Raw genomic sequence first — 108491 nt, forward strand, 5'->3', positions numbered from 1 at the left:
TGTGGAGATGAGCAGTGCTATTGCAAAAAGTGGGACGATTTTTCACCCTGCCACATTTGTTGGCCTACAATTCCCATCAGCCCATGGTGAGGGATGATGGGAGATGTAGTCCAAAGGGGGAATCCTCTAGAAGGCCACAATCTTCTCCAATACAGGAGCCATGTCCTCCTTTGCATATGGTCACCCTAGGTAAATAAATAAATAAGCAAACAATATCATGATACAAAGTGACTGTAATCCCACCTTGCAATAAACCGCAATACAGGGTTGTCGGAATCCATGATCACTCATCCTCACGCTTGCAGTACAGGCATCCCAATATTGGCCTACATTGCAGGGTTGTTGAAAGCCACTGTGCATCAACCACCCCGCCTGCAATAGGGAGATTTAATTGGGCTGCACTGCAGGAGTGTTGCAAACCACTCCCCTTTTACATGACCGCCCCCACCCTATCCCCCAAACCAGCATTGTAGAGGTAATAATACTGGGTTACATTGTCTGTAAACTTGGGGTTAACCACTATCTTACAGCCACCGCCCTATCATCTGCAATGGGAGGAAATTGTGGGTGAGTCTGCTTTCAGTTTTGAGCAGATCCTCATGCTGTGTGTGACTCCGGTCTTTCTTCTTCCTCTTCTTCTCCCCACACCCCCTCAAGTAATGCAATACTTTAGTTAAGACCAACTAAAGAGTCAGTTTTTAAGGTGTTTGATATTCACTGTTGTTCCCCACCTCGATCCAAGTGAAGAGGCGGGTAAGAAATATTATTATTATTATAGATGAGCATACTGTCAAGGTCATCAAAATGCTGAATTAAGGTGGATGTTAAAGCAAACAAGACATGAGGGTGGAGACGCATGGCCTCTGCTTGGTATAAATAATAATAATAATAATAATAATAATAATAATAATAATAATAATAATGTATTTATTTATTTATTATTTTTATTTATTTATTTATTTATTTATTTATTACATTTTTATACCGCCCAATAGCCGAAGCTCTCTGGGCGGTTCACAAAAATTAAAACCACAGTAAAACGCCCAACAGTTTAAAACACAATTACGAAATACAGTATAAAAAGCGCAACCAGGATAAAACCACACAGCAAAGTTGATATAAGATTAAAATACAGAGTTAAAACAGTAAAATTTAAATTTAAGTTAAAATTAAGTGTTAAAATACTGAGTGAATAAAAAGGTCTTCAGCTGGCGACGAAAGCAGTACAGTGTAGGCGCCAAGCGGACCTCTCTGGGGAGCTCGTTCCACAACCGGGCTGCCACAGCGGAGAAAGCCCTCCTCCTAGTAGCCACCTGCCTCACTTCCTTTGGCAGGGGCTCATGGAGAAGGGCCCCTGTAGATGATCTTAAGGTCCAGGTAGGTACATATGGGAGGAGGCGTTCCTTCAGATAACCTGGCCCCAAACCGTTTAGGGCTTTAAATGTCAATACCAGCACTTTGAATTGGGCCCGGATCTGGACTGGCAGCCAATGAAGCTGGAAAAGGACTGGCGTAATGTGATCTCGCCGGCCAGTCCCTGTTAATAACCTTGCTGCCCTGTTTTGCACCAGTTGAAGTTTCCGGACCGTTTTCAAAGGCAGCCCCACGTATAACGCATTGCAGTAATCCAAATGAGAGGTTATCAGAGCATGGATAACTGTAGCTAAACAATTTATTACCCGCCTCTCCCTTTGGATCGAAGCTGGGAGCAACATTAGTACGATAATGCAATATAAAAATATATAAAGAGATTGAAGTTAGATATGCTGGGATCAAAGAGCAAGGGCTGCTTTACCTTTGGACATAGTTGACTGATAAAAATGTTATGTTGCCTTTCAACATAAATAGTCTCCAGACAGCTTATGTTGTTAAACTGGAACATATAAAGAAGAGAACAAGAAAATAAAAGCAGTGGGCAAAATTGGCAGCAATGGCTGCAGCACAAACAATTTGAAGTATGGAGGAGAAAGAAAATATTTGCCTGGTGCTGAAAAGTGAGCAAAGTGGCATCCTTAGAGAAAGATTTCCAGCCTATGCGGCAGAGTCTTGCTATTTACTGTTTTACTCTGTACAGCACCATGTACATTGATGGTGCTATATAAATAAATAAATAATAATAATAATAATAATAATAATAACAACATAGAGCCACATCTGAGAAGGCTCTGTCTCTAGCACTAGGCAGAATACCTGGGTCTGTTAAGAAGCAGAGAGCAGAAGTAAAGACAAATGTCAGTGCGTACAAAAGGGACCTTGCTTTATGGACTCCAACTTTGCACCAAACTTAGCTGCATCACCTGAGGTTCAATGAATACATTTATTTATTTATGTATTACATTTATATACCGCCCCACAGCCGAAGCTCTCTGGGCAATTTTGAAGAGGATTTTCCTTCAGTGCCTACATCAGAGCGCAATTGACCTTGGGCTACCACTCTGCTTATTCATATTTATTTACTTCAATTGACTTCAATTATCTTTATGCCGCTCTTCCGCCAAAAAGGCGCCTAGGCAGCCTGCAGAGAATCCATTAAAAAAGACAAATTAAATCAGTCTCACGCACAGGGTCGTCATAAGGATAAACGGAGGAGGGGCATGGAGTGGTTTGGAGAAAAGGAGAGATTAAAATGTTACAGATTTTTTTTAAAAAATGTGAGAATAAATCGCTGCAAATTGTGCTCAGTCAAGGATTGCAACACCTTCTCCTGAGTAGGCTTCCCCAACCCGGGCGTCCCTCCAGCTGTGTTGGACTACCAATCTCATCAGCAGGGGTTGATGGGGTTGGTAGTCCAACACAGCTGAAGAGACCCCCGGGTTGGGGAAGCCTGTACCACCACACCCCTGGCTGGTCCAACCCTCTTCTCTCCATCCTGGTCCATCCTCAGCATCTAAGGATGCTCCAGATGTGCGTCACCAGGGCTACCCATCAGGGATGCAGCTCTCCCCGATTGGCTCCCCCGCTTGCCAATCCACGCGCCCTCCCGCCCCAGCGTCTCGTGCTCGCGAAGGTGGCGGTTGCGAAAGCCAGCCCCGCCCCCCGCGCCCTCCGATTGGCCGAGAGCTCGGAGGCGCGGTTTTGACTGGCGGAGCGGGAGGGCGAGGAGGGCCGGGCCGGCTGCTGATTGGCTGCCGCGAGGAGCAGGGCGGCCTGAGGGGGAAGATAAAGGAGGAGCCCAAAGCCGCAGTAGGTGAGATGAGTGTGCGCCGCTTGGTGAAGAGGACGCTGCTGTGTGGAGCGATAGCGACGCGCGGCCTGACCACGACGATGGTGAGTGCAGGCTCGGCTAGGCCTCACTAGGCCTCGGGGGTGGGGGATGGGGGGGAGAGACGGCGACGCTCTAGCCCCCCGGCTTCTTCTCTATGGTCAAACCATAGAGTGGTCTCTGGGGATAGGCTAGAGCGTTGCCCCTTGGAGGACCCCAGGACACCTCTCTAGGGCCCCTGGCTGCTCTTTCCATAGCTGATATTTCCCATCATTCCTTGGGGAGGGGTCTCAAGACAAGTTCAGCTAGCTCCCTCCATTTTGCTGGTTGGCCAATAATTCCCCATGATCCTCTGGGGGCAACCCCTTTTCTTCCTTTTTCCCATGATGCCTTGGGTGTAACATGGGCTTGCCCAACTTTCCCATGATCCTCTGGGGGCAACCCCTTTTCTTCCATTTTCCCATGATGCCTTGGGTGTAACATGGGCTTGCCCAATTTTCCCATGATCCTCTGGGGCAACCCCTTTTCTTCCATTTTCCCATGATGCCTTGGGTGTAACATGGGCTTGCCCAACTTTCCCATGATCCTCTGGGGCAACCCCTTTTCTTCCTTTTTCCCACGATGCCTTGGGTGTAACATGGGCTTGCCCACTTTTCCCATGATCCTCTGGGGGCAGACTTTCCCAACCTGATGCCCTCCAGATGTTTGGGACTCCAGCTCTCAGCAGCCCCAGGTGTGCTGGGAGTTGCAGTCCAAAACACCTGGAGGGCACCAGAAAGAGAAAGTCTGGTGTAAGAGGTAGAGAGATTAAAGCGTGAAAAAAAAGGCATTTCTTGTTAAGTCATCTCCCATCAGCCACAGCCAACATGGTACCTGAATGGACAAGAATGCTGGGGGTTGTAGTCCAAACTGGAGGGTGCCAGTTTGTGGAAGGCTGCTGTGCCGTTTGTTGGCCACCTTTCTTTCCTGTGCTTGCTGTCTCGAATATGGCCCTCCAGATGTGCAGAGCTACCAACTCCCATCATCCCCGGCCTCCCTCCAGTCCAACACATCTGGAAGGCACGAAGTTGGGGAAGGCAGTTCTAGGTTATTTGCCAGTCTGTGGCGTGTCCTTTCGGTTTATAACAATACGGTGTCAGTCATGAAATCGAAGAACTTTAAAAACCAAAAAAGAGAGTACAGGTGTTCTGGTTTGTGGTTGTAGAAAGAAAGAAAGAAAAAAGACTTGCCTCTTCTACTCAATCTGTTTTCATTGCATTAGGACCCTTTTTATCTCCCCAGACAATTTAAGCTCTTCAGGTTGTGTAAACTCCTTAGGGGCAGAGCTATTAACAATGAAGATGTCTGTTGCAAGCAGCCCTGAACCCAGGGGACTGAGTGAGAAATCAATTAAACAAACTAATAATAAAAAAAAAGCCCCATAAATACATCTGGTTATTTTTTTAATTTAAAGTAAGGTCCTAAAAAGCCAGGGAGACAAAAGCAAAAGTTCTCACCTGGCGACAAAAAGGTAAACAGAGGTGGTGTCACAGCAGGGGAAAAAACCCTCCTGTATTATTATTATTTACACTATTTATAAATAATATTTGCTATTGACACGCCTGTGGGCTCTTTGCCCTTCTGTGGAGGTAACCAACTTGCCCCACATCTCGGGCTGTGCCGTAACTTTTCCCATCACGCCAGGCTGCCTGTTCTTCCTCGCCCTCCTTCTTTAGGGCTTTGCTGCCGGCGTTGGCATTCTTTACTGTTTCACGCCTTTTTCTTCCTCTTCTCCCCTGATTCTACGGGGCCACCATTTTCTCCTGCTGGTTTGGGATCCTGCGGCGGGATCTGCAGCTGGGAAGAGTCCCTGAAAGCCAGCTTTTCCTAACTCAGGTGGGCTTCGCCCGCTGCCTCCCTGGCAACTTGAAACCGTGCCACGGCAAATAACAGGGAGTCAGCTGCACCAGCATTTCTCTGAGCTATGCCGAGTTTTGGTGCGGGCAATTAACTGCAATTACGATTCTGCCTTGTAATTACTCAAAAGCTCCGCACCTGGGGCTTTTTTTCCTTGGTGATGGAAGCTGTAAGACGAAACATGTGCAAGGTGGCAAATTTTCCACGCTTGCGGTAAGCAGCGAGTGTGAATGCATTTTAAAAAGACACTTTCAAACTGGGTTCATAAGACGCCTGTTTTGGGGAAGAGTCTAACCTAACATAGCCCCCCCCCCTGCAGTATTGCAATGCCCATCATTCCCCACGAGCATGGCTAATGGCTGTTCTTACAGAGATCCACCTGAGAAGTGTGTTCCATTTTATTTCTGGACTACCTTTCATTTCATTTATTCTATTTCCCTACCGCCCTATAATTGAAGCGTTCTGGGTGACACACACAAAATTAAAAACCATTAAAATTCATTATACAAAGTACAGATCATTTACATAAAAACTTATAATCATCGTGTGCCTGAAAACAATTTTTTCACCATCGACCGAAGACAATCAAAGACCTGATTAAAAACTCAATGTATGCTGGTACGTGCCTGCAGTTCGAACCTTGAGCCGAAAAGATAACAATATTGGCACCAGGTTGGCCTTGTCCTGGAAATCATCCCATAATTTTCCACCCTAAGAGGCCCTCCAGAAGCAAATTACAGTATTATTAAAAGCCAATAAAACCACTAAAGTAACTTCAGCACGTTCCTCATCATAATTAGAGCCAGAGGTTTAAAACTGATGAGCGCCCAGAAATTACATCTTTAATCCGGGCATGAAAGGCCCCTAAAAACTGGGAGGAAAAAAAATCTTTTGTTTTGTGCACCAAAAAAGAAACCAGGGATTTGGTGCAATTAGCATGTGAGTCGGTCATACCTTCGTTTTCAAAATTTCTTAATGGACTCCTAATCCTCCCTGAAATAATCAGGCCGAGTAATCTTAATCCAGAGGTAATCACGATACCTTCTGCTGTTGAGTCCCACAATTTTATTGTGCTTCGGGTGCAGGGTTTCTTTCGGTCCCACGCGTAGCGTAGACCCATTGAAATCAACGGGACTTGAGCTGGTCACAATTCAGTTACGTCTGGTCAATTTCAATGGGCCTAGAGTTACTCCTGACTAAATCTAGATGTAATGGCGCAAGACTGCTTTCAACAGAGGAAGAAACTTTTTCTCTGTTTATAAACTTTTAAATTTGCCCTGTCTTGGGGTTAGGCTGTGTGCTGCAGCCTTCAAGATGCTTTAGGGTGGATTCCTGCATTGAGCAGGGAGTTGGACTCGATGGCCTTGTAGGCCCCTTCCAACTCTGCTATTCTATGATTCTATGCTTTGGACCACATATAAACCCTTCTATAAACCCCAAGGGTCCGAGCTTTGGAGAGTTGTGATCCGAAACGTTTCGGGGACGCCAGATTTGCTGCCCCAACAAAACTGGCCAAAGTGGTTCCAGGAGTGAATGACTTTGGCTTATGACTAACTCGACAATAAAAGCCTCTTTCAAGAGGTCAGGAGGCCAGCTTGAGTGTCCTTTAATACAGGGTTTCTCCCCTTTCTTCCCCCCTCCCCGTTCTCACGGGTTGCGACGCGAACGTTGGCATTGCCTATCCCTGTTTTTTTCGCTGCACTGCAGAGGGAGCGGTTCTCAAAGCACAATCACATCTGCATCTATCTTTGCCCTTTGTTCCCCAGAGCTCAACTCTACATCCGAGTCAGAAGGGTCCCTCTCTTCCTTTCCACAGCCTGCCGCCTCGGATCTTGGCTATCTTGGAGCGGATAAGCCTGGGTTATAAAAAGAAAAGCCGCAGCGGCCCTAAAACTCAAAACGTAATCTGCTTTCTGGCACAATCGCTCGTGATCTTTCCCTTTGTTAATTGCGTAACCGGAGTCTTGTGTAATGTGGGCAGGAGAGCACGCACAAAAGGTTTTAGGACCAAAGGGTACATCTTGTAAGGCGAAAGTTTTTTTTTGTGGGGGGGTGGGAGATAGATAGTTTGAATTCCGACATACCTGTACAGAATTTTAGGATTAGTTATATTTATTACATTACAAAAAAAAGTAAATAAATAAAAATACATTGAATTTTAATCAAATGATTGACGAAGGTGGCACCATATTTTTCACTTTGCTTTATAGACCAAAATATCTGTGGAGTCCATGGGCTGCTGAGAAGTTTTCTTCTCTGTGGGCCTGTTCAGACAACACGCTAAGCCATGGTTAGGCCAAGAATGCTTTCACAGCAAGTGGTTAAACCATGGTTATGAAGCCGTCATGATTAGGGAAAATGGCATTCACATGACACGCTAAACCATCATGGTTAGCTCAAAACACTTAACCATCATGGTGTGTTGTCAGAACAGGGCCTATAACAAACTGATATTTAGTCTATTTGCCATAATTCCATACACCACGATTTCAATGTTAGAACGTCTGCAGTTTTCCAACTTCAGTCGTTGTGAGATATATATTGAAATACGATAACGTTCCTAAGCGCTTTGCATAGAAAAATTAAAGCCAGATTTAAAATACCATATGGGGACATCGCATTAACCACAACGGTTAGCCCGCTCAGCCTTTTGCCGCAAACGGTTAGCGAGCGCGTTTAAACGGTGGTTATGTAGCCACCGTGGTTGGGAACGGTTCACACGACCTGCTGGGCCATCGTGTTCAGCTCAAAATGCGTGTCGTCCGAACGGGGCCCGCCGTGGAGAGGAAGCTGCCACTCGAAGCTTTGAGCTCCTTGGAGGAAAAGGCGGCATATAAATATAACCCCAAAATAACCCTAAACAAGTAACAAGAACTGGATCTAATCCCCTGCGCCCGAAAGTTTCTGGGAGCCGGCTACGTCCTGCGTTTCCCATCTTTCTTGACAACGTCGCCCATACTAAAAAAGAAACACCGTCAAGCACAGTCACATCCCGAGGAAGAGGGGAAGCGAGCCAAGCCAGAAACGTGACTCGATGTCTCTTGCCTCCCCTCTGTCCCCAAAAAGTCAGGTTGTGACTATTTTTACAAGCCGGAGTTTCTGGTTACGGGTGCTGCAGCAGACACGCCTCCTCGGAGCAGGAGGGCGCTGCGTTGTACGGCCCAGGGTGGACCACCCACCCACCCAATTTCTCTTCTCAAAGTCCTCCTTGAATGCTTCTGGGAATTCACTCCTCTGTTCCCTCGCTGCTGCTTATTAATCTCTGGTTAAACTGGAAATGTGTGTGTGTGTGTGTGTGTCTGTCTCTGGCTGAGCCAACGGAAGCCAATTCATTAGTTTTATTTCTAAGTTTATTCCTACGCCACCTTTCTGGAACCAGCCACACCGGTTTACCCCAAATCCAGGACCTGCCTGGTGCTCTCTAGATGTTTTGGACTCCAGCTCCCATCAACCCCAATGGCCAGGGATTGTGGGGAATGTAGTCCGAAACATCGGGACCCAAATTCCAGGACATGCCTGGTGCTCTCCAGATGTCATGGACTCCAACTCCCAGCAAGTCCAGTGTGGGGTGGTTTGCTGAGGCATTGTGGGCAGGGTGGCACCCGTGTGAATCCAGCGGGGACCTGTGAGTGTCCCATTTTCAGCCAGTGTTGGGGCGTTCAGTTACTCATTTGCAGTCTTATTACCCGGCTCTCCAGCCCCTGACCCCCCGAAAAGAGGGGGTTCCCAGAGCACCTTCCGCAGATTAATAACGAGGCAGCCTTTTAGGCTTAGAATTTAAAAGACATGGCACGAAAGGAAAAAAGGAATTGGGAGGGAGGAGGAAAAAAGAAGCCAGATTCAGGCACGCGTCCTTAGTTTCAAAGGGCCGGAAAGAACATCCCGGCGACGTCCCCAGAAGTGAAGGGGGGAAGAGGTGTCCTCCGGCTGCAAGTTTGGGGCAGGCTTCCCCCATGGAGAGAATTGAGAGCTAGAGAAGCGACCGAGTCTTGGATTAACGCTTCTCCTTGTTCAGAGCAGCTGCTGTAGCCTGGAGTGGGTGGAGCCTGGCTCTGTCGCTGTCACGCCTGGCAGCCCGACGCCTCCTGGGACTTTGCACCGTCTCGTGGGCCGAGGGAGGGGGGCGGTGGCAAGGGACCTTGAAAACAGCCCCTCCCAGCATCCTTGGCCGGCCTAGCCGGGGCTCATGGGACTTGAAATCCGATGCATCGGGAATGTGCCAGTTGGGGAAAACGTCCCTGACGTTGCTCCCAGGGGGCCCTCTGCCCTTCCGAAACGGTCCCTCTCAGGAGGGGCGCTCTGAGCCTCCTCTCTCGCCCCTGCAGTGCGCTCAGCAACTTGACTGGCACTCGGCCAGGTCCATCTACGAGTTCCACGCCACCGACATCGAGGGCAATGACGTCTCGCTGGAGAAATACAGGCAAGTACGGACGGGGCGGCGAAGGTGTTCCGACGCGCCTCCTCTCCGCATCGCGGGCCAAGTCCTGTGATCGACAGACGGCCGGGAGCCTCCGTTGACACCTCCGGCCCTGCCGGGTTGGGAGCCTTAATAACCAGCGGCCCGTTCCAGCTCCCAACACGTCCCCTCGGCAAATGTTCATTTAAATTTTCTCCCAGCTGCTCTCCTCGTGCCGGATTGCAGCACCCATCGGGCAGGGAAATGGGCCCACCCCTCTCGGCTTCCCCCTTCCCCCGCGAGGAATTCTAGGTGGCGCACTCGGGCTTCCCACCTCTACTTTATGCTCCACAACGACCCTGCGAGGTAGCCCGGGTGGAAAGTTGGCGACCGGCCCAAGAAGCTTCACTGCTCAGTGGGGATTTGAACCCGGGTTCCTCCTGTCCTCGTTCGACGCGCCAACTGCTACTCTTGGGGGCGGTTCACCTTCTCCCGGCTGCTGTTTCTTCGCCTCTTTCTCTGGGCCCAGTCGTGAGACGCGTCCTTCGTGCCCCCCTTACAAGTTCGCGCAGAAAAACACATGAAGGGATGGCCCTAGCGAGGAGGAGGGAAGAGGAGCCGAGCAGGCAGATGCTCGAAGGATTATCCGTGAGCCCCTCACTGTGACATGCTGATCCCGGAAGCCAGCTCTGGTCGTTAATAACTGCTCCGGAAACGGAGCGGTATTTCCCTGGCGGAGTCTGGGCGATGGCGTGCCGTGGGCATTCAGTACGCTGGCTTCATGGTCAAGCTGATGTAGCGTTCGTCCCGTTTATGTAAAATATTTACTTTAAGTCACTAGGCTGGTTTTTAAGGCGGGAGATGAAACGGCAGAGATTGGCTCGTTCTGAGGCTTAGTAAGGGCAGCAGGCCGGGCAGCAGCAAACTGGCACTTTTGTGGCTGTTGGCGAGCTGGACTTGAACCGAGCGCTTTTGCCCACTGTGGGAGGGAGTTCAGCGAGTACGGGTGCAGCCACGACCGCCTCCTTGATCCCTGCTTCCTTCCAGGGGCCACGTCTGCATCATCACCAACGTCGCGTCGAAATGAGGCAAGACTGGCGTAAACTACACTCAGTTTGTCGACCTCTACGGCCGATACGCTGAGAAAGGTTTGCGCATCCTCGCTTTCCCCTGCAACCAGTTCGGCAAGCAGGTAGGAAGGGATGGCGGGGGTGGGGTGGGGTGGGGTGGGGGGACAGGCAGACGGATTGAGCCCTTCCGAGATGGGGAGGCAAAAGTCATTTCTCTCCCCTTCTGATGCTGGGAGGGGCAGCCTTGGTCTGTGAAGGGGGGAATTTCTTTGTGGCTCATCGATTGAGGCCGTGTGACATCAGTGAGAAGAGCCAGAACCAAAGGTGGGGGGGGGGCTCCCTGCACTCTGTGCGTGTGTGTGTGTGCACCACCCTCTTTTCTTTATCTCCCAGGCCCCCCTGCACTCTCTCTCTCTCCCACCCACCCTTTTCTTTCTCTCTCTCTCTGCCACCCCCTTTATTAGCAATAAACACGTTTTTTCCCTCCTCAGCAATGACTTGGGCACGTTTCTGTATGTTTATATATGAAATTTGCTCTCTCTCCCTCTCTGTTCCTTCTAACTGGACCTGCAGGGATTCAAACCCGGTTCCCTTTGCATTCAACGCATCTGCTCTACCACTGAGTTTTTTTTTTATTATTATTATTATTTATTACAATCCTATCCTGCCATTTTTCCTTTTGCAAGGGACCCAAGGGGATGTACGTGACCCTCTTCCTCTGTGTTATTTTCACAACAACCCTGTGAAGTTGGTCAGGCTGAGAGTCAGGGACTAGCCCAAAGTCACCCAGTGTAGCTTCCTGCTTCTTTTCTCTCTTTCTTTCTCTCTCTGCCACCCCCTTTTCTCTCCCTCTGCCACCCCTTTTTCTCTCTCTCTCTGCCACCCCTCCTCTCTCTGCACCCCCTTCTCTCTCTCTCTCTACCACCCCTTCCTATCTCTCTGCCACCCCCTTCTCTCTCTCTCTGCCACCCCCTTTTCTCTCTCTCCCTCTGCCACCCCCTTTTCTCTCTCTCCCTCTGCCACCCCCTTTTCTCTCTCTCTCTGCACCCCTTCTCTCTCTCTCTCTCTACCACCCCTCCTCTCTCTGCCACCCCCTCCTATCTCTCTCTGCCACCCCCTTTCTCTCTCTCTCTGCCACCCCTCCTCTCTCTCTGCACCCCTTCTCTCTCTCTCTCTGCACCCCCTTCTCTCTCTCTCTCTGCCACCCCCGTCTCTCTCTCTCTCTCTGCCACCCCTCCTCTCTCTCTGCCACCCCCTCCTCTCTCTCTCTGCCACCCCCTCCTCTCTCTCTGCACCCCTTCTCTCTCTCTCTCTGCACCCCCTTCTCTCTCTCTCTCTGCCACCCCTCCTCTCTTCCTCTGCCAACCCTCCTCTCTTCCTCTGCCACCCCCTTCTCTCTCTCTGCCACCCCCTTCTCTCTCTCTGCCACCCCCTCCTCTCTCTCTGCCACCCCTTCTCTCTCTCCGCCACCCCTCTCTCTCTCTGCCACCCCCCTCCTCTCTCTCTCTCTGCCACCCCCTCCTCTCTCTCTCTCTGCCACCCCCTCCTCTCTCTCTCTCTCTCTCTCTCTGCTACCCCCTCCTCTCTCTCTGCCACCCCTTCTCTCTCTCTCTGCCACCCCCTCCCCTCTCTCTCTGCCACCCCTCCTCTCTCTCTCTCTGCCACCCCCTTCCCTCCCTCTGCCACCCCCTTTTCTCTCCCTCTGCCACCTCCTCTCTCTCTCTCTGCCACCCCCTTCTCTCTCTCTCTGCCACCCCCTTCTCTCTCTCTCTGCCACCCCCTCCTCTCTCTCTCTGCCACCCCCTTTTCTCTTTCTCTCCCCCCTTCCCACACAAGGAAAGGACTGGTGGTTCTCACCAGAGATTATGTACCAATCGCAGGCTGTGAGCTTTCGAAACCAGGCCGAGGGCCCCCGGCTCTTCCCTCCCTCCCTCCCTCCCTCCCCCTACTCCGACGCAGCACACTTTTTCCCCTTGACAGGAGCCCGGCACGAATGAGGAGATCAAAGCGTTTGCTGCCGGTTACGGTGTGAAGTTCGACATGTTCGCCAAAATCGACGTCAACGGCGACGGCGCCCACCCTCTCTGGAAGTGGATGAAGAGCCAGCCCAAGGGCAAGGGGACGATGGGAAAGTGAGTCCTCCCCCTCCCCCCCTTCCAAAACGGACTCATGACCCTTCCCCACCCACACACCTACCCATCCGGAAGCAGGCCTGGAAGGAAAGAATCGCTCTTTCTCTCGTCTTCGCTGTTTTATCTCTCAGTTCGACTTCCCTGAACTTCAAGAATCTGGCCGCCGCCTTCAGCTCCTCCAAAACCCCGCCCGTGCTTCCGGAGCGGCAAGGCTCCAGTCCTCATGGTGGCTGACCCAGGGGAGCCCGTGGCCTTCCAGATCTCGCTGGGCTCCCACCTTCTGTCAGCCCCGTCCGGCAAAGCCGTTGGACAGGGGTGACGGAAGCTGTAACGCGGCAACCTTTCGAGGGCCACCCGGCCTCCAACTCCTGGTTTAAAGGCTGGGCGAGGAAACCACCCTCTTGCGGCCTCTTTTCTCTCTCTCGGCACCTTTTAAAAAACAGGTACCTCCTTTGGAGGAGGAAGCCACCAAACCCACGCCAGCTTTTCTCGCTGAGTAGCTTGTGGACTAAGACCAGTGGTGGGGCAGGGGAATTGGATGCTGTGACTTCCCACGGGGTCTAGGCTGTAGCTTTAGGAGCAACGTAATTTTAAGGCACAATCCTATGCAGGTTTAGACAGGGGCGGAAATCCTACAACTGGCGTTGTAGGGCTTTTTTCTGTCTAAACACCCATAGGGTTGCACCCTTATTCTTTTTCCTTCTCCCTCCTCCTCCCGTCTTCCTTGTGTGTCGTTTCCTTTTGGATTCTGCATCTGCAGGCAGGAACGGTCTAAGCACGAGCAAGATTGCACCCTCGCCCTGCTTTTAAACCCCCCCAACCCCTGAAGTTCTCTGGGCGGCGTGCAGTATTTTAAAAGCCTAAAACACAAACCTTAATGACGAAAAGAAACGGAATACAAACTAAGTAGAAACCTCTCAATTAGCGGCCTTGTCCACGTGTGACGCCTTGACGCCTGGCTTTCTTCCACCTGGAGCCCTTGATCTTAAAACTAAATTGTTTTCTGTTTCTTTTCCTCTTCTAGTGCAATAAAGTGGAACTTTAGCAAGGTGAGTCTTCAGCGTTTTAGCTGCGGTGGGTGGATGCCTGCCGTCCTGAGGAGGCGGTTGGCCCAGCTCGACTCTAGGGTTATATGGGGGCTTTAGAGCAAAATGGCCCAGCTCAGTGCAAAATATTAGCCTTCTCGAGTACCTGGTATACTGCCCCTGAACATGGAAGTTTTATTCCTCCGTTACAGCAAACGTCTCTTGATCAAACTTTCTTCTCCCATGAATTTCTAGAATCCCCTTTTAAAATCTTGGTGGCCGTTACTCTAACCCGCAACTGCAAATCCTATAAACTAGCTTCCCCACAACGTGTTAAGACTACAATTCTTCTTGAATTGTGGGTTTTTTATTTTAAACTGTAACCTTCAGCTTCGTACGTCTACGTTCCGGGCTTATAAAATGGCGCCCGTCCCGTTCAGAGGTTGCACGGAAACACCGGAATGATATTCGCTGTGACACGTTCCGATTCCTGGGAGGGATTTTCCAGTCGCCTGTATTTTCATGTTCCGACTCGGTTGTTGGGACTACAACGCCCGCTGTCCCTGGGGATGGTGGGAGCTGTGATCAGAAAGACCTGGAGCCAGGGGACGGGTGCCCACGAAAGGCGATTTTGGCAGAAAGCAGATCTCGTCCTGCCTGCTTCGTCAATTTCCCTGGCCAACTTCTGTCCCTGCGGGAGAAATTCCGTTTCCATCTTCTCCTCGTTGTGTATCGTTTTGGCGACCTTAGAATCCGTAAACTTGTTTCTACAACCTCGTTGAAAATGGCAGGGCCAGCTGTCCCCCTTGGCCATTTCGATAGGCCTGTTCTAGCGTAGACTCGGACCGTTGATCCTGAAATACACCCCGGCGCAATCCCCGTGTCAAAGGACAACGGGGCGCGGCGGGCCAGTGAAGGCACAGACCCCTCGGGGCCTCACTCACCCACCAGCCCTCTTCTTCCTTCTCCCTGCAGTTCCTCATCAACAAAGAAGGCCAAGTGGTCAAGAGGTACAGTCCCATGGATGACCCATTTGTAAGTTGGAGACCGGTTTTTCTTTTGCCTCGAGTCGGGAGTGCCTCTTAAAAAGCCCGCCTGAGCTGGGGCTTTGCGTGTGCTTTGGGGGGTGGTCTATCTTGCGCTGCTCCGAATTTTAGATTTAGCTGGGACTGGGCCCAGGACCCTGCCCTCCACGAGAGAAAGGGCTCCGATCACGGCAGGCCCCTCCACCTCGCTTCCCGGCTCCCCCCTCCACTCGCTGTGTAGCACTTCCAGGGGGCTTCCGTGGCAAAGGCACGTCACACGGTTGTTCCAGTGTAAACCCGGATCCAACCCCAGACGTACGTTCCTGGCTCTCTAACGTTGTGGGGGGCTGGAAAACTCCCCTTCAGCGGCCTAAATGCGACCTCCCCCCCCACTAACTTTATAGAATTACGATTTGAATGCTTGAAGCTGCTTCGTTTGAGGGCAAGACCGTTCAGCAGTAACTCTCCCTGGCCAGGGAGGGGCTCCCGCATCACCTTAACTGGAGAAGCCGCTGAACCCGGCCCCTTCTGCCTCCTCGGTCCTACCCGCTAATTAGACAAGGCGTCCCATTAATCTCGACAACCCCCTAATTAGCAAAGGCTGCCCCATGGATCGCCACACCCCGCCCGCAGGTCCCGGCCCCTCCTCGTCGCTCACGCCCCCTCCCTGGCTCCTGGAACGGCCCCCGTCCTGACTTTACCTGGCACCTCCCCGATCCACCGCACCCCGAGGGCCTCTCTGCTCCTCTGAGCCGGGGTCTGTCCCTTAAGCAGCTTGATTTTGGAGTGGGAAAGGGGCTGTGTAGCTCAGCGGTGACGACCCTTTCTCAGGGCGAAGGTTCATCCCAGCCCCGAGGGGGGTGGGTGATGGGGAAACGTTCCACTGAGATATTGGCACCTCCAGTTACGGAAGGGAAGGGGCGCCGCGTCGCCATTGCTGCATCAGCGCAGCCGGACGTTGGCGTGAGACGGCAGAGTGGCCCATTTTACAATTTTCTCCCTCTTCCTCCACTGCAGGTCATCGAGAAGGACCTGCCCCCTTACCTGTAGGCCTGGCTCACCTTGACACCGGACCCGCCCTTCGCCCAGCTGCTGCTCCCCCCCTTCCCTGCGCGTCTTGCCCTGATGACGGCTGCCCTCCAAGCCAAGCCCGTTTGGTGAGGGCGGCCCGAAAAATTTCAGCACGACTCCGCAGGGACGGGCAGGTGGCGCCGCTTGGACCGAAGCACCTGCCGGCTTTGTAGCAATAAATTACGTTTTTCTCCTCGAAAGCGACTTGGTCTGTTTCTCTTATGTTTACGTCTGAAATTTGCGGTCTGCCTCCCCGATCCTTCTCCCTTGAGGTGTTCAGGATTCGAACCAGGGACCTGTTGCATCTAATACATCTGCTCTACCATCAAGCTATTTTTTATTAAAAATAGAGGCCTTCAAGAAGCAGCTGGACAACCATCTGTCAGGGATGCTTTAGGGTGGATTCCTGCATTGAGCAGGGGGTTGGACTGGATGGCCTTGTAGGCCCCTTCCAACTCTGCTATTCTATGATTCTATTTTATTTTTTAAAGCAGGGTGACATTTATAGCCTTAAGATCCCCGTTTCAGGCCTTGGCTTTCCTTCTCCGTAATCCCAGCTCACAGGGCAGTTTATTGTTTGATACTGCATTTAATAAATAGTGGGCAGAAGTTGCAAAACGAGAAACACGACCTGGATTTCCTTGGAAGGCAAGCTGGGCCAAAAATAAAACCGGCAATTACAGCCGCGATATGTAAATCGCCAGGTTCTCTCCGTATCAACAACCCAAGCCGATGATCTGAGTTTTCCCCGGACCTCTGAGTATCTTAAGGATATAAACCCTGCTTGATCGGACTTCGTATCTGTCTCAGGGGTAGACAGAAATGGTGCCGCCACCTTTTTTAGTGAAAAGTTAACACATTTTCTTAGCAGATTCGCTTTCTGTGGATGCTAAAAACGGGGGAGTTCGGAGGCCTCGTTTCCATCTGTAAATCTTTCGGGCAGGTGACGTGTCCTCCGCCTCCAGCCATTTTGTTGTTGTGCCCGGGATAGTTTCTCCAATTGCCCAAGGCCTAAAAACGTTGCCAACTCCTGGCTGGTCTAATCCACCCGCTGCCTCCCAGCGGCCAAATAGATGCTTGAAGGTAGCACATGAAAGCAACCACCCGTCCCCCGAGTAGCTCGTACTCAAAGGCTGGCTGAGCATGGTAGAGAGATTATGCATGGCTGGGAGATGGTATGGAGAAGGTGAATAGGGAGACATTTTTCTCCCACTCTCAAAATCATAGAACCCGGGGTTCTACTATTAAGCTGATGGGTGGGAGATTCAGGACAAATAAAAGGAAGTCCCTTTCCAAATAGCTAAACTGTGGAACTCACTAACACAAGATGTAGTGACGGCCACCAATTTGGATGGCTTTAAAAGGGGGCTGGATCAATTCCTGGAGGACGAGAAGGCTATCCATGGCTACTAGCCCTGATGGTTCTGTGCTTCCTCCAGTATCCAAGGCATAAGCCTGTGTGCACCAGTTGCTGGGGAACATGGGTGGGAGGGTGCTGTTGCACCATATCCTGCTTTGTTCTTCCCTGGCCGACGGCCACTGTGAGCAGAGTGCTGGACTAGATGGACCCTTGTATGTTCTTAGAAGTTCTCTCTAACCCTCATGACTAGAAGACAGTGATGCCGTCTCTCCCATCCCCTTTTCGGACCGGTCTGTAAGCTTTCGCCCCACGTGGTGGCAGGGAGTTCCATAAGTTAGGTCCTGGGTGACGGGCTTTGCGTTTCTGACCCGAAATCTATGCTCATCGCTCAACGGAGGGTCCTAATTTTCAAATACGAGGCGGAGAGAAAAAATGGCTCCTCTCAGGAGATCATGGGGCCTACGTAAAGTTAACAAACGCGTTAATTCCGGCGTAAGCTTCCGTGGACGCCGCTTCGTCAGACGCAAGTGGCCGGTGTCCACGAATGCTTACGCCAGAAGAAATCCGTTCATCTTTAAGGTGTCTCTACACTAAACTCTCCAGGGCTTTGGGCAGACTCTGCCCTGCAGGACTATCCTATGATTCTGAGGGCTTGAGCTATGGCCCTTCCCTAAAATAAAATAAAGGAAGATTCTAGCCCTCATGAATAAAGAGCCAGTTTAAATAGGAAACGGCTACTGGTCCATCTAGCCCAGTTTGACCCTGTTCAGACGACACGCTGAGTCACGGTGGTCAAGTCTTTCGAGCGGAACACTATGGCTTAGCACGTCGTGTGAACCCTTCCTAGCCATGGTGGCCACATGCCCATGGTTTGAACACGCTCCCTAACCATGGTTTATACGCTCTTTAACCATGGCTTAAACACACTCACTAACCATGGCTTAGCGTGTCAGCTGAACAGACCCTACATCTAGCAGGATTAATTCTCAGGCTTACCTGAGATTCTAGTCCTCATGGCTCCGAGTCAAAGTGCTAATTTCAATCCAAGCTGCCTTTAACTTTTGTATGGACCGTGCTTTTCACACTTCCTTTCTCTCTGTCACACACACACACACACACACTTTCTCTCTCTTACACACACACAAACGTGCATATAGAAACACCTTTGGCTTCCTCACCGCCTCGCACCGAGCTGAAATGCCAACATTTTAATCCTTCTGATCCAAGTAGAAAATCGCGGAATCATTTGTCAAAAAGGCACATTTTCAACGACAAAAAAATAAAAATAAAACTCCATTCCCACAACCCTCCGTTGTTGATGTTGGTTTTTACATATATACAATTTTCCAATTAATTATAAATACGTATTTTGGGGGGGGGGGGATATAATAAGCAAACAAGATGGTTAGAAAGTGCAGAGGGACAGAAGAAAGGGAGATTTTTTTTCCATTAAAAAATACATACAATCAATAGAACGGCGCAATAATTTAGTCTTTAAAAAGTAGCTGTTACATATTATTAGAATTATTATTCATCTTCCTGACCAAAAAAAAAAAAAAAAAAACGGAGGAGGGTTTTATGTCGTTGGTGGGGGTCTTCGTTTCCCCCCCCCCCCGTTCTCCATCTCCCCCAAAAAGCAACGAGGGAAATTGCATATTTCTTGTTTTAATCAAAACAACTGTAAAGTAACCACGTACAATTCCGAAGGGATTTATTTGGGGAAACAGGAGCTGCCCTTTGAGCACCTTCCAATTCTTTCCTTTCCTGAGTTTTTAACCTACCCCCTCCCCAATTTCTCCTGCTGCTACAATCCATGAACCAGTTAAAACCGGACTACCTGAATTTACTATGGCTACTAAAATTTTAAAAACCTAACGCGACATGCAATGGGTCCCTGCCCCAGGGGGTTTACAAAACAGGGTGAAAATTCTGCCCCTCCGAGGGAAAACCGGTTCCACACCCGCCCACCCGCCTGCCTGCCTTATGCAAAACAAGCGAATTTGCATAGTTTCTTGGTTTTTGCATAACGTATTTGCTCCTTCGGGACATGGGGTGGCACATGGGAACTGAAATCCCCTGTAAATCATTCCTTTCTCTCTCTCTTTCAATCACACGTCCAAGCTTTCTCGTTTGCCCACAGGACTATTACAATCATAAGGACCAGCAACTTAGTTTTGCTTTTTTAAAAAAGGGGTGTTTTTTTCAGGGGACCTGCGACCCAAACTCCACACTGAATTCAGCATTTGTGCAACGCGCACTGGCAGTCGGGTCGCTGGACGCTCCAGGCTTGAAACCGAAACACGAGGCAGGAGAAAACCGTGGCCCCGAGGCTTGCAAATTCAGAGCCTCGCCCCAGTTTATTTGTTGGAGAGCTGCAACGTTTAACCCCTCTCCGGTTAAAACTTTCGCTCGATCGAAAAAAGGCTGGTCGGAACATTTTAAAAATGCCTTCACCGGTTTGAATAACGTTTTTTTTAAAGAAATGATTTGGAGGCTTAGAAGAACCATTTTCCTCGCCCGTAACACAGGAGGGCGACTTTCTTTTAAAGTTGGCTCTGAGTGGGATATTGCTAGAGTCTCATTCTTGAATCTATTTCCCAGGGCTCCCAAATATATTTCCCAGGGTCCCCAAGTATCCAGGAAGGACCGACAGGTTTCACACACACCCCACACACTGTAATTGCCATGCCGGAGGAAATTTTCAGGGGTGTGTGTGTGTGTGTTCACAGCTGGGGAAGGAAAGATTAACGCCCCTCCCCACATGCCAAAATGCCTCCCCCCCCCTTTGCATGGCAACTAAGCGGAGAAAAAAATATCCATCGGAGTCAAGGAGGGGTTTTCCCTACATTTAGCTGCCATGAAAGGAAGGAGGGATTTCCAAGGCGCAGGACAGGATCTAAGGAATTGTACTGAGGGGGGAGGCGGCCCACGGGCGAAGCGGCCCGCCGATTGCGCCTCGAGGTGCGGAGGGAAGCCATGAAACTGAAAAGAATCCAATCTGGCGGGCGGCGGTATGGAGGGAAGGCGCCGGAAATCGAATCTGGGTCCTTTGGCGTGCAAAGCAGGTGGTGTTCCACCCGGCTTGGGGCATCTTGGGAGCCGGGGATGTTGGAGGGAGGCATAACTTTTTTCGGGGGTGGGGGTGTCTAAAAGAAACAGACACCCCAACACTGACTGGTAACGCTCCTTGGAACAGGCAGACACTTCCTCGGCTGAATCATCAAGCCAGCGTTAACGCTCCCTGGGAACGAACACGTGCGCAGAGTCCAAGGACAAAGATCTCTAGAAGTTGGGCTGGGCCACACCCACGGCCTTCGCTCTAGCCAACCCCAAAGTCGTTATGACCGGAGAAAACGACGCGCAATTTTTGCACGGTTTAAACGGTTCCCCACCAGGCCCCGGAAGGGGCACGGAGTGACGCCGAGGGTCGGGAAATGATCCAAACCGCTGAAAAATGTCGCTTTTCCCGACCTCCATGAGGTCTAAGGACTTCGGGAGGTCGTTTAAAAACCAGGAGCAAAGGACCTACGAAGTGCCACGTTTGTGCAAACACCAGCCCCAACCGACAACCTAGACCAGCCCCCCTCCCTCAGAGGTCTTGGACTACAACTCCCAACATCCCCAGCCGGCAGGGAATCGCCATCCAACACCTTAGCAGGGCACAACCTTGGGAAAGGCCGGTCGAGCCCAGCGGTCACGGTTTCGAATTGCGCTCCCTCTAGACAAAATGGACAGAATTAGGAGGGGGGGGGGGGGAGTATAAAGATCCCGGATTTCCAAACTCAGTAGTTTGTGTGCGCGGGGCTTGGGGGGGGGGCGCTTGTCGTTCTTCTAAGGTGCCTGAGCCCCCCGACCTTTTCGGGGCGTTCCCCCAACCACCACCCCAGAACTCCACTTTGTACATAACGCATCTCTATAGATAGATAGATAGATAGATAGATAGATATAAAAATTTAGTACAGGTGTCGACTGTATATTATATATAAATAAACTTTTGCTTCTGCTAGCTCGTCCCATCCCTGTTGAAAAAGACAGAAGTGGTCCGGCGTGAGCCGGTATTAAAAAGAACACACGACATCCCCCCGCCCCTGGAACCCGGGCCAAAGAGGCGTCCGGGGCGTGGGGGGGTGTCCCTCCTCGGCTCCCCCGCGCTGCTCCTCGTCCTCCGCTGCCGGTTCAGCTGGGGTTGTAGAAGTTCGAGAAGGCCCCGGCCCCGAACTGGATGACGCTTTCGCGCCCCGTGGCGGCGGCGGCAGCGGCGTCCCCGGGCCCCACGTTGAGCGAGCTCAGCATCTCTTCCAAGAGCTCCTTGTAGTTGATGTCCGAGCCGGGCACAGAGAAGGTTTCCGGGGGAGGAGGGGCCGGGGGCAAGTGTTCGTGCTGGGGCGGGGGGGCGAGGGGCAGGCTGCCCGCCAGGCCGGCGCCGTCAAAGGGGAAGCTGAAATGCAGCGGCGGATTCTGGGGGGACGCCTCGGTCCAGAAGTCCGGGAGTCCGTCGCTGGGAGGGCTGTAAGTCAAGTCCAAGACTTCGTCCTGATGGGGGGGCAGGAAGCCTGAGACCCCCGCGGGCTGGCTGAGGTCCAGGGGCGGGAGCAGCGGGAAAGGCAGGCCGGGCCCCGCCGCCGCCGCCGCCGCCACCAGGGCTTGGTTCTGCTTCTGCTTGACGCTTTCGTCCATCTGCTTCAACTCCTTCCTCACTTGCTGGACGCAGCTCTCCGGGATTTTGATGCCTGGGGTGGGAGGGATGAAAAACAACGCGGGTTAGACCACCCCCCGAAGGAAACCCAGCCTCGTGGGACTCTTAAGCACCCCCCACCCCCTTCAAAACCTCAGTTGACTGTTTCCAGCCAGAGGACAGTTCTTCGCCCATCTATCGAGTCTCATGTGACAATCTCTCATGATTTGGCACAGAGGTTCCAAACGAGTCCTAAAGAAATCCGCCTACAGCCCTGCCAGGCCTCCCCAGCCTCGCACGGGGCTTAGGTTTGACGTCTGAAAAGTCTACCGGCCTGCCGTACGCTGCGCTGACTACAAACCGCCAACGCCGGCTCAGGCCTGTGGAAAGCTTCTCAGAGTGTGCTCTTTAGAAACCTAAAGACACAATAAAAGAGAATCCACGCGCAGAGGGCTGCCAGAGTCCCGAACGACGGTGGATCTGAACAGAGGAAGATTTCGGGCCCCGAGTCGGAAGATGCTCTTAGCAAAGGCTCTTTTGCTTCTGTTCCAGCTGATCAAGGGAGGCGTGGGCTTGTTCAAAACCACTTGACAGACAGGGCTCCCGGCCCGTAAGTCGTGCCTGAGTCCAAAAAGGGCGGCGCTGCTCAGCCCACCAAGATGACGCCACAATCTGCGTGACTCTTCCGATAAGGACCTTTCTAAAACACTCTTATCAGTTCCTCACAGAAGTCTAACAGCTTCAAGGCCGAGTCAGGGAGTGAGCGAGCTACTCCCGGCAGAATTCTCGACGGTGACAAGCCCGCACGTAGATTCTAACCTAGTTCTACCTCCAGCTCTGCAAGGCCTCCTCGGCCCTGCACGAATCTTATACTTGATACCGTCGCATCTCAACATGGCCAGGAAAATGACGCAGCACTGGAGGCGCCGCACGAAGGCTCCACTTCGTTCGTTCCGGCTGTACCAAGTGAGACAAGAGTGGGGAGGAGTGCAGCCGTATCCCCAACGCTGCTGAAAGACAACCTCATTCTTTCCTCCTCCCTCCTCCTCCCCTTTTCCTTGCGTGCCATGTCTTTTTAGATCATAAGCCTGTAAATTTGTGGGGGGGGGAGGGGGGAGGAACAGCCTCATTTTCCCGGTCATATGTAAGCCCCTCCAGGACCCTTTTCAGCAGAGGAGCAAGATTACACCACTTTAAATAAAAGAACCTGTTCCCCAAAAAATACAGGTGGCGGAATTCGGCTATCTTGGGCGTGGAACTTTAAAGTGTTTCGGGGCAAACGAAAAACCGGGGCCGGAGTTTTGCTCCCCCCGCCCCAAATCCCTTTCCCCCTTTCGTGCGGAAGGCGCCCCCTTTCTCCACTCACCGACTTGCTTCTTCTTCTCTTTGGTCTTGAGCCGGACGATCTGCAGGTAGCTGGTGTTGGTGATGTCAGCCATGGTGCTGGCGATCTTGCTCCACACCCGCAGCAGCGCCCCACACAGCATGTAATAGTGGCGTAGGCGCGTGCCCTGGAAACACTCCTTGCCCTCTTGGACCACTTTACAGTTCCCGTTCCTTTCCGGAGGAGGAGGAGGAGGAGGAGGAGGAGGAGGCGGCGGCGGCAGGAACGGAAGGAAGAGAAAAGCAGCTCAGCACCCAAAGGTCGCAAGAGAAGTTCTCTTCCTTTCGGCCCAAACTGGGCTCCCCGAGGCGATTTGCACACATTATTCTTAGGGTTATTGATTACATTTATATACCGCCCCATAGCCAGCTTTGCACCGGCTGGGATAGGCCTCGGTTCGATACAGGGCAGTGAGGCACGTGACAGAGTCGTGCCCACCCCATCGGAGTGTAGCCAAGGCTGCTGGCAGCCCTAGCCACGGCCCCCGCCACGGGGCGCTCAACGGCCCCCTGAGGGAGGGGTCTGACCACGCCATCCCCCCCCCGAGGAGGGCAGCCCCACAGCTAGGGCAAGGGAGAGGACAGGCGGCTAGCTCTCCTTCTCGGCCGCCTAGTCTCTCCTGGCGCCAAACTCTACGGACTCCGAAGCCACGTGCTTTTTGGCGAAGCGCACCGCCTCGCGGCTCAAGGCGTCGCTGCAGACGTCAACCGCACGGGGCGCCCTGAAATGAGCTGCTGCGCTAAGGAAGCACAGTTCGTGAACCACGAACAACCCAGGCAACGAGCCCAGGGTTTGTGGCCAGGCTGCTGTTCGGCGTGGACCCCGAACCTTGCCTCGAAGGCCTTTGGGGTACAGAGACGGTGCGGGCGCAGGAGCAGGGAACGAACCACCCAGGGGCAGAGAAAACAAGCCAGAGTCCTTTCGACCAGACGGACCCTGGGCAGGGCAACAAACCGGGATTTCAACGCACCGCGGTTTAGCGTTACATGCGGATACAAGGCACTGCTGAGCCCCCTCCACTCCATTGAGGATGCCGGCCCCCTTTTTTCCCGGACCCATGGCGCAAAAAACCCCTTCCCCCCTCTCCATCGCGCTCCGGTGTTTCGCTTACCACACGGCGTGGTTGCAGTACTCCAGGGAGAAGGCGTAGCTGCCCTCCCAGTGTTTCTGGGCCTCTTCCGGCGACACCTGAAGAAAAGGGTGGGAAAGAGGGAGACAGACAGACAGGGGTCATTTCTCCCCCTCGTCCTCTGAGGGCGGAGAGGGAGCGGAGCCGCGGCGTTTCCCTCCGTCCTTACCTGCCGGTACTTCTTCAGCAGGATTTCCAAACTCTCCGTCTGGCTGTGCTTGCCAATGTTTGGCTTGTAGAGGGTGAAGTGTTTCCCACGGTTCTGCTCCGCCAGGAGGCAGGTGTACATGTTGCCTCGGACCTGCAAAGGGGGGCGCAAGGCGGGCAATCCAGTTGGGGGTGGGAAACAGCAAGAGGTGGAGCCCCCTTGCGGACGGCAGCAGCGGAGAGGCAGCCCAGCCGAGATGCAACGAGGAAGACTTGAGTTTGGAATTCGCTTGTTTCCTCTTCCCTCCTGACTCCAACTTCCTTTCATGCCGTGTTTATTGGATTGTACTGTCTTAGAGGCCAAGGGCTGGGTTTCCCTCCTGCCGCCCCTTTACTTCGTACAGGACATAGGAAACTACCGTAGAGACTGCCAGGAAACAGGGTAGGAGGTTCTCCAAGACGCTCCAGGAGTCAAGGAGGAATCTTCCCAGGGGCTTATCAGACAGGAGGCCCAGGCGCAAAGATCATCAGTCTTTGTCGGAGGGAGCATCGGAATTGACAGATCCCAAAGAAGGAAGAGGAAGGGGGAAATAACCCCTGCGGGCCTCCCAAATAGAAGAACTACAGGGGACAGTGTGGCGTAGTGGTTAGCGTTTTGGATTAGGGACTCGGGAGATATAGGTTCTAGTCTCCTTTGGGGCCAGGAAGCTCACTGGGTGACGTTGGGCCAGTCCCTGACTCTCCGCCTAACAGGGTTGTTGTGAGGATAAAATGGAGGAGGAAGGGGGTTCCTTGCAAAGAGAGAAAAGGTGGGATAGAAATGTAATAATGAATGAATGCGGGGTGGGAGGGAGCCATTGTGAGCCTAGGCCAGCCTTTCCTAACCGAGTGCCCTCCAGAGGATTATCTTTTGAGCCTGGGCCTCCTGTTTGATAAGCTCCTGGAAAGACCCCTCCTTGACGACGTCTTGAAGAACTCCCTCCTCCTGCTTCCTGCCTTGCCTTTTCCGATGATACTAAGGGGGGTTTCTCACCGTGCCCCGTTTTTCCCTTGCCCCACCCTCGCCCGCTACAGGCGGCAGCACCGTTCCAGCCCCACCCCACCCCCCAAATACCCGGGAGCTGAACTCACCTTATGGGAGAGGTAGAAGCCGTCGTGCGCGCCCGTCAGCTGGAGCGACTTCTCGTAGGCTTCTTCCCACTTCAGGCCTCTGTCAACGCTGATCTAGAGCGGGGAACACGTGTAAGAAAGGCGACTGCGAAAGACGAACGGCCTCCTGTCCGGACCACCCCACAGGAGCATATCCGAGGGAGACGAGGGACCGGAGGCGTCTTCCCCGACATGGCGCCAGAAGATCTGGAGGGCTCAGGTTGGGGAAGGCATTTTGCCAAAGGAAAGAACCACCCCCTCTCTCATTGGATTCCTGCATTGAGCAGGGGGTTGGACTTGATGACCTTGCAGGCCCCTTCCAACTCTACGGTTCTCTCGCCCAATTCAGTCTCCCCGAAAGGTTAGGTATGAATTAAGGGCAAATTGAAGCGTGAATCCCCCTTGCTGTGGAGGTGACCTATTTTCCTGGTTCTCTTTTCTCCCCCTGCAATGCCCTCATACAAATCGAGGGTGCGGCCGCACATGGGGTCGTTGCATCTCAAAGAGGATATTGTAGAGTTGGGAAAAGGGCAGGAAAAGGCAACTGAAATGACCCAGGGGCTGGAGCATCCCCTAGGAGGGAAGGTGACAACAGCTGGGATGGTTCAGGTTTATTTATTTATTTATTACATTTTTATACCGTCCAATAGCCGAAGCTCTCTGGGCGGTTCACAAAAGGTTGGGAAAAAGGAGGCTGAGGGGAGACAGGATGGAGGTGGACGAAATTATGAAAGTGGATAGGGAGGCATTTTTCTCCCACTTCCATAATACTAGATCCTGGTGGGGTCGTCCCATGAAGCTGATGGGAGATTCAGGACAGATAAAAAGGGCTTCTTCACACAGCGCAGAGTTAATCTGTGGAACTCCCTACCACAAGATGTAGTGACGGCTGTCAATCTGGACGGCTTTTAAAAGGGCTTGGATCAATTCCTGGAGGGAGGAGAAGGCTACCCGTAGCCCTGATGGGTGTGTGCTACCTCCAGTATCCGAGGCAGGAAGCCTGTGTGCCCCAGCTGCTGGGGAACATGGGCGGGAGGGTGCTGTTGCACCATGTCCTGTTTTGTTCATCCCTGGCCGATGGCTGGTTGGCCGCTGTGTGAACAGAGCGCTGGACTAGATGTTGAAACCAGAGTTTCCCAACCTGCTGCCTGTGCCCCAGGGGTGTGTGTAGGACTACAGCGCCCATTGTCCCCAGCTGCGGGGGGAGGAGGTTGCAGGGTAACATGCACCGGGAGCACAGCCGGCCAAACCATGCTGAGCTCAGCACATGCTCACCTTGTAGAAGACCACCTGTCCATCCTGGGGGTGGCCTGGTGTCAGGAAAACCTCCTTGCTCTCCTCGTAGATCTCATCAACGCCGGGAGCTAGATCTGGGGGGGGGGGGGGAAGAGAGAGAGAGAGAGAGAGGGGAGAGGAGGGAGCAAAAATGAGCAGAGAGACGTTTCCAGGTTTAATAATAATAATAAATAATAATAATATATTTATTTCTTACCCGCCTCTCCCTTTGGATCGAGGCGGGGAACAACATTAGAACAGGAATCAATACATCTTAAAAATTCTTGATTTAACATTGGAAACACGTAAGCTGAGCCGTGTCCGTCCCTCCGTCCGTCCCACGGCCGCTTTTCCCCACCTCACGGTCTGCACCGCTCGGGGGTGTCAAGCCGTGGGTATTGCTATGCAGCCCCCCCCTCGCCCCAAGTGGAAAGGGCTACGTTAAAAAAACCTGCCGCTTTCGCAAGGCGGACTGCCGCGACCTCGCCGAACGGCAAAGGTGGAGTTATAAGAACGCCTCCCCGACGCCCCCACCCCCCCGGCCTCGTCACGTAGACGACGCTTTCCAAAGAAGAGCGAAGACAGGCTCCTGCCCGCAAGGAGCTTACAATCTAAAACCGACCCAGAGAAGCGACAGAGGAAGGAGGAGATGGAGAAATGGGCGGGGGGAGGAAGCGCAGACCAGGCAGAGAGGCAGCGGGCCTCCTCCTTTGCCACGGGCTCCCAGGGGCCCTGCCTTGGTTTAACGGTTCCTCCTGCGGCCCCACGGTTTGGGGGGGTGGGGGGTGGGCGCCTCCACTCCTCACCTAAAATCCCCATGTCGTATTTGCCATCTCTCTTGTCCCGGTCGATCAGGTAGTCGAACGTGTCGCTGAAATACTGGAAGAGCAGGTTCTGCGTCAGGACCTCCAGGCCCAAGATGCGGTTCAGGAACTTGGTGATGGAGCAGTCTGAAAGGGCAAGAGGAGCCCCACCGGGGCGCTCAGTTTCCTCTCCTGCAGCGGATCCCCACGCCCCGTCAAAGGGCAGCCAGAACGCCGCCCTATGGGCCCTCCTTTGCTTCCGGCCCAGGATCCACGGAGATCCACGGAGTGAAGCCAGGTGGGAATTGGTGGCTTTTGGGGGGGGGCGAGAGATGGAGGGGGGGGATTTGCTCTCAGAACTCGGCACCAGGGGGACGCTGAGCACAGGCTTAGCACGGGAAGTGGGGGTCAGAACTCAGATCGGGAGTCTTTACATGCAAAAATGCACTCGGGGGGGGAATTCAACGTTACGTCCTGTTTAGAATAGAATAGAGAGTTAAGCATTCTGAGCTAACCATGAGGGCTTAGTGTGTTATGTGAGAGAGAGAGAAAGAACAATCAAGGGGTGGCAAAGAGAGAGAGAGAGAGAGAGAGAACACAAACAGAGCGTGTTCCAAAAGAGAGAGAGAGGAAATGAGAGAATGAACAGAGGGTGTTCCGAGAGAGAGAGGGAGAGAGAGAGAACAAACACAAAGAGGGGATGGCAGAGAGAGAGAGAGAGAGAGAGAGAGAGAGAGAGAGAGAGGGAATGAGAGAATGAACAGGGGGTGGCCCGAGAGAGAAAGAACATGAACAGAGGGTGTTCTGAGAGGGAGAGAGAGAGAGAGAACAAACACAAAGAGGGGGTGGCAGAGAGAGAGAAAACATGAACAGGGGATGGCAGAGAGAGAGGGAATGAGAGAATGAACAGGGGGTGGCCCGAGAGAGAGAGAGAGAGAGAGGGAATAAGAGAATGAACAGGGGATGGCAGAGAGAGAGAGAGAGAGAGGGGGAATGAGAGAATTAACAGGGGGTGTTCCGAGAGAGAGAAAGAGAGAGAGAGGGAGGGAGAGAGAGAGAACAAACACAAAGAGGGGATGGCAGAGAGAGAGAAAACATGAACAGGGGATGGCAGAGAGAGAGGGAATGAGAGAATGAACAGGGGGTGGCCCCAGAGAGAAAGAACATGAACAGAGGGTGTTCCGAGAGAGACAGAGGGAGAGAGAGAGAAGAAACACAAAGAGGGGGTGGCAGAGAGAGAGAAAACATGAACAGGGGATGGCAGAGAGAGAGGGAATGAGAGAATGAACAGGGGGTGGCCCGAGAGAGAGAGAGAGAGAGAGAGGGAATAAGAGAATGAACAGGGGATGGCAGAGAGAGAGAGAGAGAGGGGGGGAATGAGAGAATGAACAGGGGGTGTTCCGAGGGAGAGAAAGAGAGAGAGAGGGAGGGAGAGAGAGAGAACAAACACAAAGAGGGGATGGCAGAGAGAGAGAAAACATGAACAGGGGATGGCAGAGAGAGAGGGAATGAGAGAATGAACAGGGGGTGGCCCCAGAGAGAAAGAACATGAACAGAGGGTGTTCCGAGAGAGACAGAGGGAGAGAGAGAGAACAAACACAAAGAGGGGATGGCAAAGAGAGAGAAAACATGAACAGGGGATGGCAGAGAGAGAGGGAATGAGAGAATGAACAGGGGGTGGCCCCAGAGAGAAAGAACATGAACAGAGGGTGTTCCGAGAGAGACAGAGGGAGAGAGAGAGAACAAACACAAAGAGGGGATGGCAGAGAGAGAGAAAACATGAACGGGATGGCAGAGAGAGAGAGAGAGAGAGAGAGAGAGGGAATGAGAGAATGAACAGGGGGTGGCCTGAGAGAGAGAGAACAACACAAACGGGATGGCAGAGAGAGCGAAAACATGAACCGAGGGTGTTCCAAAAGAGAGAGAGAGAGAAAGAGAGAGACAACAGAATGAACAGGGGTGGCATAAGAGAGAGAAAACATGAACCGAGGGTGTTCCAAAAAGAGAGAGAGAGAAAGAGAGAGACAACAGAATGAACAGGGGTGGCATAAGAGAGAGAAAACATGAACCGAGGGTGTTCCAAAAAGAGAGAGAGAGAGAATGAACAAGTGAATGAATGGGGGGGCTGAAAGAAAGAGGGAGTGACCCGAGGGTGACCCGGCCCACCTTTGGTTCTGGTCCCACCTGTCAATGTGACGCTCAACCCAAAAAAGGGGTTTTCCCCTGCCCAGAGTTCGGGTTTTCTGCCAGCCAGAGTCGAAATGGTTTTGCGGGAAGGGAATCGAGCGCGTCAAAAACGTACCTTTCTCCACCGTCACAAAGCCGTAACGCATCTCTTTGCAACAGATCCCGACCGAAAGGAGGCTCTGCTTCATGTCTGGAAGGGCCAAATTACAGAAATACGACCAATAAGCAAATCCAAGCCTTTCCTTGTTCTTATCAGAAAACATCTCCGTATTTTCATGGGAATAAAACGGGGCGGAAACAGCACACATTCGTTTTTATTGGAAGGACTTCTCTGTATTTTAAGACACATCAACTCAGAGTACATTTTCCTTATGTTCCCCAACCCTCCAGATGTGTTGGGACTGCAACTCCCATGCTGGCTGGGGGATGCTGGGAGTTGAAGTCCAAAGTATCTGGAAAGCTTTCAGTTGGAAAAGGCTTATTTAGACTTTTAAGTAAAAAATACAAGCGGAAAAGAAACTTGGTGCCAGGTAATAATTTTAGCCTACTCTAAGAGTTGGGTGTGAATCTGCTTTCCAGCTCTAGCTGCCCCAAAAAATGTTAATTACAGCTTGATCCTGCATCCGTTCAAGTGGCCCAAGATGTATCCATTCATTACGTTGCTTAATTAATTGTTAGGAAGCCACGGCTTTCTAAAACGGGAGAACTGTCCGCCCCACGTAACCGGCACCGATTGAATCGGGCACCTGTTTTTTAAAAAGGTACACAATTTTTCAGAAAGAAGAAGCTGTTTTCTCTCTCGCTCCAGGTTTTGGCTGAACAGTAGAAGGAAATTCCTAACAACGCAAAGCTCTGTGGCGGAGGTGCAAAGGCTGCCTCGGGTATATTAAATTTAAATTTAAATTTATTAAAACATTTGTAGCCCGCCCTGTATCGCTGGGATCTCAGAGCGGCGTAGAGAGATAAAATCAGAACGTAAACATAAATAACATGGACAAGCTAAAAACTTTTTAAATCCTTAACAAATTAAAACCATGGTTGTTTTTTTAAAAAAAAAAGCAATAAAAACAATTACAACTCTGTGAGACCGTGGAAAACCCAGCCGTCAAAGGCTTTGATAAAGAGCCGTGGTTTAACTTGACGCCGGTGTTGGGTTCCGTCCACAAGAGAAGGCCTTCTGGTATGTCCCATCATAATGTATGTCTCGCATTCTCAAATACTTGGACATCCGTCAAGGGTGCCCAAGGTCCACCCCGAAGTCCAGGCTGGGTTTTGAACCCCGGCTTGCGGCTCGCGCCGTTAACCGCAACGCGAGAACACCGGCTTCCTGTTTGCCTTTCGCGCCAACGAGGCCCTTTCGCCTCGGACGTCCTTACCCTGGAAGAAAGCGGCGTCTCCTCCCGGGTAACCCTTGGGCACCGGGACTTTGTTCTCCGACTGGTTGAGGATAGTGAGCAGGACCTTGTCCAGGGCTCTGGACCCATACTGGGGAGGAAGAGGAAGAGGAGACGAAGGTCACAGGTCAGGCAGCCTGACGACGGCTTAGCCGTGGCAGCCCGCGCAAGGGAAGCCCCTACAATCCCGCGGCCCGCCCAACCCGAGAGGAGAGAGAGATTCCGATCTGCGTGGCTCCGTCTTCCGTGTCTGCTAACAGGCATCGCTTGCGCTGGCCACGGCAGTCCGTGGCTTGAACACCTGGGCTATTGCAGAGCGAAAAGAGCGTCGCCTTCGCTGCTGGTTTTGCGCACGGTTCAGCTTTCGGTTCAGGGGCGTCGGAGCCCTTTCAGCCCACGTGACAAATTCAATGTCAGAGAAGGCCTTGCTGACTGCCTTCTGGTAGTGGCTGGAGCCAAAGGCGAAGCGAAAAATACTACCCTGTTTTAGCTTAAAGCTTGTAGCGCTGTGGGGAGGCATTTCAACCCTATAGAATTGGGGGGGGGGGTGTAGAATTGCAAACTGAGGGTCGTCCCCTCCTGCATCCGATGCTGTGGACTCGATTCCCCAAAGCTCAGAACACCCGAAGAGCCCCACTGGATCAGACCAAGGGTCCATCTAGTCCAGCACTCTGTTCAGGGACTCACAAAGCAGGACACGGTGCAACAGCACCCTCCCACCCATGTTCCCCAGCAAGGCTTACTGTCTCAGATATTGGAGGTAGCACGTAGCCATGGATCGCCTTCTGCTCTAGGAATTTATCCAGCCCCTTTTGAAGCCATCCAAATGGGTGGCCATCGCTACATCTTGTGGTAGTGAGTTCCACAGTTTACTCTCTGCTGCAGGAATGCGCCCTTCCTTCGATCTGTCCTGAATCTCCCACTGTTCATCTTGATGGGATAATGGCATTATGGGCTCTAGCATTATGGGAGAGGGGGGGGAATTTCTCGCCGTCCACCTTCTCCACACCAGGCCTCATTTTGTCCACCTCTCTCCTGCCTCCCCTCAGCCTCCTTTTCTCCAAGCTAAACAATCCCAGCTGTTGTCACCTTCCCTCCTGGGGAGACGCTTCAGCCCCTGGACCAGCTGAGTTGCACTTTTCTGCCCTTTTCCCATCCCTGCAATCTCTTTCGGTGCGGTGACCAGAACCACACACAGCATTCCACGCGTGGTCGCGCCCTAGATGTGCCGAAAGGCGCTACGATATCCTCAGCTTGTGTGCCCCCATAAACAAAGGTGCGTCACTCAAGAGATCCCCGTGGGCTGGCGTTTGCCTCTCGCACCCACTCCCCGTTCACACCTCACCTTATTCTCGAAGTTGTACTTGCTGAGATCCCTGGACTCAGTGGCTCGTCTGTCCCCGTGAGTTAAGGCACCCTGTTCAGAACGGTGGGGAGAGAGAGAAAATGAGAAGACCGCTTAAAACGGCGTTCCGTAAACGCACAGCTCCGGCGGGGATCTATTCTGCCACGGGCTTTGGCTAGGACAGCCGTTTCCAACCTCGTGCCCTCCAGGTGTGTTGGACTACAGGCGAGTAACTTTGCCTGAAATGGGATCTGGCAGATGCAAAAGCTATAAAACGCAATCCGGCAGAGAAGAGGAGATGGAGGGGAGACATGAGAGCACTTCAAAGACTTGAAAGGTTGTCACACAGAGGAGGGCCAGGATCTCTTCTCGATCTTCTCAGAGTGCAGGACATGGAATAATGGGCTCAAGTTACAGGAAGCCAGATTTCGGCTGGACATCAGGAAAACTTTCCTGACTGTTAGAGCGGTACGACAATGGAACCAGTGACTTAGGGAGGTTGTGGGCTCTCCCACACTAGAGGCCTTCAAGAGGCAGCTGGACAACCCTCTGCCAGGGATGCTTTAGGATGGATTCCTGAATTGATCAGGGGGTTGGACTAGATGGCCTTATAGGCCCTTTCCAACTCTACTATTCTATGATTCTATATTAAGAGATGACCGCTGCGTTCCGAGGCCGTGTGCCTCAACGGACCAGGCTTGGATGGCAGACCGCAGGGCTGGCTGGCTCCGCCGATGGCTGTACCAGCAGGGGACGATGGGGGTTGCAGTCCAACCCCTCGAGATCGTTGTGGGAAATTAACACAGCAGCGTGGCACTGGGGAAATGTATGTATGTATGTATAGATAGGTACACACAAACCCAGCGCCATGCTGACATTTAATTTCCCACCATGCTCTTGATCGGGGGACCTGGGGGAAATCAGAATGTTGCCTCCCACTACCAGGTAGGCCCAGCTGGCCGGCCGCTGTGTGAACACAGTGCTGGGCTAGATGGACCCTCGGTCTGATCCAGGTTTGGATGCGCTGAAGCCCACAGGGCCAAATCCACACCTGGAGCTGGGCGGGGCTTTGCAGACCTCATCTGCGTACAACGACCTTGCTAGGGAGGCTCAATCGTATCATCTCTAGAGCACCGACAAGGGAGGGAGGAGGCAGAGAGCGCAGCGGCTGTTTCAGGAGGAGAAGAGAAGGACGGGGGACTTACAAGACTTTCCAGCCGCTTCGCCACGATGGACGCGAACCGGCGCTCCCCGGCCAGTTCAGAGATGAGGAAGATGTACTCCGGGGCGGAAACTTGGTTGGAGCGGTGCGTTCGACCTGGAAGAGAAATCCAGAAGCATAAAGGCCGTCTCTCTGCCCTGACAGCGAGAAGGGAACAGCCCACGGCCGAAATGTCGGGCGCTCCCCAAGCTGGGGGGACTACAAGCCCCAGCAGCCCCACCCAGCGTTTTTGCTTCTCTCCGCTGAAACACAGAGGAGTTCACTTCGAGGGGTTTCGCTCACCGAACTGCTGTATTGCCCGGTCGGCGCTCCAAGGCAGTTCCAGCGTCATGTGGACGCGCCGCTTTTGATTCTTTACCCGTCTGTCCGCTTGAAGAGAGATCCCTGAGCTGGAGGCCTCGGAAATTATTGCTACGAGCTGAAAAGGACGGGGGGGGGGGGGGGGGAAGTATGAGGAAAAACGGCCGTGCAACACACAGAGGCCAGGATCTCTTCTCGATCCTCCCAGAGTGCAGGACGCGGAATAACGGGCTCAAGTTAAAGGAAGCCAGATTCCGCCGCTGGACAGCAGGAAAAAACGTCCTGACTGTTAGAGCGGTACGACGATGGAACCATTTACCTAGGGAGGTGGTGGGCTCTCCCACACTAGAGGCCTTCAAGAGGCAGCTGGACAACCCTCTGTCAGGGATGCTTTAGGGTGGATTCCTGCATTGAGCAGGGGTTGGACTTGATGGCCTTATGGGCCCCTTTCAACTCTGCTATTCTATGATTCTATGATTCTATGACATTCATTCTGGGAAACCCTGGTCAGATCTCACAAACAAAGCTAATTTTGCTCTGCTGTTACATCAGATTTCTGGCTTCGTGTCCCACGTTTCCACCCAAAAGAGGTGCTCAGGATCAGAAAACAAAATTGTAATTAAAAGGTAAAATAAAGACAAATCCATTAAAAAGACAAGGGAAGAAATGAACAGCGTCCAACCAGTTACGCAGACGCACCTCTTTGGGAATGGACTGGCTTAAAGGCCAGAGTCTTATATGAATCAGAACACCAGCCTCCCTCAGGAGGGAGTTCCAGAGCCTGGAAGCAGTCACCGAGAAGGCCCCGTCTCGGGTCCCCACCGGACTTGCCTCTGACGGTGGTGCTCCCAAGAGAAGAACCTCCCCTGAACTTCCTAAAACCCAGCCAGGCACCTCTGGGACTTTCAGTGAGCCTGGTCCCAAATTCTTAGTCTACATGTCTGCCGGCTTGCGCCCCGATTTCACACCCGGACTCTAAATGGCAGGACTCAGGGCAAAAAAGCAAAGTTATTTGAGGTCTATGGGATGCTGGGCATTGTAGTCGCAGCCTTTGCCTGATTCTCATTGCTGGATGTGCGGGGGGGGGGGGCGCGGGGTGAACCGTGGCATGAACAGAGAGGAGATGGCAGATCCCTCTCTCCCTCGAAATGCTCCTCCACCCCTCCCCACCCCACCGGATCCTGTCAGAGCTCACTTTGTCTCCGTTCATGAAGCGCTCCTTCTCCTTGAGGTTCACGTGGTCGATGGACAGCCCTTGCTCGGCCCGCGACTCGAACACAACAGAGCCGCCGGGGCGCCGCACGACGCGCCCTTTCCGCCCGGTCATCTGCATGGGAGGGAGGCAGAGAGAGAGAGAGAGAGAGAGAGAGAGAGAGAGAACAGGCACTTAGCATCGTGGAGGAGAATCCGGAGCCGGGTTGGAGGGGGATGGGCAGGCGAGGGAGTGACACACCAGAACTCGCCTCTGCGCAGGATTTGAACCTGGGACCCTCGGAGGCGAGAGGCTGGAGTGGAGCCCATTGAATTACCTGGGAGTCTCTTTGCTATGGACTCAAGAAGCCCTCTACAGGCACAGGAGGGAATAACAGCGAGCGGTCTCGGCCCCTGTGATTGGCCAGGAGTACAAGGCCTCCGCAATTGGCCAGAAGGTGACTGCCCAGGAGTACAAGGCCTCTGTTATTGGCCAGGAGCACAAGGCCTCCGCAATTGGCCAGGAGCACAAGGCCTCCATGATTGGCCAGAAGCACAAGGCCTCCACGATTGGCGAGGAGTACAACGCCTCCGTGATTGGTCAGAAGCACAAGGCCTCCGTGATTGGCCAGGAGCACAAGGCCTCCGCGATTGGCCAGGAGCCCAAGGCCTCCGCGATTGGCCAGGCTTGGTATAAATACTGGCTTCAGACCCTGCATGGGCCTCACAGCGAGTGGAGGTCTGGCCCTGACTTTTGAAGGCGGCAGAGGCGACCCTCTGGAGGAGCCTTTCCCACCTCGGCAGCCCTCCAGATGCGTCGGACAGCAACTCCCATCCAGGCGGGCGCTGCGGGCCACCTCAACCGGAGCACCCCAGGCTCGGGTGAGCTGCTGCAGAGCCAGGCTCCGTCGCGAAACGGAAAGCTGGCGTAGTTTGCCCCACGCTACCGCCAAGCAAGCAGCAGAGTGAAGGAGCCCACAGCCGCAAAGGAGGACACCCGCTGCCTCTCTGCAGGAGACACCGCCCTGAGCCTTGCCTCCAGCCCCCCCCCCCCCGAATCGCCTTCCGTGGGGGCCGGTAAGCCCACACTGCCAAACTTTGGGGGAAAGCTGACGTCAGCTACCGCGGGGGAGGCTCTCCAGGCGAGCGCTCTGGTGCCCCCTAGCGGCACCAGCCCCCCGCAGCGCCTCTCCCCCCACTCATCAACACCCCCATCCGCCCCCAGTACCCCACCTCTGCCACGCTTTCCGGGCCGCCAAAGTGATCGATGAGTTCGTCTAAGGTGTTGAGAGGTAGTTCTTTGCCCAGTGCCTTCACTTCCGACAGGAGGCCCTGCTTCATCGTCTCCACGTGTTCCAGCGCCCCCGCGCCGTGCATCTCCTTCTGGGGGTTTTGCAGGTACAGGCCGCCTGTCCAGAGGGGAAAAGGGAAGGAAGAGGTCACAGCTCCGGCTTTGATTTACTGGTCTGCTTTGACGAGGGAGGGAGAGAGAGAAACGCACGGGAAACCCGGACGTCTCGGGGCCACGAACGGCTCCGGAGCGACCGACCACTCTGCCCGCAACAACCTGTCGGGGAGGGTGCCCGAAACAGGGACCGCCTGGGAAGGGTTCCATACCCAGCCTGGGCGGCCGGCCGGTTGGAGGGGCGCCCGGGAGACCCTCACCTCGGTCCTCGCCCGCAAAGCCGTTGACGGCGGCGCTGGTGGTGATGCGCTCCACGAAGATGACGTCGTCGTTCTCGAAGAGGGACTCCGGCGAGGAGTTGAAGTCGCTTTCCATGCCCGGCTCGGAGTCGGAGCTGCTGTCCGAGCTGATCTTGATGACGACGCCGGTGCTGGCGAGGTCGTAGGCGGGCTTGGAGACCTTGGCGAGGCAGCGGATCCTGGGCTTCCCTGGAGGGAGGGACAGGAATTGGGAGAGCAGCTTTGGGCCGTTAGAAAAGGGCGGACCGGAGAGACGAAACCAAACGAGAACCAGCTACGCAGACTCCCTCAAGCTGGCTCCCTTCAGATGCGCGGGGGAAGGCTGGCCTAACATGTCAGGTGGAAGGATTCGACCTGACCTGCGTTGCACCCTGAGAAGCTGGTTCTCTGCATGCAGGGAAATTTTCTTTTTTTGTGTATGGAAAGATGTTCGTTCGATCCCGCGAGCAGGCCGCATTCTGAAGCGGTAAACCCTGGACACGGGTCATCCTTTTGCCTCGGTGGGAACGAAGGATTTAGATCGGCCAAACCACCGAGGAAGAGGGGGGAAGATGGGACGAAGAGCCAAGCCTCCTTGGCTTCAAGCAAGCGGTTGCGGTCAAGACCTTACGCATTCTGTAATACCGAAGCACAGAAGGTGGCGTCAAGGCCCGGAATTCAGCAGGCTGACTTTCTCAGCTTCCTTTTTTTTAAAAAAAAAACAAAGTTTCTAGTCCCTAAGAGGGGGCAGAGATGCTGAACGCAGACAGCCGGTGACTAGAACGGACAGGATAGGAGCCAAATCAAAGGTGCAACTAACTTTTTTCAACAAGCCGTCCCAGGTAAACCCGTTCCCTTTCCTGCACCCAGCTCTTCGAGCGAAATAAAAGGTACGAGGTTTTACCGTAAAGCGGGGGGGGGGGCTTAAAATAATCTAACGTAAATAGATGCATAAAGTGACGTTTGGGTACGTTCAGAGTTTTCAGTGCTTCTTTCCAGATCCCCCATCCCACGCCTCAAAGTCTAAACAACAGCAGGGAAGCGTTTGAGCGACTGAATTGCCACGTCTTACGGTAACTATTACAGCAGAAATGATTCCTAAGTAAAGCTTTGCAGAAGAAGGCTTTCCCGCATGCAGAGAACTAGCTTCTCAGGGTGGAATGTAAGCTAGATCGAATCCTTCTATTTGAAGGTCACATTTAACCCACACTAAGGGTCAGCTCAGACAATACGTTTCTCAACGGTGGTTTTAAAACTCCGCAGTGGATGTTTTACACCACTGTTGAGAAATGTGTGGTCTGGTGGAAAACCTCCACGCAACGGTGTTTTTTGGGGGGGAAACGCTCCATGCTGAATATCCAGGCTGTGCAGAGCAGAGTTCCTGCACAGCTGTTGTGTGGCGTGGCGGGCTCCGTGGAGTTCTCCGTTGCGTTGACTTTTCCCACTGGCTACAGAGTTCCCTGGCAAGAGCGGCAAAAGGAGCGAGTGCCGTTCTAGGAGAGCCGCTAGGATTGGGTTTTTTTGCAGCAGTGGCTGATGGGATACCGTCGGGAGGACCCGGAGGAGGAACTGTCAATCAAATGCCGTGATGGATTTCACTCAACTCCATGGGAGCCCACAGTCCCACAACGGTGGAGTTAGAACGTGTCGTGTGGGGAGCAGCCCCGAAAAACTCAACCGCTGAGTGGAGTTCTCACACTGCGTTGACAATGTGTGGTCTGAGCTGAGCCTGAGTGACCTTCCCTGAACGGGAACACAAGTCTACCACCAAATACTTTCGGTTATCGGGGGGTGGGGAAACCTTTGGGGTGTTTACACAGCACATCAAATGAACACGGTCTCCGTTCCGGTTCCTGTCTCACCCCCACGATGCCTTTTTTTAAAAGAATCAAGTACGCCACGGGGAAACTGCACGACAAATTTCGCGTCTAGTTTGGCCCCCAGTTAAGCGATAAAGTAGAGAGAGTGCGTGTGTGTGTGTGTGTGTGTGTTTGTGTGTGTGGAATGTCATCTCGGCTGTGAAAAAGGTTCGGATATACGGAGTTGGAACGTTCCCCCAAGGGCGGGGAAGGCGACGGCAACCCGTAGACTGCGAGATAACGAAGAATTAATAACAACAATAATAATAATATTGTAATTGAGGAATAAAGATAACTCTTTAGGAGGGGAAAGAAAAGGCAGGGAACAGGGTGGGGAGGGTGCGTTAGAAATCCAGGACCGCGAAAGACAGTTAAGTGCGTACATGCCTTAGAGGAGACCCCCGTTGCAAGGGACGGAGAAGGAGGATTTTGAAAATAACATGGAAATAAAAGCAAGATGGAAGAGCAAAAGTGGAAAAGTGGAGGAGGGGGGAGGAAAGGGGAGCTGGGGGGAGGGGAAGGGATGTCGCCACACGTGCGCAACTGCGCTGCGAGAGGGCTCGGGGGTTGCCGGGTTGTTCTTTTCGGGGGGGGGGGTTGCGCAGAGTTGAAAAGGGTCTTACGTTTTCTTTTAATGCCAGTTCCTCTTTCTCTTTTTCGTTTGGTTGAAGGAAAGTGCTTCTGAATTAGTGAGAGAAAGACGCCTCTGAAAGTTAAGATGCAATATTTTATTCTAGCTGCTCCGGGGGAGCGAACGGCGACTGACTGCATATATAGGTATATATATAAAAAAGGCAAAGGCCTGAAAACGAGAAACAAAACCAACGGAAGCAGAACAATCCACTCGAGAGAGGGAGGGGTTTTTTTGGGGGGGGGAGGGCTTGCGGTTAGCATGCTTGGACCTTCTATGACGTCATGACAGCGCAGCCAATGGGCTGTCGTCGGCAGGCGACAGGATACCCGGGCATTCGGCTAACGCTTGGCTACGCTGCCGTGATGTCACAGCAGGTTCGAGGACGCGCACGGAAGGTTTGCGGAGCGAGGCGCCTCAGTGCTCACTGGGGGAGAGGGCGCGGCCAGAGGAGGGAGCTACAGAAGGCCTACCAAGGGAAGGGGGTCGTGTACAACCACTGGGCGGGTAAGGAGGTACGAGGCCCCGGAGGCAGGAGGGGATGGAGCAGGGGCAATTTACATCGGGCCTTGAACAACTTGTGCGATTGACAACAAACAGCTTGTAGGGCAACGTTTTAATATACACTGGGCCCTGATCCAGCCATGCTCAGCTACGGGAAGATCAATTGGTCCTCCCTGGAGGAAAAAGATACGGAGTTTGAAAGCGGCTGCATCGCTTACGCAATTGTCGCTAAGGGGGCAGGGGAGTAGAACCTCATAGCAGTTCACCCTCCCTGGCGCCCTCTGGATGCGCTGGACTGAAACTCCCGTGCAGGCTTGGGACCATGGGAGTTGGGATCCAGCACGTCGAGAGGGTCGACAGGTAGGAAAAAGCTGCCCGACGGGACCGGGAAAGAGGAGAAACCAAAAAATAAAAATGATGCCAGTCGAGGCGTGGGGGTCAATGTAGATGATGGGGGGAATTCAGCACTTCTAAGGGGTGCGTCCGAGCCTCGCCCCGCCCCGCCCGCTCCGTTCCCTCCCGCAGCCACGCAACGGTTGATGAGAAAGGCAGTGAGATCCGGGATGGCGACCGACAGCAAAATAAATAAAAAAATAATAAATGGACGGTGTGGAAATGAGATTTATCCGGTGTGGATTTAAAGGGGTGTTTAGGAAAGAGGGAACAGGGTTTGGAGGCGAGGAGGCGGCACCGGGCCACATCTCAGTGACGTACGTCCCCCCCACCCCAAGTAAATACTGTCATCACACACTCCACACCCCAGGGAGGAGCGACACAGCGTGGCCAGGACTGCTACGGGGGCCCAGGCTTTAGAAATGCCGGGTTGCTGATGTCCACAGCGAGGGGGAAACCGTCCCGTGGAAAACACCACGGCCTCGTTGGACAACTCGGGAGTCTGGAGGCCGGCATACGACACCCCCGCTACCTCACGCCCCCATCTCCGGTACGGCGAGGGAGAATGCCGGAACTCACTCGGCAGCGGAAACAAAGCAGTTCAGGTGCCCCTCGTTCTCGTCGAGGACTTCCCGGGTCCGGGCCTCTCCCGTCGACTGCAAGCCGATCACGACGCACTGCGGAAGGCAAATCGAGGGTGTTGTCAGCGGGGGAGTTCCCGGCCTAGGCGGAGGAGCCGGGGGGCTGGGTGGGGACAGCCACAGTCCCCCAGCCCTGCCATCATCAATTTTTTTAAAAGACAACAACTAATGAAACAACATAAAAGTTTAAAACGGCGGAACAGAGTAAAAACCAGCAGCTGAGGAAGATCTAATCAACTCCCACAAAATGGCATGAGGGAGAATGCAAAAGTCTTCATCTGGCACCAAAAAGACCACGACGGGGAAACTCATTCCACAAACAAGATGCCACCACCGAAAAGTCTCTCTCTTTAGGTGGCCTCCTGCCTCGACTCATACACGGGGGGCACGCAGAAGAGGACCTCCGAAGATGATTTTGGGGCCTGGGCAGGCACACTTGGGAGGAGGCGAACCTTCAGCTAACTTGGCCTCAAGCTGGCCTGGGAAGGCAATACCAGCACTTTGAACTGGGCCCAGAAATGGCCGCAAATCACGAAGTATTGCGATGAGATGTCCGTGTTGGCCAGTGCTTGCTAAGAAGCCCAATGCTCTGTTTTGGGCCAGCTGAAGCGTCCGGACCATTTTCAAAAGTGGCTCTGCGTAGAACGCACGACCATAATCCAAACGGGAGATTGCCGTTTGGGTTATAGGCGGTCTCTGCCCAGGTGGGGCCAGAGCTGGTGCGTCAGCCTACGCTGGTAAAAGGAGCTCCGCACCCCAAGGTCACCTGGGCCTCTAGTGGCAGCGTTAGAGCCAGGAGCACCGCCCAAATTACAAACCTGATCCCTTCAGGAGAAGTGCAAACCACTCCAGAACAGATTGGACACCCCTTAAGACAGGGAGAAAAATTTCCCTCTTTGCCCAGAACGAGTCTCCGTTTATTGGCTGTTATCCAATCCATTACCGCGCCCAGGCACTGATTCAGAACACCCACTGCCTCACCTGGGTTTGATGAAAAGGAGAGATAGAGCTAGGCGTTCTCTGCATATTGAGGACAACTCAGCCCACGTAGGGGCAGGGAATCTCTCCCTGAAGTTTCAGGAAGAAATGAGTGTGTGTGTGGAGGGGTGTTAAATAGAGCCCCATGGAACCCGATAGCACAACTCCATTTTCTCCTCCGGCGCGCCGAGGTGGAGCAAGGGAACGTGGCTACACCGAGGGCACGGCGGTTTGGCGTGGTGCCGCACCAGCGGTTGACGTTTGACCCAGCCAGCGCGTTGGCCCGCGGACGAGTCCCGCCTCACCTTGTCTTTGCTGAGCTCCTCCTTGGCCAGCTCGACGAGGCGACGGATTTTCGCAGCGATGCAAAGGTACTTGAAGAAGCGCTGGTGAGCGGACCAGAACTGTCCCCACAGAGACTTCCGGGACTCCAAGCCGATGAGGTCGGCGGCTTGCTGGAAAACAACCAGGGCTTTTGCCCACTGGAGACAGGAGAAGAGAGAGAGGCCGTCACCTTTAATTCCGCTCGCTGGCTGTTATTTAGCGGCCGTTCAGAGCTCAGGCCGAACGAAAACAGTTGTATTTATTTATCTAATGCATAGCCTGCCTTTCCACCCAAAAATGGCGCTCCAGGCCCAGATTGAAACCCTTAAGTAAAACACAGCATAAAAACAAATCCATTAAAACACAACAAGGAACGAAATAAACAGCACCCAGCTAAAAGTCTGCCAGAATAAAGCGGACTCCAGGGGACAACAGAGAGGGAGGCAACCTAATTTCCCTCGGCAGGGAGTTCCACAGCTCGGGAGCGGTCACCAAGAAGCCCCTGTCTCGTGACTACCAGACGTGCGTCTGATGGCAGGGGATGGAGAGAAGAGACATCCTGGAAAGTCTTGAAATCCAGGCAGACTCGTGTCGGAGAAGGCAGCTTTGTAGCAAGAGGGGAAAGTGGCACTTTTTTGCTTTCCCACCATCCTGGAACGGTCCCAACTACGCCATATTAGCCACTCAGTACCTGCGGGCGTATTGGAGGTGGGTGGGGAGAGGTTTCAAGGAGAACCAGACTACTACCGGTCAAAAATGCAAATGCAGAGAGGGCCTGGACAAAAATGCAGCAAAGGCCCTGGGTTTGGACACCAGACCAAATGTGACTAGTGAACGCGTTCTCAACGGTCCCAGTGAAATTATTATGCCTACTGCTAGTATTGAACCCGACGGGTTTCAGAAAGAAGAGCTCCCAAACCAGCAACCCAAAAGTTCAGGAATAGGCATTTAAACCCACTTGCAGAATTTGGGTTGGCAAGGTGGCCACTGATGAAAGAACTCTTTGTTCCGAAATATATCAGGAATGATGATGATGATGATGATAATCCAGACATAACTGTTATAGACCAAAAAGGAAAACCAGACATAACTGTTATAGACATAAAAAGAAAAATGCACCTACCTCATTGACATAGCAATACCCAATGACAAAAACGTCATAGAAAAGGAAGAGGAAAAAAAGAGGAAAATATACACTACTGGCCATGGAAGTTAAAGAACTATGGCAACAGGAAAAAGTTATAATTATTCTGTTGGTCTCGTCAGTCACCGGCATCACATCAAAAAACGATACAGAAAACCTTCAGGAACTGGGCCTACCAAAATACGGCCACAGCAACCTCTAGAAAGTGGTCATAATTAAAACATGCTCAATTGTCAGGAAATTCCTGAATCAGTAAAATACAGCATGACTTGGCAAAGCCCGTCACGTCCGTCTAGATAATGATGATGACGACGATGATAAAAGTATGTCATCCGCACCTCTGAGAACACCATTCACTTCTCACATTCTGGCCCGGGATTGAACAGAACTCTTACCAGCTGAGCTGCCTTATTGTAGACGAGTTTATAATCCGGGTCCAGGGGGATCTCCTCGATCCGGAAGGTGACCCCCGAAAAGCTGAGCTGCCGGGCGATGTACATCCCGCTGACTTTCATGTCCATGGCCACGATCTCCATCGCGCCGACACCCCTGCGGGGAAGGAACGGAGAAGCACATGAGAGCTGATCAACAGGATGGGAGCCCGGCTCCGGAGGCGCTAATTTCACGGGGATAATGGGAGTTGAGGGAAGGTGGGGTTAAAACTTTGTAGGTTGAAACCGGCTCCTTGAATTCTTCCCCTGTCCCAAATCGCTAAAAGGAACACAAATTGTGAGCCTGGTTGTTATTATTATTATATTTATTTGTCCAACACTAATTTTAAAATGTATACATTTTAAAACCTAGGAAAAGAAACACACAAAAGTTAAAAATATATTACAGTATTAAAACATTAAACATGTAAAATACACGTAAGCTGCCTTGCGAGGGTTTCTCGCCCAGAAAAGGTGGCCAAGGAAGGTTTTCAATAAATAAAGGCTTCTTTTGAGTGCTGCTTTTATGATCCAGCTACGATCTACCTGAACTGCCCAATAATAATTAACCTTGATGTATATATTGTTAGCTCGCTTTCCTTCCGGTTTGATTAAGAATTCCGCGTCACTCGCAAAGGCTGAATGCCGGCGGAATCTGCTCTGATAAAATATGCGGGCTCTAAAAGAAAGAAAGAAATGGTCACGAGCTGCCCTAAGATACTGGGATTGGCAGGGGGAGGGATGAGATGAGACGAGGACAGACGCAGGCGCCTCCTCGCCCCTCGAACGTACCTCTTTTCAATGGCGTGTAGGAATTCGTCGAACAGCCGGAAGGGAGTGCCATCTCCCCATATCCCCAAACGACTCATGTAGATCATGTTCTTTGGCTCAGAGGCACCTGCCGGAGCGGAGAAAAATGCCAGGGGGCTCAAATGTGGGAAGAGACAAATGCAAGCCGGGGTGTGTGTGTGGGTCTAGAGTCCTTATTCTCCAAAAAAAACCCAAAACACCTTGCTCTTTCTTTCCTCCAGCTCCACCTGCCCTTAGGTTTGATACTGCTCCCTGGCTTCAGACCATCAGACCGAGGGCCCATCCAGTCCAGCGCTCTGTTCACACAGCAGCCAACCACAAAGCAGGACACGGGTGCAACAGCACCCTCCCGCCCATGTTCCCCAGCAACCGGCATGCATAGGCGTACTTCTTTCGTTTCAAACAGCCCACCCAACCTGACGCCCTCCAGGCGTCTGGGATTCCAACGCCCATCAGCCCCATCAGGGCCAATGGGCATTGTAGTCCGCGACATCTAGAGCAGTCCTTGATAGATAACAGTCTTCACGGTTCTGGGTGCTTTATTTTGAGGGGAACGACCGCAGCTCACCGGTTCAGCCCGTGCTAAATGCCCCCCATGTTCTGACAAAAGCTTACCCTCCCGTCCCCTTTATGCAGAACCACGAGGGCAGAGCCCTGCTTTATTCTTTCGGAAGAGACCGGCAGCGTCTCCCGGTACGGCTAGGAAAACGCCCCGCGTGGAACCCTGCCGAACGGTTGCTGCCGGCCAGTGTCGACGCTACTGGGCTCGCTCCCTGCCCCTCCTCGCCCTCGTACCTGTGGCACTGGCGTAGACGACCCTGGCGAGGGGCAGCTTGTTCTGCAGGTCCAATACTGCTTTGCCCATCTTGGTGGAACTGGCGTTTTTGGCTTTGTGGCATTCGTCAAACACGATCTGGAGGCAGGGGCCGGTTAAGGAGAGAACAGAGGAAGGCGGGGGGGGGGGCGATATCTAAGGTCAAAAAAAGGGGGGACCCCTCCCAAATTTCCAAGGCACGTTTGGGGTGAGTCAATAAAGTCCAGATGACAAAAGGAGGAGGGCAACGAGGGTGATCATAGAATCATAGAATCATAGAATAGCAGAGTTGGAAGGGGCCTACAAGGCCATCGAGTCCAACCCCCTGCTCAATGCAGGAATCCACCCTAAAGCATCCCTGACAGGTGGTTGTCCAGTTGCCTCTTGAATGACTCTAGGGTGGGAGAGCCCACAACCTCCCTAGGTAGCTGATTCCACCGTCGCACTGCTCTAACAGTCAGGAAGTTTTTCCTGACCAGGGGTCTGGAAACAAAGCCCTGTGAGGAGAGACTGGAAGAACTGGGCCTGTTTAGCCTGGAGAAGAGAAGATGGAAGGGAGACATGAGAGCACTCTTCAAATACTTGAAAGGTTGTCACCCAGAGGAGGGCCAGGATCTCTTCTCCATCATCCCAGAGTGCAGGAACTTCGATTCCGGCTGGACATCAGGATGGCTGTTTTTAATAAAGCGATCTATTTATCTTTTCCTGGGCTGTTTGTGTCCTGCATTCTATTTCGTCCTTTTACCTGTCTCAATTTTGTCCCAATTTACCTGTCTCTATTGCATTTTGTCCCTCTGCCTGCCTGTGTTTTATTTTGTCCTTCTCCCTGTCTGGACTGCCTTCTGTTCCTTTCCATGGGCTGCCCTCCGCCCAGAGAAGGCCTGCCCTGCGGGAGGTGGCCTAAAAACACCCTCCAACCGACCAATCTGCCTTAGGATACAACACCGTCGAAATCCTCCTTGCACCAATCCAGAATCTGCTTCAACCGGGTCCGGTGCTGGCCGCCCGCTTGGCTTTCGCCGATCAGGGCGGAGTAAGTGGCAAATAGGACTCCTTCCGAGGTAGCTGTGTCTCCATATTTTATCTACGCCGGGAAGAAGAGAAGGAAATAGTCTGGATGGAGGACCAGGGGGAAAACAACAGGGGTCTCGGGAACAGCTGCATTTCCGGTGTCACCAGGGTATTTTTAATATCATGTTTTTAATCTTCGTAAACCACCCAGAGAGCTTCGGCTATGGGGTGGTATAGAAATGTAATGGACAAGACAACAATGTTGGTACCAGGCGGGCCACGTCAGGGAGATCTTTCCATAATTGGGGGGCCACCACAGAGAAGGCCCTGTCTCTTGTTGCTGTCCTCCGAGCTTCCCTCGGAGGGGACCTTAGATGTTGAGTGTAGCGTACAGGTAGGGTCATGTCGGGAGAGGCGTTCCGTCAGGTCCCGTCGTCCCGAACCGTGTAAGGCTTTATAGGTCCCGGCCTCAGCCCCTTCCCACAAACCGTGCCTTCTGTGCATTTCCCCCCTTGTAATGCCACCTTGAAGGCTTAATCATTTGGCCGCAAGAGCTTGAAGTTACAACGGGCTGGTCGTTTGGTTATTTTTTAACTCCGCCCCTTGTGATTCTGGCCCCGCCCACACCTGGGAGGCTTTCCCCGAACGGAAGCAGCCCTCGTAAAGAAAGAGGTTCAAGACCCCCTGACTTACAAGCACGTTACTCCCAAACCCGAGGGCCGAGCTGCATTTCAGAGACGCCCTCGGGGAGACGGGCACTTTGCAGTGGTGGGCGGAGCAAAAGGAGCATGGCCAAAAATGCCCACCTACCGTATTTCTTCAATTCCAAGACGCACTCCCCCACCCCATATAAACTTCTCTAAAAACGGGGTGCGTCTTAGAATCGCGGGTGTGTTTATTATTTGTTAAAATCAAAGCTTTTTTTCTGTTGGTGGTACTGAAATTAGGGTGCGTCTTACAATCGATGGCGTCTTACAATCGAAGAAATACGGTATTATATATTGTTTTAACTTGGATCATGGTTTAATTTGTTTTTTAACTGTGTATTTTTATTGTTTTATGCTGTATGTTTTTACCTGTCCGCTGCCCTGAGATCTTAGTGATATACGGCGGGATATAAATATTTTAAATAAATAAATATTTGACCTTACAGCTCTTACGGCCGGAAACTCGGCCTCAGGGGAGGCATTTGAAGGTTTGAGAACCGGGGGGGTGACGAGGACGACACACACACACACACACACACACACACACGAAAACCGGGGTGGGGGGGGGGAACCACCTATTCTTTAGAATTGTGAAAACTTTTGAGAAAAAATAGAAACCACAAATGAGTGCAGATCCTCACCCACCTTCCACCCTTGCCATTTTCTGGTGAAAAGGCAGGATATAAATGTAATAAATGTTGGTTAAAGGGTATTGTATCATGTGTGTGTTTAAAAAAAATCCATATTAAAGTATTTGCAATGCTGCCTTCCTTCTATGGATGATACGTAAGGCAACGAACAAGAAGTTATTAGGAGAAAGTTTGAGAGAATCAACAGGGCACTAAGTTGCAGATAAAACTGATTACCCCGAACTAAATCACAAACTAAAACACTTCCGGCAGCCTATTTGCCAAGCCAACCTAGACAGCAAATTAACCAAATCCAACAGAATGAACCTATGTTAAGCACCAAGTGTCCTGGCAGAAAGGAAACCCTTCTAACTTTGCTATCTTAAATTCGTATTTCTGCCCTGCTGCTGATTTTATCCCGGTTGTGCTTTGATATTGTATTTTAGATCATGTTTTTCATACTGTTTTCTACTTTGAATGGTTTTAATTTTTGAGAGCTTCGGCTATGGGGCGATATAGAAATGCAATAAATAAACAAATAAATAAATAAATAAAAAGAGATAGAGGGAATCTTCCGCACCTTGTTTAAAGCGTGGACAGGAATGTTTGCTGCATCGATGTCCTTCAGGTCCCTCTCGGCATCGTACTTGAGATCGTTCGAGGCGCTGAACCTAAGGAAATGGAACGGGAGCCGGGGCGTTACGGAGCTCCGTCATAGGCCTGTGGGCCCTTTCCTGCCTGATGCACGATCCAACTATCTAGCCCAGCATCGTCGACACTGGCTGGCAACAACTTCTTCGGATCTGGGGCAGGAGTTTTCCTGGCCTACCTGGAGAGCCTGGGGATGGTCCCCTCAGACTTCCTGCATGAACAGCAGGGCTGAGCTACGTCCCTCCCCTTCGTCGGGAGGAGGCGATGGGAAAAAGAGACCAGAAGCTTCACTGCAGTTATCTACAGCCCGCGAAAGCTTCTGCCCAAAGAAACGTGTTCGTCTTTCAGGCTCTCTGCTGTTTTCGCTGCAACAGACGGACACGCCCACCCCTCTGGAAACGGCCGCAGCTCATGATGTAGTCAAATAATAATATTAATATATTTATTTCTTCGCCGCCTCTCCCTTCGTTCGGATCGAGGCGGAGTACAACACAGTATAAATCAGATACGTCAAGTGAATTAAAAGAGCACACAAAATCAACGCAGCATCAAAATAATCCTAAAAATTCTTGGTTGAACAGCCCTCTGGGTAGGCCGGCCGGAAGAGATTTAGTCTGACTTAAACCCGGAGAGAGCGTTAAGCTAAGAATCTCCTCCGGCAGGCCGTTCCGCAGTCTGGGGAGCGGCGGAAGAAAAGGTCCTCTGGGTAACGGTTGTCAGCCTCGTTGTGGCTGGCTGGAGTACGTTCTCCTCACGGCCACGCAGGAATATGCCCAGGCGACAACCCCGTCCAGCTTCCAAGGTGCAAAAGGAAGCGGGGGGCCGAGAAAAGACGGAGAGGAACTCCCGGGGAAGTTTTCAAACGCACACACTCACCACAGAGCCTTTTTCCTTCCCTTCAGGTAATTCTCGAAGATGATTCCCGCGACCGTCCGGCCTTTCCCCACCCCGGCGCCGTCCCCGATGAGGAAGCCGGCCCTTTGCCCGTTGGGGAGCAAAACTTCGTGTTGCTACAGATCCAGGAGGGAGAAAGGGGTTAAGGCAGGGAGGAAAGGGGCGTTCTGCACCCCTTTTGGGAAACGGCAACGCAGGGGAGCCCTTGAAGAGCCCGGCTGTAAGCCTCACGCTAGCCCCGCTCTCCCCTCTGGCCTTTTCCCGGCCCTCGGTGGCCGTACCTGGCAGGCGTACGTGATCGCTTCCAGCTGTAGTGCGGAGAGTAACCCGTTGTCGGCGATGGAATCGGGAAGGGAGAGGGTGTAGGTGACGTCCGGAGGGGGGACGCTGGAGAGGGTGCTCGTCTCCACCACTCGGTCGGGGTGCTGCTTCCCGAGTTTAGCTGCGCCGCGAAGGAGGGGAGAAAACAAAGCCGTCAGCAGAAGGCAACGCTCTTTGTGCGGCTCGCCCGGCAGGGATAATGTACGCAGTGCAGCAGCGGGAGGGTCGGACCGCCAACAGCCGGGTTCAAATCCCTCCTCGGTCGAGAAGCGCTCGCCGGTTTATGACCTCGGCCTGTTCTCTGCCTCTCGCCCCGACCTACCTCACAGGGATGCAGTGAGGATAAAAAGGAGGCGGGGTGGAGAAGCGCCCACGCCGCGCCTCCAGCGAGGAAAGGCGGGATGAAAACGTGATAAGACGCACGGGCACGGTGGGTAGACGGGAGTGGTGAAATTGACTGGACCAGACGGTGAGCAAATTAACTAGTCCGGACATTTCACCAGATCTAATTTAAAAAAAAAATATTAAAAAATTAAGATGAAGATGGCTTGGCAGGGCTTGGGGAAAATCCTCCACCGTTTGGAGATTTCCAAAAACTCCCCTCCAACACTTTTCACAGGGACAACAAAGCCGTCCCTTTAAAGAGTTTGACGGTGACGTTTTCAGCCCTGGGAAAAATAGCAATAAGCCCAGACTTGTGTTTTAAAAATACGGGGAAAACTTCATTGGACAAAAATATAATTTCCTGCTTCTTAATTAATTGCATTCCGGTGACTCAGCTCAACCTTATTAGCACCAGCAAGTACTTCTCCTGTACTTCTTCTTCTATTAGTGCAGTGGCCAGCTTCCAGTCGCCGCGCCTCAAAAGGGATTATCGTATGGTTGGGAAAAGTGCAGAAAAGGGCAACTGAAATGATCCAGTATTTTGAGAGAGGGAGAAAAATGTCTCTTCTCCACACCAGCCGCCATTCCACCCCCAGCCCTGCTGAAAGACCACTTGGTTCTTTTCCTCTGCTCTCCTCATCCATTTTTCCTTTCCTGCCGTGCCATCTTCAGATCGCACAACTACAGGCAGGGGCCGCCTTGGTTTACCGGCTGTGTGCAAATCGCTCTTTTTCGAGCAGCGGGAGAAACAAGGCTTTTTTTTAAAAAAAAAAAATCCTTGCTTTCAGGGCCCTCTTACATTTGGTCGGGACATAATCGGCGTACGTCTCCGCGTGACCCAGCTCCTCCGTTTCGTCGTCGTCGCCTTCCTCCTCCTCCTCTACCTGAGTTTGGGACTGAAGCAAAACAAGAGAAACAGATGGGTCACAGACGTCTCATGCGGCGAAATGGCCAATAAAACAGGGAGTGTTTTTAACCGACGGCTGGTTATGTGGCCGGAATAACCGGCGCAAATAACCAGCGCTGTGCAGAGTTGGCTCTTTGAGCCACCGTGGACTATCATGTTGTTTGAACGCAGCCAATGTGTAGAGTATTCCATTTGTGATCCTCCTGGAGTCACAGAGATGGAGGCCGACAGAGGCGTTGCGGTATCTATATATATAAAACGCTTAGGTACGTTTCAGTACAGGCTTCAGCTGATACAGGTTGCTAAGCAACAGTAACAACGTGTAACATCAGCTGATACAGGTTGCTAAGCCCATCGCCCGACTCCTCCGAGCTTTCCAAGGTAATCCTACCGCCCTTTCTGCCTCTTCGCTCCCCCCCCCAAAGGGGGCAGCGCCACAGTCCGGAGCATGAGTGAGGCACGGACGGGGCCCTTGGTGGCAGGGTGGGGGGCTGCTCGCCTGCTGTGAGCCCAGGCCCCGGCCTAATCTCATGCGAGTTGAGTGGGCAGCCCAAGGCCGACAGGAACCCTGGGGAGAGGGGGACACCTGCTCCCCCGACCTCCCTGCCCCCCAGGTCTGCCAGACGGCGCTGTATCGGTGGCCTCCAAGCAGCCCCCCCCAATGATATTTAATTAATAAACTTTAAGATATGCTGCAACGGCGTATGTTACGCCGGGTACAGCTAGTATTCTCCATAAAGCGTCCGGATAATGCCGTCAGCGGCTGCCTTTAAAAGGTATCTCCGTGCTTTCAATAAAGTATGAACTCGGCAGCGGCCGCGCCTTCACGAGGAGCAATCCCCAGCAAGCCGGTTTGCTCTCGCGTGGAAAAAGCAGTGCCTCTATCGAGGAATCTGAAATAATACTGCTCCTTCTAAGAGCGAGCTCAAGGAGTTGCGTGCCAACTGGGATGGAGCTAAAAAAGGGGCCACACATTTTAAAATCAGCAGCAAAGGTCCTTTTCACAAGCCCACCTTGGAGGGCAGTTAGGTGGGCAACCCGTCGCTTCTGGGACAGGTTGCCATTGAGGCTCCGTCAGCCCCACCCTTGCAGCCTTTTAGGCCTGGAAAACGTCCCGCTTTACTCTGGGGCCTTCCCCTGATGTTGCTTTAGCTGTTTTTGCGTTGCCTTATACCGGTGTTCGCTGGGTTTTGCAGCTGTTTAGAAAGCTATTACTGCATCATTTCCCCCTTACGTTAATTTTGATCGTCGCGAGCCGCCCCGGGAGGCCTCCTGCCGGCAAAAGCAGCCTAGAAATATTTTAAAGAAATAAATAAAATGCTCCAACTGGCAGGAGCACCCCGTGTGTGTGTGTGTGTGTGTGTGTGTTAGGCAGAGAAGGTTCACCAGCTACGTGAACCTTTTAACCGGGAGTGCAAAACCTTCCGGGTGCAAAAGCCGGGGGGGGGGGGGCGGGGTCCCGCCACGGAGCTGGGAGCCGTCCCGCCCGAAACATCAGACATCTTCAGTTACTAGGAGAGAAATGGAACTCAGGCAAAAGTGAATATACCCGGTCACTACGTTCAACATCTATGGCCCTCCTCTGGGTGCTTACTCCGAGAGAGGCTCAGAGTGTGGCAACGAGGGACAGGGCCTTTTTGGTGGTGGCCCCCAAACTGTGGAACGATCTCCCTGACGAGGCTCGCCTGGCGCCAACGCTGCTATCTTTCCGGCGCCAGGAAAAGACATTCCTCTTTGCCCAGGCATATGGCGGCACATCTTAATCACCCACATGTTTAGTTTTTTTTAACGGTTTTTAATGCTTTATGTGTGTATGTTCCGTGTTTTAGAATTTTAAATTTTGTATACTTGTTTTTATCTCAATTTTAGAATTTCTGTAAACCGCCCAGAGAGCCCTGGCTATGGGAGCGGTATATAAGTGCAATAAATAAATAAATAAATAAATAAATAATAAATAAATTGTTCACTTGGACAGAAATAAAGAAATACACACACACACACACATGTATTGTGGTGGATGTCATAAATGGTCAAGACTTTGCCGTTCGATTATTTGCTCAAGGAAAGTTAAACGGGAACCAAAACCGTGCACGCACGCACAGAGACAGGTGCGGACCAGTGCCGCCTGCCAGGGTCCAGCTGGGCGTCGGGCTTCCTCCCTTACCTGAATGCTTGAAAGGAGAGGCGTCTCTTGAGCAGCGGGGACGTGGTTATCCATTCCCGGTAGGCCTTCCAAACCTCCCAAGTCGGGAGGCAAGAGCTGAGAAGGGAAGGAGAGGCAGAGAAGGAAGAATATAAGAATAGGTTCTCTGCTGGGGTAACGTAAGAAGCAGCCCTGCTGGGTGAGCCCAAGGGTCCATCCACTCTAGCACTCTGTTTATTTATTTATTGACAGTATTTATATCCCGCTCCCCAGCCAAAATTTCGGGAGCGGCGCACAAGATGAAGCGAAATAAAAACAGAATAAGGACACATTAAAAGAAGCAAAACGCAAAGGGAATTAAGGAAATGAATGAAGGAAAAGGCTTCCTGGCGCAATGACGTTTTCGGGAGACGCCGAAAGGAATGCAAAGTTTTCCCAGCTGCCCACGGGGAATTTGCAAGCAGGGCATGAGCAACGTCCATGTTCCCCAGCAACTGGTGCACACAGGCTTTACTACCTCAGATACGTTCATCGCCTTCTCCTCCTCTCCTCCTCTTCCAGGAATTTGTTCAACCCCCTTTTAAAACCATCCAAATTGGTGGCCGTCGCTACGCAGTTTGCATTAGGAAGAATTGCAAATGTTGTTCTAACACTTAAAAGAAAAACCCACCCATCTAATAAAAAGTATAAATGGGGGGGGGGGGGAATGCGCTTGGGAATTTTTACGTGCCAATCAAACCCTGCCCCTCCTGCAAAAAAACTGACAATAAAAAACAGCATATTGCTAGAGCCAAGAGGAATTAAAAGCCCTTTGCGAGATTCGTTTTCGTTCTACTTCGGAGCCCAGATCAAGGCTGCCAGTATGATAGCACAGAGAGAGAGAGAGACGGAAGCCTTCCCGAAGCAGAAGTGAAATGTGGGAAAACCAACGTGCTGTAATTATTTCCCTTTTTTAATTTACAAAAAAAAGAAGAAGAAGAAGAAAAGAAACCCTCTTCCATTACTGGAAGTCTGAGTCACGATTACTAACAGGAAGTTGGAGCGCACAGCAGGGGAAGTTTTTGCATGCTTCAAAGCCAACAGATTCTGTTCGCAGGTGGGCCCAGATTCGCCTCGCCGTCTCACGTGGCCGCCTGCCACGAGGTCTCCGAAGACAGAGCAGAGCAGATTCGGGCTACCGACTTTTAATCCGTAGCCCAATGAATACCGCTTTTTGTAAGATGGGGCAATTGAAAATACACAGGCACCAAATGTCTCTGGAACGGCAAACGGTTTTTCGTTTTGCTTTTAAGCTGACGCAAAACAGCGCAATGGGATAACGTGGCTTTCGGTTTAAGGGTTTTTATTCACTCAGTAGTTTAACACTTAATTTTAACTTAAATGTAAATTTTACTGTTTTAACTCTGTATTTTAATCTTATGTCAATTTTGCTGCGTGGTTTTATCCTGGTTGTGCTTTTTATACTGTATTTTGTATTTGTGCTTTTAACCTGTTGGTTGTTTTATTATGGTTTGAATTTTTGTGAACCGCCCAGAGAGCTTCGGCTATTGGGCGGTATAGAAATGTAATAAATAAATAAATAAATAATAAATAAATAAAATAAATAGATTCAGGCTGCAATCCTGCATGTGTTTAGGCAGGAGAAAGCCGTTCCCTGGTCTTTAATATTGCCTTTTAAATTTTTTAATGTTTTGTTTGTTTATTTATTTATTTATTGCATTTTTATACCGCCCGACAGCCGAAGCTCTCTGGGCGGTTCACCAAAATTAAAACCCATGAAAAGCATAATAAAACAACCCACAGTCTAAAACCACAAATACAAAATGCGATATAAAAAGCGCAACCAGGATAAACCCACACAGCGGAAGTTGATATAAAGTGCGGAATTAAAACAGCACGTTTAAATTTAAGTCGAATTAGGTGTTAAAATACTGAGAAAACAAAAAGGCCTTCACTTGGTGTCAAAAAGAGTATAACAAAGTGCCAGGAGAACCTCTCTGGGGAGCTTGTTCCACAGCCGGGGTGCCACAGCAGAGAAGGCCCTGCTCCTGGTAGCCACCTGCCTCACTTCCTTTGGCAGGGGCTCATGGAGAAGGACCCCGGTGGATGATGTTAAGGTCCGGGCAAGTACATAGGGGAGGAGGCGTTCCTTCAGATAGCCTGGCCCCAAGCCGTTTAGGGCTTTGAATGGTAATACCAGCACTTTGAATCGGGCCCAGACCTGGAAAGACTGGCATGATGTGGTTTTAGATTTATACTTGGGATTTTATGGCTGTTAATTGCGCGCTGCCCCGAGAGCTTTGGCTGATGGGTGGTATAAAAATGTAATAAATAATGGTGGAAGTGTTAGGACTTTTGCCTATCTAAACACGCAGAGGATTGGGCCCTGAATTCCCCCGCTCTGAAGGGCCAGACTGTGACACCCTCTTCGCTATTAGAGAGAGGAACAGGCCGCCTCCCAGAGGCAAAGTCCACGTCTCAAGAACCACAGCCGCCGGCCGCCTCATGAATAGGGCCCTCCACATGAGGACTTTTTCCCTCTATGCAAGCCTGCGCTGAACCTCAGCTGAGCCCTGGGTGGGGCTTGAGAACCTCTAGCTAGAGCAGCTCTCAGAACTGGAGCGTTGCCGGAAGCAACATTGTGCCTCATCTTTCAGGGCCTCGGGCTCATCCCTGCCCTGGATTTGGCCCTCAGAGCCACTGACCCCTGCCTGACGCTGTGTTCGGATGGTGCTTTCGCTTGACCGATCTCCCGGATTCTGACCTTGGCTGAACTTCAGGCTACGCTTCTGGAAATCACCTACTGGCCCAGTAAAACCGTGCCTTTGACCTTTAGGTCTTTACTCAAGGAAGGCGAGACATGACAGCCGTGTACAAAAGGATGCATGATGGGCTTACTGCCTCTGACACGGGAGGCTGCACTTAACCATCAGGACTAAGCGGCCATCACAAGATGTAGTGATGGCCACCAATTTGGATGGCTTTCAAAGGGGGTTGGATCAATTCCTGGAGGAGGAGAAGGCGATCCAGGGCTACTAGCCCTGATAGTTGTGTGCTACCTCCAGTATCTGAGGCAGGTGTGCCCCAGTTTCTGGGGAACATGGGTGGGAGGGTGCTGTTGTTCTCATGCCCTGCTTGTGAGTTTTCCGTAGGCAGCTGCTTGGCCCGTGTGAACAGAATGCTAGACTGCACGGAGCCTGGGTCTGACCCAGCGAGGCTCTTCTGATGTTTTGGACCGACCTGCTTTTGAATTTGTCCCTCAATCATCTTAATGCCGAGTCTGACCCAAGCAGAGCAGTTCGCTTCCCCAACGTGGCGCCCCTCCAGATGCTTTGGACTGCAACGCTCATCCTTCCCAGCCAGGGTGGCCAATGGGAACTGCAGTCCAACCCATCCGCAGGGCCCCAATTTGGAGACAGCTTCGGAAGACGCTGCAGAAGTCGAGGCTTCCGGGGAAACGAGCCGAGCCGGACAGACAGACAGACAGACACACACACACGGGCTCTGACACCGACCTCTATTTGGTTCTGCTGCGGCGTGTTGACGTCCCATATCGTTGGCACGCGGCTGAGGCTGTCGGCAGCCAGGAATTCCTGAGCGTCGGCGATGTCTGAGAGCGAGTCCGCAGGGGAGGAGAAGAGGGAGTTGCTGGAGAGTTCGTTGAGGTATGCAGAATCCTGGAGTAGGAGGGAAAAGGGACGGAATCAGCGACCGCTAGGGTCGTTTGTACCCTCCGCAACAGGCAACCCAAGTTTACAGCCATCTGTACCCATAGGCGTGCACAAGGGGTGTGCCCAGGCACATTCTAATGTCTTGAGCAGTGAGCCCCAAATTAAGGAGGGCTCTCAGTAGGGACCCAGACACAGTGGGAATGGTTCCCTGGCTGCTCTCCGGTGGCTCTTAGAATCATAGAATAGTAGAGTTGGAAGGGGCCCACAAGGCCATGGAGTCCAACCCCCTGCTCAATGCAGGAATCCACCCTAAAGCATCCCTGACAGAGGGTTGTCGAGCTGCCTCTAGTGTGGGAGAGCCCACCACCTCCCTAGGTCACTGGTTCCATTGTCGTACTGCTCTAACCATCAGAAAGTTTTTCCTGATGTCCAGCTGGAATCTGGCTTCCTTTAACTTGAGCCCGTGATTCCGTGTCCTGCACTCTGGGAGGATCGAGAAGAGATCCTAGCCCTCCTCTATGTGACAACCTTTCAGGTCTTTGAAGAGTGCTGTCATCTCTCCCCTCAATCTATCTTTCAGGCTGGCTGGGAATTTGATCAGCTTTTTTGGGTGGCTTTTTGAACTCTTCGTAAGGAAGACAGGTGAACGCGACACACACACACACACACACACACACACACTGAGAGGATTCGCCTCTCTTCCTGACCTGTATATAATATCTCCCTGCAGCTCACCACCTTTTCCCAACCTGGTGGGCTCCGGTTTTGGGGGGGACTTCAACCCCTATCATCCCCAGCCAACGGCCAGGAATGCTAGGCGTTGGGGTCCGAAACATCCGGATGCAATTAGAGATGTAAAATTTCCAGAAATTTTGAAGCCATGGGGGGGGGGGGGGACGTCCTGTTTTTTCCCCGGGAAAAAAAACAAATTTCGGAAAAATTGAAAAAGAGAAATGCCATATTAGCATTTTGCTTGTCCTCCGTGCACAGAGATTGTAATAATTTGACACTGCACACAGTTTTTAGAAATCATTTGGAGAAGTAAATCACGGAACACCTTTCTCTCTCTCTCTCTCTCTCTCTCTCCCCCAACCCCCTTTTTGGGGTGGGGTGAGGGAGAATATTGAGCGCAACAAACTAGAAAGTGCAAAGGCGGAAGGAAGGTGGGCGCTGTGGGTTGGGAGACAGAGATCCTTTTCATCTGTACTTATCAGTGCCGTAAAACATGAGGAAGAAGAGAAGAAGAAAGCGATCTGGCCATCGGGTGAAAAGCTGATCTAATCAAGAAGGAAGGAGAGATAGCAGAGACCTCGTTCCTATCCTGGTGGACCTGGGAATAGCAGGAGGGGGGGGCGACTCCACTCCTCAGAGGTTACTCACCCCTCTTTCATCCCATAAAGCAAGGGTGTGCGGCAGGCGGTTTTGCACGTTGCAGAATGCGTTTTTGATGGTTTTCCGGGTGTGTGTGTGTGTGTGTTCGTGAACCAAAGCTTCAGTGATGAGGTGGTATACAAATGTCATTGATAAAGGAAGTAAAATGATTTGCACCTACTGGCAGAAATATTTAACTATGCAACCAAGGGACACACACACACACCAGGATTAGGCTGCTCAAAGGAAGCCCTATGAAGAGAGACTAAAAGAACTGGAGAAGAGAAGATGGAGGGGAGGCATGAGAGCACTCTTCAAAGACTTGAAAGGTGGTCCCACAGAGGAGGGCCAGGATCTCTTCTCGATCCTCCCAGAGTGCAGGACACGGAATCATGGCCTCAAGTGACAGGAAGCCAGATTCCAGCTGGACATCAGGAAAGACTTCCTGACTGTTAGAGCAGTACAACAATGGAACCAGTTACCTAAGGAGGTGGTGGGCTCTCCCACACTAGAGGCCTTCAAGAGGCAGCTGGACAACCATCTGTCAGGGATGTTTTAGGGTGGATTCCTGCATTGAACAGGGGGTTGGACTGGATGGCCTTGTAGGCCCCTTCCAACTCTGCTATTCTATGATTCTAAGGCCGGTGGGGACAGAGAGAAAAAGAGATCCACTGATTTTTATTCCTTGACGTGTAAGGACGGCGGCAATGTTCTAAAACCTGAATTTCCGGACTCCGCATGTGCTCAGAAGCAGCCTGGTCTTTCCGTTCGAAGTGCACGTACTCACACACATACACACACTGTTTTGGACCAGCTAGGAAGAAAATGAAGCCGTTTCTGCAAGCTGCAAGACTTCACACACACCTGCGACGCAAGAAAGGAACGAGCCGTCCGGTCGGGCTATTTATCCATGTGAGCCCAGGATTTTCGGCTCCAGCTGGGAACCGAAGCCCACGGTACCGGGCAGAAGAGGGTCTCAGCATCGCCTGATCCCCTCTGAACGGCCGCCACCGGGGGTTTTGAACCTGGAACCTTCCGGGCTGGGTGCAGGTGGGTCTCAGGTTGCCCTAAGAAGGCGATACTCTCGGCAGGCTGTTTTCCCAGGGAGAACTAACAGCTTGCTCATTCTCTGAGTGCAGATACTTTACGAAGCTGAGATAGCAACAGCCACACAAAAGAGGAAAGTTCAAATTTGGGTTTTTTGCACTGCTGCTGTTTTTATCTTGGTTGTGCTTTTATATTGTATTTTATACTGTTGTTTTATGCTTTGAATTGTCTTAATTTTGTGAACCGCCCAGAGAGCTTCGGCTATTGGGTGGTATAGAAATGAAATAAATAAATAAATAGGTAGCAGCTGAAGCAGACTGTTTGGGGCGTTCCGGCGCGGCTTTCGGTAAAAAATAAAAATAAAAACCCGACGCCAAACTTGTTGCTGTCCGGGGCTCTCAGAAGATATCTGTTAGTCTCTAAACCAGTCGCCCCAGACCGCTGCCGCGGAACGCAACCCGGGCCGTCCCCAGTCACGCCCGTTCAATTCCACGGGACGTTTTTCAGATGGGTTTCGATCCGTGAGGCGTTTGAGAGAGAGGGAAAGCAAAAACCTGACCGGGGCTGGAAGTTCTTGAGTTTAGCCTACAAAAAAATGGAACGCTTCGCTCGGGTTGTTGCACGCAAGCTGCCCCCACACCCCACGGCCTCCGGATGCACGCCAAGGCTTGGAGAAGTACACAAGGACCCTGAAAGGGTGGGTGGGATCCCGAAAACAACCTCACGAGGGCTGTGCAAATCCAATTCTGAGCCAGGGGGAGAGAAAACTGGGGTAGGTGAAGGGAGAATGAAATGGAGTAACCAGTCGAGGGCATGGATGGCAGGAACTCTAAATGAGAACACTCCATTCCGAGACGTTTTGCCTCCGTTTAGACTAGCGTCCCTCTTCCCGACTTGCGATGCTATTTATAATCCAGCATACTGCTGCCGGCAGTGGCCAGCAGATCATTTTGGAAGCTGGCAAGCTGGGAGCCAAGATCCTTGTGTTTACTTCTCTAGGATCCGGGACTCAAAGGTAGACTCTCTCTGAACGTGGAGGCTCCTTTTACAGGAATCGGTAACAGACGTTCTTAAACTGAAGTCTTCCACGACACTGCCCGGCTCCTTTTAAAAAGCTGTGGAGGCTGCGTATGGCAGTGAACTCCACTATCTGGTAAATCCGTGGGAATCTTTCGGCTTTGGGGGACCGCAAGAGAAAAATGCATACACCCTGGACCAATTCACACATAATGGCGGCAAATCGTGGTTTAATTAACCTACGATTCGCGCACGCTGGCTGAGAGAGTCACTTCCGATTCGAATATGCAACCTCCGCTTGGCCCAATCGCAGGCTGCTGCATGATGTGCGAACCCCGTCACTTTGGGTTGTTCGTGGGTTAAACAACTCATAGTTAACCTAACAAATGACCATAGCTCAACTTTGGGTTGTTTAACAACCTGGGTTCCCTTGTCAGGCAGCAAGCGACAATCGGGCCAATCCGAGGTTGTATGCTCAAATCAGAAGCAGCTTGCACCATGGCAAATCATAGGTTAATTAACCCAATTGATCGGTCAATTAACCCACGATTTGCTGCCATTGCGTCCAAGCCAGGGCACAGAGGACATCGACACAAAACTTAGCCTCCCTGTTCGGTTTTCTCCCAAAGCTGCCGAAAGAGGAGAGTCCGTGCAAAAATACGTTATTTTTTATTAAAAGCCCCAAAGCATGGAAGATGTTCGTGGCATCTTGAAACGCGGTCGCTCCCCGTTTGGTGGTAATTCCAGTGGGTGCTTTCTAGGGCGGGGGGATATTGCACCTGCTGTTTCACCGAGACCAAAGCAAGCAGAAGCTGCAATTTGGTGCGCTGGGAAAGCATCTAAATTAAATGCAGAAGCTAAACCCACGGCTGCAAGAGACGGACACGCCAAGCCCTTAATCCTCCCGGGACAGAAAGATGTTCTTTTCCTTCGCCTCCCAGCCCTCTTTTGCAGTGAATAAAAATGGCACAATTCAAGACTTCTTCGCTCACAGCAGCTACTCCAGAGGGAAGTAACAGAGCCGCGTGGCTGCGCTTGAAACCCAGAGCCTCCAAAACGCCAGAAAGTTAACAACAGCTGTTTGCTACGAGAAGAAAAGCGAGAAGGGGATCATTAAAAGCCGATTCTGTTAAGCACAGGGCGAACGTAAACGCCTGCGACGCACAGAACGCGTCCACCCGGTCCTGCCTGAAGAGACCTGTGCAATTCCAAAGCCTGCATGCTTAAACAGCAACCGAGGATGAAATCCAAACGGAGCCTGTGTTTCCTGGTCGCTCCTGTCTGGATTTTTATTTGGCTTTTTAACTGGGTTGCAATCAGTCAGCGTGGGCACTCTCAGCACAAAGGCAGGCTGAGAATGTTTGCAAGAAAGAAATGAAATAATTTATTTTAATAAGATGAAGAACACAGAGAGAGAGAGAGAGAAACCTTGATGGATTTTGTGGAAAGCTGTTCCTCGCAGGTCAAAGCATCACTTGCCTGATCTTTACTGGCTTTATCTCGCCCTTCCTCCCATGATGCTGGCGAGAGATCCCATTTTATTCTTGCAACAACCCTGCAAGGTAGATCAGGCTGAGAGGCAGCAATGACCCTGGGCTGAGCAAGAATTTGAACTCAGATCCCTTCCCGTAAGTCACCCCTACATCAGCTTCCGTGAAATGTGGCTGGCATTATTCACCTTTTACATCAGAATTCAGGTTTGCAGGCTCTCTGAGGGTTTCTTCCCCTTCTTCCCGAGAAAACACAATCGACGCCGACGACTTACACTTGGCGTAAGATAACTTTGAGCCCAGGAATTCGTTTCGCGTGCCAGAACCGAACGGAGCTCACGCAAAAAGGCATTCCTGGTCACCCCAAACTTTCTTCATTTCAGCAGCATAGTTTAGGTCGGGGTATGTGTGTGTGTGTGTGTGTGTAACTATTATTTTCTTGCTGCTGATGTTGAACAAAGGGAAGTCAGAAATCCTCGCCTAACTACTGCAAATCACCCAGAGGTCGACCAGCTGACCCGCACCCGTGTTTTCCCCAGCCCCGCGTTACAAGACCGGTTCAGCACCAGCACCCTCCGCGATCCACGCGTGCCGGTGAAATCTTACAGGGCTGAGACAGCCCACGCTCGGTGCTCCCCGGAGGAAAAGCAGGAAGCCCTGAGAAAGAAAGAAAGCCAGCCAGCGTCGAGACGTGGAAGCAGGCAAACCTTTGGAAAGCAGATTTTAAAAGCTGCTCAAGGGACGTCGTTCTTGAGGGAGGCAGACTCCAAGCGGAGATCGTTTTCAAATCCTGCCTCGTAGGAACGCTCCAGCCGTTCCCTGGCTAAGACCCCCTGAACGTCTAGGGCACACGCAACAAGACCTCGCGCCCCTAAACATGCCCAAGGCTCAGCAATCCGGGGGTCCGAAATAGACGAGAAGAGGGCAGGGGAATCGTCTCCGTTTGGGGCGAATGCGAAGGGCTGAACGCCGGCCGCTTCGCAGAAGTTTGATTCGGCGACGAGGAACTTTTCCTAACCTCCTAACCTCCGGGCCGCTCGGAGAATGCATCGGAAAACAACCCCGCTGCGTTCGCTGCCCTCTCTTTAGAACAGGAGGATGGGACCATCCGCGAACGCCCGGCCTGAAAACGGGGCCGTGGTTTCCTTCCTTCCAACCCGACACAGCGAAGCGGCGACCCCGAAATCCCCAGCCCGTTTTCCCTTTAACAGTTTAACGAACTGGCCCTCGAGAACGGCCGGCCCGTCGGGTCAACGGAACGCGCTGCCCTTTGGCCAAGGCGTGACCCCGCTCTAGCGCCTTTTCAAAAGTTCTCCCGCCGCAGACAGAAAGACGGCGCGCGGATGTCAAAATGTCAACACCGTTAATATATTATTATTATTTTTTTTAAAGAAAGAGAAATGTCGCCCTGCTTAAAAAAAAGAAAAGGGCAAATGTTACCTTGAAGAGAGACGCATATTTGAGCCAAAACTGCACTTGGGACATATTAAGCCAGCGTGCGAAGCTGGGGTGGGCGAAGTGGTCTCCGGCGAAGCGACCAAGCGGCGGTTTTCAGCACCCAAGGGCGACACATCTAGCCTCATGACAGCAGGCGTGCCGGGACGCAGCAAGAGAGGGGCATGGAGACGTACGAATTGGCACTGAATTCGAGAGAGAGAGAAGATGGGGAGGAGGAGGAGGAGGGGGGGCAAAGCCAGGGGGGCTGGGAGAAAGCCGGTGTCCCGTCTCCAGCCCGCTTCTCTGCGATAGAAGCGTGTAGCGATTGGTTTAGTCACAAAGAGGAGGGTACACACTTCCTCTAAGTCCAGCCCGGCTGACTTTCAGGAAACGGAGCCCGCCTGGTAAGTCAGTGAAATTACTGGCAATGAGAGCAGAATTACTGTATGTCGTGTAATTTAAACCACTGTAAACAAAGAGCAGAGGGCGCGGGTTCGAGTGCCGACATCTCTCTCTCTCTCTCTCTCTCACACACACACACACAGAGCACCAGCTAAAGACCAAAAGAAAAGAAAAAGTTTGGTTTGTTGTTCAAAGTTAGTTTTTTCTCCCCCCCCCCCCCCGCGAGTCGGGTGAAGCGAACTCAACGCTAAATTTAGAACAGAGTTCCCATGGGCTGTCGCCAAACCTCACTTTAAAAAAAGAAAAGAAAAGAAAAGGAAAAAAGGAACCCACGAGGTTTCCGTTCTGACAAAAACAGCTACTAGAAGAGCAACCTCATTTATTTATTTATTTTAAAAGAAAGATCGGGTCACACGGCCCGACACACATCTCTAGAAAGCTGGGCGGAACCCGAACCGAGCCGGGAATGTCGCTTCGAAACGTCTCCGGTGGACTTTAAACCAGAATAAATCACTTTGCGTGTGTGTGTGTGTGTGTGTGTGCACATGAGAGGGGGAGCAGGGCTGCCGGTTTTTTTTCTGAGCGCAAAGGGTTCCGATAAACAAAAATGGGACACTTCGCGGCCCAGGCAGAATGAATCATGGACGTGTAAGAACGCGTATCCGGGAGGGTTTGGGGCACCGTGTGCCTACATTTCAGGTTTGTCTAAGAGGTCACAACGTCGGCCAGGTGCCCTCCAGATCTCTGGGGCTTCAACTCCCATCCGCCCCAGCCAGTGTGGGAATGATGGGAATTGTGATCCCACACACCCGGAAGGGCTAAGTTACGGGAAAGCAGCCTGAAAAGGGTGAGGATGCAATAGAGAAGCCCTGCGGCTAGTTGATCTGACAGGTTAGGAATTAGCCATGGGCACATTTGGCTTTTGGGGGGCGAGGGGAGGCTCCCAGGCGCCACGGAAAATGGCCGTGGGGGGAGCATGGCCAATCGCAAAATGTAGGGAGTGGCCCCGCCCCGCCCAGGATTCTGGTTTTTCTTGTCTGATATGCAGCGATATTGACATGAATTGAGGTGGGGTCCTGCTGGATGAGGCCGAGGGTCCCTCTCGTCCAGCACGCCGTTCACACAGCGGCCGACCTGCTGCCAACCAGGGACCCACAAAGCCGGCCACGGGTGCAACGGCACCCTCCCGCCCATGTTCCCCAGCAACTGGCTGCCCCAGATACAGAACCATCAGGGCTAGTAGCCACAGGTAGCCGTCTCCTCCATTTTGGGGCAGGGGGATTCCCCCTTCCCCCTCCCCATTCAAGGCGAGGAAATAATCTTTCTCCGAGGAAGCGGGCACCGCGCTGCCGCCCTCTGCCTTGGAGAATCGGCACCTGGCTTGACACATAAGGGAGACCCAGGGTTTATTTAAACCCTGGGTAGCCCGGACGCACCAACCCGGGCCGATGACGTTGCTTAAACTCTGGGCAGGGGATGAACGAGCGGGAGCGAGCTCTCGGCTGTTCCACCTGAGCTAAGCAACCCAGGGGTGGAGCTTGGTCCGTGACAACCAAAGGCAGAATTGTGGATCGCTCGGGGAAGAACAACCCAGGTCCGTGGTGAGTTCACAGGTAAAAACCTTTGCAGAAAAGCGGTAGTATTAATTCACAAGGCCATGGGACGCTGGTGGCTGGAATCACAGAGACCAGCCTTCCCCAACCCGGCGCACGGTGGGGTTCCAACTCCCATCTTTCTCGGGCGGGGGTGGGGATGGCGGAGTTGTTGAGGAAAAGCCGGCCTGCAGCGCCCCGATTTCCGTCGGCAACCTCGTTTAGCCTCATGGCTCGTTACGGCGGCGCCTTTTCGGCACAGCCCCGGAATGATCTGAAGTCTTGCTCAAATGAACGCTTGGCTAAAGCGATGGAGAACCAACACGCAAACCCGTGGGGTGAAACCCCGCTGGTTGCTTGCTAACAGAGGGAGCGGAGCAGCGGAGCTGCGCACCTTGGTGAGCGGAGCGCATGGTTTTGCGCACAGGACAAAGAGCATCTCCGGTTAAAAAAAGATCCGGAAAGCACACGCCATCTCGCTCCGGACAGCCACTGCCCCTCCGAGAAGGTCAAACCGGGTCTGAGGCGGCTTCCCTTTTATACTTATATACTTATCCCGCCATCTTTAGTCTCAGGTGCCCAGAGGTCAGAATCAGCATGGGATGAAAAAAGCACTCTGCACATGCTCAGAGGCACCCTCGCCATTCCCAGAATCGGCTGACCGGCCAACGGCAGTACGCCGCCCGCCGTTCGCAACGCGGCAACAAGCCAACGGGAAGCGTGACGGGGCGCAAGCCGGCACCTGGAGCTGGCATCAGAGCGGGCAAAGAGGTGGATGGTGGCGACTTCTAATAACCGCTCCTGGCGAAAGGTTGCCAAGGAAGGGGTGACGGAAAGGAATCCGGAGCAACCAGTCCGACGGGCTCTTTCGACCAAGGTAAGAGCGGCCAAGGGAGACCGCTCTGCCCGGAAGGCGTGCGCACACCCGCGTGGGCAAAGCCTGCGCTCCCAAATTACACTTCTCCCGGGAAGAGCGGCTTCGCCTGAGTTCCATCTTCCCCAGGCGGCCAAAGCGAACTCCGGAACCCACGGGAGGGTTTGCACGTTTGCAGCGGCGGTTTTATTCCCTCTCTCTCCAAATTTATCGCCGGCCGATGCAACCTACGGCGGAGCATGTGCTGACGGAGGGGGATTAGTCATCCCCCCCGGGGGGGGACCCAAAATACACACCCACCCGCCCCGCTTGGCGTGTTTCATGCCGGGTTTTGCCTTCAGAACCAAATCAACACGGCCAGCCGTGAAAGGGGAAGAGCAGGAAATATCGAAAGCGGCAGATTTAGAAACGCGTAAGCCACGGCGGAACGGTAAACGCCAGCAAAGCGTCCGTCTGAACTGGGAGGAATTATTCTCCGTCCGCAACGGGAGAGAATGGAAGAAAAGACCCCCGCTAGATCACACCAAGGGTCTATTAGCCCAGCCTGGTAGCCAACCAGCTGCCCACAGGAAACCCACAAGCGGGACACAAGTGCGACAGCACCCTCCTACCCATGTTCCCCAGCAACTAGAGTTTGCTTGCTTGCTTTGATACTGGAGTTAGCACGGAGGCATCAGCATTGATGCACCCTCCTACCCATGTTCCCCAGCAACTAGAGTTTGCTTGCTTGCTTTGATACTGGAGTTAGCACGGAGGCATCAGCATTGATGCACCCTCCTACCCATGTTCCCCAGCAACTAGAGTTTGCTTGCTTGCTTTGATACTGGAGTTAGCGCGGAGGCATCAGCATTGATGCACCCTCCTACCCATGTTCCCCAGCAACTAGAGTTTGCTTGCTTGCTTTGATACTGGAGTCAGCGCGGAGGCATCAGCATTGATGCACCCTCCTACCCATGTTCCCCAGCAACTAGAGTTTGCTTGCTTGCTTTGATTCTGGAGTTAGCGCGGAGGCATCAGCATTGATGCACCCTCCTACCCATGTTCCCCAGCAACTAGAGTTTGCTTGCTTGCTTTGATACTGGAGTTAGCGCGGAGGCATCAGCATTGATGCACCCTCCTACCCATGTTCCCCAGCAACTAGAGTTTGCTTGCTTGCTTTGATTCTGGAGTTAGCGCGGAGGCATCAGCATTGATGCACCCTCCTACCCATGTTCCCCAGCAACTAGAGTTTGCTTGCTTGCTTTGATTCTGGAGTTAGCGCGGAGGCATCAGCATTGATGCACCCTCCTACCCATGTTCCCCAGCAACTAGAGTTTGCTTGCTTGCTTTGATACTGGAGTTAGCGCGGAGGCATCAGCATTGATGCACCCTCCTACCCATGTTCCCCAGCAACTAGAGTTTGCTTGCTTGCTTTGATTCTGGAGTTAGCGCGGAGGCATCAGCATTGATGCACCCTCCTACCCATGTTCCCCAGCAACTAGAGTTTGCTTGCTTGCTTTGATTCTGGAGTTAGCACGGAGGCATCAGCATTGATGCACCCTCCTACCCATGTTCCCCAGCAACTAGAGTTTGCTTGCTTGCTTTGATTCTGGAGTTAGCGCGGAGGCATCAGCATTGATGCACCCTCCTACCCATGTTCCCCAGCAACTAGAGTTTGCTTGCTTGCTTTGATTCTGGAGTTAGCGCGGAGGCATCAGCATTGATGCACCCTCCTACCCATGTTCCCCAGCAACTAGAGTTTGCTTGCTTGCTTTGATTCTGGAGTTAGCACGGAGGCATCAGCATTGATGCACCCTCCTACCCATGTTCCCCAGCAACTAGAGTTTGCTTGCTTGCTTTGATTCTGGAGTTAGCGCGGAGGCATCAGCATTGATGCACCCTCCTACCCATGTTCCCCAGCAACTAGAGTTTGCTTGCTTGCTTTGATACTGGAGTTAGCGCGGAGGCATCAGCATTGATGCACCCTCCTACCCATGTTCCCCAGCAACTAGAGTTTGCTTGCTTGCTTTGATACTGGAGTTAGCGCGGAGGCATCAGCATTGATGCACCCTCCTACCCATGTTCCCCAGCAACTAGAGTTTGCTTGCTTGCTTTGAGCAGGGGGTTGGACTGGATGGCCTTGTAAGCCCCTTCCAACTCTGCTATTCCTTGATTCTATGACTAGTAGGACATTGGTGGCCTTTTTCCCCCTGATCGCAGCCTACCAAAATACATCCCCGCCAACATACAGGAAACAGTCATACTTAAAACATGCTTAATTGTCAGGAAATTCCTGGATCCGTAAAAGACCGCAGGACTTGGCAAAACCTGGCATGTCCGTCTAGGAAAAACGCCACAAGCGAGAATCATCATCACCATCACCTCTTTCTTGCGCATGGCGGGTTTTCTGGGCAAAAGGCGGGATACAAATTAATAATATTAATAATAATAATAATTCTGGATGTTGGTGGTTTGGATGTATTTTGGCAGGCCCAATTTCTGAAGGGTTTCTGTATAGTTTTTTGATGTGATGCTGGTGACTGATGTGACTAACGGAATAATTGTGCCCTTTTCCTATTATTATTATTATTATTATTATTATTATTTACATTTATATACTGCCCCGTAGCCGAAGCTCTCTGGGCGGTTTACAAAGATGAAAACACGGAACATTCGAAACAAATATACAAAATTTAAAAGCGTAAAAAGCAGAGGAACGGATTTCATACAATGACGACGATGGTGGTGGTGGTCGAATCCAGAGGTTACTAAAGCACGAAATGACCACGACCAGAGGAGACATCTCCAGGAAACGGGCGCTGGAGGAATAGAAGCCGAGAAAAACCAACCCTGGTTACCGCCGTGCGCCCAAAAAACGCCACATAACAGCGCAACAGCCGCCCGCCCTAACTCGGCTGTGGCAACCCTAAGAGAAAAAGTCACAGCCACCCAGCGGCCAAGCCTTTGTCACGTCACTTACACACAAGGGCAGAAGGTAATTCCCCGGATTTCGGGGACTTACAACGGCCCAGGAGCGCCCGGCCAGCATGGCCAACGGTCAGAGACGCTGAGAGTTCTGGTCAAAATGATCTGGAGACCTCCTTTCTGGCCACGCCACACTGACAACGTCCAATACAACAACCTTCTCCCACCTGGTGCTCTCCATGGGACTGCAATACCCATCAGCAACAGCCATGGCTGGCTAAGATTGGGACTTGCAGTGGGAGACTTCCGGAAGGGTCCAGGTCGGCCACAAAACCTTAGCTGCAAGCTCTTAGGCAGCGATCACGGAGGAGAATGGCTCTTGTTAATTTGGGGGGCCCTCGCGGAGAAGGCCCTGCTGCTGCAGGTTCCCTCCCCGAAAAGGAAGGGGACTTTGAGCAGACACGCCCGAGGCCATCTCAAGCAACAGGAAGGCAGATACCAAAAGAAGATCGTTTCCAAGTCATTTGGGAGCGTGGTTTAGTAGCTTGGGAACTGGAGGCAGGTTGGGTTTCCTTCTCCGCCCCGATTCAAAGATTGGCAGCTGATGTGATTATTATCTTACATGCCTGTGGACGAGCCTTGCCCGTAAAGCACTTGTTTTCCTTGGAACCGCGCCAGAACCATTACGTGAAAATTAACTGAGCCTTAAATAATTGGTTACACACCATCAAATCCACCTCCACCCCATGCCCGTTCATTCCCAGTGCCAGAATAATAAAAACACATCTGGATTGCACACCCAAAACACAAATATTAAGATGAAACAAACTTTTTTATACACACGGCCGCTTCCTTCTTGGGACATAGCAGGGTTCGAGGCGGCTGTTCGCCTGGGGCGAGCGAAGAATGGCTTGCAGGCGACTAGGCACGGAAGCGTTGCTGAAATGAATTCTTCCCCTCCCTTCTCTTTTGAGCCAGAAAGGACCTGAGATGTTGGAGCCAGGCTAGAAATCATTTTTCCAGAGTCAAGTTGCAATACACCCAAGTTCCGTTTTGTCTCCCAAATAAGCCAAAAAGATGAAAAGCCTACAGAGATGCAAACGTATTTCCAAAGCAAGAATCCCAAAGCTGGGCAACTTCACTCACTGTTGTTTACCAAAGATTTGTGCGGATCAAATATTTCTAACAATTCGCCTGGGACAAAAGCATCATAGCTATTTTATAATTGGTGGGTTTTTTTCTGCCAACCGCTACCCTATACAACGAGAAATCTCTACATCAGGGGTATTGAATCTCTTTCATCCTGGGGGCCGAATCCCGTTCCGAAGATGCTCTCAAGGGCTGCCTCCCACTGGTGGGCGGAGCCAAACCCCAAAGGGGGTGTGGCCACTGCCTATTTCAGCTTGAAGCTCTTCTGGCCAGTCCCAAACCCCTGGGAGAGGCGTCTTGACCTTTCAGAATGTGGGGGGAAAGCGCCCGCAAATCCGGGACACCTCCAAATGATTGGTCGTTGGAAGAAAGAGGGTGGAGCCAGGGGCGTGGCCAACTGGGGAAAACCTGGACAGGGATTTGGTTGCCGGACTTGAGGTCGCGCTCCCCTGCTCTAAGGTAGTCTCCCTTTTTTAAAAAAGAAAGCAGGCTTGCCGTCTCAAAAAATGAATTATTTTTAAAAATAAATAAATAGAAAAGCCTACCTCAAAAGACAGTTGTTTTTACCGGTATAAAGTTGCTTCTCCTTCCACCAAAACAAACCAACGTCTGCCCTACCAGGACTAGGAACAGTCAAATCACATGCTAGCTCGTGGTTTCACACCACATCCTGTAACGCAAATATCTTAGAACCGTAGAGTTGGAAGAGGCCTCTAAGGCCATCGAGTCCAACCCCCTGCTCAATGCAAGAATCCACCCTAAAAGCATCCCTGACAGATGGTTGTCCAGCTGCCTCTTGAAGGCCTCTAGTGTGGGAGAGCCCACAACCTCCCAAGGTCACTGGTTCCATTGTCGTACTGCTCTAACAGTCAGGACATTTTTCCTGATGTCCAACCGGAATCTGGCTTCCTGTAACTTGAGCCCCTGATTCCGTCTCCTGCACTCTGGGAGGATTGAGAAGAGATCCTGGCCTTCCTCTGTGTGACAGCCTTTTAAGTATCTAAAGAGTGCTCTCATGTCTCTCCTCAACCTTCTCTTCTCCAGGCTAAACATGCCCAATTCTTTCAGTCTCTCTTCATAGGGCTTTGTTTCCAGACCCCTGATCATCCTCATTGCCCTCCTCTGGACCCCCTCCAGCTTGTCTGCGTCCTTCTTGAAGTGTGGTGCCCAGAATTGGATGCAATACTCAAAATGAGGCCTAACCACGGCTGAATAGAGGGCAAGCAGTGCCTCGCGCATTTTGGACACTATACATCTATGAATGCAGCCCGAAATAGCATTGGCTTTTTTTGCAGCAGCATCACCCTGTTGGCTGACATTCAGCTTGTGATCTGCAACAATCCCAAGATCTTTCTCACTTGTGGCATGGCTGTCTTGTAACGCTGTAACTGTCCCTTCTCTGGAACGGCCAAAGCAAGAAAGCAGAGGGGGATCTGTCAAAGGCGCAGGGCGGGGAGGACGAGAAAAACTCCCAACGCTGCAGAGACAACTCATTTCGGCGAAGGAATTCCGGTTTCACTCTCACCTGAGGAAAGTCGCCGTTTTTGGGCAAGAAGTCGGCGAGGCCCGGAGACGTATAGCTGGAATCCGAGAACGGCGGCCCGATGATGGAATTCGTGTAGAAATCGCAAGTGGTATTGTAATATTGCCTGCAAAACGAGAGGGAAGGAGAGAAAGGTGAATTTTGACACACGGTGAGCGGATGTTACGTGCATAAGAACTTTGGGGCTGACGCCCTGGATGGAAACACACGACCCCTAATGCCGCTGTTTGTCAGAGGACGTCTCCGAACCTGCCTTCCTCCAACACATCTCAGACTCCAACTCCCATCAGCCCCAGCCAGCATGGCCCTGCTGGCTGGGGCTCATGGGAGCTGTAGTCTAAGAGGTCCAGGAAGGAGGAACCAGGATGTGGAAGGGTGTCTTAGAAAGAGATCATAGAATCATAGAAAAGCAGATTTGGATGGGGCCTACAAGGCCATCGAGTCCAACCCCCTGCTCAATGCAGGAATCCACTCTAAAGCATCCCTGACAGACGGTAGTCCAGATCCGTGGGACCTGCAACGAAATGTTGCAGCGCGGGCCTGTTCAGGGTCCCAGTCATAACCTTACCCCCTTCCCCGAATAAACAGCATCTGTTAGCTACTTCTCAATGGGCTGTTTTGGAGTTCCTCTCCATCATCATCATCATCATCATCATCATTATTATTATTTACTTTTATATCCCGCCCCATAGCCAAAGCTCTCTGGGCGGTTTACAAAGGGTCAATCGCCAGACATTAAAAAACGATATACAAAATTTAAAACGCATAAAAACAGGTTAGATATAATATCCATTTGAAACTATTCTGGAGTCAGTCAAAAACTCAACCTATGCTGTTCAACGCCTGGGAGGAAAGTCTTGAACCGGCGCCGAATAGATCACAATGTTTTCCCCCAAAATGGTGATTTTGGCCCCCCGTTTCTGGTACGGCTGCAAACAGTGTTTGAAGACATTTCCCCTTGCGCCTAAGTTTCGGCTACGGAAGCATCGGAACAGGCACAGAGTAGCTTAAGTGCACGGCTTCGTCCACGTGATGAGTCACAAAACCTTGCATGGATGTAGCCAAGCAATTCAGTGTGTGTAAAAATGGGTCTGACCTCCTTGCCGGCTTCTCCAAGCCGAGCTAAGGGGGAGAAAAATTGCCCGGTTTACGGGCGGGAGCCCCCCGTTGAAAATATTCCTGCAGTTTTCCCAGGCATAGGCAACGAGGTGGCTTCTGGAGGTTTTGGATTACGGCTCCCATAAGCCCCAGCCTACCTGGCTCATGGACAGGTATTGGGGCCGTGGCAATCCAAAACACCTGGCATCAGGTCACTATCGCTGCAGTTCGACAAACCCGATCGAGATTCGCTTATCTCAATAGGTGGGGAGAATCCTTTAAAACAAGGATTCATGATAGCACTCTTCAAATACTTAAAAGGTTGTGACGCAGAGGAGGGCCAGGATCTCTTCTCGATTCTCCCAGAGTGCAGGACACGGAATAACGGGCTCAAGTTAAAGGAAGCCAGATTCCGGCTGGACATCAGGAAAAACTTCCTGACTGTTAGAGCAGTACGACAATGGAACCAGTGACCTAGGGAGGGTGTGGGCTCTCCCACACTAGAGGCCTTCAAGAGGCAGCTGGACAACCACCTGTCAGGGATGCTTTAAGGCGGATTCCTGCATTGAGCAGTGGGGTGGACTTGATGGCCTTAGAGGCCCCTTCCAACTCTACTATTCTATGGTTCTATGATAAAGGGCACAATCCTATGCATGTTTAGACAAAATAAAAAGTCCTACAACGCCCAGCGTTCCTGGAGTGTAGGACTTACCGCCCTCCGCCCCGTTGAAACACGCATAGGATTGCGCCGTTGATGAGTTAATGTTTGAAAGAAAACCCGAAACCAGGATGGGGGGGGGGGAATCCTTTGTTTGATTAAGACTCCCTCCTTTTCAAAGCACGACAGAAACGCTCCGTTTAGGGAAGAGAGGTTAATACAGCCTGTTAAAACGACCTGCCGCCCTAAAGAGTTGTAAGGCTTCTTCCCGGCATCCATGAGGACCGGCACCTTGGTGAGCCTGCCTTTAAAAAAAAAAAAAACAAGAAGGGAAGAGGAAGAGACGGCGTCCGTCGACGGGCCGTCTCTAACCTCATCGCGGGCCACCCGGAACGAGCGCCGACCGGGTGCCGTTTTCGGGGGGGAGGGCATGCGAGGATGATGGAACGACGGCAATCCACCCTCTGGAAACTTCAAGTCCAGGTTGTGAGACGTGGAGAGAGCTCCTTTCTCTTTTCGCCTTTACACACACACACACACACATTCTCCAGTTTTGGTTTTACTATCAAAGCCTCGGCCCATGGGAACCACCCACCCCGTTTTCGGGCAAATTGCTTCATCATCTTTCCAGTAAAGCAGCTGCGGCTTGACGCAGAGCCGGCCGCTATCAAAGTCCTCGAGAAAAGCGACGGCGCGCAGGAGACCCCTGCAGGACAGCCGGGGGATCCCCCAAGCAGGCTCGGACGTCTCCGGAGGATCGGGCCCGAAGGCCCTGGGGGGCGGGGTAGGCTCGCTAGCCAGACAGGATGTGGTGACGGCCACCAATTTGGATGGCTTGCAAAGGGGGTCGGAGAAATTCCTGGAGGAGGAGAAGAGGCGATCCGTGGCTACTAGCCCTGATGTTTCTGTGCCATCTCCAGTATCTGAAGCAGTAAGGCTGTGTGCACCAGTTGCTGGGGAACGTGGGCGGGAGGGTGCTGTTGCACCCACGTCCTGCTAGTGGTTTTCCTGTTGGTCGCCATATGAGCTAGGTGGCCCCCTGGTCTGATCCAGAAAGGCTGTTCTGATGTTCTTCCTAGTAGTTTGAGAATGAGTGGGTGAAAATGGGCTTCGCCGTTTCCCTGGGGACAGAAGGGACTATGGAAAAAAGGACTACGGTTCCCATCACGGACCGCGCAGGAAGGGAGAAGGAGTGGCCGTTCTCATGGGCTTTGCAACCATCACGGTAAACCTGCATCTCCCCTCTACTCTGTGCGTGCAGGAGAGTCAGTGGTCGACCATTGAGGGATAAGACGTTCAGAGCCCAGCAAGGTTCATTTCTCCCTCTGTTGCACCCGGGCGTTTCCGATTGGCGGGGGCATCCGCCTTTCGTGCCGGCAGGTGACTTTTTGGAGAAGTTGAAGGGAAGGCAAATTAACAGAGGAGGGACCACTGCTGAGTGGTGCGCAGTTAGCCTACGGAACTCACTACCACAAGATGTAGCGACGGCCACCAATTTGGATGGCTTTCAAAGGGGGTTGGATCAATTCCTGGAGGAGGAGAAGGCTATCCATGGCTACTAGCCCGGATGGCTCTGTGCTACCTCCAGTATCTGAGGCAGTAAGCCTGTGTGCACCAGTCGCTGGGGAACATGGGTGGGAGGGTGCTGTTGCACCCACGTAATGCTTGTTCGTCCCTGGCCGATGGCTGGTTGGCCGCTGTGTGAACAGAGTGCTGGACTAGATGGACCCTTGGTTTGATCCAGCATCAGGGCACTCCTCATGTTCTTGTTCACTGTCGGCATTCCCAATTTTAAAAAATCACGGGGGAGGTAATAAGACCTTTTTCTCTGCTGGAGACGCCGAACAACCACCGCCCAGCAGAGCAGGTAATGCCCAACTAGATGGCTGAATAATTTGGCCTGCCACGAGGACGCTTCCTCGGTGCCTATTGAAATCAGCTCTTTCTTCAGAACAATGAGGACTAGCGCCTTAGCTTGAGCGGAACTGCCACGGCTCAATAGCAGAGCCGTCGGCGGAAAGTCCCAGGCGCAATTCGCCGGCATGAGGCGGCTCCAACATTTATTAGGAGGGTGATGGAGCCCTGCTAAGTGCAAAAAAAGGTCTGGATTTCAGTCCCCGGTGAATAAAGCCCAGCTCAGCGTGCGAAAAAAGGAATGTGTTTCAGTAACGGGGGACGGACGGACGGACATATGACCATCCCTTAAACTGCACAGCTGAATCCTAGATCGGAGAGGGGAGGGGAGTGAAAGGGATAATTTGGCGTGGGAATGGGAAACCCCCCCTGCCCCAAAAGAGGGGGGGGGACTGGGAAGCCGTTAACGGCTACCGCTGGAGTGCGGCTGGGTGGGAACGGCCACGGGGAGGGGGGGGCATTAATCGATAAGCCCTGTCTACCATCTGCTATTCAATATGCAGCAAAGAAAAGAGAGAGGGAGCAGGAAAGAGGAGAACTTCTGTTAACACCTCCCGGGAGGTTTCAGAAAGTAGAATTTACAGGAATACCCTTGAAAAGAAAAACACCCACCCTGTTCCAAGCATGGGCAGCTTTCGGCAAACGGCGGCGGCCGAGAGAGGCGGCAGCCGCTGGGTCTGCAGTTCCGAACACCCCGTCGAACAGGGTGTCGCTGCGGTGTACGCAACGCGTGTGCTTCTTCTGCGCGGCCTGAGCGTGCACATGCATGTGCCTGACACCCCCGCAGGACAAAACCCGCCTGGAAAGGTTCTGTCGGAGCACGCCGGAGATTTCGAAGAGGGACCGCGGCTAGAATCATAGAATAGCAGAGTTGGAAGGGGCCTACGAGGCCATCCAGTCCAACCCCCTGCTCAATGCAGGAATCCACCCTAAAGCATCCCTGACAGAGGGTTGTCCAGCTGCCTCTTGAAGGCCTCTAGTGTGGGAGAGCCCACAACCTCCCTAGGTCACTGGTTCCATTGTCGTCCTGCTCTAACAGTCAGGGAGTTTTTCCTGATGTTTTGTCATACTGCTCTAACAGTCAGGGAGTTTTTCCTGATGTCCAGCCGGAATCTGGCTTCCTTTAACTTGAGCCCGTTATTCCGTGTCCTGCACTCTGGGAGGATCGAGAAGAGATCCTGGCCCTCCTCTGTGTGACAACCTTTTAAGTATTTGAAGAGTGCTCTCATGTCTCCCCTCCATCTTCTCTTCTCCAGGCTAAACATGCCCAGTTCTTTCAGTCTCTCTTCATAGGGCTTTGTTTCCAGACCCCTGATCATCCTGGTTGCCCTCCTCTGAACACGCTCCAGCTTGTCTGCGTCCTTCTTGAAGTGTGGTGCCCAGAACTGGACACAATACTCGAGATGAGGCCTTGTTTTACTTGGGTGATGCACGGGGCGGGGAATTTAGGAAGCCCCTGGGAGTTCTCCAGGCTATCTGCCGCAGACGGGCGAGAATTTAAGAAAGGCCACTGCTGGATCAGACTGAGGGTCCGTCTAGTCAGACCCACCCCGCTGTCGACCAGGGACCAACAAAGCAGGACACGGTGCAACGGCACCCTCCCGCCCATGTTCCCCAGCAACTGGTGCACACAGGCAGACAGCCTCGGATACCGCAGAGACCACAGAGCCGTCAAGGCTACTAGCCCTTGATCGCCTTCTCCTCCTCCAGGAATTTATCCAACCCTTTTTAAAGCCATCCAAATGGGAGCCCATCACTACGTCTTGTGGTAGCGAGTTCCATAATTTAACTCTGCACTGTGTAAAGAAGTCCGTCCTGAATCTCCCACCCATCAGCTTCCTGGGTTCTGGTATTTGGGTTCTAGTATTATGGGAGAGGGAGAAAAAATGTCTCCCTTTCCACCTTCTCCGCACCAGGCGTAATTTATAATGAACATTTCGACTCCTGAGAACAGCTTCCCTAGAGTTGATAAGACAGATTGATTATACTTACAGGCCTCTTATTATAGCAACGTCTCTAAGCGATTGCCAGGTAAATCTGAAAGGCCGCTGTTTCAAGACGCCATCAAACCCAACCCAAAGCAGAGGAGGACGGGGTAGCATCACGGCCGATCGCGATTCATCGCAAGCCACAAAAAGCGGCGGGCATTTTCTGGAGGCGTCTGGAACGGGACGCGTTTCCTGCCGGATTAACGATGGCAAGTCGAGCCACGCGGTATTCGCCCGTAAAATACGAGGCTTAATAGGTTGCCTTTGACCGGGTCTTTGTGCCGGGTTAAGAGCCGCGTTCGGAGTCCCTGGTCCGCAGTAACTCAGGTAAGAACTTAAGAACGTCAGAAGGGCCCTGAGGCTGTAAACGGACCGAGGGTCCGTCTAGTTCTTTTTAATAAACCACATCTCCATTTTCACCTGGCTTTTTTGGGTTCCTTCCATTCTGACCAACGTTTAGCTCAAAATGCTTAACCAGTGTGGCTTAGCGTGTTGTCTGAACTGGATCTATGTGTGTATTATTATTATTATTAATTGACAATATTTATATACTGCTCCGTATGTAGAATAATAATAATAATAATAATTTATTTCTTACCCACCTCTCCGATTGGATCAAGGCGGGAAACAACAGCAATCACAAAATACATAAAATACTAATTAAAAACATAGCATACACTGTTAAAAACATCCTAAAAGTATCCTAAAAATTCTACTGGCTAGGCCTGCCGGAAGAGATCAGTTTTGATAGCTAAGACTGTCAAGCTGACGAGTCTCCTCCAGCAGGCCGTTCCACAGTCTGGGAGCAGCGGAAGATTCCAGAGTAGTGCAGGTAGGAATAAAACAGTAAAAAGAAAAGAGATCCAAAACAGCAAATCAAAATGGTTCAATTTAAAACAAAGGACTGATTAAAAAAGAAACAGAAACAGCGGCTGGTCAGTTAAGGAAGGCGTCTTGAAACAGATGTTTTCAGGAGGCGCCAGAAGCAGCCTAGTGTTGGTGCCTGCCTGACTTCCAGGGGCAGGGAGTTCCAAAGGAAAGGGGCCACCACACTGAAGGCTCTTCTCCGGGTTGACTCCAAACGGACCACAGGTCCACGTGGGACTATGACCTCAGTCGGTGTGTGACACGTTGGACAATTGCGTTTTCGGTTCCGCATAATTTCAGAGCTGCGTTATCAAAAAAGTTGACAAACTTTTTTTTTACAGTTTGTACTTCAGATTAGCTATTTTATTAAAGTTTGCTTTCATAGAATCATAGAATCACAAAATAGCAGAGTTGGAAAGGGACCTACAAGGCCATCGAGTCCAACCCCCTGCTCAATGCAGGACTCCACCCTAAAGCATCCCTGACAGATGTCTGCCTCTTGAAGGCCTCTAGTGTGGGAGAGCCCACCACCTCCCTAGGTCACTGGTTCCATTGTCATACTGCTCTAACAGCCAGGAAGTTTTTCCTGATGTCCAGCCAGAATCTGGCTTCCTTTAACTTGAGCCCCTTATTCCGTGTCCTGCACTCTGGGAGGATCGAGAAGAGATCCTGGCCCTCCTCTGTGTGACAACCTTTTAAGTATTTGAAGAGTGCTCTCATGCTTTATTGCAGCTGAATTTTTCTCCTCAGTTAGTCCTTAGACCTTTCTTTTCTCCCAGGCATTTAACAGCATTTAGCAACATATGCGGAGTTTGTTTGTTTTTAACGGACCCCAGAATAGCTGTTTTTAGAAGGATAGTGTTGTTTTTATGCTTTTTATGGTTTTAAACTTTGTATATTTGTTTTTCATGTTTACTGTTTTTAACTTTTGTAAACTGCCCAGAGAGCTTCGGCTATGGGGCGGTATAGAAATGCAATAAATAAATATATATTTTGCTTTTTCCTGGCTTAGGAGCTGAACAACTCAGCAGTTCATCCAACAGCAAGCCGTCGGTTAACCTGACTGTTCACCCCAAAACAAGCCGGTGCTCCGGGTTTGGGGGACACCTGCAACAGAACCCATTGTGGTGTGGGGGGCGGCTGCAGGCAGCGCATGCGCTCCGGGTCACCTGCACATGAGAGCCTGCAGGTCACTCAACCACACAGTTGGCAGAAAAGCGGCCTGTAAACGCCGCAAGCCGAGCGGGGGCCGAACGCACGCGGTGTGGCACTTACTGGTTTTCACTCAGGAAAGATGGCGTGGACAAACACGGGGCCGGACTCCACCAACCGGAAACAGAATTCTGAAAGTGCAAAGGAGGCAGGGTTTTTTAAAAAATAAAAAGCGCAGGTTTGCATAATCGTCTTCGTTTTCCATTCTCAAAATCAGAGGCCAGGTTCGGAAATCGGTGGGGAAAAGCCGCCACAGGGGCTTCTTCACCCTGCCCCGCGTGTGCCGCTTGCGTGCCCGCCACTTCCCCGGTTGCCCTCGCTGTGGCACAGGTTGCCATGTTGTGTGAACCCCGTGAGGTGCACAGTGAGGGGAGGCTTCCAAACCACCCACCCCCCAACCATGGTCAGTTGCCTGTTCCGTTGGACGATGGCTTCTTTTTAGAAAGGCACTCTCATGACAAAAGAATAAATAAGTATGGTAAAAATCTAATAATGCTTGCCTACCTACATTCTCTGATAATTTTGAATGGTAGTGTAGTTGACGACTCTAACGGTCACTACACATACCTCTCTCATAGGGGGGACAGTGTAGTGGACCATTTTATAATTTCCCCTGACCTGCTCCACAACATCAAAAAAAATTCAGTGGAAGACAGGCCTGAAAGCAACCGTTTTCCAATCAAATTAGTGATGCAAGCCTTGGCTACGCGAACTAGCGTCAAAAAAACCCTATTCCATTGAGCTGGGTCCCACAGGTAGCAGAAGGATCAAATGGTCAGGAGCCCTGAGTTCCAAGGTAGTAAATAATTGCTACACGGTCCAATCCTCATGGGTTTTAAAGAGCAGATTGAAAAAGGGGAGCTAGGTTGTTTGGAGGGCTGTCAACAAACTGTGGATTACTTGAAACCCACAAACCATGGCTTGTTGCAGGGGTTTTGGAGTGGTTTGGAGGGCATCTCCACTGCACACCTTGCAGTGTTTGGAGAGCGCGTTAACCTGTGCCTCAGCAGAGGTGGGGGGGGGCATGCGGACGGCGCTCCTGGGGGGGGGGAAAGAGGGCACCGTGGCTTCTTTCCCTCTGCTGAGCCTCTGAACCTGGTCAATTCTGGAATGATCTCCCCAACGAGGCTCGCCTGGCACCAACATTGTTATCTTTTCGGCGCCAGGTTAAGACCTTTCTCTTCTCCCAGGTGTTTAGCAACATATATGAAGTTTGTTTGTTTTTTAATGGACCCCATTAAAAAATGGTTGTTTAAATGGATACTAAATACTGTTGTTTTTAATTTTTTTTGATGGTTTTAAATTTTGTATGCTTTTTAACGCCCACTGTTTTTTAACTTTTGTAAACCGCCCAGAGAGCTTCGGCTATGGGACGGTATATAAATTTAATAAATAAATAAATAAAAAATAAATAAACACAGCATGGTTTGACCGTCAAAAGGCAAACCTACACAACGCTTAGCGATCAATCATCGCCAGCTCAGCTGATCCACGCCGACAGGGCGGGAGACCGAACGAGGCCACTCAGAAACCACAGCATTGCGTATTTTATCGTTTGCTGTTGTGCTCCGCCTCCATCCAAACGGAGAGGCGGGTAAGAAATCAATTGTCTTCGATTGTAAGACACCATCGATTCTAAGACGCAGACGGATTTCAGTGCCACCAACAGAGAAAAAGCTTTGATTCCAAGAAGAAGAATCACACCCGCGATTCTAAGACGCACCCCGTTTTTAGAGATGTTTATATAGGGGTGGAAAGTGTGTCTTAGAGTCAAGGAAATACAGTATTATTATTATTATTATTATTATTATTATTATTATTATTATTATTATTATTATTCAGAGGCCTGGGTGGTGATTATCCTCGTGAAGGCTTCCCCAGCTGGGGCCACCAGCTGCCTGGACTACAAACCCCATTGTCCCCAACAGCCAAGCTGGCTGGGGGATCCCAAGAGGTCTGACACGGTGCCTTCCGATATTCGGCAGAGGGAATTTCATCCCCCGCCTTCGCCGACTTGTGCTGGGCTACGGGGCCAATGGGAGTTGTAGTCCACAGGGCTGGCAGCCGCCAGGTTGCGGGAGTAGGACGCTGACTGAGGGCTGCAAATCGCAAGGGACGCCGTTCCTGGCAGGCCAGAGCCGTTCAGCAGTTTGACCTGCCGCCTCAGGAGATGATGAGCCCCTGGCGTCCCTAGGGGAAAGCGAGCCCACGGGCACCGTTCGAAGCTGCACCTGCAGGCCTACAACCCGCTGATGAATGCCTCCCCGGCATCATCCGCACCATGGGGGGGGGGACGGGGGAATGACTCACCTCGATGGTGGGGACGCTGGGTTGGGGCTGGAGGGCCGGCATCCCGTACAGTGTGTTGCCGGGCTGCTGGTGTTGGCATGGCGGGTGGTAGGTCTTCCCCCTGTCCATGCCGAGGTGCAACGAGGGCATCAGGCTTTAGATTGCTTCATGGGGGAAGCCGGCGGCTGGCGAAAGAGATCCCAGAGGCTGCGGGGAGGAGGATGGTGGGATTTTTTACCGATGTCCTTCGTGCCGCGGCATGTCCTAGGGGACGGAGAGAAATGGGGGTGGAGAGGTTAGGAAGAGAGGGAGTTGCCAGAGGCCATGGGACACCCAAGTTCCCCAACTGCAATGCCCATCATCCTCAGCCCCCCTAGGCCAGCTGTTAGCCACCAATGACCCATGCAATCGGCACTACTTCCCACACACACACACATACACACACACAAAAATAAGGGCAGATCTAGGCTGAGGTTTTCTGGCAAACGGAAACATTTTCCGTTTAGAATTATAGAATAGTAGAGTTGGAAGGGGCCTACAAGGCCATCGAGTCCAACCCCCTGCTCAATGCAGGAATCCACCTTAAAGCATACCCGACGGATGGTTGTCCAGCTGCCTCTTGAAGGCCTCTAGTGTGGGAGAGCCCACAACCTCCCTAGGTCACTGGTTCCATTGTCGTACTGCTCTAACAGTCAGGAAGTTTTTCCTGATGTCCAGCCGGAATCTGGCTTCCTGTCACTAGAGCCCATTATTCCGTGTCCTGCGCTCTGGAATGATTGGGAAGAGATCCCGGCCCTCCTCTGGGTGACAACTTTTTAAGTATTTGAAGAGTAATTTTGCATTGCTGCTGTTTTTATCTGGTTGAGCTTTTATATTGTATTTTATATTATGGTTTTATACTGTTGTTTTATACTTTGAATGGTTTTAATTTCTGTGAACCGCCCAGAGAGCTCTGGCTATTGGGCGGTATAGAAATGTAATAAATAAATAAATAAATAAATAAGAGTGCTATCAGGTCTCCCCTCCTTCTTCTCTTCTCCAGGCTAAACAGGCCCAGTTGTTTCAATCCAGTCGCTTAATGATGAGGCAACCCCACCACCACAACCCTGCATCTTCGGAAGCAGAAATATTATTGCTTAAAATAAAACGTGCCCCCAATTTTCTTTTCTTTCTTTCTTTTTTTACAAAGCACTATATTAACGCAGAGGGTCTGGTAGAAAAACGACAAAGGAATTGTTGTAGATCACAAGCTGAATCTGAGCCAACAGTGTGATGTGGCTGCAAAAAACGCAAAGGCTATCTTGGGATGCATTAACAGAAATATAACTTCCAAATCGCACGAGGTTCTGGTTCCCCTCTATTCAGCACTGGTCAGGCCTCCTCTTGAGTATTGCATCCAGTTCTGGGCACCACACTTCAAGAATGATGCAGACAAGCTGGAGCGTGTTCAGAGGAGGGCAACCAGGATGATCAGGGCTCTGGAAACAAAGCCCTAGGAAGAGAGATTGAAGGAACTGGGCATGTTTAGCCTTGAAAAGAGAAGTATGCAATTGACTTGAAGAGTTTTCCTTTAAATCGTGATTGCTGGTTCACACGTAACAATCCAGGAATCTCTCAAAAGTGGCCTCCCCCAACCTGGCGTTCTCCAGGTGTGTTGACCTACGAGTCCCAGCATTCCCCGGCCAGCATGGAAGACCAGGTTAAAGAAAGTCTATCGTAAAATAAAATTGCATTCTGGTGGATTCCTCCTCCCCGACGTGCGGGGCTTCACACAGACTCCTCTTGTGGCACCTTAAAGGCTAACACGTTCACTCTGGCATGTGCTTTCGTCGACTACATCCCACTTCCTCGACTGCGGTGTCTGACTTAAGCCAAGAGCAGCCTGGCCGGGGACGGCCCGATTTCGCAAGTTGGCGGCTGCTGACACACCGTCACCCACAGCTCCTCCTGCAGTTCGCTCTTAAATATTTACTATTCCTTGGAAAGTGACGAAACCCTATTTCGCAACCCGATGAATCTCCCTCTTGTTTGGATTTCCCCTTCTTTTAGTGAGAATTGTTTTCCCCTCCCCCCATTTCTTTTTAATAGTTTTAAAGAGGAGAGAAGCCAAAGGCCCCCCAAATTGGCAGCAGCAGACACACAGACTCCAAATTCCTGCATTAAAAGCCGCATTTCAAATTAACCGGTTTTGCTGGAGCACATAAAGGGGTCCGGCTACTCCACGGCTCGCTGAGGATTCTCGGCGCTGTAATCCAACACAACCAGATGGGGGAATGGAGGCCGAGCGAAACCCACCCAGGTTAAAACGGGAGATTCTTTGTCCGGCGAAATTTCCGCCGCCGACCCCTTTCCTGAAGTTCTGTTCGGAACAACTCGGGGATGTGAAACCGGAGGCAGGGGGGGTGCTGCTTTCGGTCTGCCCAAAGGTGATTCAGCCGCTTATTGGGGGGTTCTCCACAAGAAGAGATCAACAAGACACAAGCTACACCTTCGCCCTGAGGGATGTGCTAAAGGTACATCCCTGCAGCTGTTGGAAAGCACTGGGCGCCATCCAGAGTGCACCTTCAGGTCACGCAGGTTGACCAGGACGACGGACACACCTAGATAACTACCCCACGTGGAAAGAGAAGGTGCCCCCCAAACACCCGCGGGGATCCCTCCCCCAGGAAGAAAACGGGTCCCGTCAAGGCGGAACGGTCCCCCAAAGCAGAAAAAATTGAAAACTGTCTTCTCGGAATTTGGGTTTGTATCGGGGGGGGGGGCGGAGAGCGATTGGGCAATTTAAGTAACGTTGAGCTTTAAATCTCTCCCTGGGCTCCCTTCCAAAGCGAGTGACAATGCCTGCCCTTTTACGAGCAGTCCTCGTCCCTTTTTTACGGCGCCATAAAAAACAACCACCCATAAAACGTTGAAAGGTGTCGAAAGAGGATCAGGGCTTTCCCAGCCCCTGGGAGCACCGCGTTCCCACCGCGTTTGAGGACTCAACGGTGTGCCAGACCGGCGCTCCGTTGAGCTGGGCTTTGCGGGACTCAGTGGGAGCAGAGAAGGAATCCCGGATGGAAAAGGAGATTGAATAAGTATAGGAGAAGGTGGTTTATTCCAGGCCAGACTGTAGTCTACTAAAGCCGGCAGAGGCCGCGTTCAAATGGGACAATAAGCCAGGATTCTCTAGAAACCTGGTTTGTTAACGTGCAGCTATAAGCTGGGCCCTGCACCCACGCTTAGCCTCCCACCTAGCCTCCAAGGCCAGAAGACCAAATCTGCAGAAACTCTCATGGGACTAATTCCAGAGGTGGACGGCCAAATGTGGTGAGCCGAAGACTATGCGGCCAAAATATCAAAAATCCAGCATGCTGGGTCTCAAAGCTCCGATTACTGTGTAATATTTATTTATTTATTGCACTTATATACCGCCCCCATAGCCAGGGCTCTCTGGGAGGTTTACAGAAATTCTAAAATTAAGATTAAAACGAGTATACAAAATTTAAAATTCTAAAACACAGAACATACACACATAAAGCATTAAAAACCGTTAAAAAAAACTAAACATGTGGGTGATTAAGATGTGCCGCCATATGCCAGGGCAAAGAGGAAAGTCTTAACCTGGCGCTGGAAAGATAGCGGCGTTGGTGCCAGGCGAGCCTCGTCAGGGAGATCATTCCACAGTCTGGGGGCCACCACCAAAAAGGCCCTGACCTTCGTTGCCACACTCCGAGCCTCTCTCGGAGTAGGCACCCGGAGGAGGACCTTAGACGTTGAACGTAGTGAACGGGTATATTCACGTCAGGAGAGGCGTTCCACCCTCGGAAACATACAGGCAGCCAGTGCAAGCGGACCAGAGCAGGTGTAATATGGTCGAACCTTCTGGTTCCCGATGGCCGCTGCATTTTTCACGAGCTGCAGCTTCCGAACTGTAAGAATAGGAATTGACGGCAAGTCTGAATCTCAACATGCACTGAGATTCCTCTCCCCCAGTGACGCCTGGAAGCAACCGAGTCCTCCGGCCATGTGGATACTACTACTAACACAAGCCACGTTGCCCTCTGGCCACCTCCAGAGATCCCAAGGTCACCTGGCGGCACGGAGTGGCAGCAGGCCCAACGCCTGGATTCCTGACGTTCAACGCGCTCTTTAGCTTGACGGAACCCGTGGCGACTTGTTTTTTCTGAAAACGAAGGATTTGAGAAGTTCACGGAGGCCGCCGCTCTAGGTGGAGCCCCCATTTTCAGGGGTGCTAGAGCGGCTATCCCCAACATACATCTCCGGCATACATCCGGAGGGCACCAGGTAGAGAGAGTCAAGAAAACAGGGCAGAACGCTGAAGAAGGCAGACCCTGTGGGCAGAGGACTTTTTCCTCCGTCTGTACTGGCGCCTTTAAAGAAAACCGCAACTCCGACTTTTTTTTAACGGGAGGCCCGTCTCCGTCTCTGTCTCATGCCCTCCCCAAACCGTTTCCCCAAGTTTGCAACGGCTTTTGATAGGAAATCAAGAGCCAGAGATTCCCGTAAGAGCTGCCGAAGACGAGCCTGTTTTACTTACCGTTTAACGGGGGGTAACTTATTATGAAGGGTATAAAATCAATAGCAGAGAGAGAGAGAAAGAGAGAGAGACCTCCTCACTGTGTTTCTGAACTATCTCATTGCCACCACTCCCCTAAATAGTTAATTTTAATTCAAGGACGATCTCTACTCCTGCGGAATAAGAACCTCAGACGAGCCCTGCTGGATCAGACCAAGGGTCCATCAAGTCCAGCACTCTGTTTATGCAGTGGCCGACCAGGGACCAACAAAGCAGGACACGGTGCAACAGCACCCTCCCACCCATGTTCCCCAGCAACTGGGGCACGCAGGCTTACTGCCTCGCGTAATGGAGGTAGCACACAACCATCAGGGCTAGTAGCGATTGATAGCCTTCTCCTCCAGGAATTGATCCAACCCCCTTTTGGAGCCATCCAAATGGGTGGCCATCACTACGTCTTGTGGCAGAGAGTTCCACAGTTTAACTCTGCGCTGCGTGAAGAAGTCCTTCCTTTGATCTGTCCTGGATCTCCCACCCATCAGCTTCATGGGATAAACCCTGGTTCTAGTATTTTGAGAGAGGGAGAAAAATGTCTCCCTATATCCACATTCTTCATACCATGCATAATTTTGTCCACCTCTGTCCTGCCTCCCCTCAGCCTCCTTTTTTCCAAGCTGAACAATACCAGTTGATGTAACCTTCCCACGTAGGGGTGATGCCCCAACCCCCTGATCATTTTAATTGACCTTTTCTGCACTTTTTCCAGCTCTATAATATCCTTTTTTAGGTGCGTTGTCCAGAACTGTACACAGTATTCCAAATGTGGTCACACCCTAGATTTGCATAAAGGCAGTATGATGCTGGTTGTTTGATTCTCATTTCCTTTTCTTATCATGCCTAACATGGAGTTTGCTGACTTTACAGAGGCCGCACACTAGTTTGACACTACACACCCAATTTAAGAAAAAGAAGGTTCGCTCCATACTTCGAAAGAAACTAAAGGAGATGTCTGGTCATAGGCAATGAGCTACCTAAATCCTGTAACAACAGTCAGTGTATATTAAGCTGCTTTAAAAAAAAAACAACCAAAGAAGAATTATGTGTCAAGTTTCTAGCCCTGAAGCTGCAAAGAGAACCCCAGAAGCATGGCAGTGACAAATGGCCAGGGGAAGGGGGCATCTGGAAATCTCAGTGCCAAGGTAATGCAAAGTTGGAATTCTGGTACAACCTACGTAACTTAATCCAGTCAAGCAAACGGGCGTAATTTATTCATTCCACCCTTGCTCATTAGCTTCAAAGTCACCAGCCCGCTTGCTAATTTGTGCGGCACGTCAACATTCTTAAAGTACAGCGAAAAAGCCAACGCTTTGCTGATTTTAAGGAGTCCCCTACGCCTGATCGCTTGGGGACAAATTCTCACTCGCCATAGGCGATTAGAACGGGTTGTCAGGCTGGGGGCAGGGTGGCACTGACACCCCGCCACTGAGAAATCTACACTTGACACTACCAGGACAAATAAAAGGAAGGACTTCTTCACACAGCACCATCTATGGAACTCCCTACCACAAGATGTAGCGATGGCCACCAATTTGGATGGCTTTAAAAGGGGGTTGGATCAATTCCTGGAGGAGGAGAAGAAGGCTATCTATGGCTACTAGCCCTGATGGCGATGTGCTACTCCAGTGTCAGTGTGCCTTTGTAAACCAGCTGCCGGGGAACACAGACAAGAGGGTGCTACTACGCCCCTGTCCTGCTTGTGCATTTCCTGTGCACATCTAGAAAGGCCTTCAGTCTGATCTAGCAAGTCTCTTCTTACATTCTTCTCCCCACACTCACCCTGCGACCGCACGGTCCTGAGATGTCACACTCACACGCTTTTAAGCCCATGTCTGTCCTCTTAAGGACTAGAAACTTGCTCGCTTTTCTTTCTTCCCTTTAAATTCCCAGAAGGAAGCTAAACGCTTTGGGACGCTCACGTCCGCTCCCAAATCCTGTGCCGGGCGCAGCACAACCGCGAACCTGTCTGACAGAGGAAGGCCAAAAGATGGAGGAGGGCTGGCTCTTCCACAACAGGTTCTGGAGGGTTTGAAGGGGAGGAAACGACTCGGAAGGGCTGAGTGTCAAATCCGGGGGAGGCCTCATCCTGAGCTGGGCTGGCTGCGAAAAACATCCGAGACGCTTCCCGGCACAGACTGGAATCTCGCGGGCTCTCGGGGGCGAATAACGCCCCGGTGCTTCCACGCAGACACCGAAATACGATTCCTCCGGGGCAGCATCCAATTACCCAACGCACGAGCCGCCCCTAAAGAGGCATTTCATTAACCGCATTGATGAGCTTCTGGCGGAGCCTTGATGGATGGATCCCGCAACCCGACCAGAGGAAAAACGAGCACGGCTCACGAAACCGGCACATCCGGAACTATCCCAGGCGAGCTGCCTTCCGGGACGTCCCAGTCTACCTGGAGCAGGGGGATTTCTGACAGGGAGAGGGAAGGCTGTCTCAGACACCAGCTGCAGGCAAAATCCATTCTCACAGGCCCACACAAAGCACAGGGAAGCCGTTTTGCACAGGATTGCACCTTTAAACACGTCCTCAGCACTGATCTGCCTTTCGTGCAGAGTTCCAGTGGCCGGGGTTTCAATTTCCTTCCTGATCCAACGCTAATCTAGGCTGGGGAGGAATCAATGCCCACACAAGAACCTGGGAAGTTTCCTCGCACCCGGGTCAGACCATTTTGCCTGGCTCACCCAGCACCACACTCTGGGCCTCGGGCAGAGAAGAGCCTGCTAGCTGATCCTTTTTGAACTGGAGAGGCTGGGGTTTGAACCCGAGACCATCTACGTGCAAAGCCGCTCAATTAAACATAAAGTAAGTTTCCGGTCCTCATGGGTCTAGATAAAGGTTTAGCTGGTTTAAACACATTTTAAAAAATAAAAATAAAAGAGGAAAGCATTTTATAGTCAGACTTTAGCATCACTCACTACTGGGATCCTTTTAATGGAAAACTCGGATAGCGTGTCGTTTTAACTCGAGAGGGCATCGGGTCTGTCCCTGGGCTGGGATTCCCTTTCCGTGCCCCCAAATTCTTAAAAATAAACAGCCCTGCGCCTGTCCTCATATCACTCCCTTTCGAGGTGGGCCTTTCCCTCTGCAGAGCAGAGGAGACGCTCGTGCCTTCTGCGTGACCGTAAAACGCCGTGCCGAAAGGTTTCCTGGAAAAAACAGCCCACTGCTCCAGAGGAAACCCACTTCCTCAAAACACGAGGGCTGCTCTGCCCTTCCACAACCCACCCAGGCTCAGAAAAGAGAAGCGGTCGGGTGGGTTTTGGAGGAACGCAAGAGCGTCCCTGCTGAATAGGAACCAAGGTCCATTTGGACAGCGGCCTGGCGGACGCCTCGAGGAAGCTCAGGACGGGGGGGGGGGGGGGAAATGCCCTTCCCCTGTTATTTGGCCTCTGTAGTTGCTGGCGTTCAGAGGTAGACTATTGCTGAACATGGAAGCTCTACTCCACTAGCTGAGCCAGTCGTCGTCCCCAACCTGATGCCCTCCAGATGTCTGGGACTGCAACACCCATCATCCCCAGCGAGTAGGGCTAACATATTCTGCGCGCGCATATTTGGCGTTTATAAACACGGCTTTTCACCTTGCGCTCGGAGTTCTGGAGTTTTAATATTGTCTGCTTCTTCTCTGTGTATTTATTGCATTTTTTTCCCTCTTGGGCTCCTTGCAAGAGGAAAAAAGGTGGGGTAGAAATGCGACATATTTGCATTATTTTAACTGCTTGGTAATTGTTTATAAATTGGCTTTTTTATATATACAGTCGTGTGAAAAAGGAAGTACACCCTCTTGGAATTGCATGATTTTACGTATCAGGACATAATAACAACCATCTGTTCCTTAGCAGGTCTAAAAATTAGGTAAATACAACCTCAGATGAACAACAGCACATGACATATTACACCGTGTCAGGATTTATTTAACAGAAATAAAGCCAAAATGGAGAAGCCATGTGTGAAAAAGTAAGTACATCTTCTGGTTCACTAGCTTGTAGAACCACCTTTAGCAGCAATAACTTGAAGTAATCGTTTTCTGTAGGACTTTATCAGTCTCTCACATGGTTGTGGAGGAATTTTGGCCTACTTCTTTACAACATTGCTTCAGTTCATTGAAGTTTGAGGGCATTTGTCTATGCACCGCTCTCTTAAGGTCCCGCCACAGCATTTCTATCGGGTTGAGGTCTGGACTTTGACTGGGCCATTGCAACACCTTGATTCTTTTCTATTTCAGCCATTCCGTTGTAGATTTGCTGGTGTGCTTGGGATCATTGTCCTGTTGCATGACCCAATTTTGGCCCAGCTTTAGCTGTCGGACAGATGGCCTCACATTTGACTCTAGAATACTTTGGTATACAGAGGAGTTCATGGTCGACTCAATGACTGCAAGGTTCCCAGGTCCTGCGGCTGCAAAACAAGCCCAAATCGTCATCCCTCCACCACCGTGTTTGTGCTGATATGCCGGGTTTGGTTTTTGCCAAACGTGGCGCTGTGCATTATGGCCAAACGTCTCCACTTTGGTCTCGTCTGTCCAAAGGACATCGTTCCAGAAGTCTTGTGGTTTGTTCAGATGCAACTTTGCAAACCTAAGCCGTGCTGCCACGTTCTTTTTAGAGAGAAGAGGCTTTCTCCTGGCAACCCTTCCAAACAAACCATACTTGTTCAGTCTTTTTCTAATTGTACTGTCGTGAACTTTAACATTTGACAGGCTCACTGAGGACTGTAGAGTCTGAGATGTAAGTCTTGGGTTTTTTTGCAATTTCTCTGAGCATTGCACGGTCTGACCTTGGGGTGATTTTGCTGGGACGTCCTCTCCTGGGAAGATTGGCAACTGTCTTGAATGCTTTCCACTTTTGAATCATCTTTCTCACTGTAGAATGATGGACTTTAAATTGTTTGGAAATGGCCTTATAACCCTTCCCAGACTGATGGGCAGCAGCAATTGCTTCTCTAAGATCATTGCTGATGTCTTTCCTCCTTGGCATTGTGTTAACACACACCTGGATGCTCCAGACCAGCGAACTGAAAAAACTTCGGCTTTTATAGAGGTGGTCATACTTGCTGATGATCAATTAATCACGGGCATTTGATTAGCAGCACCTGTCTGCTACTTAGCATCTTAATTCCTATGGAAGCAGTAAGGGTGTACTTACTTTTTCACACATGGCTTCTCCATTTTGGCTTTATTTCTGTTAAATGAATCATGACATAGTGTAATATGTCATGTGTTGTTGTTCATCTGAGGTTGTATTTACCTAAGTTTTAGACCTGCTAAGGAACAGATGATTGTTATTATGTCCTGATATGTAAAATCATACAATTCCAAGAGGGTGTACTTTCTTTTTCACACAACTGTATATATAGAGAGAGAAGATGGAGGGGAGACATGATAGCACTCTTCAAATACTTAAAAGGTTGTCCCACAGAGGAGGGCCAGGATCTCTTCTCGGTCCTCCCAGAGTGCAGGACACGGAATAACGGGCTCAAGTTGAAGGAAGCCAGATTCCGGCTGGACATCAGGAAAAACTTCCTGACTGTTAGAGCAGTAGGACAATGGAATCAGCTACCTAGGGAGGTTGTGGGTTCTCCCACACTAGAGGCCTTCAAGAGACAGCTGGACAAGCATCTGTCAGGGATGCTTTAGGGTGGATTCCTGCATTGAGCAGGGGGTTGGACTCGATGGCCTTGTAGGCCCCTTCCAACTCTGCTATTCTATGATTCTATATATGTTGTCTGCATGTTATAATGGAAATGGTTTTTAAACTTTGTATACTTTATTTTTAATGGTTTTCCATCTTTATAAACTGCCCAAAGAGCTTCAGCTATGGGGTGGTATGGAAATAATAATAAATAAATAAATATCTGCCCAGGGAGACATTGAGCAGATTCAAAATATAATAAATACATAAAATATATTATTGCCTGTTTGTTTGCTATGTGTTATTGCAACCTTGCGCACACTGGCGCCTTCCAGACATGTTGGACTGTTCAGACGACACGCTAAGCCATGGCCGCTCAACCTTTTGTGGCAAATGGTTAGTTTAAACCGTGGTTCTGCAGCCACCGTGGTTAGGGAGGGTTCGCACAACACACTTACGCCATCATGCTTAACCACCGTGGAACAAGGTCTGTAACAGATGTGTCGGCGCTGCGGTCCAACACGTCTAGGAAAATCCAAATTGGAGAAGGTTCCTCCGCAAGTTTTAAACTCCCGATTCTCTTCTCGAAGTGATCAAACCCGTCCTTACAACGCTAAAACTTTGCGTTGTATCCGGTCAAACTGCTGGGCTCCATGATTCCGGACTTCCAGCTCGGAACGGCAACTTGCCACGGGAAACGCACGCAATTTACGATTGCATTATGTGCCTCTGATCTTAGGGGACAAACGCGCACACCCCAGAAGGCCAGCAAGGTCACGTGGACATCTTGCACTTAGAAAACGCCCCTAGGTTTACAGAAAAACCCGCAAATGTCCCAATGGTACGGATGTGCTTTGCCGCAGCAAGCTCCGAAATAAATCCCGTCGCTTTTCTTTATCGGACACATAAATCCAAGAGGCCGTTCGCAGGTGACGGCAGGCGAGCTTGATCCAAAGGTACGGCACTTCTGTTTTATGGCACTCTTCACGCTTCCCTGCGCCAGCAGGACCGAAGCGTAAGCTGGCCGTTTCGGGTTTCGTTCCCGCAACAGAGGCAAGCAAACAGCGTCACGCCGGGATGCAGGGCTCAGCGGCTGGAACGTCAACGCTTTCCCCCCTTGCGGCAAGGGGTGTGTGTGGAAAAAAGGCCAGAGGGCGAGGTGGCTGCCACACACGGGTTCAATTCCTACCACCGAGAGCGGCGAGCTTCTGAAAATAACGACGTGTTTGTGGAGCGGCACCCTTCCTCTGAAAATGGAAGTTCCGTATCTCCGGCGTGACCGGTAGCCGCTGAGAGCCCTGCGCTCCGTCACGAATTTGCCAAACCCTTTTAAACTTCGCCGCAGCCTATCACGGTGAGCTTATCCGCGCTTTCAAAGCATCCCCGAAGGTTGGCGAGGCCGGAGCGCGGAGCACGTAGGCCGAACGTTTGGCGCTGGGTGAAGGCCGCGGCTGGCGTTTACTTCTAAGGGACAAGGAGGCGCCTGCGGAAGGTGAAAAAGGCGGACTATTTGTTCACCTTAGATCAGTTCAGTCTACTCCGGGGTCTCAAACAAAGGGACGTCCTCCTGAACTTTTGGACTGGAGATGCCGGAGATTGAAACACAACTGACGGTGAACGCAAACAGGGTCTGCAGCCAGCCGGCTGTCTGACAGTCCTGAGGTTCCGGAGACGTCTCCTGTATCCGCTCCGTCTCCCAGGGCTCCTAGAACAACCGGCCCTGGGGTGGGTGGGAGCAGGGGCGTGCTTTTTGCAAGAGGGACCGCAACGAAATGTTGCAGCGTATCCTCCCTTTGGAATCCTAGCGCTCCCCCGCAGGGGTCCAGCCGGCCAGCATTTCACTCCTCTCCCACTTCATTCCGGTTTCCTTTTCCATCGGACATTTCACGTGCGATGGCTGAGCATGCTCAGTTCGTGCGTCGGAGGGGGCTTAAAGGGGGGTTATTTCTGAAAAACTTGGGGTTCTACACAGAGCCACACATTTATTTGTTACATTTATATCCCACTTTGCTTCCAAGGAGCCCAAGGTAGCTTACAAGATCTTCCACCTCTCCGTTTTATCCTCACAACAACCCTGTGAGGCAGGTCGGGCAGTCCGTGGCCACCCATGGCCAAGCGGGGACTCGAACCCGGATCTCCTGAGTCTCAGTCAAACCTTTATTCCACACAGATGCGTTCTTTCTCTCTTCCTAACACACACACACACACAAACATAGCCACTTTCCAACATGACCAAGAAAGAGGGGAAACTGGGTTAACTTTGGGTTGCTCCACCCACGAACAACCCAAGTGTCCGGGTTCGCACGTCACGCAGCAGCCTGCGACTGGAGGCTGCATATTCAAAGCAGCACACGACCCGGCAAACCTACAATTTGCCTCCGGGTCAATGACAGAGAGGCCTGGGTCTCTCTGCAGGCAACACAGAGCGGTTCGAAAACTCTGGGAATGAAATAAATGAACCGATTCTTGCAAAGCTCTCACTAACCACGAAAGTGGTTAGTGGCCTTCACCGACTGGGTACCCCTCCAGGTGTGATGGACTGCAACCTCCATCGTCCCCAGCTGGGCACCCGGTGGAGAAAGGCTGGGTTACAGGTAAACCATATTTCCAAAGCCAAACCTTGGCCACAGAAGGAATGTTTCTGATCCCTGGGAAAGAGTCCAGGGATCCGGGCGGGGGGATGCGTTCCGCCCCAAGAGAGAAAAGGAGTGTCCCGTCTCTCAACAGCAACCCATCAAGGTCGGTGAGAGACGAGGGACGCTGGGGAAGGCAGGGCTTGGGCTAAGTCAATTTAATACGGATAAATGCCAAGTTCTACACCTAGGAAAAAGAAACCAAATGCACAGTTGCAAGATGCATGTATACTTGGCTCAGCAATACTACAAGCGAGGAAGGATCTTGGAATTGTTGTAGATCACAAGCTGAATATGAGCCAACAGTGTGATGCGGCTGCAAAACAAGCAAATGCTATTTGGGGCTGCATGAATAGAAGTATGGCTTCCAAATCGCGTGAGGTCCTGGTTCCTCTCCTTTCAGCCCTGGTTAGACCTCATCTTGAGTATTGCGTCCAGTTCTGGACACCACACTTCAAGAAGGACGCAGACAAGGTGGAGGGGGTCCAGAGGCGGGCAACGGGATGGTTAGGGGTCTGGAAGAAACTGAAAGAACTGGGCAGGTTTAGCCTGGAGAAGTGAAGGCTGAGGGGAGACATGAGAGCACTCTTCAAGGACTTGCAAGGTTGTCACACTGAGCAGGGCCAGGATCTCTTCTCGATCCACCCAGAGTGCAGGATGCGGAATAAAGGGTTCAAGTGATAGGAAGCCAGATTCTGGCACGACATCAGGAAAAACTTCCTTATTGTTAGAGTGGTACAACACATCAGGAAAAACTTCCTGATGGTTAGAGCGGTCCGACAATGGAATCCATGAACTAGGGAGGTCATGGGCTCTCCCACCTGAGAGGCCTTCAAGAGGCAGCTGGACAACCCTCTATCAGGGATGCTTTAGGGTGGATTCCTGCATTGAGCAGGGGGTTGGACTCCATGGCCTTAGAGACCCCTTCCAACTCTACTATTCTATGATTCTGTGAAACATATTTTACACGTGCACATTTTTCAAAATTGCCCCCCTCTGTTTTCTCAGAAAACAGCATGAACCCAGAAATATACAGATTCCCAGACGTAACTGTACAAACCGTGTCTGTGCAGATCTACAGGTCGTGCGGATCGGAGAATTCCACAAAAGGACGACAACACACCGGACGGCGTGGATTTCTTCCACGCTCTACTCAGGAGGCACCCAAACAATGGGGCACGTTTTTAGATTTGGTATAGGGACGAATTTCAAGAGCCAGGGAATTCGTTATCGGATCTCTTCGCAGCTCGTAAATGCAGGGAGGGGATCCTAAAAGCCAACAAGGGACACCAATTTCGACAACGCCAACTCTTTTACGACCTCTGCTGCTGGAGGTTTCACAAAAGATGGTGATCTGAACGCCCCGTGGCCGTGAAATCCGCCAGGCGGTGTGACGGATTCCCCCCACTTCATCCCCCTCCAATCCACTTCGGTTGCAATGGTGCGAGAAGAACCCGCTTCCCTAGAGGCAAATTAATCCGTGCCAAGTTTGCTGAACTATCCAGGGCTCCGTGCCCCCTGGCTAAGCAAAGCGAGATCCACCGGTTTTAACTGTCCGCGTCATCCCCTAGCAGCAGGACAAGGTGACAACGTCATCTCTGGAAGGAGGCACAAGCGGTTCAAGAAGCCGCCGTGACTACAAGGCCGGGCAGAGCGTAATCCCTGCTACGTGGAAGTTGGCTGGAGTTACTCCGTGCGGAAGCGAAGGCACCCTCGGTCAGGCTAGTAACTTTTGTGGGTTTATTTGCAGGGCTGCATTGAAGCCTGTTTTGAAATGAATTGAGGTTCGTGTATTTGGTTTTCTTCTCTCTCCAAGGAGGTTATATACATGCTCCTCCCCCTCTACATTCTGTCCTTGCGAGGTGGTTCGACTGAGAGTTAATGACCAGCCTAAGATTCACTGAGGACTTGAACTCAGATCTCTCCAGTCCAGCGCTCTAACCACTACACCACACTGGCTCTTTTGGGTTGAAACAATTTTCCTTCATTCCTGACAGCACCCTTCTGCAACCTGGCGCCCCCAAGATGCGTTGGACTCCAACTCCCACGCTGGTTGGGGATGGTGGGTGTTCTAGTCCAACACACCAAGTGGACAGAGCTTCGGTTAGAATGCAGGACTGGGAAGATCCAGGTTCAAATCCTAACTCAGCCATGACACTTACTGGGTGATCTTTGGTCAGCCAAACACTATTTTTTCCCCCTTTCTTCCTGGCCTACCTCACAGGGCTGTCCTGAAGATAAATATGGGCGAAGAACCAGCCTGACACTCTTTGGACTAAAGGCAGGATATGAGTGTTTCAACAGAAACAAAAAGGAAAGGAAAGGCAGATAAACATTTGGCTCTTCAGGAACACCATAATAAAAGTGGCTTACAGAACTCACTGCTACAAGAGGTGGCAACAACCGTTACTTAGATGGCTGTTAAGGAAACTCTTCAAATAACTGGAAGGCTGCCACACAGAGGAAGGCCAGGATCTCTTCTCCATCATCCCAGAGTGCAGGACACGGAATAAGGGGCTCAAGTGACAGGAAGCCAGATTCTGGCTGGACATCAGGAAAAACTTCCTGACGGTTAGAGTGGTACGACAATGGAACCCATGACCTAGGGAGGTGGTGGCCTCTCCCACACTAGAGGCATTCAAGAGGCAGCTGGACAAGCATCTGTCAGGGATGCTTTAGGGTAGATTCCTGCATTGAGCAGGGGGTTGGACTAGATGGCCTTAGAGGCCCCTTCCAACTCTACTATTCTAGGATTCTATGGAACAGAAAATGATAGCCGTCTATCAGATCGCTTTATCATGCATTTGCCTACCACTTCCTCCTGGGTGGCAAAACCGGGGCAGCACCAGCTGGTCCAAAGCCAAGTAACATGTCACAACAGCCCAGGACCAGTCAGCCGTTCAGGGCACGCCTTTACACAGGCCCAATCCTCTGAGGCCCAACCGTCGCCCCGCACTGACAAGCCGGCTCACTCTGGAGGTGACTCCTTCGAAGCGGCAGGTGCGTTATCAGCCTCGGCCACTTCGCCCGGCAAGCCGAAGCCGCACCCTTGGCAGCTTTATGGCCTCTTTCTGGGTGGTGCTCCGGGAAGTGATTCAGAGCAGCTGCACCTCTCGGGGATTCCCTGGAGATTTCCGATCGAGATTTCCGATGGATTCGCCAGCGCACCTTTGGAAGGGCCAACGAAAGGATCCGAAACGAAGCGAAACGCAGAGGCCCGAACCGTTGGGGCCGGCCCAGTCGACTGGACTGAAACAGGGCGGGCTGGGGGAGGCTGGGAGACGTAAGACAGGCACGCTCCTGCCCCCGTGGGGGCCTAAAATCTGTCCGAGGAGACACCGTCAGCCCGTGCAGCCCACCCCTCAATCCTCTGAGCCTCTCTCCATCCAGTTCAGACAAGTCACACAAAAGGTAGTAACGCAACACCTTTATACGTTGCCGGCTGAGACGGCACAGACGAAGTTAAACTGAGAACGCTTGCGTTCATATGTCACCTCAGCAGTCCGACTCGTGCGAAGGAAACCAGGTTTAGGGAGCAGGGTCCTCCCGAGATACACCCGAGCTCCCCACTGAGTTCCCTAACCCAAGTTCAAAAACGCGGAAGTTGATCAAATGAAACTTTTATATTCCCTTTTCTCTGTTTCTCTCCCTCTCTCTCCCCATTTTTGTGATGGGTGTGGGGCAGGAGGTGTTGGGAAACCTCCTTGGTGCCTTCTAATCTTTGCCTATCAGTCCCGTAAAACACAATGGGGGAAGGAAACAATGCAGACATTTCGGAGCCTCCTGAAATGCTGATCTAATTGGGAAGGGGGGGGGGAGAAGGTGTCTAACCGAAGTAGCACCAAGGGAGAACCGGTTTCCACCACATCGCGTGAAAGCAGGCAAAATCCCACTCCTTCAAGGAAGAGGCTGGCTCCTCCTTAATCCCACAGATGAAAGGCTTTGGGAGAAATGCGAACTTTTCTCCCCCTCCACCTTCCTGGAGAAGAACAGAAGCCATTTCCCGGGGAGGAGGGGGAAGCAATCTGTCCCAGCGAGAACTCTGCCCTGGGGCTTTAGCAGAGGGGAGAGCCAAGTCTTGGACTCAAGGCCTGAGGTGGCAAAACAAGGACCCACCAACCTACTCTTTGGCCTGCAAATACTAGGCCTTAAAAGAAGCGATTCAGAGGGAGAAGGGCCCACTTCGGAGTGGGGAGAGGACCCAAAGGCTGGAGCCTCCTGAAAGGGGACGAGTCATGGAAGAGGGAGAACGAGGAAGGGGCATAGGGGATGGCTGGCTGTCTCTTTAGCAAGCTGGGGGGAGGCCTCATGCTTCTGAATAAATCCCACCCACCCCCAGTGAGGAGGAGAAGCGATAAGGCCCACCACCAACAGAAAGAGACACTAGTCTCAAGTCTGGATAGAGGAGACAACTGAGGCCTTAAGGCGGCGATAAAATGGAGGGGTTCCCGTGTTGGTATTGTGAAGGGATCCCCTAAACTCTCCTTCAAATCCACTGGAAAGAGGAGGGGGAATCATAGAATAGTAGAGTTGGAAGGGGCCTACAAGGCCATCGAGTCCAACCCCCTGCTCAATGCGGGAATCCACCCTAAAGCATCCCTGACAGAGGGTTGTCCAGGAATACGCACCAAGGGGGCAGGAGAATTACGTCTGCTGTGGGGAATGTGAGAAGGGACCTCTCCCAAGATACGAGGAGGCAATGGGGTCATCCTGTGAAGCTGATGGGTGGGAGATACAGATCAAAGGAAACAGTGCAGAAAAGGACAACGAAAATGACCCAGAGGCTGGAGCATCTCCCCTAGGAGGGAAGGTGACAACAGCTGGGATTGTTTAGCTTGGGGGAAAGGAGGCTGAAGGGAGACAGGATAGAGGTGGACAGAATTGTGCATAGTGTGGAGAATGGGAAAGGAGACATTTTTCTCCCTCTCTCATAATACTAGAACCCTGATGCTGATTGGTGGGAGATTCAGGACAGATCAAAGGAAGGACTTCTTAAAATATGGCACTCACTGCCACAAGATGTGGCGATGGCTACCAATTTGGACGGGTTTAAAAGGAGGTTAGATACATTCCTGGAGGAGAGAGGCGGCTATCCAGGGCTACTAGCCCTGATGGTTATGTGCTACCTCCAGTATCAGAGGCAGTAAGCCTGTGTGCAACAGTTGCTGGGGAACATGGACGGGAGGGTGCTGTCGCCCCCATGTCCTGCTTGTCAACAGCTGGTCGGCCACTGGGTGAGCAAAACGCTGCACTAGATGGTCTGATCCAGCAGGGCTCTTCTAATGCCACCCACCCTCTCCCTCGGGGAAAAGAGGAGGAGGAAGGAAGCAATGTGAATAACGGGACAAGGCATTGCAGCTCGAAACAGAGCTATATACACACCCAGACACATATTTCGCACATACACAAGCACCTGCATCTATTTAATCTCATAAAAAAACCAGCCTTATTGCGGAGCGCATGTTATTGGGAGGGGAAGAAAGGCAGGAAAATCTTCTCTATGGATAATCAACCATGGCCAAAAGAAGAATTTGCTGTTGTCGTCCCCAAAATTACTCATTTTCAATGGAACTGGAGGAAGGGGGGATGAGAAACAGGAGAAGATGGAGAACATCTCCAGAGTCCCCATGGAAACAGGGAGACACAAACACACCCTGGAAAGAGAGGAGCGGGGGAGTGAAGGAACACACAGCAAAGGACATCTTAAAAAATGTAGGGAGGACGGGGGTGGGATGGGGGGCTCCCTGTCTGCCTCCCCTCCTCACCCTAAACAGCAGGGGTGGGCACCCAAGCAGCCCCCACATAACCCCCACCCACTTTTTCCAGATGGGAGGGGGGTCTTTAATCTGTCCCTCCCCCCACCCAGTGCCCCACACGTGTGAGCCCATGAGCATGTACAGCCCCTGGGCTCCACTCCACAGGGGCACCACACAACCTAGCCCCCCTATGGCTCACCTGGAGAGCCGTGGGGGGCACAGAGCCGTGGGGGGCTCCTCTTTTACCCTCCCAGAGGTGTCCACCAGGTGGGGCAGGCATGGGGGAAAGACTGGGCAGAGGAGGCAGAGAGGAAGCTGAGACAAAGCGGGGACGAAGCGGAGACTTCTCCATTAGGGAAGTTTGGGGTGGGGGAGGGGGCAGGAAAGAGAAGGAAATGGGGAGGTTTTTTTGGGGGGGAAGAGAAGGAGTGAGGGCAGCCTCCCACCCAAGCCAGGTATTTTGGACTACAACTCCCAGCATTCCCGCATGGTGGGAGTTAAAAGGCACAATATCTGGAGAGCGCCAGGTTGGGGGAGGCTGGGATGGGGGAGGGGAGGGGAGGGGAACGGAACTCCCCTCCCCCAGGATCTTCCCTGAGCGGGGGCAGGTCCAAAAGAGGGGGGCAAGAGGAGGAGGGGGCAGACGGGGGAGCCCCCTCCCCATTTTGGGGAAGGGGTTAGGAGGGGGGGCTGAGGACACTGAAGAGGTGGGGTTCAAGAGGGGGAGGAATGTGGGGGGCAGAGAGGATCCCCTCCCCCCCACACACACCCCATGGAAAAGGGGGGCCTGAATTGAGGGGGCGCGTGACGTCACGAGAGGGGGAGGGGCTCCGCCCCGAGGGTGGGGGAAGGGGGGGTTCGCTGCTCTCACCTCGTCTCCGGCTCTCCGCGCCCCACAGGCGGTCCGGGGGCGGGCGGGGGCGAAGAGGTTCGGGGGCGGCGGAGCTGCCTCACGGCGCCCGGCTCGGCTCTCGGCGGCAGCTATGGCTCTGGCCGACTTCCGGGTTCGCGGCCGCCATCTTGGAGAGGGATCGCGGACTTCCGGTCCGAGGGCGGGGCCCGGGGGAGCTATGGCGACACTTCCGGGGCGCCGCTCAGTGACGTGGGCGCGTCGGGTTGACGTTGTTGTGTGTGTGTGTTGTATATAAATACAGATATACAATAGAAACGCGCTTATCTATTATATGCCGCGTGATTATTAAATAATAATAATATTTCGAAAATTATTATTTTCGATAATTAAATAATAATTTAATAATAATTATTATTAAAATTTAAATAATTTTGAATATGGAAATCATTTAGGGTATTTAATTATTTAAACAGCCAATATTTAAATATTATTAAGGGTTATTATGTAAGAGCGCTTTTCACCTCATACAGACCGGACTTCCGGTACGCGGGAGGCCACCGGACGTTGGTTCGCGATAGCCGGGTGGAGATCGGCGCTCTATCCCTTTTAACCGTCTCTATGGCGAATGGTCCGCCCTGCCTCAGAGTTCAGGCCAGTTCCGTCGGATGCCGGAAGTGGTATGAAGGGGCTAGAGCGTATATATATATAAATTTCCATGTTCCTGACGCCAATGGAAGGGCGGAAGTGGGGCACGAAGCTGCAGTGGGCGGAGCCAGAGAGAGAAAGGGGCAGGGCCATAAAGATCACAATAGTAGAAATTAATAATTGGAATTAATGGCAAGAAATAATAATATTTTTTTATTAACTGCTGCACAGTTAAACAAAACGTGGTTCATTAATCACGATTTTCAGCTGATTAAATGATTAAGTAGTTATTATTGATTAGATTGATTACGATTCTTATACATTCATTTATTATGCTTAGTTATTCATGTATTACGATTCTTGTTTGTTTATTATGATTATTTATTAATTATTAATTCTTGTTTATTTATCACTATTATTTATTCATTTATTATGATTCTTGTTTGTTTATTATGATTATTTATTAATTATTAATTCTTATTTATTATGATTCTTGTTTATTTATCACTATTATTTATTTATTTATTACGATTCTTGTTTGTTTATTATGATTATTTATTAATTACTCATTCTTATTTATTATGATTCTTGTTTATTTATCACTATTATTTATTTATTCATTACGATTCTTGTTTGTTTATTATTATTTATTAATTACTAATTCTTATTTATTATGATTCTTGTTTATTTATAACCATTATTTATTTATTACGATTCTTGTTTGTTTATTATGATTATTTATTAATTACTAATTCTTATTTATTATGATTCTTGTTTATTTATCACTATTATTTATTTATTTATTACGATTCTTGTTTGTTTATTATGATTATTTATTAATTACTAATTCTTATTTATTATGATTCTTGTTTATTTATCACTATTATTTATTTATTCATTACGATTCTTGTTTGTTTATTACTATTACCTTTTATTTATTTTTTACTGTTAGTTATTTACTTACATGCAACATTTTGTGAACTGCCCAGAGAGCTTCGGCTATTGGGCAGTATAGAAATGCAATAAATAAATAAATAAATATTTATATAACGCTCCACATCTAAACGATATTACGTGACTGAGGCTCATGACAATAAAGTAACCGCACTGTCAAGCAACACGCATGGTGTTGTTTTACAGAGGATCTGGGATTGTCCTTATGGGAAAACATGGTGCATTGGGCTGTATAGAGGGAGACGAGACGGGGCAGCCCCACTGAAAGACCAATCTATCTAAATATCTATATATATATATTTCTCTTCCTTCTCTATCCCTTTTTCTTTAAACACAAGAACATCAGAAGAGCCCTGCTGGATCAGACCGAGGGTCCATCTTGCCCAGCACTCTGTTCACACAGTTGTCGATCAGGGACCCACAAAGCAGGACATCAATACAATAACACTCTCCCACCCATGTTCCCCAGCAACTGTCTCAGATCCTGCAGGTAGCACAGGGGTAGTAGCCATGGATCGCCTTCTTCTCCTCCAGGCATTGATCCAACCCCCTTTGAAAGCCATCCGAATAGGTGGCCATCCCTACATCTTGTGGCGGTGAGTTCCATAGTTTGCGCTGTGTGGTGAAGGACTTCCTTTTATCTGCCCTGAATCTCCCACCCGTCAGCTTCAACGGATGATCCCAATGGGTTCTAGTATTATGAGAGAGGGAGGAAAATGTCTCCCCGTCCACATTCTCCACATCTGGCATCATTTTGTCCACCTCTATCCTGTCTCCCCTCAGCCTCCTTTTTTCCAAGCTTATGCGTCGTGTATTTTTAGATGGAAACCCGGAGGGCAGGAGGCTGTCCGGTTTTACTGACTGCATGGCTCAGGGGGCAGGATAAATATACTTTGTTTTTATAAATAAATAGGACCAGATACAACTCCACCCTGAGCCCCATGGAGGAAAGTAGACTGGCCGTGTGTCCTATTTTACACCAGATGGTCCTCTGTTTCAAGGGCCCTCAGTATGAAGGCGCCCTGTCTTTCATGGGTTCTGCGGCCCAGCACTGCTGTAGTGAAACAGTATCATTTAAGGGGAAATTGAGAACAAAATGTCCCTACCCAACAGGGTCGTCGCCAGGCACCTGTCCGTCTCACGGGCTGCCTTTCCAGGAACAGCTCCGAGAAGCCCGGCTGCCCGCTCGGCCGGGTCAGAATCGAACGCCCTTCCCGGTGGGGAAAGAAGGACGAGGGCCCATGAATAAAACAGAAGTCTGGCCAGCCGAGGTATGGAACTCAGAAACTGGAAACCGAGTCACATCGAGAGCCAGGTGAGTTTCCAGTTTCACCCCACGCTGCAGCAACCAGAAAAAGGAGGAAAAGCAAAATCTTCTCTGATATCCAGCTCCCAAGCCGGGACTCTCTGCTGCCACGAGACTGACAAGAGGTGCAAGCTTTTGAGTCACACAGAACTGTTCCCACTCATCTCATCTCACTGATCTTGAAAGGAAGGAGTCCTTTTGAGGCAGGCCTTGCGCAAGCTGGCGCCCTCCAGGTGAGTTGGATTGCAACTCCCATCATTCCCAATGGCCTGGGGACGATGGGAGTTGCCAACCCACACATCTGGAGGGCACCAGGTTGAAGAAGGCCGATCTAGAACGGGGGTGGGGCCAGATGTTTTGGTCCTGCTGGTTGGGGATGATAGGCTCTGCAGACCAAAACATCTATAGGATCTAAGTCAAGGAGATGTTGTTAACCCCTTCACTTTCCTCTCCCTCTCTCTCTTGACATCTACAATCGAGGAAGAGTGCTGTGTGACTCCAAAGGCTGGGAGGCAGGAAGCGTTTCATCATAGCTCTTGTTTACACCGCTGAGGCTCAGAACGTCTGGCTGCACTCCTGCAAATCAGGATATCTCGACCTACTTCCTGCCCATTCGTGCTTCAGGAAAGCATTTTTAAGAATGCTGGATTTGTTCTGTGGGCTTACCTGGAAAGATGGAATCCCTCGGGTGGCTTTTTTTGTGGTTGCTCTTTTTCCTCCCGGGGCCGAGTGCGAAATGCCAGCCGGTGCAGCTTTTCCTTCTCTTTCAGCACAAATTCGTCCTTTGGGTTTCGCTTTCTCTATTGACATCCGCAGCAGCGGCAGTGTGCAATGAAGTTCATTGTTCTCAGCGCTCCTTCTGTTTTCAGTGTTTCTGGCTAAACCACTGTGGTTAAAGCCATGGTTTATGGTGTCTTCTGAACGGGCCCCTTTTCAATACAACTGTTAAAGATACAGGAGCCCTTGTCCTCCTTTTCATAGGGTCACCCTACTATCCCATAATGCTAGAACCCAACGGGGTCATCCCAGGAAACTGATCGGTGGTGGGAGAGTCAAACTGTGGAACTCACTACCACAAGACGAGGGTTTTTAATGGGATTGTCTTAATGTGGGCTGAGGGTTTTTAATGGAATTGTTTTATATGGGATTGTACAGCGCCACGATGCCAGAAGTGGTGAGGTGGCACTATAAAAATGCTTTAAATAAATAAATGAATAAATAAAATAAACAAGGCGTGGTGACGGACACCCATTTGGATGGCTTTCAAAGGGGGTTGGATCAATTCCTGGAGGAGGAGGAGGAGGAGGAGGAGGCTACGAATGGCTACTTGTCTGAATGGTTATGTAGTACCTCCAGGATCAGAGGCAGTCAGACTGTGTGCACCAGTTGCTGGGGAACATGGGTGGGAGGGTGCTGTTGCACCATGTCCTGCTCGTTCGTCCCTGGCCGATGGCTGGTCGGCCCCTGTGTGAACAGAGCGCTGGACTAGACGGACCCTCGGTCTGATCCAGCCTCAGGGCTCTTCTGATGTTCTGATGTTCTTATTCCTGTCTGCAGGGTTTCTCTCGCACCTCCAGGAATAAAAAGGACTAGAAACTTCTTTGTTTCCTTTTAACGAAGGCTGGCCATTCCGGGCAAGGCGTCTGGAAGGGCATATCCTTAGAAGGGGCTAGGCCGCCAGAGCACCCCATCTGGCTACACGCCCGGCCTCTGGGATGGACCACCGACTCTGACGGGATGCAATCCACGACCCTTTTTTTAAACCTCCCGAGCGTGAGCTATTTGCTGAGGCTGGGACCGAAGCCTCAGAACTGGGTCGAAAGTCACTTCAGGAATCGCTTCCTGGTGTTCCTTGTCTTGTTTTTCTCCCCACTTGGAAATCCCCGAATTTTCTGAGCCAACGTTGGCCTCACCCTTCGGAAAGAGGCACCAGTTTGGATGTCTTTCAAAGGGGGTGAGATAAATTCCTGGAGGAGGAGGAGAAGGCGATCCGTGGCTATTAGTCCTGATGGCTCTGTGCTACCTCCAGTTGCTGGGGAACATGGGTGGGAGGGTGCTGTTGCACCACCATGTCCTGCTTTGTGGGTCCCTGTCCGAGGGCTGGTCGGCCACCGTGCAGCATTTGATATACCTCTCTCACATCATTCAAGAGGCAGCTGGACAGCCATCTGTCAGGGATGCTTTAAGGAGAATTCCTGCATTGAGCAGGGGGTTGGACTTGATGGCCTCATAGGCCCCTTCCAACTCTTCTATTCTAGGATTCTATGATCTCCATTTGCTCCATTTTTCTCTCTCCACACCCCGTCAACGTTAATTTTTGTGAACCGCCCAGGGAGCTTCAGTTATTGGGCAGTATAAAAATGCAAGAAATAAATAAATAAAACGTTCCTGCGTGCCGTTTTTTTCTCCTACGTTACTGGGGGACTCAGATCCAACCATGTTTTTAAGGCCCCGCATCTTTCCCTGGACAGAGCCAACGTGGTGTAGCGGCTAAAGTGTCGGACTGGGAGCCGGGAGAGCCGGGTTCGAATCCCCGCTCGGCCATGGAAACCGGGTGACTCTGCGCCAGTCCCAGACTCTCAGACCAGCCTCCCTCGCAGGGTTGTTGTTGTGAGGATGAAATGAAGAGGAGGAGGATTATGTACACCGCCTTGGGTTCCTTACAGGAAAAAGGCGGGATATAAACGCAATAAATAAATATAAATAAATAATTTAATTCCTTTTAATGTCTGGGACCAGGCAATGAGGAAGCCCCGGGCCGGTCGTCCTTCTGGTCTATTCTGTGCTGGACTGGCTGTGCCGGGTCTGGTTCTGGGAGCCACATTTTGAAAAAGGTCTTTTAAGTTTGCGTTCTCCCGTCCTGAGAAAGGCACATTTGAGCTCGCTTTACGCCATCCTTCCATTTTGAAGAGACGGCTGCCAGTCAAAGTTTTTTGCTTTTTTTTTTTGGGAGGGAAGGAGGTTATTTGCTTTTAATTTATTTTTTTGCAAGGGCTCAGAGACAGACAGGCTGGCTCTCAGGAGGAGAGGGCAGGCGAGGGCGGAGGGCAGGGGCGAGCGGAACTCTTTTGGAACCACGTTGCCTCCTTGCCGCTCAGCTTTCTCCTGCTCCATCGATCCAGCCGGTCTCAATTCTGGGAAACCGGCCGCCCCTGAAAGGCCAGCAGGTTTCCAAACGGAGACCAGAAATGGGGCGAAACGAAAGCAAACGGCAGGCTTTGTGCAATTCAAAGAGGATACCGTGCCCAGGGGTCCGTGGCTGGCACATCCGTCCCTAGGGTGACCCTATGGAAAGGCAGACAGGGCTCCTGTATCTTTAACAGTTGCATAGAAAAGGGAATTTAATTTGTAGGCATGCAGCACGGGGTGAAATCCCCTCGTCATCACAACAGTTCAAGATGCAGGAGCTAAACTAGAGTGGCCAGATATGAAAGAGGGCAGGGCTCCTGCATCTTTCACTGTTGTGATGAAGAGGGGATTTCACCCGGGGCTGCAGGTGTACAAATGACACCTGCTGAAATTCCCTTTTGTACGCAACTGTTAAAGATGCAGGATCCCGGTCCTCCTTTCCATAGGCCACCCTACTCTTTGCCTGTGCCCGTTTGGACAGCCCTTGGTGGGCAGGTTAATTTTGTGGTTTTCGGCCACAGACTCTGTTCTGGCCAGATTTCAGTGCGAGAAGGATCTTGGAATTGTTGCAGATCACAAGCTGAATCTGAGCCAATGGCGTGATGCGGCTGCAAAAACAGCAAATGCTATTTTGGACAACCTTGCAAGAGAGATCAACGGCAGAGCTCAGTTGTGCGTGGAACATGGGTGTGGGGGGCTGACATGGAGGGTTTTGAATGGAGGGTGATGCTTCCCAGCCCTAGGATGCAGGCTTGTGTACAGTTTTCCCAGAGCCGAAGAGAAATATGATCTGAGCCCTTGGCTGGAGCAGCTGCAACCTTGGCCTCTGTCTCCGGACAGAGGTCAGCTTAGGTTGCAGCCCGGTCGGCTATTAAGACAAAAATTTTAAAAAATATAGTCCCTGAAGGAGATCCCGTGACTTCATTTCCAAGCAAAAGATCACCAAAAAGCTGCAAGCTTTGAAATTCAGCAGCTCTCTTCATCGGGGAAAAGGTAAGGAAAAGCAGATTTGGGGCAGGAAGAGAGATAGGTGAGATATTATTATTATTATTATTATTATTATTATTATTATTATTATTTGACATTCAAATTAGGCTCTGCAGTTGATGTGATGGTTACGGGTTGGAATGTGAATGTCTGCAGACCCTCTTCCTCTGGAAGAGCTCTTGCACATGTTTTAATTGATCGCTCGCGTGGTATAACGCTAATAGGGAGTTTGGGATTTTTTTTAGGGTCAACGCA

General features: G+C 51.4%; 2 protein-coding genes across 4 annotated transcripts; one reads left to right on the forward strand and one right to left on the reverse strand.

Annotated features, from left to right (window-relative positions):
• Window positions 1-3153: 3153 nt before the first annotated feature.
• On the forward strand, window positions 3154-16017 carry GPX4 (glutathione peroxidase 4). The gene is made up of 7 exons (XM_063147032.1): window positions 3154-3267; window positions 9424-9518; window positions 10542-10686; window positions 12545-12696; window positions 13721-13745; window positions 14697-14756; window positions 15764-16017. Exons 1-7 carry the CDS (start codon window positions 3193-3195, stop codon window positions 15794-15796), a joined length of 585 nt encoding a protein of 194 aa, XP_063003102.1. The 5' UTR covers window positions 3154-3192; the 3' UTR covers window positions 15797-16017.
• A 5100-nt stretch (window positions 16018-21117) lies between these two features.
• SBNO2 (strawberry notch homolog 2) lies at window positions 21118-104864 on the reverse strand. 3 transcript variants are annotated; one of them, XM_063147095.1, is made up of 32 exons: window positions 104787-104864; window positions 81782-82024; window positions 79535-79602; window positions 71717-71840; window positions 56753-56914; window positions 53259-53354; window positions 50987-51083; window positions 49764-49924; window positions 49465-49598; window positions 48518-48608; window positions 46531-46674; window positions 45572-45689; window positions 44759-44864; window positions 43931-44084; window positions 42373-42549; window positions 41028-41125; window positions 39544-39626; window positions 37044-37271; window positions 36612-36787; window positions 35383-35514; window positions 34170-34305; window positions 33871-33983; window positions 32666-32737; window positions 31303-31411; window positions 30042-30116; window positions 27743-27886; window positions 26937-27031; window positions 25644-25736; window positions 24535-24666; window positions 24348-24424; window positions 23219-23409; window positions 21118-21907 (listed from the first exon to the last, which is right to left on the reverse strand). In XM_063147095.1, exons 2-32 carry the CDS (start codon window positions 81908-81910, stop codon window positions 21354-21356), a joined length of 4269 nt encoding a protein of 1422 aa, XP_063003165.1. In that variant the 5' UTR covers window positions 81911-82024; window positions 104787-104864; the 3' UTR covers window positions 21118-21353. The 3 variants fall into 3 exon arrangements, with proteins under 3 accessions (XP_063003165.1, XP_063003164.1, XP_063003166.1); XM_063147094.1 differs by lacking the exon at window positions 104787-104864 and adding an exon at window positions 101234-101368; XM_063147096.1 differs by lacking the exons at window positions 71717-71840; window positions 79535-79602; window positions 81782-82024; window positions 104787-104864 and adding an exon at window positions 63274-63444.
• Window positions 104865-108491: the final 3627 nt, after the last annotated feature.

The sequence above is a fragment of the Elgaria multicarinata genome, chromosome 23 (assembly GCF_023053635.1).
Source record: "Elgaria multicarinata webbii isolate HBS135686 ecotype San Diego chromosome 23, rElgMul1.1.pri, whole genome shotgun sequence".
NCBI lineage: Eukaryota > Metazoa > Chordata > Lepidosauria > Squamata > Anguidae > Elgaria > Elgaria multicarinata.

Excerpts from the sequence above, each read along its gene's own strand:
- SBNO2 (XM_063147095.1), bottom strand. The coding sequence starts at position 81,910 with ATGCCCTCGTTGCACCTCGGCATGGACAGGGGGAAGACCTACCACCCG. Across the intron at positions 56,915-71,716 it reads AAAACGGCGACTTTCCTCAG|GATTCTGCATACCTCAACGA; the intron begins GTGAGAGTGAAA and ends CTCCTACTCCAG. Across the intron at positions 53,355-56,752 it reads CGCAGCAGAACCAAATAGAG|CTCTTGCCTCCCGACTTGGG; the intron begins GTCGGTGTCAGA and ends TTCCCTTCTCAG.